General features: G+C 43.9%; 6 protein-coding genes and 2 long non-coding RNA genes across 10 annotated transcripts in view; 4 read left to right on the forward strand and 4 right to left on the reverse strand.

Annotated features, from left to right (window-relative positions):
- Window positions 1-33,694: 33,694 nt before the first annotated feature.
- On the reverse strand, window positions 33,695-50,228 carry senp7b (SUMO specific peptidase 7b). The gene is made up of 21 exons (XM_035520954.1): window positions 49,814-50,228; window positions 49,451-49,558; window positions 49,079-49,176; window positions 47,618-47,706; window positions 47,298-47,440; window positions 46,628-46,784; window positions 44,848-44,945; window positions 43,920-44,048; window positions 43,288-43,321; window positions 40,127-40,336; window positions 39,588-39,844; window positions 38,639-38,757; window positions 37,795-37,911; window positions 37,208-37,327; window positions 37,008-37,100; window positions 36,377-36,552; window positions 35,983-36,044; window positions 35,284-35,327; window positions 34,996-35,064; window positions 34,239-34,389; window positions 33,695-34,066 (listed from the first exon to the last, which is right to left on the reverse strand). Exons 2-21 carry the CDS (start codon window positions 49,556-49,558, stop codon window positions 33,920-33,922), a joined length of 2,421 nt encoding a protein of 806 aa, XP_035376847.1. The 5' UTR covers window positions 49,814-50,228; the 3' UTR covers window positions 33,695-33,919.
- A 7,818-nt stretch (window positions 50,229-58,046) lies between these two features.
- On the forward strand, window positions 58,047-61,887 carry LOC113582815. Its single transcript, XM_035521004.1, has 5 exons — window positions 58,047-58,213; window positions 59,046-59,390; window positions 59,867-60,001; window positions 60,459-60,553; window positions 61,482-61,887. Exons 1-5 carry the CDS (start codon window positions 58,162-58,164, stop codon window positions 61,578-61,580), a joined length of 726 nt encoding a protein of 241 aa, XP_035376897.1. The 5' UTR covers window positions 58,047-58,161; the 3' UTR covers window positions 61,581-61,887.
- A 958-nt stretch (window positions 61,888-62,845) lies between these two features.
- On the reverse strand, window positions 62,846-65,179 carry LOC118240453. The gene is made up of 2 exons (XR_004775421.1): window positions 65,095-65,179; window positions 62,846-63,023 (listed from the first exon to the last, which is right to left on the reverse strand). It is a non-coding gene; the product is annotated as an uncharacterized LOC118240453 (long non-coding RNA).
- Window positions 65,180-67,680: 2,501 nt separating this feature from the next.
- Window positions 67,681-71,140, reverse strand: LOC113568534 (CD276 antigen homolog). Its single transcript, XM_026996736.2, has 4 exons — window positions 70,974-71,140; window positions 68,858-68,898; window positions 68,376-68,699; window positions 67,681-67,954 (listed from the first exon to the last, which is right to left on the reverse strand). Exons 1-4 carry the CDS (start codon window positions 71,009-71,011, stop codon window positions 67,839-67,841), a joined length of 519 nt encoding a protein of 172 aa, XP_026852537.2. The 5' UTR covers window positions 71,012-71,140; the 3' UTR covers window positions 67,681-67,838.
- A 16,339-nt stretch (window positions 71,141-87,479) lies between these two features.
- LOC113568535 lies at window positions 87,480-90,931 on the forward strand. The gene is made up of 3 exons (XR_004775420.1): window positions 87,480-87,668; window positions 90,629-90,669; window positions 90,784-90,931. It is a non-coding gene; the product is annotated as an uncharacterized LOC113568535 (long non-coding RNA).
- Window positions 90,932-97,338: 6,407 nt separating this feature from the next.
- On the forward strand, window positions 97,339-100,325 carry LOC118240452. The gene is made up of 5 exons (XM_035521005.1): window positions 97,339-97,464; window positions 97,646-97,990; window positions 98,299-98,430; window positions 99,074-99,168; window positions 99,516-100,325. The coding sequence occupies exons 1-5, from the start codon at window positions 97,440-97,442 to the stop codon at window positions 99,612-99,614; spliced, it is 696 nt and encodes a 231-aa protein (XP_035376898.1). The 5' UTR covers window positions 97,339-97,439; the 3' UTR covers window positions 99,615-100,325.
- Window positions 100,326-100,885: 560 nt separating this feature from the next.
- atp6ap2 (ATPase H+ transporting accessory protein 2) lies at window positions 100,886-109,380 on the reverse strand. The gene is made up of 9 exons (XM_035521003.1): window positions 109,261-109,380; window positions 108,515-108,645; window positions 108,272-108,400; window positions 107,341-107,436; window positions 106,720-106,857; window positions 103,772-103,825; window positions 103,374-103,523; window positions 103,071-103,190; window positions 100,886-101,824 (listed from the first exon to the last, which is right to left on the reverse strand). Exons 1-9 carry the CDS (start codon window positions 109,316-109,318, stop codon window positions 101,630-101,632), a joined length of 1,071 nt encoding a protein of 356 aa, XP_035376896.1. The 5' UTR covers window positions 109,319-109,380; the 3' UTR covers window positions 100,886-101,629.
- A 5,711-nt stretch (window positions 109,381-115,091) lies between these two features.
- bcor (BCL6 corepressor) overlaps window positions 115,092-143,882 on the forward strand; it is a 40,454-nt gene continuing 11,663 nt past the window's right edge. The window contains exons 1-9 of one of the 3 annotated variants that reach the window (XM_035520837.1): window positions 115,092-115,881; window positions 123,552-123,632; window positions 124,371-127,418; window positions 129,210-129,266; window positions 129,772-129,976; window positions 132,142-132,432; window positions 133,192-133,590; window positions 136,330-136,631; window positions 139,975-140,253. In XM_035520837.1, the coding sequence (XP_035376730.1) occupies window positions 123,630-123,632; window positions 124,371-127,418; window positions 129,210-129,266; window positions 129,772-129,976; window positions 132,142-132,432; window positions 133,192-133,590; window positions 136,330-136,631; window positions 139,975-140,253 (4,584 nt within the window). In that variant the 5' untranslated portion in view covers window positions 115,092-115,881; window positions 123,552-123,629. The remainder of the gene's footprint in view (window positions 115,882-123,551; window positions 123,633-124,370; window positions 127,419-129,209; window positions 129,267-129,771; window positions 129,977-132,141; window positions 132,433-133,191; window positions 133,591-136,329; window positions 136,632-139,974; window positions 140,254-143,882) is intronic. The other 2 variants (XM_035520838.1, XM_035520839.1) reach the window with 2 other exon arrangements.

Genomic DNA, 143,882 nt, shown 5'->3' on the forward strand with positions numbered 1-143,882 from the left:
ATTTCTCATAGGTGTCAGTGATATTTATGCCACAAGACAGTTGGACTGTTGATGTACTGTCCATAGTGAGTGTGTGTGTGTGTGTGTGTGTGTGTGTGTGTGTGTGTGTGTGTGTGTGTGTGTGTGTTTCAGCGTCTCTTATGACCTGGCCCAGTTCCCTTTGAGTTCCAATGTACAGTGCAGGGCCTCCGTAGGGGCTTTCAGGGTTTAAGCCCCAAATGTGTGGATGCCATCCCCGGAAATATTTTTTTCTACCTGAGGTTTATTAAAGCAATGTGCTTTAGCACTACTGACACTACATTACAGTATCTGCCAGGCCCAGGCTTCCACACACCCTCCTCATTCCCACATCAGGATAGAAGGACGGTGAAGGAGATTTTAATCACTTCAGGTTATTGAAGGACAAACAAAGTAGCTAATTTATAGATCCATAGCTTGGCTCAAAATGCCTTTTTTTTAAGGCAATGTGGCACTTATTTACCTTTCACCCAACTCTGGCCATTCGAGAAGATAAACATTTCACGGGGAAATAAAACAAGGCCTAGCAACGGCTCTGATGTAGAGCGGTAAGATCTAATGTGAGGTGGAGAGAACAGATCTGGCTGGGTGGATGCTGGACACTGCTGTCAAAACCTGGCCAGATTCCTGGGGCTTCTCCCAGCCAGCATGCAGGCTGCCCTTGCCTTCCTGTGGCCAGCAGGACACCAGGCTGCACATCCGCATGCCTCCTACCCTCAGTACTCCCCGATATCCCCCACCCCAAACCCCACGCCATCCCGGGTGTTTTCTGGTCTCGGCATCCCCTGCACAGTAATCAAGGAGCCCGAGCCAAGCCGCGTTCTCTGCGCCTCAGACAGCGCTTCTGTAACGAAGGCACGTAATGGGGCCTCTGGATCCTGGCTTGTGCATGACTTGTGTTTGAAAGGCTTTCTGTTTCGATGAGAGGAGGTGGCACTGCACCGTGAAGGACTCAGGAGGGAACGTGCCCAACAGTGCTCTCAGGCACATTTACGTTTGAAAAAGCTGCAGAGGGTCATAGGATATAGAGCCGTTGGAAGCAGCCTGTTGGGCAGTTTCCCCAAAGATAAAGAAGTTCCAGTCCTGCACCCAGGTCCTCCCTCTCTCTTTCTATCTTAATTTTTCTATTGTTGACCGGATTATTATTCAGGGTGAGAGAAAGAAAATGTGTGTGTGTGTGCATGTGTGTGGGGGGGAAGGCAAGGCAATCAATAACACTAACACTTAATTAATAGCATAAACACTTCATGCATCTTAAAGAGATGTAGAGTCTTAAAAAAGATATAAAACCTCCTTCGACACGCACGCGCGCGCATACGCACGCACGCACGCAGGCCATGCCAGGTGCTGCGGAGTGAGTCTGTGTGTTGTTTGGTAGTGGGTTCATAAACGAACTCGTAGTTCCGGTTCTTCAGAGGCACGTGAGTGACAGAACATTAGTCCGGACACGTGTACCTCCCTCTACCCCTCTCTCCCACTCTCCTTCCTTCCATCCTTCCCTCTTCCCCAATCCGATTCTTTTAGTTCTTCAGTGCCTGTATATATGGCAGTAAAAATGAAGAGTTTCAGGAATATCAGGAAGCTAATCTAAACATGTTTAAGTCACCATTTTCTACTGACTTAAGTAGTTTGAATGAATTTGGATTATGTCCTTGAGGTCTTTAGTGACAAAAACAAAGAAGGAAGGAGCAAGATGTGGAGAGAGAAAGATCGAGAGATTCATCTACTCATCTACTTGTCAGGTACTTGTGATCCAGTGATCAGTGCTGGTAGAGAGCCCTCTAGTGACAGGAACGAGTCAGTGCCAGCATTGGTACAACAATAGCAAACGTAGAAACCGTAAGTGTTGCGCACAGAATAGTTTTATCCTCAACTCTACATGATGTATAGGACAGTAACATCAGTGAACCAGTGAGTGAAGGAAATAAAAGTGTGAGTGAGTAATATTGATAGAACTGATACATGCAGATGTCAGTTGCCCTGTTACATTCTCAGTTCCAGCACCTTCCGAATAATATCATCCTAAAACATCACAGCCAGCTGTACAGCCAAGCACACACACACACACACACACACACACACACACACACATGGAGGTAATCTGTACCTCTGATCAACCAAGTAAGGTTCAGGTTGTGTGCTTATGCTACCCCCTGCTCCACACTGCCACATGAGGTCAAGGGTCAAGCTAGTCCTGCGTGCTCGCTCGCTTGCTCGCTCACTCGCTCGCTCTCTCTCTCTCTCTCTCTCTCTCTCTCTCTCTCTCTCTTTCTCTGGATCATTGGGGGGGATGTCTGCTGCTCGTGAACCTTGGCAGAGGAGAGTGGACGAGATGGGTTACGTGCTCCCAGCTCATGGATTAATGGCTGTGGAGGATGCTGAGTCCTTCAGAGGGACAGGGTGAGAATTCACACACACACACACACACACACACACACACACACACACACACACACACACACACAAAGATACACACACACATGCAGAGTTGGTCATGGGCTTGCATGCTTTTCTGTAAACCTTTCTGTAAATCTTGTTTTCCAAGCATTTCCATAGCAACCGCCCCATCGATGATCAATGGGGGAATTACCTCTTGGAGAAGTGGATGGTTTTGTCTGTGAGCTCACTGGGGAGGTGGAGTGGGGGTCAACCCCTGATGCAACAGACCCAGGGAAGCTCTGAGCCCACAGGCTCTCTGTGGTTCCAGAACCAGATCACTTCTCTGTGGTTTACAGATAATTGGCTCTGAGACAGACAGACAGACAGATGGAGGGAGGGATGGAGGGAGGGAGGGAGGGAGGAGGAGCAAGTGAGAGGGAGAGATGACCTAACAGCAAATTAACTCTGCAAACCTGCAGTGCAAAAGCTTGGAGTTCAAGTTTAATGCAAATGAACTTTGCTTTCCATCACCAGATTCCGAAAGGCTTAGATTGTATTATGCTAAATCAGACAATCATTCAGCAAGCAATCGATCACAATAGAGCAACAGAACAATAGATAGATAGATAGATAGATAGATAGATAGATAGATAGATAGATAGATAGATAGATAGATAGATAGATAGATAGATAGATAGATAGATAGATAGATAGATAGATAGATAGATAGATAGGAGAACAAAGGAGAGCAAAGGAGAATGAGAGAGACAGGGAGTGAGAGGCAGACAGAATGAGACTGGTGTAGAGAATGTTTCACAGCACGCCTTTGACTGCCTTACTCCTGACCTCTGACCCTAACTGTAAGCCTTATCTCCTCCCTCGCTCAGACAAAACACAGTTGTCACAGATTATTAAACCCTAGCTTTCAAGCGCGTGCACACACACACACATACACACACACACACACAACTAGTCAGAGAGGCAAAGCCATATGTAGTAATCGCATAAAGTGAGTGAAGGAAAAAACTTTTTCCAGTCAAACAACCATTTTCTGTTTCTGACCCAGGAGAATTAGTTACGCATAATCTGCTTTTGTCATTTACTTCGCTGTCGTCACAGGTATGTTCCGGGAATCGACAGCGTGTTTATACGTGCGCGTACATGGTGTGGCCCTGGCCCCACGCTCGACAGTCTGTGCCCATTTAGTTCAGTTTTCAGGACAATAAAGACAGGAATGTTTTTGAAATAACCAACTAGAGTGGTTCCTGTTTTGGGGGGTGGGCGCCTGCACTTCCCATGTTCAACCTTAGCAAACTGAATAAATGGGTTAGAATTAGCTTCTTGAAGTTACACCTATCTTTTAATTACACCCAGTTTCTTGAAACTGGCAGAGGTGCTCCAGGGTTGATCCAGGGATGATCAGGGGTAATCCAGTGGGGGTGGGAAACACTGGCTGAGGCTACATGTGCAATCCAGTTGTGCATACACCTTTGGGCTTAGTGTGGCTCATACCACAACAGATTCATCAGGTAAAAATCAAGCCCTTGAGCTGAGAAAGGAGAAACTACATGGAAGTCAGAATCAAAAGCAGAGTCAGAGTCAGAGTAGAATCAGAAGCAGAGTCAGAACCTCTCATTTATACTGGTTCCCACTCCCCACTATAGACACAATAGAGAGTATTTTAAAAGTGAATAACAGGAACAGCAAACAGCAAAGAAAACAATATAGATTTTTATATATAAAAACCTTGGCTTTATTAGAAAAAGCTCATCATGCTGAACTCTAACTTCAAATAAAATCTGACTATATATATATATATATATATATATATATATATATATATATATATATATATATATATATATATATATATATATATATATATATATAATGTTTTTGATTTGTTCTTATTGTAGATATTATAGAGTGTACAAGGGAACAAAACTAATCTAAAATTTACAAAGAATTCACAAAAAAAAAATGGTGCACAAAGTAGAAAAACCCCAACTACAGCAATTCATTAAATCAAAATTGCCACTAAAACATTAAAAGACTTTTGAATAAAGGTTTGCCATGATGGAAGTTCTTATGGACACACTGTCTAACTCTGTACAGGTCTGCAACAACAACAGCAATATCAGGAGCAAACGTTTCACATTCACATTAACCAGCCAACCATCACAAAGGAGCCCATGCAAGTGCCCCATATTCAGTTACATAATAACTCATTGTCCTAATTATCCTAAGAGCTTCAGATATGTGTTACACTTCCGAATCACCCCAGCACAGCCGTGCTTCATGTTCTGAATCATGAGATGACGTACCACCAAACTTCACAGCCAAAAGCAGTAACTGACTGACCAGAACACAAGATACTGACACATGGGCAGACCGGGACTAGTCCCCGCAAAGATGGCAGATGCAGGAGCAGAACTGGATTAGGGTCACAACCCAGTGAACGGAGCCTGGATTAAGGGTCCAGTCTAATCTGAGATCTGATTGGTGGAGATGCTGCGGGAGGAGAACTGGCTGACAGGACACACTGACAAACAAATTGACAAACATCCTGATATCACATAGACATCCTGATATCACATAAGCCACGCCCACACCCACTCCCATCTGCCAGATTTTTTTTAAAGAGTGAAGGTAAAAATGGTAATGATCATATAATACCCCCCAGAGTGAGTTAACCCTTTATTTTTCATTTTCACTTGTGTCAATGACCACCCCACCCAAAAATGTAATCAATAACACAACGTGTATTTGTTTTCAACTTCAGTATTCTGCAAAGGTCAATCATGGGAATCCATAGTAACAGAAGGCTTGGTTCCTGCTTGGTTCCCGCTTGGTTCCCTCATGGTTCCCTCATGACTCCCTTGTGGTTCCGCTTGGTTCCGTCATGCAAGCATGAGCCTACATTATGGCAGGATTGACGGCAGACTTTCTGTGGAGCAGGAGATAATTTTCAACACCGAACCAATCTCAGCACCGTTGCAGTGTTTCTGATTCTACAGGAAAAACAGGCGTGCAGCAATAAGATGCGCTTATATCACGAAAACAAATCCATGAGAACACCGATTAGAGTTCCTGAAGTCTAATAACGATACTGCAGTGGTCATGAAATGAATGTTAATAGAAATGACATTTACAGTAACACGTACGCACACACCTGATGAGACAGGACAGTAGTACCTCTTGGTGGTCAGCAGGATCAGGAGCTCTCACGACTGAGGTCCATCGCCCTGCCAATAAAACCCAATGGCTTCTGCATAAGCACAATGCACTTGGATGGCGTCTTTATACACACTGGATACTTGCACAACTTTCTTATAATTCGTGTATGTTTTTGCTACTTTATATAATATATAAATATTCATTGCTCTTACTGCCTACTTACACATACTTCATCATTCTTGTGTTAATTACTAAACAGTTTTGTCTGGAGCTTGGTCAGCTACACCAATACGGCATTTAAATCTGGCTCAAACTGGAGTTTCAGTGAGTCTACATCTGAGCTTCAGCTGAGTCTACGTAACAATTCAGTGAGTCTTCTTCTAATCTTCAGTGAGTCAGCACCTGAGCTTCAGTGAGTCTGTACAATGAATGACTCTATATACTGGCAGAGCAGCGAGTGTATAAACAACTCAACCCTGTCTACCAGATTTCCCTTCTTTCTTTAATTCAAATCCCAGTTGTGTGTGTGTGTGTGTGTGTGTGTGTGTGTGTGTGTGTGTGCGTGTGTCTGGCATTCCTGACAGTAACCTTCCCTCATCAATAGCCTTCATACATCAGGCTGTATCTCTTCACCTGTCTGGAACATGATCCACCTGGCTCAGGTAACCTGGCTGCAGAGTGCATGTCTGAATGTGTCTGCCAGCCCTGCAAACTGCACAACACCCAGAGCCCACAAGGAAAACCAATCAGGAGGCGGACAGCTCTATAAAACACTGACAGGCAAAACGTCCCTTCAGATGTAGCATCTACGCTCTACCGCCAACATGGTAGTTTTGTGGAAATAATATGAACGATGTTTCAGTTTTCCCCGCCTCTCATTTGTTGTGCATTTCTGTAAGTCCTACTTGAACTTTGCATTTCATGAACTCGCTAGTCTGGTGTGTCAAAATCAGATTAAGAAGAGTTATAGGCCCCCGGAGGGTGCTAGGTCTGATGGTGCAGCTTAATCCACAGCAGAATCTGACTCCATAATAGCCCACAGATTTTTCGAATAAGGTTTAACCTGTCCCACTGTTTTGTTTTTTTTTAATGCAAATTCAAACACAGGCGATGTTTTTGTCAGTGAGGATCCGTCCTCGGCGAGAGAAGGGAGGCCAGAGGAGCTGACCACTCCTGCTCCTCTCTGCCTGACCCGCCCCGCTTATATCACACACACTCACGTCTCCTGCTGCCGCACAAACCCTGCAAGCCGGTGCTCCTTGGAGCAGAGGTCCGGAGTCCAAAAATGATCCTGGGTTTCCTGAAAGGATACCAGAAAAAGAAAGAGAGGGGGATAGAGAGAGGGACAGAAGGAGCGAGTGAGCAAAAAAAGGTGAGAATATGAAATAACTGAACCCTGGGACTGTGTGTTTTCTCTCTCTCTCTCTCTCTCTCTCTCTCTCTCTCTCTCTCTCTCTCTCTCTCTCTCTCTTCCTCTCTCTCTTTCTCTTCTCCACCCCCCTTCACGGATGTCTAGACCAGCCCCGTCACCTCATGCCCCATGGATGTGGTGCGACGTTCTGTCACACAGATAGAAGAACAAGCAGTACATGAAGCATACAGTCAGTGAAAGGCACCAGAGCTCTTAATCAGAGCTTAAGGTGCTTCCTAGTGTGCTGGAAGCCCAGGAGACATGGGAGTTTGTTTTCTATTACGTTTACGCAACCGGGACACAGTAAATCACAAGGATGTATCATTTATGTGCGCTAGTTTAGCGTGTTTAAGAAACTCCTTTCATCTCCCCACAGCCCCACTCCTGAGCAGTTCCCTGCCCTGGGAACTCCTTCTTTCATCGCTGGTGATCAGGGAGTTTAATTGGGAATATTTTTCATTAATGGTCTCAGGGAACAGTGAGCGCGCTGACTGTGCATCCACGACAATGTCACAGTCTCACAACATCTATAAGAGCAACAGGCCTTTTTGAAATTCACATATCATCTAGAGGCCTAACTTCAGTGGCTGCATGCCCATCATACAAACACAGACACTTGCAGACTCACACATATGGACACACTGTTATACACACACCTCATACACATGCTCATGCAGTTATGCACACACCTCACACAAAATCACATAGAGATATACACACACACCTCACACACATACCCACACGTGCTCACACAGACTTTTGCATTCAAATTCAAATGCAATGACTGTCACACATACTTGCATACATTACTATATTTATAGACGTTTTCACTAGCTTTTGATGAGTATTCTGCTTTTGTGGACTTGTCAAGTGCCTCACACATGACTTAGACACACGCTCACGCGCACACGCACACACACACGCATGCACGCATGCACGCACGCACACACACACACACACACACACACACACCCCTCACTGGCAAGTCTGCTGTTCTCAGCGATATGTCTGTGTCATACCCCATCATTGCTGATGCCACCGGAGGCGTCAAATGACCCACGCCGCTGGTAACGGCCGAAGCCTTGGTTCGCATTGCTCTTATACATGAGGTTGAACTGAGTGGCTCCCTCCAAGGACGGCCCACTGTCTGAGAGTCTGCGGGAGAGAGAGAGAGTGCTCAGATCTCTGGTTCATCTCTTACTATCTACAGGGCAAATGACGGATACATTACCCTAATAGCCATAACAAAAATAGCAGAAATTACTGGATGTGGGACGTGAAGAAAACTAGACCAGACTGCAGTAATCGAATTAGATGAACTGAACTGAATCTAGGGACCACAGCAGAAAGAAAGACCTCACCGATGACAGCAATCAGGGCGAGATCCTTCTGCTAAGCTATAAAGCTATTATTAAGCTGATTACTGCTGTCTCTTCCACTCCAGAGGCTCAGAGTGAGAGAGAGAGAGAGAGAGAGAGAGAGAGAGAGAGAGAGAGAGAGAGAGAGAGAGAGAGAGAGAGAGAGAGAGAGAGAGAGAGAGGAAAAGACATGGGGTGGAGGATAGAGAGGGCCAGAGAACAAGAAAAAGAAATCAGGGAGAAAGAACAACAGGGAACAGGATACAAGGTGGAGGAGAATGCTAACCTAAGGAGCAGCTAAGACAAAAAGAAGAAAGAGACAACTGAACAGAGATGGATGGAGAGAGAACGAAGGCAGGTGGAAGGAATGAGAAAGAGAAAGACAGCCACGCAGCGGAAAGACTGAAGTGATTATGCATGACTGATTCCTGCTGCAGTCAGAGGGCTGCTCAGGGAGAAAGACTGGGCCTCTGGGACCATTCTGAGCCAAGGTGATCCACTAAGCAGGGTTCACTCACAGCTCCCCCACCGAGACATTACATCAGCAACCTGCTGGAATCTTTCTGTTTACACCCAAAGACACAGGCAGCTGAGCGCACCCGTGCACATATGCGCCCACACACACAAACACACGTTCTCTCATTTGAACCATTAATGAAGGGGGTCAAATATCCAGTGGAAACAGGAGACTCTCAAACAGAAGCACCGCAAATACGCCACTGCACATCATATGTTAGATGCCAGTGCAAGCAAATAATAATCATGAGCAGACGTTTTTGGATGTCCTTGAATTAGTACTTTCACTATCCATAGATGTTTATGCTTAGTAATGGGAAGCAAGAAAGATTTGCCTTTTAGACTTTTATTTAGACATATTGGGACAGATTTATAAAATTGACAGTAACCGCATTGCACCATGTAAACACATTATTTAATTACTATTCATAAATGCATTGGCACAATAGTCAGTGCACTGGCGACAACTTCCCACCGTGGTAAATTTACCTGTGCCCAAGGTGAAAGCCAGTCAAAGCCGATATGCAAATCGGAGTACATATATTAAAACTGACTAACCCTATTCGTGAGACGCTGAAATCTTCCTGTAACGCATTTTGTAACTTTCACCAAGTAAGGAATACGTGGTTGCACTGAAATGATGACTTCAGTACTTTTAAATCATTGTCAGAGTTGTAACACTGTGTCTGTCCTCAGTCTATATGTGTTACTCGCTCTGTAACGCCAACATTTGCATTTTATGACAAAGTTCGTGGCATCCTGCTCAAGTATGTCATTTTCCTTTCTATGTGGTCCTACTATGGCAGTTGCGACATTTGCTCTGTCCGAATAGAACAAAAATGTGCCTGTTGCATAAATTTGTCAGTTAGCTAAATGGGTGCGTGTGCAAAATTGACTTGCTTGCGTGGCCATCTATTATGAATCATATGTAAACGTGGTGAAAATGTGGTAGGAAAAGTTTTGCCGGGAAACGTGTTGCCAGGGGCTGTTTGCTGTTAACGTCACATTAAATCCCGCGGTGGGTTTTATGAATTTGGCCCATTCTGTATTTGTACCAGCATGTTTCGGGCCGTAACTAAGGATCAGCCAGCAGAGAGCTGCTCGGGCTGTTATATAGAGGCTGTCTGCTGACCAGAAAATAAGCTTCATGTGTCTTTGCCTCTGACAAACTCTGAAAACCATTCAATTTCTCTTGAAAAGGAGGATAAAACCACTTCTACCCGTGAATTAGAAGAGGTCAATAAACATGTAATTTATACACAGCACTGTGTGAAGGAAATAAATAAATTTTAATTAAAATTTTAATACAAATCAACCCCACAGTCATTTAATCCTGAAAGTGTTGTGTAAAATGAATGTTTCTGTGCTCTCTGATATCTGTGCTCTAAGACCCCCCCCCCCCCCCCCCCCCCCCCCGCCTCAGCACAGAGCTCACTGAACCACAGCCAAATCACGGAGGAATCCCAAAGAAAAGCTCAGCAATTTTAAACGCAATCAGGCCTGTACTGATATTTTTTAATAAACATGTTTGCTAATCAGGCATGCTTTTGCAGCCAAGTGATCTGCAGGCTCAGACAGATATGGGGGTGGAGTGTGGGATTCTAGTCCTCACAGCCACAGCAGAAAGCTAAACATTTCTCAGCGCTTATTTGCGTCGTGCCCATTGTGCTTGTGTTTACCCAGGATTCACCTGAAGCCCTTACGCTGATATGTGATGTCTAGCATGGGATTCTGGGGCCAAACTTTGCTTCTTTACCAATCAGAATTTCTCTAACTTGCCTGATACACATATGTTTTAAAAGGAGTGATGGTGACCTCAAAATAAAAATAAACCATTTAAACCGTCCTCACAAAAAGTGCATGGAACTTTATCATTTTTCTTTTTAATTGAAAGCCAACATTCCATTCAGGCATGTAATACCTCTGGAGGCTGTGATAAACCTGAAGTTTTAGAAAAGCCTAAAGAGCCTCAGACATTTTTCACACACGTTTTCCTCAAGATACCAGACAGTGTTGAAGCCGCAGGGCTGTATATGCTCACCGGAGAGGGTCCTCCAAGTCATCGTAGTCATACTGACCCCGGAGCATCCAGGCAAGGAAGAAGAAGATTCCGGCCGCAATGAGTAGGAAGATGGCGACAGTGGCTATTGCGATGATGACCACAACAGGTTCAGAAACATACTCCTCACAGCGTTCCCCACGATACCACCAATTCTCCCCCGCACGACACCTTCAGACACAACCACATATACCACATCTTAAAGGACACACACATTTAACTGTGTGCATGTGAAATCTGCATGATAACAAAATAAACACACCCCAACATGCAGTATTAGAGACAAACAACTACACACATCTACACCGCACAAGGTCAAACAATCGCACATAAACATGCTCGCATACATGGCGTGTATTTAGCGGTCCAGTCTTATAAACCTACCAAGCAGATACTCTATCGAGTTGTGGAGGTCAAAGACCAGATATCTAATCTAATGATGTCAGATATCTAATCACCATCTCACCTGCACATGGCACCCTTGTCAGGTATGATGTCACACTTTCCATCATTAAGACAAAAGTGTTCCTGTACGTCACAGACGCTCTGACACGGCAGACCATCCGTGCTGATGTAGCCGGCACTGCACACACACTCTGCTTCGCCTGTCCACTGGTTCACCACGCATCCCGAGAACTCGTTACATGCCTGGAATTTACATGGGTCCGCTCTCTCACCTGCACACACAGTAGGCAGTAGTATTTATAGGGCACTGACAGATTTTATATATATTACACACACACCTACACACACAAAGGTGCCTAACCTATTTAGTTGAGGTGAAAGGAAGAATTTTTTTAGCTGGAGGTTTAAGATCAAAGGCATAAGCATATGTAAATCTTTTGCAGATAATTTCATATTACAGTCCTGCTTTATATACACAATTACATCAGTTAAAGATTTGTTACATATTAAGCCGTTATAAAAAAAGACAATTAATAGAAAATGATAGTATTTAACATTAGCCTCAAATTCAGGTTGTCTGTGCAATAAATAGATTTCTATATCATTACCAGCTTTCAAAAGCATTTTATTAATGTCTATGTTCATGTTCTTAATCTAGCAGTTAAAATGTATCAGCATTTAGCCACTATACCGTGGTGTATTATAAGAACCAGGGATCAGACAGATTAAAATGGGCCTACCTCAACATGGACAAACACATACACACTTCCATACACGCGCACACACACACACACACACACACACACACACACACACACACACACACACACACACACACACACACACACACACACACACACACACACACACACACACACACACACACACACACACACAAACAGGTGTGTACACACACACAGCTCACTCAGACGGCGTGAGCAGAGCCACACGTCTGGCCTCGGAATTTGCCGTCTTAAGCCCGAGAGTTTGCGTCATCAGATCAGTCAGTTTAAAGGCCGCATGTCTGTTTCCTTTCACCAGATTGAACATACCTAACCTTAATTGCTGTGTCACAGCTCAGCACTGCGACTGGAATCTAATTTAGAGTGGCAAATTGGAAACTGTTTATAATACTGTTAAAAGAAATTGTATTGTTGGACTCATTCTAGAGCACAAGTCAGAAAATGTCAGCATTCTAACAAATCATTATTCTAACAAATACGCCTGCTACAAATCACGTTTTAGCTGCTGTGGAATGTAAAATTATATTCTTAGACTTGCCATGACTCACACTTAGCAAATAGACTACACAGAGAAAAATAAATCTTCCAGAATCCTATTTCTATTACAAACCATGACAAATGAGGTATTATCTTCATAGGATCTGATCATTTACATGTAGTAAGATTGCATGCCAGCAATATATTGAACCTCTGTGCAGATGACACCCAGAGATACCCACCAAAAAATAAGTCTATGAATTTTGTGGAGGTATCTGTGATTAACAAACAATGTGGATGATTTGATTATATGATTTACCACTCATGTTTTTAAGGTGTAAATAAAATACTCCTGTTTTGGCTCCAATTTTAGATCACTGCTATGAGAGTCACCTGACTCAACATCCAGAGAGTACTTGTCTATGGTGAGGTTCAGGGTCTGGTAGGCTGTGTTGCAGAAGTCCTCCAAAATAAGGTAAACTGCAGACGTCACCTCACGGGGAACTGGCTTCCCAAATCTCATCCTGCTGTTAACCACAATGCTGCCATTCCTGAAGTTCAGAATCTCCAGATGCTGGAAGTTGCTAAGATTGGACTGCAAGTATGGGACCAGCTAGAGTGACAAAAGAACACAACAAAGGTATCTATGATGGTTTTACTCATGGTTACCAAATTATGCCAAGATAAGAAAGCATGATTACATTAACACAATAGTAGCAGAGGTAGCAACATTTTATCTTGAACTTTGTTGGATAGCATGAACAATCACATTCAACCTAATATTCTGCAACAAGTATAGACAAATCCAAACAGTATATGGATAGTGACAGTCAATTTAGCATGACAAAATCCTTAATGAGGTCTTTTTACATTTAAAATACTGCAAGTGCAAGGCTCCTTAAGGTCATTAGCTAAGTCCATGTTGAACAGATGGTACCTAAAAGACCTTAGCAGCTTTACACAAGAAATTATCCACCACCTGTGTCTTTGCATAATTGCATCTAACACTTGGCTAATAGGCTAAGCACTAGGTGACTACGCACTTAGAATATAGGAACAAAATATTGGGGATAGATACTCATTGAAATCAATTAACTGCCAGTGTTTAACTGTCTTTTGTTTTCCAACAAAAGCAAACAAAACACCTGGAGATCATATTTAATTCCCGGGGTATAGCATCATCGATTTAAAATGGTAATGTCATAATATCTTACCAGATTCAAAAAGTGCTGTTCCAGACCTCTGTATTCAGCAGACCGCTTGTTGAACAGATTCTCTGAGAAGAGCATGTTAGTGACTCGAAGACTGAAAAATACCATGAGTGTCCAGCCAGGACTGGCTGGCATGGCAATACCAGCGATGTCTGAGCTTCGATGGAACAGGCCACTTCCATACTCATCATGGCTCAAATCATACTGGTTAATGTCAAAAGAGACATCAAGTTCAGTTATGCTGTGGCTGTCCAGAACGTGAGCCTGCGTTGTGGCGTTATGTTCTATGCTTTCACTGGAAAGAATGAGACTGGGAAGGCTAGGGGTTGATAAGATGCCATCTTCATGTGGAACAATATCTGGGGGGGATCCTGTATCAGTTATATTGTCTGCAAATTGGGAGGTTGATGGGGAGAATGGATTTACATTAGTGGATGCCAGATCCCTCCCAGTACCATCCGGGCTGTTTAGAATGTCTGATGTCACTGTAGATGCCTCAGACAAGTAAACATCCTCCTTATCATGTCCCTCTCGTCCAAGGGGAGTGATAACATTTGTAAACCCAGTTACATCGTCCTCATTCCCAGCTTGAGTCAAAGTCTGCAATGTCAACGTTTTAGGAACAAATAGGGTGGATGGATTAGTGGGTAACATATCTGTTGTTGTGTAGGGTAGAAAAGCATCTTCAGTTGAGTCAAATATTCCTTTAAAGGGAAACAATTTCTCTGGCGAATGAGGGTTTGCTGCTTCAGTGTTTAATTCTTCAGTGTTTAATTCTTCTACTGGCACAGATGCTGCGGTTACTACCACAGTTTCGTCTTTGAACAGATCTTGATCTGAGAATTCTATAGCTGGAGCGTCTGAGACTTTGAGCACTTTATCCATTTCCCTTTCAATAATATCCTTCCCAGCATCAGACATCTCGACCTCTGTCCCAAATCCAATTGGCAACTCTGTCACAAATTCAATGAATAGTTCCTCATTAGCACCAGTATCAGCAGTGGGTTCTTCTTCGGAGGCAACATCATCTCCTTCAGCATCTGGAGCCTCAGATGTCATCTCAGCCACTATGTCTTCTAATTTTGTGCCTGTTGAAGAGGCTTCTGATGTTACCTTCAAAACTATTGGTGTAGTGACACCAGTGGTACCCTTTTCATGCTCATCTTCAGCTTTACTCTCAGTAGTGTCTGGGCTTTCTGGAACTGTTAGTCTACCTGCAATAGGACTCTCAGTGGTGGTGTAGTTCTGCATCAGTGAAGCCGTTGCACCAGATATAGAAGTGAAAAGTTCATTTTCGTAGTAGTCAGTATAAATACCAGGAGCCTCTTGGGTTTGCATTGGCAACTCCACTGTTAGGGTTTCCATAGTCCAGAATACTGGGGCCTTGTCTGTGGTTGTGTACTGAGGGTGAGTGTGAATATCTTGGGTCACAAGAACTCTGTCTAGGAATGGCCCTTCAGTGGTCATTTCTTGGGCACGAATCTCTAACTCCACCTTTCCATCTTCATTTTTCTTTTCAAGGTGTTCTTCAGATGCACTCTTCACCTCTTCCTCTTCCTCTCCTAAGCTTTCAGAAGGCTTTTCTGGAACCCATAGCCAAACATCAGTACCTTGGTTATCACCAGAGAAACCTGATGCAGAGCCTAAGTCTGTCTTGCCAGTGTCCATTGATTTTTCCACTCCCTGAGGTCCCATAGAATGAATTCCTGTCCTGGTACTCTCTGCTTCAATCTCTGCTTCAAACAAAAGAAACTCTTTAACCACAGTAATTGGGGTAGGGCTACTAGTGGTCATTTCTAGGAAGCCTTCTTCTTCAATAGTATTATCGTCTCCTAAAAAAGAGCAAAATTACATGAAGCATAAATAAGTAGATAAATAAATAAACAGAGCTGTATTTCTTGTTACAATGTAAAATGAGTTTATGTAACATGCTTACCATCCATGCTAGAGCTTGGAGCTGTGCTGGTTGTCTCAGAACTGAAGATGGGCTCATTGTCCAGGTTAACAAGTGGCATTTCTGCAGGAGTTGAAGTGGGACTTTCCTCAAGGATGATGATATCATTTACACTAGTTAACTTACTCTTAGGGCCTATCCAGGGGTCATGAGGGTGCACATTCTCAAACAAGAAAGCTTCCGTTTCTATGAAGATATCATTGCTGGTCAGTTCTTGTCCAAGAATATTTTGTGTTTTTTCTACAGCAAGGGTGTCGTCCTAGAAAAAAGAGAAGAATTGTTGTGACTGCAATTTTTTTGGACATGTTTAAATGTTACAAATATTTTCATGCTCCAGGTTTATACATTCTTTGCTCACTGATGTATGGATTGGATTGCAATTATTCATTCTGACATGGGTTTAATGAGAGAAAATAAAATTACAGGAAATATTTTACAGTGCAAGCAGAAAATCCCCCTCAAGACATACTGCTGCTACCTCTCTTTAGAGTAATCGGGATTTGGCAGGCAGTGAAAGTAATGTGTCCGAGAACAGGTATACCCAGGTTAATATGGGGACTAGCAAATTAATCCTGCCAATGTGTCACACTAGATCTATGACGTCACACCAGTGAATGAACACACACACACACACACACACACACACGTACATACCCATACATACATGCAAAAAGACACTGAAGGTGTCAAATATTAAACCGTGGGTTCTGGATGTCTTCGCAGAAATCTCCTGATTACAAGAAAACTATACAACGAACCTTCCGCACATAGATAAAGTTAAAACTTAAGATCGAAATGGAATGGTTAAGGTCTAAATGGAATTAATTTTCTTTAAACTCCTCAGTGATCTACAGTGGAAAGACACCTTTTCCAGAGTCATGGCTGTGGAAAACTTTTACTAGCACCAAAAAAGAAGTACAGATGCACATTATATTAACATTATATTAACAATATTTCTCTTAGCCAGCTATGCCAAACAGAACTTCGTAGCAAGACAAATCCTACTGTAATACCTTACTTCTTCCATAACTCAACATAGTTCCTATCCTGATAGGTCTCAATTTTTCATCTGGAACATGTTAAAGCATGGAAAATAATGACCAGATGTATAACTGTATATGCATTACTGGGATCACTTCCATATTATATATGTCTGTTGACCTATGGCCGCACCATGTAGCATGAGGTGCCTGACCTTATTTATGATCGGAAAAGACAAGCAGGTAATAAGTAGAGTCTTACTGAAGCAAGTCGGCTATGGTCGACAGAGTGGCCGTTAAATGTGGAAAAAAGTCTTTATTGCTTATGGGCCAAGGTTCCTTGATTCAAGCCCTTGCTCCTGCCCAAAGCGCCACTCCAGTCTGCTGTAGCAGACTTTCATTGTTCTTCATTCTGTACGTCAACAGATAATAAACAAAGTGGTGTAGCTTGCCCAAAGGGCAACAGTAAAATTCTGTTTGTCAAACTGGACAGATTTAATATAGAATCGGCTTCAGATGTTCTACCAGTAAATTCCCCATGTGTCAGTGCAGTGCAGGCAAGCCCGCCAATACCTGTGTGTGTGTGTGTGTGTGTGTGTGTGTGTGTGTGTGTGTGTGTGTGTGTGTGTGTGTGTGTGTGTGTGTGTGTGTGTGTGTGTGTGCGTGCGCATCAGAGAGAGAGAGAGAGAGAGAGAGAGAGAGAGAAAAAAAACATGTTCCTAGAGCCAGAACAGTGTGTGGAGGCCAAAACAAGACTGTAAATCAGTTTAATAAGGCTCGTGAAAAAAGTGCCAGTTTTGTCAAACGCAAGAGGGAAAAACAGAGAGAGTAAATTCTGAGATTATTGCTGCATTTGCTTCTCAAATGTGTCTTTCTAATTAATCTCCACTCAGCTAGGAAAGTGGATCACCCACAGCAGTAAATACATGTCACTCCGAGATTAAAAGCAGACTCTTTCTGTATTTCATGGTGATTGAGCTAAACAATTTAAATAACATGGCATGCTTTTAGTTGTGTCTTGAGAATTCTTCTTGGGGAAAATAGACTTGACTATCTTTACAGACTTGTGGCGTTGTCCCATAGCCACGTTCCAGTTGGCTTTAATGATGTACCCTTAAAATCCCAATTTTAGAGCAGGGTAATCTCTCTTATCATGCAGCACTAAAACCTACATATGATCACCATTAGCAGCAATTGTTTTTCATTCAACAATGGTTGGCACGGTGCCAGTTTTCCAGAGGAGCCATTTAAAAGGGTTCTACCTCACAATGGGGGAAGCAGGGCTGAACAGCGAGAGCAATGCGTCTCTGGAGAGGGGGGATTGAGACTGCAGAGGGATGTGCTTTGCCTATACCTAGGTGGTCCTGTCAATGACGACAGACTCACCATCATGTCGCCGGAGTCGCGCAGTCGGTTGGATGGCTTGGAAGACGGCAGCGTCTCCACTGCGGAACCAAACACAGACACAAGTTGGATTGGATTACTTTCACGGAGAGCTGAACATAACTCATACCCGCTGTGCCGTTCTGAAACAAGGTCATGGCAGTGACTATGAGACTACTCAGCTAAACCAGGAGATAAACCCTATACATGCCATATACAGCCAAGTGCTTGAATAGCATGTAGAGTTGAGGCCAAGTATTAGCATTTGGCAATTATGGCAAGACAAAGCTAAACAGCCAAACATCTGCACTGTGTGCAGTTTTGAAATAAGCAGTAGTAAATATATGTTTTATATCCCTTAATATATCCCTTACTGCTTTAATTAAAAAATAAATAAAAAATACATTAATAAAAACATTAAGATGGCATTTGTTTTTACAAGCCTTAGCATGCATTCGTATCCACTGTGACTCACCAATAGCACATTCTTAAAGGCTCAGTGGGCAGAGTGTGACCCACTAGGACTACACCAATGACCTCTTCAGTCACAGCCATGGCAACTTAGTCCTCACTAAACACATGCATGTTGGAATACTTCTTACCATTTTCCAACTGTAGAGAGCCAGGATCCACATCCAGAGTGGTGTTCCGATTATTCCCAAGGGCCTCCTTGTGCAGTGCCTCAGTAATGTAGTTACGGAGGTCTGTAATGGTGTAGATCACTGTGGGCTCCTCTGGATCTGTGTATGACTTCTCCACCTTGTTGGACTGGAAGGTGATGTAGTCCATGGTCTCGTTGTTAATGTCTGAGCTATCTCCTTTCAGGACAATGGCATAGTGTACCACCACTGCCAGACCTCTGTGGAACAGAAGACAAAGACCACTGGTAAACCCGTTTTACCCTACTGCTAACACTGTAAAAGTCAAAATATTAATCATATAACAAATGGAACTTGTTACCATCTGCTGATTTGGAATTCTGTTACATCTGTCAAAGCTATCTGATTCATTGTATAATTGCTTTAATTACAAGATCTTAACATGTTTTGGATCAGCTTTATAAAATAAATCAAATTGGACCAACATGGAACTCATGTGAACACTTGAAGCTACAACTGGAGGATGCCAAGACTACTGCACAGCTTGTTTAAATATTTCCATATTTGGCACACAGTAAATTTTAATTATCAAAACAATGTTCCATCGTCTGGGACAACTATCACACACAATTAGGCCTACCATACCAGACCCGATGGCTTGGAAGAGTTTTTAAAAAATGCCCATGGAACAAACACTGAGTAAGGATTTCTTTTATTTCTATTTAGCCTCATATTTTTCTCTGAGTGTGAAAAAACCTGGTGAGTTTATGGCCAGATCAATTTTCTCATGACGGGCATAATCCCCTTCAGGTCCCACATTTTTGGTGCTGCATCAATGGCATGCAAACGCCACATCACTCAGGTGCTTTAGTGGTCTCACAGAGCTCGCAAAGTGCAGTTATCCATGAGGACTTTTTCCAAGAACTGAGAGGAATCCGATGCCGACAACAGTTAACAGCAGAGAAAATTGAGCAAGCCATAAAGCAGAGGATTTAATCCCGTCACGCTTGGCTACTGGGCGGACACTCAGCAAACTGAATCATCCCACCTCAGCACCCAAGCCAAGGTGCTAAAAAAAAAAGGTTTTAAAAACCATTAGGGAGCAGTTAAAACAAAGTCTATTTGTAAGCACACATAAGGTGGGTGGGTGTGTGGAGTGTGCGGGGTATGTGGGATGCATGGGGCATGCAATTGCCTGAACAGAAGTAGCCAAATCTTGCTCACACACATGCAAAACTACACCTCTCCCACAAACAGATGAAAAATTGCACCCATAGTTAAACCTCTCCCACAGACCACACCCCCTAGACTCCTTCAGCAGTTGTCCATCACACACTGCTGCCAGATGATGGATTTATCATCCTCTCAGGTAATTTTGCCCAGGTAGTAGTGCTGCTGGTTCGATATTCGGCCAGTCATCATAGAGTCTGCATTTAGTACTTGTGAATTGTGAGAATTAAATACTTATATTTAAATGTAGGCTACAACTGTTCGATGTGTATGTAGGTCAGAGTGTGTGTTCAGATGGAAAATAAGATACTCACCCTTCAATGTCTTTTTGTGGCCTTGTTAATTTTTCCAGAAAACAAAATGGAGAACAATGGACATAGCATTATAACTGATATCCACTCTTTTCTGGAACCATGCAGAGTGTTGAATTATCAAAGTTATTGCTATCTGCCCCTACCTGAATTCATGTACAAAAACACTCTTGAACCCTGGAAGTTTTATAAAGGCATCTTGGATCTTTAGAGAGAGAGAGAAAGGTGATGTAACATGGATATTAAGACATTTCCAAAGGCCAGGACTCTTTAATTGATGAAATCCTGAGAAATAAGGATACATCTGGGGATTAGCATTGTCTTTCCTAGCACAATCTGACAATTTTCCAAAGCTGTAAGTTCCCTAAAATCATAAAGTTAATTTATGGTAACCTTGGCATTTTGCATACAGGTTTTCCCATAAGGACAGTTCTGTTTTTACCACCTTATTATAAAACATGTAAGTGGCATTTTCCTCAATGTTACTTACCAGGCAAAGAAAACAATCCAAAAGTTACATCCAGCCAAAATATATTTTGGTAAGGCTTTTGTAAGGTGGCCATAATACAGCAAGGAAAAATAAACAGTGGTTGGAGGGATTGAGGTGGATATGAATGTCACATGGAGAGGTGAAAGGCATGGTGTGGAGAAAAAGGTGGAGAATGTGTGGTCAGTCACTGGACATCTTTAATGTTTCCAGAATAATGTTGCTGAATTCTGGTATTAGATCAAGCGTGTCAATTAGTAAATCAATTAAACATTTCCAGATGTTAGTGCAATCTATTCTATTATGCTAATCAGGGAAATGAGCATTAGCATTTACCATCAAAGTGGTTAAATCATGGGTTTGGTTATAGGAGATGTGTTCAGTTTTGAGTTGAGGACATATTCTAATTTGAGCTCTGTACCCACCTTTTTGATGAACTGTTCAGACAGATGTTGGTAGTAAAAGCTCGACGGATCTCTCAGAGCATTATCATAAATCTCCCCTTTTAGTTTAATGCTCAGTTGCACCATATGATCAACCGCTGGTCGCACGGGCTGCTGCATAACATCACTAATTGCACTGACAATCTAGACAGTTTAGAAATGGATGTTTTCATGTTAACAAATGGACCTGAAAAGTGACTCTTTATGTATCTAGAAAAAAAGAGCAAACTATTTAATTTACTTTGAAGTAATTATAGTCAGTAATTATATTAGGCATTACATATATACGCATTCAATAGTGACTGCTAACCATGTTATTGTCAAGAATGTTGTTAGAGATCTCCTGTGTGAAAGTTTGTAGAGGGGTTGAGAGGGCGTTTCTTTCATTTTGGCCCACTGTAATTCCCTCGACTTTGACTAATGATGTAGGTGTGTCATCCTCTTCTACCTCAGGTGATCCTATTGGAGCACCTGTTGATGTGCTCATGTGCACAGGTGTCTCAGGTTCTTCAGACATGCCCTCAACCAATGCAGTCCCAGTTGAGTCATTTCCTGCATTGACCTCAGGAACTTTCTCTTTCCCAGCCATTTCAGGATCACAAGAAGTAGATTCAGGTAGCACTTCAATAAATCCAGGTACATGTGTTACTGCAGGTATGCCTTCCTCAACTGCAGCTGTATATAAAGTTGTCACCTCAATGACCTCAGTAATATTTGCTATGACCTCATCTACAGCAACTTCAGGTGTGTCCTTGTGTACATCAACTACAGGGGTGTGGTTCTTCGCCATGGTTTCAGATAAGTGAGAAACTGTGTTATCTAGAACCTCAAGTGCGCCTGTAACTTCAGGAATGTCTGCATCTACAGCAAGTTGAGGAATGTCTTCAAGCTTTTTAATATCAGCCATGTCCAATGTTGTATCATTACAAATCTCAGGTACTTCTGTAAGTTCAGAAATGTCTACATGTATAGTACATGGAGGGTTATCTTGCACCTCCACAGTTTCTGGTTTCTTCTTCTCAGCTGTAGCTTTAGGCAGTTTCTCTTCAGGTATCTCCTCTCCAGTATCAGACACAGTCTCCATGCTACCCGCCCAAGACTTGTGATCTCCAGTATTAGCTCTAAGCTCAGATGTGACATCTTCAACATCAGGTGTGTACAATGTGTCATTTTCCACATGAGCATCATGTATCACTACAGATGTGACCTCAACAGTAAGGGTAGGTATGACTGCAAATGTGACATCTTCGACACCAGTGTCAGTTATGACTGCTAGTGTGACATCCTCAACAGTAGAATCTTGTATAGTCTCAAGTGTGCTCTCATCATCAGTGTACTCTGGTGTGATGTCAGATTTTTCAACGGTATCATTATGTGTGACTTCAAGTTTTATTTCTGTAGGAACTTTAGGTGGCTCCTCATGGACTGCAGCTTCTACAGTCTTAACAGGTCTTGCTTCCTCAACATCCTCCATCGTACCCTGTTCTTCAATCGCTTTAGATGCATTATCCGTTATATACACAGGTGTGTGTTCACGAATCAAAATATCAAATGAATCCTTAACAGTCTCCACAGGTAAATCTCCTGCAGAAGCAGGACCAGAAACGTTGGCAGCTACCTCTGTAATAGCATCAGGTATGATTGTAGTGAATTCAGGTTTGTCCTCCCCTGTCTCCTGATCAGCAGTTCCAGAAAACAGGTCCTCAATAACTAACTCAGGTTGAACCTCATCATCTCCAGATGTAACATCTCTCCAGGATGCATCATCACTACCTGTTTCAGGAGGTTTATCTACCGATATATCAAGTAAGTCATCGGGTCTTGCAGCTATGTGCACAACTGCTTGCTCAACTTCAGTGGGATCAATAAAGTAATCTAGAGTAGGTGAAGGAAAAAGATCTTCAGTAGGTGAAAGAGAAGGCTGCACTGCTACTTGTGTTGGAGACTCAGTGATGACATCAGTTGCTGTAGATAGTCCTTCCTCTGTGTTTACAGTAATCTCATCTAAATCAGATTCCACTGAAGCCTCTACAGGGAGTTTCAAAGTAATTTCTGAAGAAACTACATCCTCAAAGGCAACTGCTGACATTTTACTGGCACTTTCTTTGTTAATGTTCTGGACCAAATGCAGTTCAGTCCATGGTCTTATCTGCTCAGTTGCCTGCCCAACCACTTCTGCCAGAGAATCAGGAATGATCTCCTGTGAGCCCTGGAAGGTCAAGGTAGAGTCAGGCTTAGTGGTGACCTCTAAAGCAGCATCCAGCCCTGTGGCTGTGATTAACTGTGCCGTACTCCATGCTGCTGTAGTTGCAGTGTTTACTGGAGGGACTCTAGTCTGTTCTGAAGTGACTAGTGAGGAATCTCCCCCCGCATCTGTTTCTGGGGTTTTTGTTTGTGGAGAAGTTATGCTTTCAACTTTGAAGAGAGAGAGAAAGAAAGAGAGATTAGCGATGATGGTCCACCTGATTACCTTTTTAGCACTGTGAGATTTTGAAGTAGATGTACAGTTCTCCTAAAACATTGCAGGAGACATCAATAAATGTACCAGTTTTTTTGTATTCAGACTGTGGACACAAATTATTTTAAAGAACATGTCTACTAAAAAACAAATTAGATACAGTATTTTCCATACTCTAAAACAAAGCCGAAACTAAGATGAGTAACTAAGATTATTAGGAGCTATGAGAGAAGCACATGCCCTGAACCACTGTGCAGGTTTCGTTAGCCTGATGAACCAAATGATTAACATTAACATGATTGCTATAAAACTATTCAGGAACTTTTAGTGTGACTTCATTCGTTTTTATGCTATCTTTCCTATATTAACTTGCTCTTTCTTTTCATTGTTGCCAATTTTATATGTGAACCGTTCCTTGTTCCTTGATACGTGTATTATAACAGTGTATTGCAGCATTCTGGAGGAGTGCAGTAATATGCACAGGCCAAAAGCACTGCTCGTTGCTAATGAGAAAACAGACCTCTTTCACTAATGGTGATGATATCAACTGGAGAAGCAGCTGTAGTCTTGTGACTGCAGAAGAGAAGAATTCCACCAAAATATTTATAACAGTGCTTAACCAAAAGAAAAGTAAGAAGTAAAAAAGCAATAAGAAAATTTCTTCCACACTGCTGTCATAAGGCTATCCAAATAAAAACACAATAAAAACACAAGAAATGCTATTTATTCCATAGGGTTTAGGGGAAATTGAAACTGTAATAATTGTATAAACTGCAGCACATGTGTAACATTGTTAATGTATAACATTTACAAAGCTGAATATGCTTTTGCTGTAACCACAGGAAGTTTGCAATCCACCCTGTCAGAATTAGTGATAAGTAATTTCACTAGCAAAGGATTAGTTTTTCTCTCCTTACATCTACAGCTACTGTATATTGAAGTTTGAGATGTTTTCCTTACTGGTCCTTTCCTGAAGAGATGGGCTACAGGATTTTCTAGTAGGATTATGGGTTTTGTAGTCTATTGAGATACTCAACAGCAGTACACAGAAACTTGATATAAGATGGTAAAACTACAAAAAAGAAGCCATATAAGAACAATTCACCAGCATGTGCTAACATTGCTAATGTTGCATGAAAAGTAGCGTGGTTGAGTTGGGGTGGGACTATGAAGTGGTGACCGTGGTGATCATGGTGATGGGAGGGTCTACCTACACTCCTGCTGCAGGGGGTGGGCTCACTGGTGTCACACAAGACATAGGAATACAGTGACTCGGATAGAGTGGAAGGTGGTCTGAGTGTGTGTATGTGTGTATGTGTGTGTGTGTGTGTGTGTGTGTGTGTGTGTGTGTGTATGTGTGTGTGTGTGTGTGTGTGTGCGTGTGTGTGTGTGTGGGTATGTATACACATCTTTGTGTTTGAGAGAGAGTAATGTATATGTGACTGAAAACATAACAACTCACCTTGTTATTATTGCAATTTGCACTTTCTGAAATGAAAAAGAAAAGCAAGTCTTCAGCCTGATGTAGCCACATTTTACAAAAACAAACATGTTTTTTTTTGTCATGATCACTCATGACGATGCATTTGTTGTTAACAGTAAAGGAAACCATTAGCAATATACTAATTATTCACTATATGCTGGTTTTTTAGCATTTTGGGGCAAGTATTGAAGAGTACTGGGGAAAGACAGTGAAGCTCAGTTGAGTCCACCTACACTGTTGAGGTGGGTGAGGTGCTCGTCCGATTGGCTGAAAGTCCTGCCGATGTCACGGATTGCAATGCTGCCATCCTGGCACCTGGTCACCCATAGCTGGTACTCATCTCTCTCAGGCAGCCTGTCCCTGAAGATCTTAAATGCCTCCCACACAGACTCTTGGCACACTGAGGAACACACACGCACACACACACACACACACACACACACACACACACACACACACACACACACACACACACATACACACACCTCTCTGCTCAATTACAATGCCAAAAACGTCAACATCAGGTTTGTTTAAGAGCCATTAATCATTTTCTATGTGATTTCAAGTTGTTAGTTCATAAACATCTGAAAGAAATTGGAGTCTGTAAATCTTAGTGTATCAGTTCACACAGCCTGATCAGTAGTGGGCCATGGTAGTTTTCAGGCTGGGCTGGTGCTTTATGTAAACAGGCTGTTTGATGGACAGGAGAGGGTCATTACTCAAACCAAAACATCAGCACAGAAAACCTCACCACCTCCCTTATGATGGATCACCATTTCAGGGGGAAAAATAATAATGATGAAAGCAACAAGCAACATAATGGAAACATTTTACTAATCTACTCACCCCCACCCACCCCCCTCACCCCAACACACACACACACCCACACCCACAAGTAAGCTATTCCAAACATGTTCACAGTTCCTTCCATTTTTCCAGTTTTATGAAACCCACTCGCTATTTAGACGTATGTGACTCCGCATGCTTAGACAGTGTAACTCGCATGTGGAAAAATAAACAGGACGTGATCAGAGCACTTATCCCTTTTGAGACATTTGAGTCGGGTTGTTTGAAAGCCTACTGAACCAGAGGGGCAGCAGGGCTCTGAGCTGAACTGGGTGGGGGGGCTCACTTTTTATTTGCAGGCAAAGAAGCCTCATCAATGTCTATAGTGTGCACAGACAGTCTAAGAGCTGATAGATAGATAGATAGATAGATAGATAGATAGATAGATAGATAGATAGATAGATAGATAGATAGATAGATAGATAGATAGATAGATAGATAGATAGATAGATAGATAGATAGATAGATAGATAGATAGATAGATAGATAGATAGATAGGGAAAGAGGAGAAAAGCATGAGAGATGTGGGGTACAATTTACTGCAGACAGGCTGAACTCTGTACATAATCACATGGTTGTGATTGCACACAGAATCACTTCACATCAAAAGCTATTAAAAAGAGACACTATATCTCTTCAAAATCAACACTGCAATAAGATGGGGCTAGTGGGGCAACTTCCCCAACTCAGTGTAAACTCAACCAAAAGTGCTCATTCTTTAATCTTCTTATACCAAACTTATAGCCACAGTAGTTACATTGGACTGTGGTACTCAGATTTGTTGGGCTGTAACATTGCTGTCATAATTGTAGAGCACATTGTTATAGACTAATCCTGTTAGTTGTAGACACACTAAGAGTGAAATGATCAACCTCACTGAGTTTATTATAATGGTGGAGCTTTACAGTTAAACGAAGCACATGGCCTGACAATTCCATTTGCAGGTTCTCAAAAGTCTCTTTAGAGTGGTTTGCATTGTGTCCATTGTTTGTTTTCTATTGCAGGTCTCTGTGGAATATAACATGGAATAAAGAAGCCACCTCAGCTGCCAAACAGATTTTGAAGGTAGCCCAGGCCATGCCCTGCCTACAGAATCCGAACGACTATTTAAATGAGAATTATATCCCACTTTTCCCCAGAAAACCTCTGGAATTGCTTTGAATGGCCAACACCAGTTTCAGAGCTCACCTCGCAGGTGAAAGTAGTCCAGGTGACTCTGTAGAGCATGCTTCACAGTCTTTTGGGAGCAGCGTTTTATTCTGGTTGGGAAGAGTATGCGTCGTTTTCGTCTAGTGAGTGCATCTCCCAACTCTTCAGAGCCGGAACCAGGCCTGGGGGGTCCTGGCTCACTCACTGTAAGATTCCCTGCTGTCTGCAGGTGCCACCTCACTAGCTTGGAGTCTACTGGGGAAGAGCCTGTAACACACAGCCATTCATCGCTCATTTTAGAAGTATAACGTTTAGTATATTTTGTATCTTTGTAGCTGTTCCCAGGACTGCACTCTTCTGGAAAGAGATCCGTTGGAGCTATTCTCCCAGTTTGTAGGTGATAACCCATAGTGCTCCAACTACTACTGCAACCACCACTGAAGAAAAAAAATAATAATAAAAAAAAATATATATATATATATATATATATAACAGAAGAAAGTTAAATCAAATCAATATTTGGTGTGATCACCCTTTGCTTTTAAAACAGCATGAATTATTTTAGATACATTGGCATGTAGTTCTTGAATGTATTCAGCTAAGTTGTTCCAAGCCTCTTGGAGAACTTGCCACAGTTCTTCTGAAGTCTTTGGATGTCTACCTTGCTTCTCTCTCTGCATGTAATCTCACACTGACTCAGTGATGTTGAAATCAGTCATCTGCTATTGGACTCCTTGTTCTTCTTTTTGCTGGAGAGCTCTTTAGGACCTTTGCCATGTGTGCAGTGTCATTGTCACGCTCGAGAATGAATCTGGGACCAATAAGACAGATGATAGATGATAATACCGGCATACCTCTCCGCAGTGAGGGGGCATTCATTTTGACCAAATCACCAGCTTTTTTGACTCATCAGTCCAGAGCATCTACTGCCGTTGTACTGTACACCAATCCTTGTGAGTTACTTGGCTTTGTTTCTCTCTCTGGGCTATGGCTTTTTACTAACAACTCTTCCATGAAGATCACTTTTGACAAGACTTCTCCAGACTGTAGATGGGTGTACCAGGATCCCAGTAACCTTTGCTAGTTCTGTCAGTGGTGATGGAGATATGATTTTGAAGAGAAGTAATGCTGAGGTATTTCAAATTTTCAATATTCGGGTTCCATGGCCGACCACTTGTCTTCTTGTCTTCGACTTTGCAGTTGTCTCAAACTTTTTTTTGTACTTCTGCAACAGCACTTTGGCAGCATATGTGGAAACAGCTGTGTGCCGTGAAACTTCTGCTTGGGAGAGGCCTTGCTCATGTCCTGCAGGGTGATTGCCTCATGTCTTGCACCATGGTGTATTATATTTAGCTTAAACTGCTACAACCTACCACAGTCTTGCCTTTTTAGCCAGCTTTATTACCTCCACACAGCTGCTTCTGCTCAGTTAATTGGGATACATCAATATTCATATTCATTGATGATTAGCATGTGGTTGTTATATTTGTTTCATCATGCATTGAGCTATATGCTCACAAAGACCTGTGTTATTTTTTTTCTGGAAAGTGGTCTATTACTGTCTATGTTACTTTCTAGAACATAGAATCCATCATACCCATCACATCACAAAATAGAACCCATCATATCCACTGCATCACATGGAGAACATCACATTTAATTACATACCTGTGTCTATACAGAGGTGTCCCATCCAAATTAAAACAACCAGCACCCACCAAATATGCTTCCATTGTAAGCCTAGCATTGAAGCTTCCTAACCCTAACCTCTTTTACAAAACTTGATATGCCAACTTCGTATCAGTAAATCTTAAACAGTTGCATCTCCAGAAAGACTTGCCGAAGTGCTTCACTTGCTGTACAGTATTAAATAGCCTGGATTATTTCTGCTCCCAGAAATGTGATGACGTTGGCCTGAGCTAAAGTGTCTGAGCACTGCTTAGCAGAAGGTCCTTTGGGGAGGGTTTTTTTTTCCAGAGCACAATAATCCTATTTGTCAAGACCTCTTATCAAAGCAGGCCCAGGAGTCCCCGGGTGTGCTGCAGGGTTCACTTGTGGGCCTCACCAAGCTGCTGCAGAAGTCGGGACTCTCGACTGAGGCAACTTGTCTCCCTGTGGTCTTGAAAGTCAGATCTGTACTTCCACTATGGAAACAATTGCATGCAAATATGTCTGCAATGCTCGTCGAGCAAATGATGTAATTGAGAAAGGCAGGTAACTTGGGCTGTTTATTTGTCAATTTGGGATGTATATACATACTAACCTGGTGTTATTGATGCCAATTACATTATACTATTACCTTAAGTAAGTTGTTCAGTACCTTTTTCAATTACAGTCAGACTGATAACCATACAGTACTCTGTATGTGTGGGAGCAGGTATTCATGTACTCAAGTGGATTGATTCATTAATGATAATCTGGTTTTCATACTTAATAGCCAAAGTGGAAACCACAGGCTTGGCTCAGTAAATGCTGTGCGATTGTGGTATTGTTGAAGAATGACATTTGATAGGCTTCACTGGGAGCACCTGATTGTGCCAGTGTATGGCTACCACAAGTTCTATGTACATGTTTTCATGAGTTGGGCCAAGTTAACAAAGCCAGGGAAGCTTTCCCAGACATGATTTAAGCCTAGTCCTAGACTAAATTTCAGTGCCAATGGTGAATCACCAGTGGAAATTCTATTTTAGAGTGCTTTTAGGTTTAATTTGGGTGTGGGAAACTGGCTCTTGGTGTCAGCCCACTGGCTGTCAGTTCTGTGAGCCATACATTATGTGCAAAGAGCATTTCTGTAGCTGTTCCCAGGATTGCACTCTTCTGAGAGAGATCCAGCTACTTTCCCAGTTTGTGGATGATAGCCCATAGTGCTCCAACTACTGGAATCACCGTTGCATATATATATATATATATATATATATATATATATATATATATATATATATATATATATATATATATATATAATAAAGGTCCATCAGCAGCAGTACAAGCCAAGTGCAAAGTGCTTTTGAAGTTTTGGGAGGACAAACCAAATAACATGAAGGACCTCTGTCTGAAACATCTTTTACTACAGTACACTGCAGCTACTCACCTGGAATCTTCACACATATACGCAGTACTGTACAAATGTTTGAGCCATTGTCAAAAGTAATAACCTGCAGTTTCTTTTTTATCAACAAACGTCCTAGGAAATGCAGTAAACAGAAATCAAAAATAGATAAATCATATCGATATTTGGTGTGACCACCCTTTGCTTTTAAACTAGTCCTCAGTGTCAGTCCACTGGCTGTCAGTCCTATGAGGCATGCATTATGTGCAAAGAGCATTTCTGGGATTTCAAGATTGGCAAGTCTACCCACAATCTGCACAAATGCTGTGCTTTTTCAATCAAAGAGGTCTTCACTGCTCAAAATCTGACATTAATATTGAAGAACTACTGCAGATGCTTGGCACCAGAAGTATGGCCTTAGCAGTGACAGCACATGAATAATCTTGCATCGTTCTTCATTAGCAGACCTGGAAGTCCGCTGTCTTGCAAAACGTCTCTGCTCCAGAATATTGAAATTTGCTGATAAGATTAATCAGGACAGCTAAAGTAGCCCCACAATAGGGACAGGAAAACACAAGTGTTCACAGTACTGCACTACCAACCAAATACATCCACTTATAGAAAGTCTGCTTGAAGGTGGGATGCACTTATTGGTGATCTTTATTTGAACAGAATATTTTCATTGGTCTGACCAGCACAAGGAACACAAAGTGCATTATCGTTGGATGAAGGGGTGGCAGCTCTTCCTGTAAATTCTCTCAGGCATTCATTCTCCAAAACAAATTCCTGACCTCAGCTTTTACCAGGTGTACAGTGGTTTCCATGTTCTGTTTTGACAGTGTTGAGTCTCACTCGTCTCCTTGACTCCATTCCTAGAAGCTTACAGTGTCTGGTGATGTCACAGCCACAATACTGAACGTTGCTTATTAAAGAATCTTAGAAAAAATACCTAAAACAAACAAAATGCCAAAGAAAAGGACTTAACTGGCACGATTAACACCACTTTTTCATATTCATGGTACTAGGACAGAATGCTACAGAGGAGCCTTCTTCCAGTAAAACCGGATTATGGTGCTGGAAATGACACCAGTTTAGATTCCATCGCTGTCGGAGGGCATCATTTGGCCCTAATCTGAGGGTTTATCTCAGATTAGGACATCTACATCTCAGTGTTACCGTGGTAACACATGCACAAGGGCAGGTAAGGGGCTTTGGTTACAGACTGCCTCCCGTATCACTTCTAGTTATAGTATCCATTCCCCAATGCAAACACACACACACACACATGAAGGCTTATGTGAGTGAATGTTACTCTTAGTTACTTCACAAGGCATTTGAGAAAGCAGTTACAAGATGCTACTTCTGTTTACCCACAGGTTCCTGACAGATGATATAAGATTTTTCCCTTAATTTTAAACTAGTCACAATTCATTTGGCAAACATGCATTTTTTTTTTGTTACATATTGCTCGTAAATCTAGTTTCTTCTTTAGTTTCTCTCTATTTTCTTCAGATTCCCATCTTTCAAACCAGTCAGTCAAACATGCTGTTTCAAATTTATAAATGGAAAAAATATATCTTATAGGTAGGACAGAATGGGAGTACTTCCACTTGCGCACCTACACACAGTCACCATGTATACCCCAAAGCAGGGTTTGGGAGTGGATGATGTCTTTGTATTAATCGGCACAATATTATAAATGGCCAGACCCACACACACCTCTTCACTGTACAGAGAGTAGAGATATTTTCATATGAACTGTAGAGATGCATCATGTAAATCCCTACAACAGCAGAAAGCCAAAGGAACCTGCGTTTGTTTGCCTACAGTGATGCCATAATGGTTTTCAGCTGGGGTCCATCAGCAAAGTTTTCAATGTACCACATTAAAACAAAGCCTAAATATTCTCAGCCTTGTGTTATGCACAAGAGAAAAGTGAAGAAAAATTTCTGATGTTTTTATTCATTGGGGCTTAAATAACAACTTCTAATAAACAAATATATAACTTCAGATGACAACCACAACCGCTTTCAATATGTAACCAACCCACATTCAGAAACCAAGGGAACATTCCACAAAGCAAGGTTTCCCAGTTCAGCCAAATAACTTAAGTCCAACGTCAAGACTGTCCAATAGGAGAAGAGCTGAAGGACATTGCTACTGGACAATCCTCAACCTTGAACTTAAATTATCTGGCTAAACAGAAATCCTGCTAAACAGAAGTCCTGTGGGACTACCCCACAGGTGAGGGGGTAGTACTTCCACAATGATTAAAAGACAAACTAACAGTCAGGTGTTGCTAACCAAGTGCACAAGGTTATATAATTGGCAAGAAATGTTACTATCTCTGTAAAAGCAGAACTTTTGGCAGGAATGCCTCTACATAACACTAAGAGAAAAACTATCAGTCATGGCCTCAGAGGAGTAACTGTTGCTGCTAAACAGTGGCTTGAAGGCCATCTCCAGACTGTTTGAAGTTTCCCATTCTACAGTGAGAAGTGTTGTTTCCAAATGGAGATCCTCCAAGAGAACTGCCATACTTGCCCAGGCGTGGGCAAACCAGTAAATTCAGTCCAAAGATGGAGCGTTTAATGCTCAGAGATAGAAAAAGAAACCTAAGACTTACAGTATGTGCCTTAAAGGCTTCTGTAAGCACATTAAATGTTTATGTTCATGGCAATGCAATTATAAAAAGCCTGAAGAAGTATGGCTGTCATGGAAGAATGACTAGGAAAATGTCTATTCTCTCCAAAAAAGAATACGACAGCACAAGTTGGGTTTGAAAAATTGTATTTCAACAAACCACAGAAGTTCTGGAACAATATCCTTTGGACTGATGAAACCAAGGTGTTCATCACACACAGCACCATGTTTGGTGAAAACCAAACATAGCATATATCCAAACACTTCATACCAACTGTCAGGCCTGGTGGTGGAGGGGGAATGACTCGGTTTCCTTTTACAGCCACGCCACCTGGGAAAATTTGCAGTCATGGAGACAACGGCGAGATCCACTTCAGCAGAATGTTCTTGAGACAAAACAACAGGTCACATCCAGCAGCTCGAGATGGGCCAAAATCGAGTCTGATCACGAGCACGCCAGCGATTTGACATCGGAAAGGATAAAGACAAACAGCAAGGTGTTGGATCAGCCAAGGTCAAAGTCCAGACCTCCACCTCTCTGATTGTAAGAGAGCCGCACATGAACGAAGGCCTTTGAGCAGCAGTGAACTCAAGCCATGCTGTAGTGGGCCAAAACCGCCCCAAAGTAATGTAGGAGACTGACATTCCTGTAGAAAATCTTTAGGTTGTTAAGTGTTGCTAAAGTTCATTCTACATGTCAAATTATAGAGTGTACTTATTCTTTCCCCACCTGGTATTGAATGATGGTTTCCCTTTTAGTAAGAAGTGATTACATTTTGAAGTTCATCTGAGGTTGTATATAGAAATGATGCGAGGACGATTATATTTTTATTTTGGCCCTTAGAAATAAAAATGTGAAGGATTTTCCCCCCCATGACTGTATAAACAAATCTAAAAAAAACAGCACAAAGATTTCTTTAAAAACATTAAATTATTTTATTCTGGTGATTTTTTTTCCTTAATACACTGAAAACTGCACATAACACTAAAAAACTATAATTACAATAAATTAACAAGAGCTAAAATACAATACAAATAAATACAAATGCCTAATTGTATTTGTATAAAACAAGGCCATGGTTGTTGGTTGAATGCTGCTAGGTCCTCAATGGAGAGTGGTGGTGTGATGGACAGTTTGTTCGTCCAGTCGTTAGCTGCTGCTCAGCTCTGCTCCGCCACCTTGCTGCCGATACAGCTGAAGCACTAGTTCACGTATCTCCCCCCTCTTTCTTCGTATCTGCTGTCGGGGGAACCAGCGCTCCAACCGGAGTGGGAGTTCGAAGTGCACCACTGGGTTCTGTGAAACCAAAGGGAAGAATGGCAAACAGGGCTGGGCAGTCACCACTGAGGAAGGACAGAGTTGGCTGCATCTCTTTTCAGATCTGTGCCCTTCATCAGGCGCTCACTGACAATGTTTCAGACATCGATTGTGTGTGTGAGGGACTGCAAGTGTGTGTTTGTCACTATACCTGTAGGAAGCTCTCTACATACTGCAGCAGGTATAGGCCACAGTCGCTGCTGTTGTCCTGCAGGGGGACCTTGCAGTGGCAGCCTTTGATGACTTCATCGTTAAAGGCCCGGGGGGTTTTCCGTCGGACCTCCCACTCCACCTGCAGGTACCTGAACGGTGGAGCACAGGGAAGGCTTAAAGCTACAGATAAAGAAAGGGGTTTAGCCTCTCATACTGCCCTTCCCACTCCACCAATGTAGCTTCTCTACATTTCCTCCTGGGGCAGTTAGCTGGGCAAATAAAGCTCTTCTACAGTAACATTTTTCTTTCTTTTTTTTTTTTTTTTTAACTTGTCATTTTGGTCACACCACCCTCCTGTGGCTGTATTTAGTGTCTTCATCCTCTCACATGCACTGAAGTAACCTTTGTCTAATAATTACAAACACTTGAGCTTATTTCTGGCAGCTCTCCTGTTTGTGGGGGTTCATCTGTTATTTTGATGTGGTTGCATGAATCAAAGTGATCACACGAGGTTGTGTTCCTTAGCAACATTGGTTTTGGTCGGTCTTGCTCTCCAAAGGAGCTGGAGTTTGTCTGTCACATCCAGACAGTCCCACAGCAAATTCCAGACACAGACACAGACACACCTAGGCTCATTACAATAAGGTATAATTCCCATAGGTGGCTGCTATGGCAACTTGCCATATCTCAACTCCAGTGTGGGAGAAATACAGTAGTGTGAGACACACACACAAAAATAATTAAGACAAACTCACTCTCGTAACAATGGGTAGATGCCATAATGATAGAACAGCTTCAGAGAGTCCATGGTCAAAATGCAGGGCCTAGAAAGCAAGAAAGAGAAAGCGAGCGAGAGGGTGAGCTTTTACATCCATATCTGTCACTGATCACAGAACAGTGCTGTTTAGTTTGAGTTATCCTACACAGATCCTCCCCACCCCCTTTGCTTTGCTCATGGATTTGCTGAAGCACCTGCTATGCAAGAAGCAGTGACAAGAGATCAGTAGAATAACAGTATTTAACAGACACCCTAGAGCACTCACCTCCTGGTGACCACCTTCCTCTGGCAAGTGAGCACTGTGCAGTCCTGAAACAAACAAACACACACACACACACACACACACTAAGACCACTGGCCTCTGGCATGCTTCCTACACTCACTTGCACAAGCGCAGTTCATCTTAACACCTGCAGAGCTGCCTCTGTGAGCTACTGAGGAGCACAGAACTCCTACTCATAAAATACCCCCTGCCTCATATCATGTTGGATAATGCAGCTAAAAGTGCGATGCAGAATTAGAACTTCAACTTTGCCCAGTTTGGCAGCACTGGCTTATTGAGGTCGACCCATAAACACTGTTTAGTGCTTCATCAAAGAAATAAGCTGTAAACAAAAACTATAAACTACTGGATCTTTGCCATGTTGTCTGTATAATAACAGTATTTACTACTCGTATGTGGTGTGTGTTTCCATAAAGCTCTGATTTACAGGTTCGGAACGTTCTGGGTCTGCTGGGACAGTCCTTCTAAACGCCGTTTCTAGTGGCTTGTGCTAGTTCAGCTATGCTCTGACAGGATGGCTAATGTATCCTTTTGATGCCTGATATGTTTTAATACATACATTTAAATGTACTTATTTATTAATTGATATTTGTTAAGCTCAGTCCAACAGTCCTACGTGTGTGTGTGTGTGTGTGTGTGTGTGTGTGTGTTTATGTGGATTTTGTGGTTGTGAGCGGTTACCGGAAGGTCATGAGATGTGCGCACACCAGGTGTGAACCTGCCCTTTTGGTCACCCATGCTCCCTGCAAGCATGAAAATGCATGAGCAAACAGAAATTCTACCTTACTTCCCCACGTACACACCGGAGACATGGTCGTGTGTACGAGTGAGAGAGAGTGAGAGAGAGACTGACGTCTAGTATGTGTAGTGGTGTTTGTGCATATGCCCATTGTTTGCTGAAGCTTTTGTGTACTTTGTACTCCGAGTTCCAGCACAGTAATTCTTTTTCCTAGTCCTTCCCTGTATATGAATATAGGCATGCGCACAGACAAAAAAAAAAAGTGTGCATGCGTGCCACAGGGTGTGCATACCACTCGTGTGTGTGAGACAGGGAGGTGAAATACGCATGCAGCACCTATTTGCCGTTTCCCTGCAGTGAAGCGGCTGCTGGGGCCGCCCGGCCTGCTTGGAGTCTGAGCCTGGAGTTTGTCCTCAGCCCCGGAGCCATCCATCGATGTCGAGCACCTATACGGCACTGATTCGGGCTTCTGGAGACCAGGGAAGCAGATCACCACCAGATACCAGTGTGCTCTTTGAGAGAGAGAGAGAGAGAGAGAGAGAGAGAGAGAGAGAGAGAGAGAGACACAGAGACTGACATCTACTGTGGGTAGTGCTTGTGCATATTCATGCCCATTGTGCGTTTGTTGAAGCTTTTATAGGAACATTGTGTACTTTGTACTCCGAGCTCCAGCGCAGTAATTATTTTTCCTAGTCCTTCCCTGTATATGAATATATGCACGCGCACACAAACAGCATAAACACTGGTCATAAACTCACATCCTTCCATTCAACCTCCCCAAGCAGGCAGAGTACCATGTGTGCGTGTGTGCGCGAACGCACCCACCCACATGCATGAGTGTGAGTGCACCCACATGTGCACGTGCATAAGTGTGTGTGTGTGTGTGTGTGTGTGTGTGTGTGTGTGTGCACGCGCATGTGGGCCAAAATGCTCGCGTGCATGAGTGTGAGTGTGTGAGCTCCCTCACTCTTGGTTGACAGGGATGAAGAGGTAGTCCTTGCTGAAAATGTCTACATGTCTGGTCCAGTTTTTCACTCTCCGATGGCGTCTGTACTGTGCTCTGTGAAAAACAAAGCACTCCTGCTGTAAACACACAACAACCACGCCCACGCAACAGGGCGACCAATCAGAGCCCATGCCTCTTGTGCACGTGTGTGTTCCACTCACGTGCCGCCCGCCTCCTCCTCACTGCTGTTGGACTTGCGCGTGAGCTGCTTGTAGAAGAAACTACTGAAGATGTGCACCCTGTCAGCCACGCCCCGGTCTGCCCGCTCCAGGTGAAGGTACCTGCAACCAGACCACACCCCCATTAAGGCCCCACCCCTCCCAGATCGGACCACTCAACTCCTACCTCATTTACATTCACTTTATCTAGCAGAGGGTTGCTTGTTTTGAACACGGTGATGGCAATCATTTAACTAAAACTTAGTTTAGTTAAATACAAATGACCCAGAGCCACTGATGAAACTCCAGAGAGCCCATATGTAATAAACGTCAACCTCAGATTTGGCTTTCCATGATGACTACTGACTCCTGCATTGAATGTCTATTGCCAAGTCATTATGCTACACAGCAGTCCTGACCGTAAATGCTGAATTTTATTATCATTAAATTCATTAAAACTCATTCATAGCTATAATATGCTCTGACTAGGCGTGATGCATTAAACGTAAAAGGCCTTCAGAGATGGCCTGGCTCTCATTGTTATGGGACGTACATATATATGCATAGGAGTGAGAACACTGAGGACTCACTTGAGGTAGAAGTCGATAATGACATCATTTAGGAACTCGCCGTCCCTCAGACACTCCAGGTCTTCGGTCGTCACGGTGATGCCACCTTTGGATGGGGGAGGGGGGTACTGAATCAACCTAATTTAAATAAATAAATAAATGAACAGAGAGAGAGAGAGAGAGAGAGAGAGAGAGAAAAAAACAGCAAGTCTTAGGAACTATTTAAAAAAACTCCTCCAACACAAACTCCTCACACTGAGGGTGACTGCTATGAAAATTAAGTTTCCCTCCAAGATTCAGGGCATGGTAGTATTGCTTGACAAACAGAATTCACACTTCAAAAGCTCCAGTGGAACCTTCTGAAAAGCGTCGTGGAAAGTTCTAAAGCAGCGACACAGAAAAGCTTCCGACCGCCAACAAAAGCTGAGTTGAGTCAGGTTACCCGGATTCAGGCCACTACTTATGAATTCTGTCATAGACCTACAAACTGACCTAGGAACAGAGCCCCTCTCTCTATACCATTGTTGTATTAGAATATTACACACACGCACTGTTGTGAAACCAGCACTTTTAGTCCAAGATGTCTGATGTACAGTGGTCAGGGCACATGCTTAGCACCTGTAGGATTGCTTCTACACTTAGGTATGGTTGCAGTCCTCAGCGGCACGCTCAAGACATTTTGTTTCTGACCGTGTAGGTATAAGTACGCTTGTGTGTGTGGATGTGTGCGTGTCAGATCATGTGTGTACATTTGTGTCAGATTGGGAGTGTATAATTACAACTGTCAGATCAAGTAAGTATATTTGTGACTGATCGTGCCTGTTCGTGTCTGATTATGTGTACAAGGATGTCTGATGGTGCGTACCTTCTTGGCAGGCTCTGCTGTCGTGTGTGGCTGCGGAGGGAGGCGTGTCTCATGTCTGTGACCTCACTGGCTCCACCCTTATGGCCTGCTCTGCCTTTCTTGGACTTACACAAACTCTCCTGTAGACAAGCACAGGAGGCTCATGAACCATCAGCATCAGAGCCACACTCTCACACTGTTTCAGCAGAAGGATGAGAGATGGATTTGGATAATTTGGTAAATACTGGCCGTCAGTTTTGGAAACAAGCACTCACATCAGACTAGAAATGACGAGGAAAGTAGACATGACAGATAGCTATATAAAAGAGTATGCATGTGTATGTTAAATTGTTCTCTTGTGCTGGAGTGTAAGCCAAAAAGCAAAGGAGGGATGAAAAAAGAGAGCATGAGAGAATAAAAGGGTGGCCTAATTTGATGTCAGCCAACTAGAATAAACGAGAGGGAAAAGGACAAACAACGCATGGTGTACCCCTCAAACATATCGTGTATACACACACACAAAGATCCAGTTCCTACTTTCCCTTCACCTCCTATAGCCACCTACATTAGCTCAATTCAGTATAACCTCATTTTTTTTTGTTCATGTCGTTTTTATAACATACATCCAAACACCTTTCCAGAGGTGAAGCCTCAATTGTGCAATGAGTGCACTGGGGTCGACCCGCTGAGCAGAGAGCCAAAGCCGACTCAGCCGATTAAACCCAGAATGTTTATTGACCTCCTAAATGCACCCGTCGAGCGCTGGGATTAACAGAGGAACCGGATCAGGTGTTTGAGAAGAGCAGTCTCCACACCACGCCAGACTGGGTGGGGCAGACATCACCTAAGCCCCGCCCCTCGTGTGAGTGTATAGGAGCAAGACCAGCATGCAAATCTGTTGCTTTTTAACCAGAGAGAGGGGGGGGGGGGCAGGGAGAGGGGATGGGGGGGGTAGTGACAAACCGCTGACCTCTGTGGTCCCCTTTCTGTCTGTGTGCTGGGAGTCCGGGCTGGAGGCGTGGTCTCCGTGGCCCAGCAGGGTGAGGAGGTGTGTCCCACGAGGGTTGCAGCGGAGCCGCCTCAGCCCCTCGTCCCAGGGCAGGGGCGCAGCCAGAGAGGACTGCCCACAGCGCAGACCCATCACGTCCATCAGGGACGCCAGCATGGCACGCTGCAGGTCGTCCAGCTGGTCGGTCAACACCACCAACACAAACGGGCAAGGCTTACCTAAAGAGGAAGGCACACCAGAACTGTACCTCTGAACACCTGGGATCTGGGTAGTGGAGGGCATGTGTGTGCGTGGGTGAGTGGGTGCATCTATGTGTCTGTCTCCGAAAGGGTGTGAGCCTCACCTGACATATGCAAGTGTGTGGTCTGTGTTTGTATCCGTTTCACTGAAGGTGTGTGATTGTGTGGTGTGTCTGTGTGTGTGTCTCACCAGTTGTTTCTTACACAAGGTGTGCGAGCATGTCTGGGGTGTGCCTCACCCAATGTGCGTGTGCGGCTCACCCAAAGTGTGTGTGGTGTGTATTGAGGACAGTGCCTCCTGCAGCAGCCTGGCTTGAGCATATGACACTGCGAGGAAGAGGAGGGAGGGTGAAGGTTCCCTCGACTCTGCCAGTAGAGTGCCGTCACGGACCAGTGCCCCATCCCACAGCCCGTAACTATGCAGCTTGGAGGGAACCATGGTAACCGCCACTTCACCCTTACCAACTGATCCTGAGAGCAAGAGAGAGAGGGAGAGAGAGAAGGAAAGAAAGAAAAAGATTTCTAGTAGGTTCTAAAAAAAGTGCAGTCACGAACGTGCTAGCGAAGTTAAAACTTGACTGCTGAACTCGGAAAATAAATACGTTTCGTTTCTCCTGGTTCTCCTGTTCTGCTTCTGCGCAGCCGCTTTAGGTGAAAGAGCAGAATATCGGTGGTTTCCTGTACACAGAGCCCTCGCTCGTTTGGCTGCTTCCTGGGAAAACTCATCCTCCTACCACCCACGAGCCCCCGCCTAACGATAGTCACAGTGTCCTTGCTGCAGTTTTGATTTTCTCAGCAGATGAGAAATGAGGTGTTTTTAATGTTAAAAAAAAAGATGATCAGAATCAATAAACTGTTAAGACCTCAGAAAGCGGCACTGTCGCACCACACACACACCTCTGAGCAAGGTGCAGATGTGCTATCAGCCTGAGGATTCACCTGTCACAAGACAGTTATGTTCAAAATAATAGCAGTCTAACATCACTAATGTATTTAATTAATTAATTTTGGCAGAAAAGATAATACAACATGGGGAAAATTTCATGGCTAGGTGTAGCCAAGTAATGGGCAACCAAAAGAATCAACAGTCATGACATGCACGCTGCTAATTGGGTGTAATTGACTCATTTAATGAAAGGGGCGTGTTCAAATTAATAGCAGTGTGGAGTTCAATTAGTGAGGTCATTCATTCTATGAAGAAACGGGTGTCAATTATGGCCCTTATTTAAAGAAGGAGGGCAGCAAATGTTGTACCTGCTGGTTTTAGCTCTTCCTCAGTGAGTAAAATGGGTCGTTCCAGACATAGTACCGAAGGAGAAAGAACTTTGATCAAGAAGTTGATTGGAGAGGGGAAAACAAAGAAGTGCAGAAAATAATTGGCTGCTCAGCCAAAATGATCTCAAATGCTTTAAAATGACAAACAAAACCCAAAAAACACATGGTAGGAAAAGAAATACTACCCTCCGCGTAGATTATAGAATAACAAGAATGGTAAAGAAGCACCCAATGATCAGCTCCAGGGAAATCAAAGATGATCTTGTTACCTGTGAGTACTGCAACAATCAGAAGACACCTACATGAAGGCAAACTATTTGCAAGAAACCCTCGTAAACTACCATTGCTGAAAAAAAGACGTTGAAAGGGTTAGTTTGCCAAAGAACACAGTGACTGGCCTAAAGAGAAGGGGCACAACATTCTATGGACAGATGAGAGCAAGATTAGACCAAATAAGAACAAAGGCTACAGAGTTTGTGAGATGACCCATAAACACTGAATTCAAGCCATAGTACACTGAAGACTAAAACATGGAAGTGCAAGCATAATGGTTTGGGGATGCTTCTCATACTTTGGTGTTGGACCCATTTATCGCACACCGCGCACCAAGATCAGTTTGAATATATCAAAAATACTGCAAGAGGTCATATTGCCTTATGCTGAAGAAGAAATGCCCTTGAAATGGGTGTTTCAGCAGGACAATGACCCCAAACACACCAGCAAGTGGGCAACATCCTGGTTCCAGACCAACACTGATGTTATGAAGTGGCCAGCCCAATGCCCAGACCTCAATCCGACTGAGAATTTATGGAGTTACATCAAAAAAATGCTATTATTGATGCATAACCCAAGAATGCAGAAGAACTGTGGAAAGTAGTCCAGTCAGCTTGGGCTGGAATATCTGTTTGCAGGTGTCAGATGTCAGTTGACTCCATGCCACACAGATGTAAAGCAGTTCTCAGAAATAAAGGTTATACATCTAAATATTAGTACAGTGATCAACAGAAAAGCTAAATCTGTAAACAACTTTCAGTTTATATTGTAAATATTCGAGTTTGTAAATGAAAATGAAGACTATTTTTTAACAGTCCATTATTCTTTTTTCTTCATTTTCAGTTTAAAAATTGGTATTTCGTTCATGTTTTCATTTGGAATTGAATGTGCAGTGCTCCCAGTGCCTTTGTGTGTATGGAAATGAATGCTATTATGAAGTTTTTTCTCAGTTGTTTTAAACACACAACACATATACACAAAACACACATATACAACACACAAAACACACATAAACACACAATAATTTTGCACATAACTGTAAATAGCAGTTTAAGCTGACCTTTCTTAAAATAAGACACAGCGGGCTCTGATGTCAGGGCTGCATTAGGGTATTAAAGCTACCTAGCACTGTGCTTAGCAAATTTCACAAGCTGCATTTCATGCCATTTGTTATACATTTGTTTGGTATAGTGTTGTGGGTAACAAAACTGTCTCCCCTGTGGTGGACCAGGGTTCCAAACCCTGTCTGGGCAAGTTCCATACACACAGAGTCCTTGGACAAGACTCAACACTGCACTCGCAGTTTCAAGCATGTTACTGCAGTAGGCAAGTGACTCTGGATAAGAACATCTAATGTGTGGTGACTTGCCCCTGACTAGCAAGCATTTCTTTATGAACTTTTGCTTGCGTTGTTGTTCCTTTACGTTTGCTGCCATGCCGAAACTGGCACCGCGCTGTTTCTCTGACTCACGCTCAGCTTTTAAAGGCAATGAGAGAAGGCATTCTGATTGGATGTTGCAGTGGCGTACCTAACCACGCCTACTGATGCATTCGGTCTAACCCAGCCCCAGACACACGCACAGGTAATGAGAGAGATAAAAGAGAGAGAGGGAGAAACACACTTGAAGACATTAATAGTGCAAGCACTCCGGATGAACCCGCGGTCTAAAGATTCAAACTCGCCTTCCTTCTCCACCCACGACTACTCTGGGCATGTGCTCCAGGACGTCGGGTATGGGGCACGCACCCCACTGTGCCGTGAAATCATGTGGCCTCATTAAGTCCAGAGCTCTCCCATCAAAAATCATCCCATCTCCATCTGCCTCTTGTGTGCGTGCACGCGCATGTGTGCAAGTGTGCTTATATGTGCTTACCTTTCAGTGGTATCAAGATGCTGTCCTCTGTGATCTATGAAAGAGGACAAAAGATATCACCACGTCACCACAGGAAACGGTCACAGTAAGAGCCAGGGGCAGGCAGTAATGGTGCTAAAAGCAGAGCCATGGCGATGTGAACTCCGCTGGCCTCTGGTTTGGGTCTTCCAGCTCTTTGGGAGGCTGAATGTTATGGTGGACATGTGAAAGGAGAAGGCGCTTGTCCGACACGGAGGAAGTGATGAAGATCAGATGGAGAAGAACACCTGGCCCACCTCCATCAGAGCAAGAGCATGCCTAGAGTCTTCTCAGTCATTGTTTACCAAGTCTCTCCCTCTCTGTTATTCTCTACTTCATCCCTCGCTCTCATTCTCTTTTCCTCCCTTTTTCTTTCTCTCCACCACCATGCCTGTTCTGTGTCTGTTGTATTGTGACCAGATAATTAAAGTGCTAGAAGACACATGGCCTTGATTAGGATAAGTAGGGACAAAACAGATAGTCCAGCACACACACGCACACTTGTGTAGGACTGAGGGAAACAAATAATTGCAGGGCTGCTCGGGGGGGGGTTTAGAACCAGCTCTACACAGAGCATGCCCAGTCAGTCACATGTGACACACACACCCACTCACCACGATGGGTCCGTTCGCAGACGTCTGTGTTGTGCCAAAGTGCAACGTGCTGAAGGGCAGTTCCATAACAGAGGGCGCCTCTGTGCTGGCTGGCCTCTGACCTCCTGCACAAGAGTTTTGGCTAGGCTTCTGAGGGGGGAGAGAGAGGGAAAAAAAAACGGATGTGCTTTTACATTCACGTCTGTCACTGATCACAAAACAGTGTTGTTTAGTTTGGAGTTATCCTCTGCTTATATCCTAGCAGGCAGGGTGGAAGTTAATCTGCACTGATAATCCTGTGGTTTTTTCTGGTTAATCCTGCTCGCTCTGAACCATGGCCCATCCTCTGACGGCCAAAACATCCATTAAAGCAAGCTGAGCAAGCACCACTGGGCTCTTCTACAAAGGTTCAGCACTCTTCGTGGTGACCTGTCCTCTGCCGAGGCGGCAGGCATTACGGGGCCAGCCAGTCAGGCCCGACTGTGCTTCATGTCTCTCCGCCTCCCTCCATTCCGTCTGTCTCTGACTCGGCCCGCGTGCCCGAGCCACTCACGCACCACGCCACGCGAGCCACGCTTTCACAGCCAGCACTCACCTACGCAACTTCATTAGCAGTGAAAGCAGAGGCGTGCCTGGTATTGAAAAGATAACCATCAACAGTTAAGCATCTTTCTGCACGTTACCAAACATCTTCAGGGTGTTGAAACGCAGTTATCGAGCTTCATGATGCTGTCGAATGAGTTTTACGGACAAGCCGTGTGGATCATTCTTTATATACCTGTTCAAATGTTCAGAAGGGGGGGAAAAAAAAAAACCAAAAAACCAAAAAAAAAAACACAGACACACGTTTTTACCCAAAACACAACACAGTGGGTCTTGACTGTTTCGTGAAGAGAAATAAACTTCACTCCGAACAGACGCTCCTGATGGAGTGTATAGCGGGGCTCACCTCCATGTCTCTGTTGGGCAGAGTCCTGGCGCCGTCTGGCCCATAGCGTTGACCGTCCTCCTCTCCATCCTCCTCATCATCATCACTGGAGAGCACAACTGCGAGACAAACATATGGTCCTCATAAAGACGTGCTCGTTCCTTTTCAGGAGGACACACGGCGGTTTAAATCAGCAGCAGACGAAGGACATTGCCAATACCATCAGAAGCTGCTAATGATAAATGGAAATCAAGTGGGGTCAGTTAGCATCACATCCCATTATAAACAGCATATCCATTGAACACATTAGCATTGTTGGCCGACAAGACGCCTTTAGACAGAGAAGTCCAAAGAATTCCATTTCAGCCATGTAACATTCATGTGCAGGACACTGGATGTGTTGTACCACACTGCCCCCTCATGGTCACAGGATATAGCTGCATGTTCTTGTCAATACCTTAATGGGACTCTAGGAAAGTAAGTGCGTGGCTAATTTTCTGTTCCGTTTTCCTGCTCTCGCCCTCCCTCTGGTCTTTCTGTCCTGTCTCTATATCCACCTTCCCATCATGCAAGTCTCCTCATCTCCTCATCATGCAAGTCTCCTGATCTCCTTCCCCCCCATCAGCGTCATCTCCTGTAATCTCATCCCTTTCTTGTGGCATCCTCTACCTCCTCTTTCTATCCTCTCACACTTTCACCGACTCGCTCACCTCTGCAGACATATTGGAATGTGGGAGAAACTGCTTAGCTGCTCCACTCCTGCAGAAGAAGCCAGCACAGCCTACGCCCAGCCCTGCCCCTCACACCCACCCCCACAGCGAGCATGGACAGCACTCCCAGAACGAGCCAGCCTGTGGTCCTACTAAAAAGTAGCTTATTGCAAATAAAAAATAAACACAAAAAAAACCCCCACACACATCCAACGTTATGAAGAAGCGGTGGCTGTTGACTGTGGGCGGAGTTAGAGAGGACGACAAGAGGGGAGGGGCTAGGTCCTCCAGTCAAGATGCTCACATGCAACCCAAGCAGATGAAGTAACACACAGCTGTGTTTGTTTGTACACATACCATAAGGGCATTCGATAAGTCAGAAACACACAGTAACTAACAACGGGTAGTAAAAGTGTCATCCAAAATGAATCACCTTGGAGTTATTTATAGTGACGTGTGTTGGGTTGTCAGTCTGTGTGTAGTATAAGGGGAGTAGCATGCATTCCTGAGAGAGGAGCTGAGAGAGGTTGACAAGATGCATGTCTGGCCTGGTTACAGTTTGGCTATAAGGGGCTTTGAGTTTATGATTTGCACTAATCTGGAACAGAATGCGAAGATTTGTCCCACCCCCACCCTGGCCTGCAGTCCTCACTGACCCGCCTCAATCCGCAGGGAAGCCACGCCCACTGTGCCCTCGGCTTGCTGCAGACAGTCATGGGTCCTCACACCATGCCACACTGTGGCATACATTCACATGTCCCAGGGATGCCAGTATGGGTTTTAATGCACACCAGAGATTAGGTCCCAAAATACGCCCGTGCAGATTTCCAGTGTGCTCCAGCTAACACGCCCAAACTGTGGTTCAGGGGCGGCACTCAAAAGCCACTCCCTCCCCCACCCCCTCCCCAGGACTGTATAGAACAGGGCCAGAACATCCATCTCCAGAGAAAGTTGTACAAACAGAAACCCACATTCAAATAAACACATATAGAATGTTTAAAAAAAGAAGAAGAGGAAAAACTATTCTACATACTAGGCTCTTGATTTGATTCTTTGGTATATCTTATAGGACAGCCACAGGTGGAGCCTACCTGTAGGAAAACACCGATCACTGCTGGCTTTTCTGACAGGCATAGAGGGGGCAGCTTTGTCTCCAGGGGTCCCCACAGGCTTCTTTGGCACTGGGGCCTCAACATCTGGGGCAGTAGAGGGGCGTGGCTGCTGTTTGTCCTGCATCCTCCCTACAATCTTGCTCACCAACGGAGAAAGGACAGCGTTACTGATACCCGGTTTTAGCAGTTACTAGACTCCGCCTTTCTCTCAAGTGGATGGAACAAACCGATATTTTTGCCTCACTGTTGTGCCAGTGTTTGCTGAGGTTATGCACATTGATTTGACCTAGTAGGTGAAACCAACCCACAAAGACTGCACGTCCCAGCACATTTATTCCTGAGACCAACTGAACGTTTGAGTCCGATATCTGAGAGCAGTCCGACATTTAACAGATGTTTCGCTCAAGGTACTTTACATTAGCCAACTACAGCAACTTGGGGCTTAGTGCTTTGTTCTAGAGCTCAGTGGCAGCACCTGCTGGGATCTAACACATTAGCCTTTAACCCCGTGTAGCCATGTTTTGATGAGTGCGGTACCACCATTCCCGCAGGGCACAAAAACCCAATGCAAGAAACCCCCAAATGTACTTGAAGTGTTATGCTGGTGAACTCAGCACCTTGTAAGGGCTGTAAATGTTGAATGTCTCACCCAAGTCTTTGGAGAAGTAGCTCTGAGACTTCCTACCGCCTGCCCCCTGCCCACCGCCGCACACAGCTGCTTCGTGTCTGTCGCCAAAGGGATCGGTTGCGTCTCCTCCTCTTCCTCTGACTGAGAGTCTGCAAGAACAGATCCTGGAGATGCCAGGCACAGGAAGACCACAGGACTCAGGACAGAAGCAGAGCTACTTGAATTTGACAATAAACTACGAGGTACTGTGACGGTTACTCTTAGAAAACACAGCAGACTTTTGTTTAGCTGTGAACTTTAACCTCCATTTAGCCCAGCTCTGGTGTGCATTGTGTACTCACCCCACCGCTTCTTAACAGCGGGTGCTAGCGGGTGCTCCTTGTCCCCCTCATGCGAACACAGAGTGTCAGACGCTCTCTTGGGCCTCCATCTGACGTGTGCGCGCGCGCAAACACACACACACACACACACACACACACACACACACACACACACACACACACACAGTATTATAGGATCCAGAATGAGCCGACTTCACATTTTACATAACAAATAGCAAAGGGCATGCTGGACTCACTATGCATCACTACGTCTTTACTCTGGCCTCTAACTAGTAAGTTCAGTATTCTCCACCGTTGTAAATCTCTTTTCAATCACCTTACATTGGCTGGGGAGGAAAAGGGGATGAGCGCGCCCTCTAATGTCTGTTTCAAAGAACTTCACAAGGTCTACTGCAGTTTTCCCAACCAGCAGTCAAGGCATGAAATCTAACATCCCTTGCAGCATCTCTTCTACCACAAGAAGATAAACATTACAGTTCAGCTAAAAGGAAAATGAACCAGACGAACAGTTGTGAATGTGTTTCAGTGCAATTCAGCCAGATATTGACCCAAATGTGAAAAATGCTCAAAGGTTGAAATATCTTAGGACAATAAATTCTCCATCATCTTAAAAAATGAAGGTATTTGTTAATGGACATCGTTGTAAATTTGTTTCTAAATTTGTTCATTTTTTCCTCTACACAGATATACAAATTAACATGGTAATAAAGTAAGCTCACGTTGAAAGATTTCACCACCTGAATCCCAACCCACTCTGTCACTCAGGTCATTGGTCTCCACAGAAACGTGTTTCACGGAAGCAAGTGCAAGCAGAACACGTACACTACTGACAATACGGCAGTAACGTGACAATAATGTGACAGTAAGCACACTGGCACCACAGAGGAAGAATGACCTTCTGGGCATCACCCGAGTTACGGAGCCTGCTGAATGTTGGATTCAAACATAGCACTGCCTCACATGAAAGCCCTGGGAATGCTTTCAAAGACACACTCAAAGTGCGTAATGTACGGTGATTTAAATAAAAATACAAAACTAGGTGGCATTTGCTGGCACAATACTAGTAACTAAAAGCCATTTGTATGCAGACCATAACATGAGCCACGAAGGTTTACTGTTGAGTCAGGGCCTCTCAGTGCACTGGTACAGGCATACAGCAAGCTGAAGGGGCTCTGAACACACACTTTCGGTCTGGCAACCCGGGAGCGGGCAACGTGTTTTGGTGCTCGCCCCAGCTCCAGTGTGGCTGAATAAAATCACAAGGTAATTACTAAGCCCCCCAATATGTCCCACATAAAGTATCATAGCAGAAGGAAGGCGCATAAATATCCAGGGCCTTACTGCGGACATCAGTCCCCAGCACTGGGCCTGACAGACACTGCTTTAAGTCCGGACCTGGTTGTGACTTAGCCAACATGATCGTGTGTGCGGAGCTGTGCACTGGCTGAATTTCCCCCTCACCTGTCTGCACCAGTGGATCCAGGACTTGCATCCTGTTTCCCATTAACACGGCTTCTTTCCTGAGGCTTTCTGCCATTGAAAGAGCTGGTCCAACTGGCCTGTAAGACAGAGCACACACATCAACAGCAGTACCACAAGACTTTCTTGAACATTTTACTGTAGTAACTAATTAATTCATTAACTAAATTCTCACAATGCAGGAATAAAGACCTTACAAAATTCATGACAGGGTCAGTATTTCAGTAGCTGTGTTGGCACTTGGCAACTTTTTTGTTAAATTTTGACAGAAACAACTTATGCCAAGAACCCCCTCAGATAAGAGAATATCCACGAGGAATTAACTATGTATATATAATCAATCCAACGCCATACATTAGAAGTGACGCCATCCTGAACCCGGGAAAGAGGAGAAGTCATGTGAATTCTGGAGGAATGTGACGGGTGGTTCCTCTTCTTCGGGATTTTAAAGGGTGTTCCCATCTAAAAGGACGAAAAAAGCAAAGAGTTAGCTAGCCGGATATTGTTATTGTCCCTGACAGGCCATACGTTCGCTGAAAGTACATAGTTTGATGGTGTTGTTGAGAAGAGTTCTCGCAGCTGACGGTGATAAGAATCTAGGCTAGTTTACCTGAATACGGTCATCAAACACTCCACGGTTTAGGTTTGCCTAGCTAAGCCTTAAACGAGTCCTGGAAGGATAATAACGTTAGCCAGCTAGCTAAAATAATAACGTACCGTATCCTTGTGGTTTCCGTATCAAATGAATTCAGATTCCTGGACGTTTAGTCGAACGAAAGCATCCATCCAGATACTGCGTTTGCATCAGTACAACATAACGCAAACTCAGCTAAGCTAACGAACTGATTGAGATGGAAGGCTAACTTTCACTGTGAGCTCAAACACAGGTGCATGTAGCTATCTTAGCTAACCTAGCTAGCGACTCTGCCAAGTTGTCACACATCTAAATGTAACATATTACAAAAGGTTAGCTAGCTAGCACAGCGTTGTTTTAAGTAGCTGGTAACACGTTAATTGCATGAGCAGCGGGGTTTTAATAGCCAGGCTCCGTGAACAAGACACGGTGCTTTAGCTATAAATCTCAAACAGAGCTAAGCTAGTTAACTAGCTAGCTAAGCTAAATTGAATGTTGAATAAACAGAAGCTCTTAGGGTGCGTTTGAGTCATTCACCTTCCACGAATCTGCGCAGAATCACCAAACGTCAATATTTGAACGTCTGCGTAACTCGAACGCACTACGCAGCCTGCTGTCTATGATTTAAGAAGCAAACATACAGCAGCATTGGCAGTATTTCCATCAAATGTGGTCTTAACTGTTGACTACCTATTATTTTGGGCCAATTCTTTAGCACTTTTCTACATAGTATGTGAAATAAAAGTGCACAGTTCTTTGACCCAGGGAACATTTAATACGTCAGAAAGTATGTATAGTACTAAATTAGAAGGCTATGTTAAACATCTGGGATTTTTTCAATTAAAAAAAAAGAACAAATATGCTGAAGCACTGATAAAAATCCATCCAAATTGGTCGTAGCTGAGAACAGTCTGCGTGTGGTCATAATATTCCAATAATTATTTTTGAATGACAGCCTGGTGTACAGACCGAAGCAGATCGTAATATAATGGCACAAGTAGCAGAATATGATCCCATACCATACAAACAGGAGTTTTCAAATAATTCTGAATTTCCACAACCAGATGAGCCTTATTCATGACTGTTGACGAAAGGTAGGTTCTGTTTTCTGTCAGTATGAACATCAAACTATAGCCTTAGACACAAACAGCCAGCGCTGTGGAAAAACTATTCACTGCACAAGAGGCACAGACCCATGATAGGCAAAGCCTTAGCATCAGTCTGTCCCCAAACACCCCACTACATCTCTACATAGAATAAAGGCAACACTCCAATGACATCACTGGTCACTAGTTTGGAAGAGAGGTTAATTTGATATGAAGATACTTAATCAAAAGTCATCTCAATATCTCCAACCAACCAGCAGCAGTATGATCAAAGTCAAAATACTATCTAACAATAGGACTAGGCAGCTCCAGTATTTCACAACATGTATCTAGCCACTCACTCTCAGACCAAGACACCAACCCATCTGTAATGAATTAATCTTGACCATCACTACAATCAAGCTTTAGAAATCAAAAATGGAGGTGTTAAACTTTCAGTATGAGCTTCACAGTCAGATGGGCTGACAAAATTCAACGATTCCAACAGATGTAACAGTTTGACTTTATTAGTTAGGGTAGGACACTTCAAAATATTAGTCCCTGGCTTTATACAGTAGAACAAGTCATCCCCAGCCTCTGACTGTACACTCGATAAGATATTAAAAATGAGCCACCTGGCTCTAAATCACACTACCGAAACTGACATCGGATGCACACCACCTGTTAAATAAAACCTCTATCTCCTTTGCAAATTCTACATAGACTTGGTGTTTCCTTTCTCTGTAGCATCTAAAACCTTGTTGATAAGCTTCAGGTGCTAGCTCCCAGGTATGACAGCTGTACTGTATCATAGTTTGAACTTTGCTCCACCCTCAGCCATTTTAAGAATGGCACTACCTGTTCTGTCCTTTAAAAATGTCTTGGTTTATTATGAAAAATTCTTACCAGGGGTGTGGTAGTGTGGGCAGGTGGTGAGGCGGCACTACCAGCATTTGAGCTGATAGTTTTTTAACCGCTTTTCTTGAATCACAGACCAGATCCTGTAAAACAATGCACATTCATGATCCACAATATCTCAGTGTTCAAGCGATTAAATCACAAATGGTATTCATGCTTTAAATTGGAGTATACTTTGTCTCATAGCAAGCAGAAGAGAAACATCCATACCCAGGTGGGGTTTAAAACCAAATTGGACAACAGTAAGAGTCTAAGGTTTAAGTCTGTCTATGGCATTGGTATAGTACTCATACTCGGGGGGGGACACTATTGTCTGCTCATTAGCATAACTCAAAGGACACTCTCATCACAATTATTTCTCACTCAGAATGCAGTTCTTATACTTTCAATTTCCTGCTAGAATGAGTGGGGAAAATCCATTATGTAATAGCAGGTGCATTGTCAGATTGAAATATTCATCATATCAATCCATTTGTCTAAGGGTTAATGCATGTTACATAACATACATTGTTTCATATTATCACAATGCATTGCATGTAGTCACTGTTTGCAGCATAACTCATTTCATAACTCTTTTCATGAACAGGTGGAACAGCCCAAAGTCATAATTACGCACATACCTGGGCATGCGCTTTCCCAAGGGGAACATGTAAACCTGACTGATGTGAGTACCTTATTCTCCGTTATAGTCCTTCATGATACATGTCATCACAAGGTGCACAACCAACATGGTGATTTTCCCCAGACAAATCATGAAAACATTACTGAAGGTTCATCTTCCTGCACTGGATGAGAATGCTGTTCTGTTATATGAATGACCAGTGACCCCTCTAGTTTTGTGCAGCGTGAACCTGAGGAGGGCATGTTAGCATTTATGGGCAGTGACTTAGAAATTCTGCAGAATACACAAAGATTAGCCTGAGTAGAAAAAGACACAGATGGAAATACTAGGGAACGTAACTTCTGTCAATAGTTTATCACTTGCCAGTCAGATCAGGGAGATCCGGCAGAGAAAAGACTGCCCCATTATAGACACATTCATCACAGTGCCATGTTTAAAGGGGATCACAAACTTGAGTTGTGATGTGTCCTTGCTTTGGAATTGTGATGGCATTATTGTTTTCAATTCTTCATCATATCATATATTCTATGGCCCATTCATTGTGTAGTAAATTAACTTTCAGATGAAGTGTGTTATAAAAATGTTAGCAGGTGTCTGGTTTGGACCTGGAAAGCCAGAAACATCCACATTTTTGAGTTTGTGGAAGACACTTACTTCTACCATGCAAAATTAAATCAGAAATTCCTCAAAAAGTCTTATGTGGACAAAGACGATGATCTCATGTGGATAAAGATGAAAGTTGTTCTCCCATCTTTAAAAAAAACAAATTTGAGAAAATGGTTGAAAGAAGCTCAACTTGTGGTTTAATTAGAACAACAATGAAAATAATTATGCTTTAGGGAAGCACAAGTAAGGCTTTGGCATGAATGAGCAAAATCGAATCCATTTTTTTGGTAAATTCAAGTTGTATATCCAAATTGTTTAGTTCTGTTTGTTCACTGAATACATCTAAAATAGCATGTCCCATCATATTTATGATTTTAGAAGTACATGGCCAAAATGTATCACGACCCGGAAAAAGAGTTGCTTGCAGACTTAAACAACTGGGTGCATTTCATTCACCAAAGGACAACAGACAAAGGGCAGGGTCCACACAGTAGAGAGACAGCACTTAAGGTGTTGACAATAGGATAAAATGCAAAACAGTCCAGAGCACACAAAACAACAGCACAGGCAAACAACCATGCAGGAGCAAAGCCTTGACAATAATCCAGAAACGGGTCATAAAACACAGAGGCAGACAAAGATACCACTCAATACATATGTTTAAAAAAAAAAATTAAAATCATGGCAATATTTCATAAGGACCATAGGCCAAATGGATGGTTTAAATAGACAGGCAAATAATGAGGGACAGGCGAGAACAATCAGTAGTCTGATCTGGTGAGGGTGTGATGATTGAAGGAGCAGGACTGAGTGACGGGAGTTGGCAACAGGTGACTGCTGGGAAATGGAATTCAGACTAGGGAGTGTGAAAATTTGAAAGGGAATGTTTCAGAACTAACACACTGCAAATTCAAATCAACAGTGAGCGATCCTTTGTTCTGCTCAAAGCACCCATAAATATTCATTTTAGGTAACATTAACACATACTCAGAATATATATATATATATATATAAATTCAGAATTTATATTTTAAGTATAGTGGCAAACTAAAAATCTTAATGAGGCATCCTCTATTGTAAAAGACATATAGTTAATTACTCACTCTATCCATAGAAATAATTTTTAAAAATGAGTGTATAAATTGGATTTTAAAAAGAGCTCAATATGGTTTGATATTGTGTACCCACATTTAGATGTCAATCACAAAAGTTACACAGAGCACCAATATGTGAAGCTAATTTCAAAAGCACAAAACATTTATTCATGATCTCAAAATGCAGAATTGAAGAATGCAAAAGCTTAAAATCTCTATAGGGCCAAAATAGTAGACACATGTGAAAAGGTTTGATCACGAATTTAAAAGTGATGCATACATTCTCACAGCCAGTCGAAGAGTGGGATAAAAAGCAAAGAATACCCTGCAAACTATGAAATTCATTTCAAAAGCCACCCAATACAAAAAACTACATTTTTAGCCTGAATGAAAAGTCAAAGTTCAATGGAACGCTTCCGAATTAAGTATTAGATGCAGCACAAAAAGAGGCTAGGACAACCGGTAACATATTCCGGGGGAGGCTACAGTCAACACCCCAGTTAGGGACCGTGTCGTATGTTGTCCACTTAGTTTGGTATATTTCTTGAGTTAAATTACAAAAATATTGCCTAGTTTTACCATGAAGGTGACTACACCGATACCTTGTGGACTTTGTTTGAAATGATTCACTATTACGGCCAGGTATTACCCATAATGCTTTGCTTAGTCACGGAACTTATTGGACGTTTATCTATCACGTGGCCAAGATCGCGAAATTTGAATCACCTTCTCGTTTATTTTACAGTCCAAAAGCAGAATGACGCTTTTACAGAAGCAATGGTATGTAAATACTTATTTATATATATTTAAAATCAATTCTTAACTAGCATAAAATCGGAACTTATTTTGCAACTTTTATTATTATAATGCAGCGCAAGGACAATTATGTGAGATCGTTAATGAGGTGTCGTTTTATAAATAAGCAGTTATACATTCCCTTGAATATTCATGAAAAAATCATATCGATGCTCCAACGTTAAACTTCAGACAGGCATTTTGGCACACGCTAGCTTTTAAGAGTTACAGAGGGCGAGAAAAAATCAATTCATCCCTCGTGTCCGCTACGCGTGTTTTGAAGCTCCTTTCTCACATTCTCTGAAAAGGCACACGGTGTGCCACCCTTGCATAAACTAGAAATGAAAATATATATATATATATATATATATATATATATATATATATATATATATATATATATATATATATATATATATATATATATATATTTTCAAATGTATTAGATAAACAAGGAACAAAAATATGTCACCGTTTCAAATATGTCAATCTTCAAACATTATTAGAAACGGTATTTCCATCATAGCGCTCAGCACTAGTCTCTCTGCACTCTTCATGTGTGACTGCCTCCTCCCAGACTAATACCAGTACCATTAAATTCGCTAATGATACTACAGTCCATGGGCTGATTACTGGAGGTGATGAGACAGCATACAGAAGGGACGTGGCTGATCTTTTGGCATGGTGCTTTTCTTAAATACCAACAAGACTAAGGAAAGGAAGCTTTACAAGCAATCTTGTCTTCATTATGTCTTGACAAAAATTGTTTCAGTAGCCCAACTGTTTGTGAATATTATGCCACATTAATGGATCATTACAGTTTCTAAAACCATTTTCCGGTCTTGGAATTAAATGATGTGGAAAAACATGCGAGGTCATTTTTGTGCCATCTGTAACTCGAAAACCAAGCATCTGACTAAAAACAAACAAAATGTATAACTTCTAAATTCAGTAAATTCATGTCAATGTTCAAACATATAAGAGAGTGAGCTGTGTAAATTTGCATTTATTGTTTTTCACTGACATCAATAGTTATAGTAGATGGGTGTTTGCATGCATGACAAAATATCAAACTATCTAACAACCATTTATGGTGCTTTAAATAAGACATTGCCTTTGGTAAATGAACCATTTGTGTTTTGAATTTAATATTTCTGCAGGTGCTGGTTCATCTATGTGTTTATTCTGCCAGTAGAAAAAGGTGAGTTCTACATTCACCTTAATGAACATATATTAGGACTTGGTGGCATTGCTGATTTGTAATGTTTAGAAAAAATAAAAATAAATTACGACAATTGTGTGTGTGTGTGTGTGTGTGTGTGTGTGTGTGTGTGTGTGTGTGTGTTTCAGTGTTACCAGAAAGGACAACTGCATGCATTATAGGCGATTCCATCATCCTGCATTGTTTATCCAGTGACACCACACTAAGAAGCAGCACGATGAATGCATTTTGGCGATATGAAGACAGTAAGACTGTGTTTGACATCATGCGCGGCAGAGTCTCTCTTGAGGAACAGGACGCGGTGTATAGAGGCAGGGTGGACAGTTTCCCAGAGGAGTACACGAAAGGCAACTTCTCCATCAGACTCAGAGATGTGAAGCTCTCTGATGCAGGAATGTACTCCTGCTTCATCCCTCATGTCAGTGAGCAAACAATAGTAGAACTGATCGTGAAAGGTACATGGAGTCATTCTTCAGTAACCCTGAATTATATTATATTGAGTTTGATTTCAAATGCCAAAATAACTATTCAAAATGAGGAAATTGTGGGTGCTTCCTGTCTAGTGGAAGATAATTTATCCACACACACCACCCCACTATCTCTAATGGCCTGACTTGTTTGTGCTCCACAGATGTTAGAATTTCTGAGCTAAGAAACATGGACATCAAAAGAAGACCAGAAAACATTTGGCTTTTCTCTGTATTTTTCTGTATCTCTTTCCATTTTCACTCATTTCTATAGTACTTTGTAAAGAAGAATGAATGCATTTGAATTATTTAATTGAATTATCTTGTCAAAAATCTTTGAGTCTGCATTTGAGCTAGTACAATATGATTTGACTCCAGCCCACAAATCTATGATACAGACTTTGTACACTAATTGTGCACCTGTTCACACAAGTGCCCTGACTGTATATCCTTACCCCTCAATCAAGGGTTTATTTTATTTTATGAATTCCTTAATATCTTAATTTCTCATTGAAATATTTAAACTATTTGAGTTTATTTTCCTTTTCTTTTAATTATGGCAAATATCTTCTTGAGATTATAGAGCCCAGGATTTAATAAGCTTTATTACTCCTATATTCTATTCTTTGCAAAAAGCCCTATGTTTTAGAAACTGCTATACAAATAAAGCTTTTTTTATTATTATTCAATTTTGTGAGTGTTCCTTCTCTGAAGGTTTTATGTAAATGTTCTTGAGTCCAGGTGTTTCACCCACCCAAACAGCTATGCAATCACAATGGAAAAACACTGGCAATAGCAGTCAGTTAAAACTTTAAGGGTGCAGGGATGGAGCTGTTGTGCTCAGAGCTCATAATATATTAGCTGAAGTCATTAAACATGAATCCCTTATCAACGTTCATCACAGTAGCTCTAACCCACCTCAGTAATCTACTTGCTTCATGCAGTAACCTGTTCTCCAGTAGGGGGGACTCTCCTCATCCATAAGTTATTATCATTTCAGATTTATGACAACAGCTTTTTGATGATTGATGCCCTCCAGTTGGAAATGTGCTGAGAATCCATCTGTTCTGCTGTCTTTGGGTCTGTGTGTCTCTTTTTTCTGCTGCGGTTAAAGCCTGATGTGAAACTAAAGCTGTTCTCAGATCAGGACAACATCTAAGCAAAACTTCTCCACCTGCCAGATCCCTAGAGAGCACGATGGGAGAATGCCTACACAAAATCTCATAATAATGTCTAATATTTTACAACTTTTACGATGTGCTGAAATAAAACGTTTATGCACAGGTCTTCACCTCTGTTTAATAAAACAATCAATGTGTCTCAAAGTCAGCCTTAATTTTAAAGATTTTTTTTTTTTAGCTAAACCATTGTTTTGCCTGTGGAGAAATCCATGAAGCACATGTTTGCTGGGAACACATATACCATGGCACAAGGAGAAAAAAAACAACCAAAGAGCACAGTCACCACATCCTGTTCTTACACAGTGAAAAGAAAAAAGACCTGTGGTCAGAGCAGGTTTCATCCTCTCTTCATCTGCAGTGTGTGGCTGGTTTGTTCCTGTGCTTCTCTGTTATGTTTAGCAGCAGTGCTTCCTCATTGGGTTGCAGGACAGGAACTTCATTATGGTTCATGAAGGACATTCAAGCACCAACATGAAGATTATTTGGCTCTTCTGTGAGTTTTTTCACTACAAATAAACTTTGATTATTGGAATTTTAAGCTTCTATTAAAATGTTAAGCTAGTGTTTACTCACCGTCACGGTTGGTGCCTGCTCGCTTTGGTGGTTTCTCTGTCGTGTGTGTTATTTTGGTTCTAGTTGTTAGTTTCGTTTTCCAGGCCAGTCATTACTTTCATTTGTTCCTAGTTTCTAGTCTTAAGTTCATGTATTTGAACCCTGTCTTGTTGCCTTTGTCTCGGTTGTTTGGTTGTGTCGAGGTCCATAGTATTGGCTGGATGGCTGGATGTTTTTTGAAACCCTTTGTGTTTCTTAGTCTGAGTTCTTCCTAGCGTCTTTGTTACAGCCTGTCTGCCTTTGCGTGCTTTTGGTTTGTGTTTCCTAGCCCTTGATATCCAAGCCCTTGCTTTGTGTGTCATGTATCTTCGTACTCTCCGTGTTGGCTTAATGACCCTGGACTGCTCTGACGACTCTGAATTTGGATTTGCCCCTAATAAATCTCGCTCTTCTCCGCACATGCGTCCACCTCCTTACCACACCCCGCTATACTCACATAGTAGAAGTTTTGCTGCTAGATTATAGTAACATAGAAGATGTGTATGAGTTCCTTACGGCTCCATTGTACCCAGTCAGACTTGCACAGTGTGTCATGCTCATTCTGGCTTATTCTCTCAGCGCCATCTTCAGTGCCAAAGCTGTTGGAATTTTTAGCTTGTCTTCATGTGTCCTAATTTCCTTTATACAGTGTAGTTTTAGAATTCATCTTTTAGTATAATTGTTTGCTTCGTCTAACTCCCTGGTGTGTGTTTGCTGTTGGTTTCTCTATCTAGGTCTCCTGCTGTGGTGTGGAGCTGCAGAGAGTTTCACTGATAAGATGGTAGATTTGGGACAAAATGTGACCCTGCGCTGTGAGGTTGCTGTAAGGGATGTATATTGGTACCTTATGAAACCATCACATCCTCCTGTGTTTATATTACGATCATTCTCAAGTAAAATCACAATTCCATTGTACAACAGCACAACATTAAACAAACAATTCTCACTGCAGCTAAATAGTAGTTTATTTATACAAAATATCACTCTAAAAGAATTAGGAATTTATTATTGTATTCAAATAGATACACCACCTAGAATTAGCAATGGCATCAAACTTCACAGCAGACTGCACAAGGCAGGTAAGTATAGTTAACCTTATCAGAACATGAAATGTATTTTCTGATCCATTAAACAGTCACCTTAGTTCCACTATTTTATAGATAATTATATTTACACTGAGCCAGAAATTTTTTCTTCTTGAAGATGAATTATGGTCTTAGAAACTGTTTATTCATTTAATGAAGATAAAGTCTGTGTTTTTATTACAATGTCAGTGTAGATTAAGTCACTGGGAAACACAAAACACCATTAAGACACACAGTGCTAATTGTTGTCATCTAACACACAATATTCACTCAATTAGTGTTATTGTCAGTAGTGCCAGTACTGCAACTCTGAAGAGGGACAAATTTTAAAAATAGTTTAAAGAACGTTTAACATGACTTTATAAAAACTACAGAAATATTCCACCAAAATTAAAACAAAAATGTATAATGATAAACTCGAGTCATCTGCCTGATTTTTGATGATGGTGATGATGATTAAATTAATCCAGATAATCAGAATCAGACATGTGAGTGTAAGCAGTTCCAGGATGAGACACATGATGAAGATGAAGAGATGCGTCTCTGGAGAAACCTCCTCATCACATCAGGCCTGCTGATCTGTGTTCTGGTCATTGTAGTCACAGGTGGGTTATATTTAATATATCCAGATAAACAATCTGAATAACAAATGATATAAAAATACAGTATTTCAACTGAATCTACGTCCCAATTCTGTTGCCCTGTTTGTGTTTGGTGGGTTTTGTGCAAGTTTAGTCTTAAAGAATAACAAGGATCAGGTCACTCTATCATTGGGTCTACGGTTTCTCTTCAGCTTTTGTACTTACACAGTAGTTTCATTTTGTCATAGTTTAAGTTAGGAAGTTATAAATAAAGAAATCCATAAAGAAAATATTCCTTTATGAGCTCTGTTAATTACAAAGTCTACATTACCTTATCAAATTCCTTAGATAATTGAAGTTTCATCTTATAATTTTGATCCATTTGTAATGATTTTATTTAAATAATTCATATCTAAATTACATATCATTATATTTAATGAGCTCTGTTGAACTTTTTAAGAATGTAAGCATGTCATGTCAGGTATGACTGTAAGCCACTGCAAAGTGTCTCCAAACCACCTGCTGCAACCTCCAAACTCACGTCTCCAGAAGCACCACGCGCTCAGTGCTGTACAGGTAGATACACTGTATTTAATCAGCTAATGATCAGCAGTCATCACAGTAACGTATTGATTAGCTCCACCTGTGTTGTTACGTAGAGGGGACGTCTCTGCTATTACTTGTGAAGTTATACTTCAATCATCATTTCAAGTTAAAAAGGAAGTACAGTGTGGAATATCCACAATATGTCAGAATAAATGAATGAAAACAAATAATATGTCATAAGCAGCTGATGTGTTGGTCTTTTAAATTTATTTTTAGTGTACAATAGTTGAGGAAGATGACATGTCAGTTGGTTAAACATAGACATATAAGGACTAATATTTTTTGCATGTGTTGGTAGAGCAGAGAGAGAGAACACCAAGGTTGTGGGTTCGAGCCCCAGACCCATCCACATGACCTCACACTTATAATAGTGTCTTTTTCCATTTTATTGTGCATGAGAGTTACCAAAAAGTTTCTAACAAAAAGCCTTTCCTGGTAAATTATTGTTCTGAAACATGCACCAAATTTTGAACACTTTAAAACAAAAATTTTGCTGACTGTTTATAATCTCTTTGTAACGGTTTAAAATCTTCTGGGTGGATTTTCTCAAAATCCTTTTCAACAGGGTCCTGATCACCCCGTGGACATTAAGTCTTACTTACATTTTATCATTCTTCAATCCCTTTCAGGAAAATTAGCTTTCCAACAATACAGAATCACATATTAATACTTCTTTTTAAACAAACTAGCAGTGACAACTGTGTCATTGCATTTTTGTGAACCTTTTCTTTGTCTAAAACATGTACTTATTCATTGTTTCTAAATGGCAAATGTATTATAACTTGGACACAATATGTTAATAATGGTAAATGTGTTTGTATTTATCTTTGTAACATCTTTCTTATATTTGTCTGTAATTGTTCACGGGTCTCAAATGACTTTTTCATCTGTTTTACAGAATCAGTTTCCAGTGCTGCTACAGACAGAAGTGCAGACCAACTACAAAAGCAACACCTTCATTTTAGTGGAGTTTAACCAGTTTAACCCTGGGCTGTAGGGCACACACGCATACAGGCGCACGCGCACACACAGACACACACACACACACACACACACACACACACACACATATATACACGCACGCACGCACACATGCATGCAGTAATTTTATACGCACCACACACACAAACAAGCTTGCAGCTCTTTGTTCTGGTCAACATGTAGCAGAGTGAAATGAACTCTATCACAAAAGTGTGGTTACTCTGAGTCTGCACATCAGCTGTTTCATGCACATTTCAGACAGACAGGGTTACTGTGCTGTAAGGCACACACACATGCACACACATACATAAATACATACATACACACACACACACACACGCACATACGCATATATACACACACACGCATGCATGCATGCAGTTATTTTATACACATCACACACACAAACAAGCTTGCAACTCTGTGTTCTGGTCAACATGTTGCAGAGTGAAATAAACTCTACCACAGAAGTGTGGTTACTCTGAGTTTGCACATCAACTGTTTCATGTGCATTTCATCTTTCTCACGGCAAAATATTGTGTTGTAAAATTGATCTAACATGCATTTGTTTGTTCTAGTTGGAATATGCCCTAGAACATACTACACTAATAATCCTGACATCATGAAATTTGATAAAGTTTGATGCTGATAGCTTAATAATTGAGAGTGGCCAATTAGTTTAATACAGGTTTTTTTATGCTTTCTGTAAAATGCTTATTGACCGACTACAGTGTCCTGGTTCAGAGATTGCAAAAGGTCTGCAAAAACAAATTAATCATGCAAGCATGAGAGGATTTTCAATTTAAAAAAAAAACGGTCCCAAATTTCTGCTAAAATATGGTCAGCAAATATATTTACATTGTACATTTACATGTGTAAGCCTTCTGCCTGTGTCTGGTGAGTTCTTTAAAAAATTCTAGTCTAAGTTCTATTCTAAGTCTAAGAGGTTCACTGATAAGCTGGTAAAGGATGTATACTGGTTCCTGATGAAATCATCACATCCTCCCCTGTTTATATTAGTCACTCTCTCTCTCAAGTTTATTACTGATGGAAACTCATGGAAACACAACATTCAGAAAACGATTCTCAGTGCAGCTAAATAGTACATTAATTATGCAAAATATCACTCTGAATGACCACTTAAGATAAAGACTACCTATATTTTATTTATTTATTTACTTATTTATTTATTTAAATTAATTAATTAAAATCTTTTTAAGTAATCCATGATGGTGCAGAAGATGGCAGCCACAGTGAGATGCTGGTATGTTTTGTGGGGGGTTTTTTTTTTGGTAATGTCATCCATGGTACATCAAACCGTCAGTCGGAGCAGGGAGCAGTTACTGACTTGGCAAGGAGGTAGCAGACAGGAAGAAGAGCGGGCGCGCTCGTAAGGCTGAGACGCGCAGGTTCAGACACGGCTTTCCAGCCCCTTTATTTGCCTTCCAGTCTGCGATCTCTGGGAAAGGAAATGGAAGAATGACTTCTGTTTTCACAAAACCAACAAAGACTTTTCAACTGCATCTGCCGTCTGTTTTACAGAGACCCCGGACAGCGTGCTACACCTCACTGGCTTCCAGCTGCACAGAGACGCAGAGCTGCTCATCATTCTGAGAAATTTTAACAATAGATGCAGAAATATTGAATTTTACAGTTGATATGATAATCCATAATTAGAACCTTGCTATGGCCAATACCAATATTAATAACCAATAATATTTACAATAACTAATACAACTAATACAATACAATAACCAATAACTATTTACATCAAGTATAGTGGTTGTAACATGTTAAACTACAAAAATGGATCATTCATGATTTTTACCTAGCCATGTCACAGATAAATCTGACATCACAATTATTGTAAACATATGTTGCTCTTAACAGAAAAGAGAGCAAAAATAGTTTCATTAGATTTTATTTTCTAACCTTTCTAACCTAGTGCTATTTTATGTCTTGAACTGGTCAAGGTATAAGAAAACCTATGGTTGTAAAACCTGCAGAAAAAAAACAACAAAAAAACAAAACCCCAATACATAACTGCAAAACTACATAGTCACCAACATCACATACTTTGCTTAATGAGTAAATACCAAAATACAAAAATGGAAAATACAAAAAATCTTGTGTGAAAATAATTCCAAACACAAATTGCACTTTTCAAATAAAACTAGCCCTCTTTCTTACAACTGTAGCAATATACAAATGGGGCCTAAATTAAACAGGCTTAAAATTTCTGCTTGGACTTATTGGTCAAATTTCCAATATCCATAACAATGAATTCAAAACTGCCATAATCGGCAAGTAATATGTTAGTCGCACCTCTTCAGCCTTTCTCTGCCAGTCATCCACCCACTTCCCCCACATCTCTGGCCTCCACTCATCTCACCATCAAGAGCAGGACTTTAACGGGCTTTACAGCAGACAGGTAAGAAAATGCCCAGGGCCTGATCTAGTTTCTCCATCCACCCTAAAGCACAGCTGAGACCAATCTGCACCAATTTTCACAATCATCATCAAATGGTCACTGGAACTCTGCACTGCTCCCACATGCTTCGAAACATCTACCATAATTCCAGTCCCCCAAAAAATGAACATTGCTGGACTCAATTACAACAGGCCTGTAGATATGACCTGTTTTATCATGAAGGTCTTTGAACGACTGGTACCTGGCCCACTTCAAGGCCATCTCAAGTCCTCTTCTGGATCCCCTGCAGTTTGCATACAGAGCTAACAAGTCTGTTGATGTGGTAAACTTGTCCAAGGATCTTGACAATCCTGTAACCTACGCTAGAGTTCTATTTATGAACTTCAGCTCAGCTTTCAACACCATAGTGCCAGAGCTGCTGAAAGCCAAACCATTTGAAGAGCTGAGCCATCTAACTAGCTAAATGTTCTTGGTTGTCAACGTTTTCAAAATCGTGCAAGACGTTTTGTGTGTGTTTCCCCAAAAACCATTGTACTATGTTAAGTATAAAGGTTTTTACCTCGGATCATCAATTTGAATGTTCTCGTCACTAGATTTCAAGGTCATTGGGCGTTCAGCTCTAATGGTAGTGTGTCCAAAATGTTGCACACTCATTTGAAAGTAGTATTAAGTATACTATAAGAATAGGATGAAACACCATTTCAAATAAGTGCAGAGTGCGTAGTACCCGATTTTGGACAGTCACCAACCGATGCGTCCTCGGGTTTCGGGAGGAGTAGCAAAAACACATCTGGATGCTTTAACCATTTTAGATACAGGAGTGCTGAAGGCACAAGACGTTGCTTTCAAGGATGGGGATGCTGAGGCCTACAGCTCAGCCAAGGCCAAATTGAAAAGGGGCGATAGGAAAGCCAAACACACCTACAAACTATCTATTGAGGAGCACTTCCACAGCTCTGACCCCCGCCGCATGCGGATGGGCATCCAGTCCATCACAGGCTATAAACCACCCCCACCAACTCTTCCATCTATCATTGCATCACTCCCGGATGAGCTTAATCAGTGTTACGCTCGTTTTTCACAGCAATAGACAACTCACCACATCAGATGGGCCTCCTCCTCATAAGGGTGAACCTCCCATGTTATCCACTGCGGATATATGTTCAGTACTGAGCAGAGTAAACACATGGAAAGCCGCTGGCCCTGATGGCATTCCAAGATGTGTCCTCACAGCATGTGCAGAACAGCTAGCTCAGGTCTTTCTGATATCTTCAATCTGTCACTGGCTCAGGCTGCTGTTCCAACATGCTGGAAGACATCCACCATCATGCCGGTGCCAAAGAGGTCTTCTGCAGCAAATCTGAACGACTTACGCCGTTACACCAATCGTGGTGAAGTGCTTTGAGAAACTTGTTTTTAGTCATCTGAAGGCCACACATCCACCATAACTGGACACCCACCAGTTTGCATATTGTACAAACAGATCTGGGACCTGGGAGTCAGTACCCCTTTGTGTAACTGGGTTTTGGACTTCCTAACCAACAGACCCCAGGCTGTGAGGTTGAGCAGTCACATGTCCTCCAGACTCATTCTGAACACTGGCGTGCCGCAGGGCTGTGTGTTGAGCCCTCAGCTTCTCCTTGTTCACCTACGACCGTGTGCCTCTACATAGATCTAACATCATCATTAAGTTTGCAGATGACACAACTGTGATCGGACACATCAGCGATGATGATGAAACAGCCTACAGGGAGAAGATGCAGCATCTGGCAACCTGCTGTTCCACCAATAACCTCTCCCTCAACACTGAAAAGACCAAAGAAGTCATTGTGAACTACAGGAAGACCTCTCCTGTTCATATCAATGGAACAGAAGTAGAGCGTGTTTTCAGCTTCAAGCTCCTGAGCGTCCATATCTCTGAGGATCTTTCATGGACACTCAACACATCTTATCTGGTTGAGAAGGTGTACCAGCGTCTTTATCTCCTGAGGAGAATAAGGAAGGACCATCTGTCTCCTCAGATCCTGACTAACTTTTATTGCTGTAGCATCGAAAGTGTTCTAACCAACTGTGTGACAGTGTGGTACAGCGGCTCCAATGTGGCTGACAGAAAGGCCCTGCAAAAGGTGGTGAAGAATGCTCAGCGCACCATTGGTGCACATCTCCCTGCCATTGGAGACATTCACCACCAGCATTGTGTGCAAAGAGCACACAGCATCATCAGGGACTCCTTCCACCTCAACCACACTCACACTACCATCTTGGAGGAGATACAGGAGCATCCGTGCTAGAACCAGTCGGCTCAGGTCCAGCTTTTTTCCATTCACCATCACTTTACTTAACTCTACAATATACCGATAAATACTACTGCGCCGACACCATCTATACAGTGCACCCTGGACTCATTTATATTTAGCATTCACCATAATGGATAGTGTATGTACATCATACACTACTGTTTATATCCATCCTGTACATACTATGTAAAGATACACTGTAAATATTCCCTACACTATTGTACGTACTACCTACATTGTATTGTAATTTTTGTTATACTTCACACACAGACACACACATATATATATATATATATATATATATATATATATATATATATATATATATATATATATATATATATATATATATAAAAGCAATTTTTACATATATTTTATAGTTATATACTTAGGCACTCCACCAGGTTACTCCTGACAGATTTTTATGCAAATACAGACACTGCATGTTCAGTTACCATGCATGCAGTGTCACAAAATGAATGATGACTGCAAAGACTTGGATGAATGATCTTAAAAAAGTGACCATTATTGGCTAGAGCTGTTAAGTTGACAAGGAGTGGGAGTGGCCAGACCATGCAAATCAGTGGCACCACCTTGGTTAAAATCTGGTCAAAGTCACATTACTACCCACTTTCTGTCCAGTCAAAAGCATCTAAACAGCTATACTAAGGTCAACCTGGGTTTAAATTGTACATTTACACTCTGCAAACTTCAGTCAAATGTAATGGTGGACTGTCCAATCTGGAGTGGTAGCATAGGCAGTCTTCACTTTTAAAAAGTACAATTCCCATCTATTCAGTATTTATCACATTTGACAGTGTAATAGAAGAGTGTCTTTGCTGTGGCTAAATATAGAGCCGCTCTACAGGTTGTGACCATAAAGCATCTATAAAGCTGTGTCTTGAGGTAATAAAATAATATTGTAAGCAGAAAAATAGGGATGGTCCAGAATAAACTAGTTTCACGCAGGAAAGGCTTCAGTGCAAATCCTTACGAGGCCTCTTTGACAGGCCTCTAGGGCCCTGAGTCGCGGGTGGAGCCTGGGTTCAAGGGTGGGAAATTCCCACCTAGCACCAGAAGAAAAAAATATGGACATCACTGGAGCAGCCAATATCTGGTGATATAGAATATGACTGCCTTTTTAAAAAATAGAGGTAGTCCAGGATGAACCTAATGGTACCAAGAACTGGTTGGTGTAAGTATTGAATACCAATTTACATACACTGAATAATGTAAGGTTTTGAGAACAATAGTGGAACCTGGCCAAATTTTTAATAAAAAAATTAAAATGGTTATGAAGAAAGGTGTGTCCATCTGAGACTGTTAGACATTCTGCGGACAATGCCTTGTTTGTAACATTGAGCTCAGAATAAAGACAAGACCAGCTCTTCTCTTCAATTAATTCCAGAGCCTGCACTTTATTTCTATGTAGTGTGTCTTGAATTTAGGAAGATCTAGGAACGACAGACAGTCTGTACACACAAATGAGCTTCTGTAAATCATTGCATCTACAATCCTCATCACAGAATCCAAACTATTTGTAGGTTCAAGGGTGCAGAACAATGAATCCCAGCAGAGATGTGAACAAAAGCAAAACGCTGTTGGACCTTCCTCTGACATCACCGTTTCCTGCACGATCACTCCAATCTGAAGACTCGCGTTCTGTTAAACACAAAAATGGATGACAAAATATTAACATTCTCCAATATTAATCCAAAAGCACTATGCTGTTATCTTGTTACTGAGTTCAGTGTATGTTCTGCCCACAGAAATGTACATGCACAGTTTACACCAAACATTTAAAACATTCTGCATCTCTCACTTGCTAATCTTCATTTGGACATGAACTCTAGATAACATGCGTTATACATGTAGTCTGTATTAAAGGAATCCAGCTGCCCTTTGGTCAACTGCAGATCACTTATAAAGGAGGCAACTTGGCAGTCTCTACCTACTAGACCAGAAGATTAAAAATGTGCACCTTCCCAGTCTCAGAACTCAATGCACACAATTCACTAATCATTACCAATGACCTACAATAAACTACAGAGCATATATGGAGATTAAGACAATACATACACACCTTTAACAATCAGATCTAGTTTTGTGTGCACTCCAACTTGAGGCATGAAGCAGGAGTATGTTCCTGCATCAGAGAGCTTCACATCTCTGAGTTTGATGGAGAAGTTGCCTTTCTTCATGTACTCCTCTGGGAAACTGTCCACCCTGCCACTGTACACCACCTCCTGGTTCTCAAGAGAGACACTGCCACCATTTATGTCAAGCACAACTTTACTGTCATTGTATCTCCAAAAGACCACTGTAGATTCATGTTTATCATTGTTTGAACATGGCAAAATCACGGTACTGCCTATAATGGCAACAACATGGACATTCTCCAGGGACACTAAAAGAAAAATCTCACACACACACACACACACACACACACACACACACACACACACACACACACACACACACAGTTAAAAGTGTATGTTCACATATCTCCCTGCTCTTTCAAAAAGATGTTTAATTTTTTCTTACTGGGGTGTGGCAAGCACTCACCACTGTGTATCAGCAACAAAAACAAAAAGTAGAAACAGCCTCTGTTAAAAATAAGGGAAAAGCAATTAAAAATAAGCAGAATAAAAAAGCCCTGCAAGTTTGCTTTTAAAGACAGTTTGAAACGTTTGCTTGTAAAGTGGATATTTCTAAAGTAGCATAAAAATTTCTTCTCAGATACATAATAACTGTAGATTACCAAACATGCACATGTCCTTCACTTCCCATCCTTGGTAACAACCTTTAAATCATTTTTTCCTCCCAAGCATAGAAATGCATGCAACTCAAACTACTGATGGATGAGAAGTTAAGATTCAGATGCTTCCAGACAGGGTGTACTGCATGATCCAATTAGTATACTAAACAAATGGTAAACAGGACCCACTGAACAGAACTTTGAATTAAGATCACAAGTTATAAAAAGACCCAAATGATTTTGAAAGAGATCATTACAGGGGCACAGTTGCACAAGTTTCCACAGAAACCATGACTAAAATGACAGGCATTAAGATCTATGGTAGAAGTAATTAATGTGCAAGGACACCACTGTTCTTCAGGTGACTGGTCAAAGCAAAAAAAGGTATCTGACTACATCAGCAAGGACAGTCCATTGACAACCAGAGTGTGTGCTATAGTAGCATTGCAGTGCACAAATCCCCCATTCCAAATACACAAATGCTGTGCACTGGAAGAGAGATATATAAAAATTTGATCTAGCAAGTCATCCTCTACCACATTTTAGACATGTGGGCAGGCAAAAGCCTGAATGCTTGACCCCTACAGTGAGGGGGCCAAATGGTGTTCCACCCACGAATCCACACAAAGCTATTGTGATCACCTTTATCCTGATGACACATTCCTATTCTGATGGGGTGGGAACTCCCAGGACGACAGTGCCCATATAGACAGGGCATGAATGGTCATTAAATGCATTGAAAAATATGAAAATGCTGTACATTCTATGAATGTTACGTTACACCTTCACAATTTGCACAATAACCTATGAATGTCATAATTTCTCTCGGTTTACGGTTTGGCCTTCCATTCCTGCTGTCTGAGACAGGGCAAACTCACACTCAAGCCCTAAGCATAAACATGCAGAAACCGGTTCCACTTGCTCTTTGTGCACACTGTGGAAAAAACATGTATGTGATTTGAATATCAACCTGAATATTATTTCAAACACTATGGCAATAGGTACACTACGGTTTCGTCTGACTATCCATAATACAATTTAAGATATCTACAAATTAGTTGTGACTAATAAGAATTAGAATTTGACTATTCAAAATGCAAGTTAGCGTGTAAAGTTTATATTAAACCCTATAGTACCAACAAGGTGTATTTGTTGCACCACAGGGCAGGTTTTCATGCTAAAATAGGCTACATAAATCTGTTACATTCCATCTGACTAGTCAGAATAATTATGATTAACAACATATTCAAAATATGCATAACTTATTTCCCGATATCTAAAAACTACATTAGACTAATCCGAAATCAAATTAGTCAATTTCTAGTCAAAATGTGACATCTTGAATTAGCATTATGTCTAGTCGTAAATTAATTACATACATCTTCAATGCAAATCCGTTCAATAACTGTTAAAACTGCTAGCCGTACAAACACCCTTCTTACGCAACCTATTAATAGCTAAGTCTTTGCAGTCATCGACGTTACAAAATGGCAGCTGCTAGCATTGGAACGGGTCGCTAGAAGCATTTTGTTGTCGTGTACCTTCAACGTTAGGCACAACATTACGTTTGGATATAGCTAGCTACAAATTAAATTTCTTTGGTAATGGAATGGGATACAAAACTTCTCAAGCTACATTAACCCTCATCTTTCAACAGCAGATGCCCTGGTGGTTAACCTAGTTTCTGAGGGTTCTCAAAAACTAGTTAGATTGGACAGGCCACTGACTAAGGGTGTGGCTAGTTATGCTAACCTAGCTAGCTAGTTGACTGGTGGACTATGTAAAAACAAAATTGTAAAGTCAATATATTCTTATTATGTAAACAATCCATTCAGAATTTAGCTAGATATAGCTTAGCTAGTTTTTCAGTTTTCTACTTCAAGCAATTTCTAGAAAACATGGCTCGCAAATTGTGTGTCTCACCTCAGTATGGTTTTATCGGATGCGTATCTATTGCTCATGATGTACAAAGTTATCAAAATATAATCAAAAGCCCTTTAGTAATACAGATAGAAAGGTAAAGAGCCAGAGTCGTTAGCTAGCTAGACCTGGGTGTTCCACTGAACAACAGATACTCAATGACGTAGACTTTCGCCTCCCCAAAACGTTTACCGCAACCGGATGTGCGTATAATTGTAAGTCATTACCTAAATGCTATAAACGTAAATGACATAGCTATATATAGTTTGAAATTGCTTTAAAATGCATAAAAGGTGAAATGATCGGTTATTAATATCGGTATCTGCCACAGCAAGGTGCTAATTATCGGTCAAAATATTGGTCCAAAAAATTTAATATTGGTGCATCTATAGTTAAAATCTCTCTGAATGATGAGCAGTGAGTCCATTCAGCAGTGAGTCCATTCATTATCTGATCCAAGAACAGTTTCTGCATGTTTTTCGTGTGCATGTCTGGTGGAATGTTATTGCCAAGCAAAATAAAATAAAATTCATGAAAGTAGAACAAATGGTTTGCAGTTAATGAATATTATTCTAGATGAGGAGTGCATGATTTTAAAAGGACTGTGATGTCTTTACATCAGCGATCAGACAAAAGCATATTCCTCCTCTTGGTTTTTCCACTGAGCTCTGCGTCTCTGTGCCCACTCTGTGGTAATTAGGTTCGATTAGGTAACTGAAGTTTCATTTTGTAATTTTGTTCCACTTGTAGTGTTTTTAATTACATCATTCAGACATAAATCACATATTTATCATAATTTTTAATGAGCTCTGTCAAACTTGTTAGGAATGTAAGCATGTTATTTCAGGTATGATTGATGGTTTGGAGACACTGCAAAGTTCATTTTAGTGGAGTTTAACCAGTTTAACCCTGTGCTGTAGGGCACACACGCGCACACATACATATATACATACATCTACAGACATACAAACAATTTTTATATATATTTTATATATAATGCCATAGTTATATACTTAGGCACATTCTGGCACTCTTCTGTTTTGCACATTCTGGTAGATGCTAACTGCATTTCATGGCCTTGTACTGAGCAATGACAGCGTTGAAGCTACACTGCCTGGCCAAAAAAAAAAAGGTCACACACACTAATAATTTGTTGGAACGCCTTTAGCTTTGATTACGGCATGCAGTCACTGTGGCATCATTTCCACAAGCTTTTGCAATGTCACAACATTTATTTCTGTCCAGAGTTGCATTACTCCCCCCCCAGATATTGTATTGATGATGGGAGATTTGGACCACTGCGCAGTGTCTTCAGCACATCCCAAAGATTCTCAATGGGGTTCAGGTCTGGACTCTGTGGTGGCCAAACCATGTGTGAAAATGATGTCTCATGCTCCCTGAACCACTCTTTCACAATTTGAGCCTAGTGAATCCTGGCATTGTCATCTTGGAATATGCCCGTGCCATCAGGGAAGAAAAAAATACATTGATGGAATAACCTGGTCGTTCAGTATATTCAGGTAGTCAGCTGACCTCAATCTTTGGGCACATAATGTTGCTGAGCCTAGACCGGACCAACTGCAGCATCCCCAGATCATAGCACTGCCCCCACAGGCTTGTACGGTAGGCACTGGGCATGATGGGTGCATCACTTCAGCCACCTCACTTCTTACCTTGATGCACCCATCACTCTGGAACAGGGTAAATCTGGACTCATCAGATCACATGACTTTCTTCCATTGCTCCAGAGTCAAATCTTTATGCTCCCTAGCAAATTGAAGCCATTTTTGCCGGTTAGCCTCACTGACAAGTGGTTTTCTTAAGGCTACACAGCTGTTTAGTCCCAATCCCTTGAGTTCCCTTCGCAATGTGCATGTGGAAATGCTCTTACTTTCACCATTAAACCTATCCCTGAGTTCTACTGTTGTTTTTCTACAATCTGATTTCACTACACGTTTAAGTGATCGCCGATCACGATCATTCAAGAATTTTTTCCAACCACATTCCTTCCTCAAAGATGATGTTTCCCCACTGTCCTTCTACTTTTTAATAATGCGTTGGACAGTTCTTAACGCGATTTTAGTAGTTTCAGCAATCTCCTTAGAAGTTTTCTCTGCTTGATGCACACCAATAATTTGACCCTTCTGAAACAGAGTAACATCTTTTCCAGGACCACAGGATGTGTCTTTCAGCATGGTTATTTAACAAATGAGAAGCTCCTCACTGCATCAATTAGAGTTAAAGAACTTGTTGCCAGCTGAAACATAATCACCCATGCAGTAATTATCCAATGGGAGGCTCTTACCTATTTGCTTAGTTAAATCCACGTGGTGACCTTTTTTGGGGGCCAGGCAGTGTATCTATCCATCTACAGTAATACCCCGAAAATTCGTGCTTCTGAATCTGGGGTTTCACAAACTCACGTATTTTTTCCTTGGAACCTAACACTTAAAATTCCCAGTTTATCACATCTCACGACCTTGTTGTGTCAAGTGTATCGTGTAGCATGTTAGCTTTGTGTGCGAAAGTACGGTACGCTACATGCAGAAGAACGAAGCGGCTATTAGGCGTACAGTTTCATCAAGTTTCCGTGAAACTATTAAAAATTTATCCAACGTTAGGAACAAATACATCATTAGGATGGAATCGGCCAGAGGAATCACCTACTTTAACCTATACAGTTTTAAAGGGTGATGTAAATTGTAACATCAATTTCTAAATGAACTTGAAGTGTTTTGGGGACATATTTAGGGTTTAACATATGAAGATAGGTCTTTATAGGCCTTTGTTAGTTGTCCGTCCAAAATTTGCAGGCGGTCTAGAAACTTGAACCCCGGGAATTTCAGGGTATTACTGTATCATGGTTTATACATTGGGCCATGGAAGATGATGTCATCAAGGGCGGCAAACAGCAGATATAGAGACTGAACTCCGAGTCCTTAAGGGGTCGTAAAGCTAACGCCACTACTCCCAGTTCATTACCGTTATATCGGTATTACTAGTGGGGTTTTGATTATATTTTGATATACATCATGGGCAGCAGGTATCCATCGGTTAAAAACATCCTAAGGTGAGACAGCAAATCCATTAGCTAGAAATCGCATAAGATAAAAAACTGAAACTAGCCAACCTATAGCTAGCTAAATTCTGAATGGACTGTTTACATCATAAGAACATATTGCCTTTACAGTTTTGCTTTTATATAGTCCACCAGTCAGTTAGCTAGCTAATTCAGCATAACATTAGGCAGGGGCCTGTCCAATCTGGCTAGTATTTTAGAACTCTAAGAAACTAACTACCAGAAATAACCCTCAGACACTGACTACCGGTTTCGTCTAAGAAACTATCTTAGAAGATAAGGGTTAATGTAGCTCCCGATATATTTTGTATCCCATTCCATTACCAAAGAAATGTAATTTGTAGCTAGCTATATCCAATCGTAACGTTGTGCCTAACGTTAACGGTACGTGATAACAATATACTTCTAGGCAACTGCTGGCTTTGGAACGGGCCGCATTTTGTAGCATCGGTTAGGGCGAAAGTTCAGTTGCTAATGATTGTTCCATTCTGTGCTGTATTTGAAGGAACAGTATTGGATAACTAGTCATAATTAGGCATGTTCCAACACTGGCTGTTGAAGGAAGTTGCACAAGAAGGGAGTTGGATGCAATATGCAGGTTGATAAATCAGCTACATGCTTTTCCACAGTGTGCGCAAAGAGCCAATTTAATTTAACCATTTATCAAATCATCAAGAACTTCAAGGTTCAATTGCAGTGAAGAAGGCTTCAGGGTGCTCAAGAAAGTTAAGCAAGCACCAAGACCATCTCCTAAAGAGGATGTAGCTATGGGATCAGGTCACCACCAGTGCAGAGCTTGCACACGAATGGCAGAAGGGAGGTGTAGTGTACAGTGCACACCCAGTGAGGTGAAGGCTTTTGGAGGATGGCTTGGTGTCAAGAAGGGCAGCAAAGAAGCCACTTCTCTCCAAGAAAACATCAAGGACAGACTGAAAATTTTGCCTAAGAACACTGCCATGAATAAGGAATGGTATCAAAACATCCCCCAAAAGCAGCTTCTCCCAATGGTCCGTAAATGATCCAGGAGAAATTTGGTGATGAACAATGCTTTTTCCAGCATGATGGACCAAAAGTGATAACCAAGTGGCTCAGTGAACAAAACATTGAAATTTTGGGTCCATGGCCAGGAAACTCCACAGATCTCAATCCCATTGAGAACCTGTAGTCACTTCTCAAAAAGAGGGTGGACAAACACAAACAAAGAAACTATGATTAACTCTAAGCACTGATTAAACAAGACTGGTTTGCCATTGGTCAAGATTTTGCCCAGAAGTTGATATCCAGCATGTCAAAGTGAATTGCAGAAGTCTTAAAAAAGAAGAGTTAACACTGTAAATATTAAACTAGATGTATTTGTCAATACAAAGCTGAAAAAGGCAGTAAACTTTGTGAAAACCAAAATTTGAGTCAGTCTCAAAACTTTGGCTATGACTATACAGCCAGGTGACAATAAGCCAGATAAGACCAACACTTAAGTAAGCTTTACTCTTAGTAAAGCGTTGGGAAGCCACATCAATGTATTACACTTTGTTAGAAATTCTATAGATTATATAGATTATATATCGTCTCTGGAACTGTACGTCAGCCCAAAATCTCCTGTAGGTCCTCAGTTGTATCGAGATCTGGTGACTGAAGGTTACCGGATCTGATTTACAGCATTAACATATTTGTCAAACTATTTAATGATCATTCATGCCTTGTTGATATCGGCATAGTCATCCTGGCAGATGGATCCCATCAGAAAAGGAATGTGTTATCAGGGTAAAGGTCATCACAATAACTTTGTGTGGATTTCCAAGTGGTATGAATGGACCTTAGCCCTGTTGGGCACTTAAACAGCTCCATTGGACCCCCTCACTCTAGCAGTCAAGTATTCAGGCCATTTTCTTGGTGTTGCATATTCACCTGCCAACTTGTTGAAAATATAGATGAGGATGACTCACTTGATCACATTATTTTCCGTATTCCAGTGCAGATCACTTGTGTGTATTTAAGGGGTTTATGCACTGTGGTTTTACTATATCACTCTCTGTTGTTGAAGGACAGTCTTTGCTGATGTAGGCAGATCACTTTAGACCTAAATGCCCATGGCATTTTAGTCATGATTTCTGTTGAAACACTAGCTAGGTCTTAGTCCTAGATGGAAGCTTGTGCATCTGTGCACCAGTAATGAGCTCTTTCAAATTCATTTAAGTCTTCTTACATCTTGTCATCTTAATTCAAAGATATGGTCAGCTGGTCCTGTTCAGCATTTGTTTAGTATACTAATTGGATCATGCAGTTCACCCTGTCTGGAAGCATCGGAATCTTAACTTCTCATCCAGCAGTAGTTTGAGTTGCATGTGGTTCTATGCTTGGAAAATCAAAAATTACTTACAGGTTGTTAGCAAGGATCAGATTTGAAGGACTATTGTGCATGTTCAGTAATCTACAATTTATGAGAGAAAACGTTTATGCTACTTCATAAGTATTTACTATATAAGCACATTTCACACACACAAAAAAAACTGTTGTTAATACAAACTTGCAGGGTTTTTTTTTAAATATTATTCTGTTTTTAATTGTTTTTCTTACTTTTTTAACAGAGGGTGTTTCTACTTTGTGTTCTTGTTGCTGATACACAGAGGTGACTGCTTACCACATCCCACTAAGAAAATAGTAACCATTTTTTAAACAGCAGGGGGTTTGTGCACATGCACTTTTGACTGTGTGTGTGTGTGTGTGTGTGTTTCTTTTAGTGTCCCTGTTGTTGCTTATACAGGCGGAACTGTGATTTTGCCATGTTCAAGCAATGATAATACACTCCAAAGAGGTGATGCAGGAATCTTTTGGCGACAGAATGACAGCAATACTGTCCTTGACATAAAGGGTGTCTCACCTCAGTATGGTTTTATCGGATGCGTATCTATTGCTCATGATGTACAAGGTTATCAAAATATAATCAAAAGCCCTTTAGTAATACAGATAGAAAGGTAAAGAGCCAGAGTCGTTAGCTAGCTAGACCTGGGTGTTCCACTGAACAACAGATACTCAATGACGTAGACTTTCGCCTCCCCAAAACGTTTACTGCAACCAGAAGCGGTTTTGTTAAGGCTACACAGCTGTTTAGTCCCAATCCCTTGAGTTCCCTTCGCAATTGCATGTGGAAATGCTCTTACTTTCACCATTAAACCTATCCCTGAGTTCTACTGTTGTTTTTCTACAATCTGATTTCACCACACATTTAAGTGATCGTCGATCATGATCATTCACGATTTTTTTCCAACCACATTCCATTCCTTCCTCAAAGATGATGTTTCCCCACTGTCCTTCCACTTTTTAATAATGCATAGTAGTTTCAGCAATCTCCTTAGAAGTTTTCTCTGCTTCATGCACACCAATAATTTGACCCTTCTGAAACAGAGTAACATCTTTTCCAGGACCACAGGATGTGTCTTTCAGCATGGTTATTTAACAAATGAGAAGCTCCTCACTGCATCAATTAGAGTTAAAGAACTTGTTGCCAGCTGAAACATAATCACCCATGCAGTAATTATCCAATGGGAGGCTCTTACCTATTTGCTTAGTTAAATCCACGTGGTGACCTTTTTTGGGGGCCAGGCAGTGTATCTATCCATCTACAGTAATACCCCGAAAATTCGTGCTTCTGAATCTGGGGTATCACAAACTCGCGTATTTTTTCCTTGGAACCTAACACTTAAAATTCCCAGTTTATCACATCTCACGACCTTGTTGTGTCAAGTGTATCGTGTAGCATGTTAGCTTTGAACGAAGCGGCTATTAGGCGTACCGTTTCATCAAGTTTCCGTGAAACTACTAAAAATGTATCCAACGTTAGGAACAAATACATCATTAGGATGGAATCGGCCAGAGGAATCACCTACTTTAACCTATACAGTTTTAAAGGGTGATGTAAATTGTAACATCAATTTCTAAATTAACTTGAAGTGCTTTGGGGACATATTTAGGGTTTAACATATGAAGATAGGTCTTTATAGGCCTTTGTTAGTTGTCTGTCCAAAATTTGCAGGCGGTCTAGAAACTTGAACCCCGGGAATTTTAAGGGTATTACTGTATCATGGTTTATACGTTGGGCCATGGAAGATGATGTCATCAAGGGCGGCAAACAGCGGATATAGAGACTGAACTCCGAGTCCTTAAGGGGTCGTAAAGCTAACGCGACTACTCCCAGTTCATTACCGTTATATCGGTATTACTAGTGGGGTTTTGATTATATTTTGATAATATACATCATGGGTAGCAGGTATCCATCGGTTAAAAACATCCTAAGGTGAGACAGCAGATCCATTAGCTAGAAATCGCATAAGATAAAAAAACTGAAACTAGCCAACCTATAGCTAGCTAAATTCTGAATGGACTGTTTACATCATAAGAATATATTGCCTTTACAGTTTTGCTTTTATATAGTCCACCAGTCAGTTAGCTAGCTAATTCAGCATAACATTAGGCAGGGGCCTGTCCAATCTGGCTAGTATTTTAGAACTCTAAGAAACTAACTACCAGAAATAACCCTCAGACACTGACTACCGGTTTCGTCTAAGAAACTATCTTAGAAGATAAGGGTTAATGTAGCTCCCGATATATTTTGTATCCCATTCCATTACCAAAGAAATGTAATTTGTAGCTAGCTATATCCAATCGTAACGTTGTGCCTGATGTTAACGGTACGCGATAACAATATACTTCTAGGCAACTGCTGATTTTGGAGCGGGCCGCATTTTGTAGCATCGGTTAGGGCGAAAGTTCAGTTGCTAATAATTGTTCCATTATGTGCTGTATTTGAAGGAACTGTATTGGATAACTAGTCATAATTAGGTGTGTCTTAACCAACATTGGCTGTTGAAAGAGGTTGCACAAGAAGGGTGTTGGATGCAATATGCAGGTTGATAAATCAGCTACATGCTTTTCCACAGTGTGCGCAAAGAGCAAGTAGAGCCGGTTTCTGCATGTGTGTGCTTAGGGTGTGAGTGTGCCCTATCTGACAGCGGGAATGGAAGGCCATACCCTAAACTGAGAGAAATATTTACCCCATTCATAGGCTATTGTGCAAATTCTGAAAGAATAACATGCACAGATGAGTTTCTAGCATAGTCATTATTTATATGTTAGTTTTACAGCTAGTCTTCTGGCTGCACTACAGTTGTGGCCAAAATTAGCACAAATTTTGGTTTTCACAAAGTTTGCTGCTAAGGTTTTTATGGTAGCAATTTGCATTGTGAAGAGTGATCAGATGAATTCCAATTAATTGCAAAGTCATTTCTTACCATGAAAATGAACTAAATCACAAAAATGACTGCATTCCAGCCACTGCATTTCAGTGATCTTGTTAGCTCAGAAGAAAGTGTTAACGAGGACAAGGCACCCGAGACCATCTCCAAAACACCAAGACCATCTCCTAAAGAGGATGTAGCTATGGGATCGGGTCACCACCCATGCAGAGTTTGCACAGGAATGGCAGAAGGGAGGTGTAGTGTACAGTGCACGCACAGTGAGGTGAAGGCTTTTGGAGGATGGCTTGGTGTCAAGAAGGGCAGCAAAGAAGCCACTTCTCTCCAAGAAAACATCAAGGACAGACTGAAAATTTTGCCTAAGAACACTGCCATGAATAAGGAATGGTATCAAAACATCCTCCAAAAGCAGCTTCTCCCAATGGTTTGTAAATGATCCAGGAGCAATTTGGTGATGAACAATGCTTTTTCCAGCATGATGGACCAAAAGTGATAACCAAGTGGCTCAGTGAACAAAACATTGAAATTTTGGGTCCATGGCCAGGAAACTCCACAGATCTAGATCCCATTGAGAACCTGTAGTCACTTCTCAAAAAGAGGGTGGACAAACACAAACAAAGAAACTATGATTAACTCTAAGCACTGATTAAACAAGACTGGGTTGCCATTGGTCAAGATTTTGCCCAGAAGTTGATATCCAGCATGTCAAAGTGAATTGCAGAAGTCTTAAAAAAGAAGAGTTAACACTGTAAATATTAAACTAGATGTATTTGTCAATACAAAGCTGAAAAAGGCAGTAAACTTTGTGAAAACCAAAATTTGTGTCAGTCTCAAAACTTTGGCTATGACTGTACAGCCAGGCGACAATAAGCCAGATAAGACCAACACTTAAGAAAGCTTTACTCTTAGTAAAGCGTTGGGAAGCCACATCAACGTATTGCACTTTGTTAGAAATTCTATAGATTATATTGATTATATATCGTCTCTGGAACTCTACGTCAGCCCAAAATCTCCTGTAGGTGCTCAGTTGTGTCGAGATCTGGTGACTGAAGGTTACCGGATCTGATTTACAGCATTAACATATTTGTCAAACTATTTAATGACCATTCATGCCCTGTTGATATTGGCATAGTCATCCTGGCAGATGGATCCCATCAGAAAAGGAATGTGTTATCAGGGTAAAGGTCATCACAATAACTTTGTGTGGATTTGCAAGTGGGATGAATGGACCTTAGCCCTGCTGGGCACTTAAACAGCTCCATTGGACCCCCTCACTGTAGCAGTCAAGTATTCAGGCCATTTTCTTGGTGTTGCATATTCACCTGCCAACCTGTTAAAAATATAGATGAGGATGACTCACTTGATCACATTATTTTCCGTATTCCAGTGCAGATCACTTGTGTGTATTTAAGGGGTTTATGCGCTGTGGTTTTACTATATCACTCTCTGTTGTTAAAGGACAGTCCTTGCTGATGTAGGCAGATCACTTTAGACCTAAATGCCCATGGCATTTTAGTCATGATTTCTGTTGAAACACTAGCTAGGTCTTAGTCCTAGTTGGAAGCTTGTGCATCTGTGCACCAGTAATGAGCTTTTTCAAATTCATTTAAGTCTTCTTACATCTTGTCATCTTAATTCAAAGATATGGTCAGCTGGTCCTGTTCACCATTTGTTTAGTATACTAATTGGATCATGCAGTTCACACTGTCTGGAAGCATCGGAATCTTAACTTCTCATCCATCAGTAGTTTGAGTTGCATGTGGTTCTATGCTTGGAAAATCAAAAATTACTTACAGGTTGTTAGCAAGGATCAGATTTGAAGGACTATTGTGCATGTTCAGTAATCTACAATTTATGAGAGAAAACGTTTATGCTACTTCATAAGTATTTACTATATAAGCACATTTCACACACACAAAAAAAACTGTTGTTAATACAAACTTGCAGGGTTTTTTTTTAAATATTATTCTGTTTTTAATTGTTTTTCTTACTTTTTTAACAGAGGGTGTTTCTACTTTGTGTTCTTGTTGCTGATACACAGAGGTGACTGCTTACCACATCCCACTAAGAAAATAGTAACCATTTTTTAAACAGCAGGGGGTTTGTGCACATGCACTTTTGACTGTGTGTGTGTGTGTGTGTGTTTCTTTTAGTGTCCCTGTTGTTGCTTATACAGGCGGAACTGTGATTTTGCCATGTTCAAGCAATGATAATACACTCCAAAGAGGTGATGCAGGAATCTTTTGGCGACAGAATGACAGCAATACTGTCCTTGACATAAAGGGTGTCTCACCTCAGTATGGTTTTATCGGATGCGTATCTATTGCTCATGATGTACAAGGTTATCAAAATATAATCAAAAGCCCTTTAGTAATACAGATAGAAAGGTAAAGAGCCAGAGTCGTTAGCTAGCTAGACCTGGGTGTTCCACTGAACAACAGATACTCAATGACGTAGACTTTCGCCTCCCCAAAACGTTTACTGCAACCAGAAGCGGTTTTGTTAAGGCTACACAGCTGTTTAGTCCCAATCCCTTGAGTTCCCTTCGCAATTGCATGTGGAAATGCTCTTACTTTCACCATTAAACCTATCCCTGAGTTCTACTGTTGTTTTTCTACAATCTGATTTCACCACACATTTAAGTGATCGTCGATCATGATCATTCACGATTTTTTTCCAACCACATTCCATTCCTTCCTCAAAGATGATGTTTCCCCACTGTCCTTCCACTTTTTAATAATGCATAGTAGTTTCAGCAATCTCCTTAGAAGTTTTCTCTGCTTGATGCACACCAATAATTTGACTCTTCTGAAACAGAGTAACATCTTTTCCAGGACCACAGGATGTGTCTTTCAGCATGGTTATTTAACAAATGAGAAGCTCCTCACTGCATCAATTAGAGTTAAAGAACTTGTTGCCAGCTGAAACATAATCACCCATGCAGTAATTATCCAATGGGAGGCTCTTACCTATTTGCTTAGTTAAATCCACGTGGTGACCTTTTTTGGGGGCCAGGCAGTGTATCTATCCATCTACAGTAATACCCCGAAAATTCGTGCTTCTGAATCTGGGGTATCACAAACTCGCGTATTTTTTCCTTGGAACCTAACACTTAAAATTCCCAGTTTATCACATCTCACGACCTTGTTGTGTCAAGTGTATCGTGTAGCATGTTAGCTTTGAACGAAGCGGCTATTAGGCGTACCGTTTCATCAAGTTTCCGTGAAACTACTAAAAATGTATCCAACGTTAGGAACAAATACATCATTAGGATGGAATCGGCCAGAGGAATCACCTACTTTAACCTATACAGTTTTAAAGGGTGATGTAAATTGTAACATCAATTTCTAAATTAACTTGAAGTGCTTTGGGGACATATTTAGGGTTTAACATATGAAGATAGGTCTTTATAGGCCTTTGTTAGTTGTCTGTCCAAAATTTGCAGGCGGTCTAGAAACTTGAACCCCGGGAATTTTAAGGGTATTACTGTATCATGGTTTATACGTTGGGCCATGGAAGATGATGTCATCAAGGGCGGCAAACAGCGGATATAGAGACTGAACTCCGAGTCCTTAAGGGGTCGTAAAGCTAACGCGACTACTCCCAGTTCATTACCGTTATATCGGTATTACTAGTGGGGTTTTGATTATATTTTGATAATATACATCATGGGTAGCAGGTATCCATCGGTTAAAAACATCCTAAGGTGAGACAGCAGATCCATTAGCTAGAAATCGCATAAGATAAAAAAACTGAAACTAGCCAACCTATAGCTAGCTAAATTCTGAATGGACTGTTTACATCATAAGAATATATTGCCTTTACAGTTTTGCTTTTATATAGTCCACCAGTCAGTTAGCTAGCTAATTCAGCATAACATTAGGCAGGGGCCTGTCCAATCTGGCTAGTATTTTAGAACTCTAAGAAACTAACTACCAGAAATAACCCTCAGACACTGACTACCGGTTTCGTCTAAGAAACTATCTTAGAAGATAAGGGTTAATGTAGCTCCCGATATATTTTGTATCCCATTCCATTACCAAAGAAATGTAATTTGTAGCTAGCTATATCCAATCGTAACGTTGTGCCTGATGTTAACGGTACGCGATAACAATATACTTCTAGGCAACTGCTGATTTTGGAGCGGGCCGCATTTTGTAGCATCGGTTAGGGCGAAAGTTCAGTTGCTAATAATTGTTCCATTATGTGCTGTATTTGAAGGAACTGTATTGGATAACTAGTCATAATTAGGTGTGTCTTAACCAACATTGGCTGTTGAAAGAGGTTGCACAAGAAGGGTGTTGGATGCAATATGCAGGTTGATAAATCAGCTACATGCTTTTCCACAGTGTGCGCAAAGAGCAAGTAGAGCCGGTTTCTGCATGTGTGTGCTTAGGGTGTGAGTGTGCCCTATCTGACAGCGGGAATGGAAGGCCATACCCTAAACTGAGAGAAATATTTACCCCATTCATAGGCTATTGTGCAAATTCTGAAAGAATAACATGCACAGATGAGTTTCTAGCATAGTCATTATTTATATGTTAGTTTTACAGCTAGTCTTCTGGCTGCACTACAGTTGTGGCCAAAATTAGCACAAATTTTGGTTTTCACAAAGTTTGCTGCTAAGGTTTTTATGGTAGCAATTTGCATTGTGAAGAGTGATCAGATGAATTCCAATTAATTGCAAAGTCATTTCTTACCATGAAAATGAACTAAATCACAAAAATGACTGCATTCCAGCCACTGCATTTCAGTGATCTTGTTAGCTCAGAAGAAAGTGTTAACGAGGACAAGGCACCCGAGACCATCTCCAAAACACCAAGACCATCTCCTAAAGAGGATGTAGCTATGGGATGGGGTCACCACCCGTGCAGAGCTTGCACAGGAATGGCAGAAGGGAGGTGTAGTGTACAGTGCACGCACAGTGAGGCGAAGGCTTTTGGAGGATGGCTTGGTGTCAAGAAGGGCAGCAAAGAAGCCACTTCTCTCCAAGAAAACATCAAGGACAGACTGAACATTTTGCCTAAGAACACTGCCATGAATAAGGAATGGTATCAAAACATCCTCCAAAAGCAGCTTCTCCCAATGGTTTGTAAATGATCCAGGAGCAATTTGGTGATGAACAATGCTTTTTCCAGCATGATGGACCAAAAGTGATAACCAAGTGGCTCAGTGAACAAAACATTGAAATTTTGGGTCCATGGCCAGGAAACTCCACAGATCTAGATCCCATTGAGAACCTGTAGTCACTTCTCAAAAAGAGGGTGGACAAACACAAACAAAGAAACTATGATTAACTCTAAGCACTGATTAAACAAGACTGGGTTGCCATTGGTCAAGATTTTGCCCAGAAGTTGATATCCAGCATGTCAAAGTGAATTGCAGAAGTCTTAAAAAAGAAGAGTTAACACTGTAAATATTAAACTAGATGTATTTGTCAATACAAAGCTGAAAAAGGCAGTAAACTTTGTGAAAACCAAAATTTGTGTCAGTCTCAAAACTTTGGCTATGACTGTACAGCCAGGCGACAATAAGCCAGATAAGACCAACACTTAAGAAAGCTTTACTCTTAGTAAAGCGTTGGGAAGCCACATCAACGTATTGCACTTTGTTAGAAATTCTATAGATTATATTGATTATATATCGTCTCTGGAACTCTACGTCAGCCCAAAATCTCCTGTAGGTGCTCAGTTGTGTCGAGATCTGGTGACTGAAGGTTACCGGATCTGATTTACAGCATTAACATATTTGTCAAACTATTTAATGACCATTCATGCCCTGTTGATATTGGCATAGTCATCCTGGCAGATGGATCCCATCAGAAAAGGAATGTGTTATCAGGGTAAAGGTCATCACAATAACTTTGTGTGGATTTGCAAGTGGGATGAATGGACCTTAGCCCTGCTGGGCACTTAAACAGCTCCATTGGACCCCCTCACTGTAGCAGTCAAGTATTCAGGCCATTTTCTTGGTGTTGCATATTCACCTGCCAACCTGTTAAAAATATAGATGAGGATGACTCACTTGATCACATTATTTTCCGTATTCCAGTGCAGATCACTTGTGTGTATTTAAGGGGTTTATGCGCTGTGGTTTTACTATATCACTCTCTGTTGTTAAAGGACAGTCCTTGCTGATGTAGGCAGATCACTTTAGACCTAAATGCCCATGGCATTTTAGTCATGATTTCTGTTGAAACACTAGCTAGGTCTTAGTCCTAGTTGGAAGCTTGTGCATCTGTGCACCAGTAATGAGCTTTTTCAAATTCATTTAAGTCTTCTTACATCTTGTCATCTTAATTCAAAGATATGGTCAGCTGGTCCTGTTCACCATTTGTTTAGTATACTAATTGGATCATGCAGTTCACACTGTCTGGAAGCATCGGAATCTTAACTTCTCATCCATCAGTAGTTTGAGTTGCATGTGGTTCTATGCTTGGAAAATCAAAAATTACTTACAGGTTGTTAGCAAGGATCAGATTTGAAGGACTATTGTGCATGTTCAGTAATCTACAATTTATGAGAGAAAACGTTTATGCTACTTCATAAGTATTTACTATATAAGCACATTTCACACACACAAAAAAAACTGTTGTTAATACAAACTTGCAGGGTTTTTTTTTAAATATTATTCTGTTTTTAATTGTTTTTCTTACTTTTTTAACAGAGGGTGTTTCTACTTTGTGTTCTTGTTGCTGATACACAGAGGTGACTGCTTACCACATCCCACTAAGAAAATAGTAACCATTTTTTAAACAGCAGGGGGTTTGTGCACATGCACTTTTGACTGTGTGTGTGTGTGTGTGTGTTTCTTTTAGTGTCCCTGTTGTTGCTTATACAGGCGGAACTGTGATTTTGCCATGTTCAAGCAATGATAATACACTCCAAAGAGGTGATGCAGGAATCTTTTGGCGACAGAATGACAGCAATACTGTCCTTGACATAAAGGGTGTCTCACCTCAGTATGGTTTTATCGGATGCGTATCTATTGCTCATGATGTACAAGGTTATCAAAATATAATCAAAAGCCCTTTAGTAATACAGATAGAAAGGTAAAGAGCCAGAGTCGTTAGCTAGCTAGACCTGGGTGTTCCACTGAACAACAGATACTCAATGACGTAGACTTTCGCCTCCCCAAAACGTTTACTGCAACCAGAAGCGGTTTTGTTAAGGCTACACAGCTGTTTAGTCCCAATCCCTTGAGTTCCCTTCGCAATTGCATGTGGAAATGCTCTTACTTTCACCATTAAACCTATCCCTGAGTTCTACTGTTGTTTTTCTACAATCTGATTTCACCACACATTTAAGTGATCGTCGATCATGATCATTCACGATTTTTTTCCAACCACATTCCATTCCTTCCTCAAAGATGATGTTTCCCCACTGTCCTTCCACTTTTTAATAATGCATAGTAGTTTCAGCAATCTCCTTAGAAGTTTTCTCTGCTTGATGCACACCAATAATTTGACTCTTCTGAAACAGAGTAACATCTTTTCCAGGACCACAGGATGTGTCTTTCAGCATGGTTATTTAACAAATGAGAAGCTCCTCACTGCATCAATTAGAGTTAAAGAACTTGTTGCCAGCTGAAACATAATCACCCATGCAGTAATTATCCAATGGGAGGCTCTTACCTATTTGCTTAGTTAAATCCACGTGGTGACCTTTTTTGGGGGCCAGGCAGTGTATCTATCCATCTACAGTAATACCCCGAAAATTCGTGCTTCTGAATCTGGGGTATCACAAACTCGCGTATTTTTTCCTTGGAACCTAACACTTAAAATTCCCAGTTTATCACATCTCACGACCTTGTTGTGTCAAGTGTATCGTGTAGCATGTTAGCTTTGAACGAAGCGGCTATTAGGCGTACCGTTTCATCAAGTTTCCGTGAAACTACTAAAAATGTATCCAACGTTAGGAACAAATACATCATTAGGATGGAATCGGCCAGAGGAATCACCTACTTTAACCTATACAGTTTTAAAGGGTGATGTAAATTGTAACATCAATTTCTAAATTAACTTGAAGTGCTTTGGGGACATATTTAGGGTTTAACATATGAAGATAGGTCTTTATAGGCCTTTGTTAGTTGTCTGTCCAAAATTTGCAGGCGGTCTAGAAACTTGAACCCCGGGAATTTTAAGGGTATTACTGTATCATGGTTTATACGTTGGGCCATGGAAGATGATGTCATCAAGGGCGGCAAACAGCGGATATAGAGACTGAACTCCGAGTCCTTAAGGGGTCGTAAAGCTAACGCGACTACTCCCAGTTCATTACCGTTATATCGGTATTACTAGTGGGGTTTTGATTATATTTTGATAATATACATCATGGGTAGCAGGTATCCATCGGTTAAAAACATCCTAAGGTGAGACAGCAGATCCATTAGCTAGAAATCGCATAAGATAAAAAAACTGAAACTAGCCAACCTATAGCTAGCTAAATTCTGAATGGACTGTTTACATCATAAGAATATATTGCCTTTACAGTTTTGCTTTTATATAGTCCACCAGTCAGTTAGCTAGCTAATTCAGCATAACATTAGGCAGGGGCCTGTCCAATCTGGCTAGTATTTTAGAACTCTAAGAAACTAACTACCAGAAATAACCCTCAGACACTGACTACCGGTTTCGTCTAAGAAACTATCTTAGAAGATAAGGGTTAATGTAGCTCCCGATATATTTTGTATCCCATTCCATTACCAAAGAAATGTAATTTGTAGCTAGCTATATCCAATCGTAACGTTGTGCCTGATGTTAACGGTACGCGATAACAATATACTTCTAGGCAACTGCTGATTTTGGAGCGGGCCGCATTTTGTAGCATCGGTTAGGGCGAAAGTTCAGTTGCTAATAATTGTTCCATTATGTGCTGTATTTGAAGGAACTGTATTGGATAACTAGTCATAATTAGGTGTGTCTTAACCAACATTGGCTGTTGAAAGAGGTTGCACAAGAAGGGTGTTGGATGCAATATGCAGGTTGATAAATCAGCTACATGCTTTTCCACAGTGTGCGCAAAGAGCAAGTAGAGCCGGTTTCTGCATGTGTGTGCTTAGGGTGTGAGTGTGCCCTATCTGACAGCGGGAATGGAAGGCCATACCCTAAACTGAGAGAAATATTTACCCCATTCATAGGCTATTGTGCAAATTCTGAAAGAATAACATGCACAGATGAGTTTCTAGCATAGTCATTATTTATATGTTAGTTTTACAGCTAGTCTTCTGGCTGCACTACAGTTGTGGCCAAAATTAGCACAAATTTTGGTTTTCACAAAGTTTGCTGCTTAAGTTTTTATGGTAGCAATTTGCATTGTGAAGAGTGATCAGATGAATTCCAATTAATTGCAAAGTCATTTCTTACCATGAAAATGAACTAAATCACAAAAATAACTGCATTCCAGCCACTGCATTTCAGTGATCTTGTTAGCTCAGAAGAAAGTGTTAACGAGGACAAGGCACCCGAGACCATCTCCAAAACACCAAGACCATCTCCTAAAGAGGATGTAGCTATGGGATGGGGTCACCACCCGTGCAGAGCTTGCACAGGAATGGCAGAAGGGAGGTGTAGTGTACAGTGCACGCACAGTGAGGCGAAGGCTTTTGGAGGATGGCTTGGTGTCAAGAAGGGCAGCAAAGAAGCCACTTCTCTCCAAGAAAACATCAAGGACAGACTGAACATTTTGCCTAAGAACACTGCCATGAATAAGGAATGGTATCAAAACATCCTCCAAAAGCAGCTTCTCCCAATGGTTTGTAAATGATCCAGGAGCAATTTGGTGATGAACAATGCTTTTTCCAGCATGATGGACCAAAAGTGATAACCAAGTGGCTCAGTGAACAAAACATTGAAATTTTGGGTCCATGGCCAGGAAACTCCACAGATCTAGATCCCATTGAGAACCTGTAGTCACTTCTCAAAAAGAGGGTGGACAAACACAAACAAAGAAACTATGATTAACTCTAAGCACTGATTAAACAAGACTGGGTTGCCATTGGTCAAGATTTTGCCCAGAAGTTGATATCCAGCATGTCAAAGTGAATTGCAGAAGTCTTAAAAAAGAAGAGTTAACACTGTAAATATTAAACTAGATGTATTTGTCAATACAACGCTGAAAAAGGCAGTAAACTTTGTGAAAACCAAAATTTGTGTCAGTCTCAAAACTTTGGCTATGACTGTACAGCCAGGCGACAATAAGCCAGATAAGACCAACACTTAAGAAAGCTTTACTCTTAGTAAAGCGTTGGGAAGCCACATCAACGTATTGCACTTTGTTAGAAATTCTATAGATTATATTGATTATATATCGCCTCTGGAACTCTACGTCAGCCCAAAATCTCCTGTAGGTGCTCAGTTGTATCGATATCTGGTGACTGAAGGTTACCGGATCTGATTTACAGCATTAACATATTTGTCAAACTATTTAATGACCATTCATGCCCTGTTGATATTGGCATAGTCATCCTGGCAGATGGATCCCATCAGAAAAGGAATGTGTTATCAGGGTAAAGGTCATCACAATAACTTTGTGTGGATTTGCAAGTGGTATGAATGGACCTTAGCCCTGCTGGGCACTTAAACAGCTCCATTGGACCCCCTCACTGTAGCAGTCAAGTATTCAGGCCATTTTCTTGGTGTTGCATATTCACCTGCCAACCTGTTAAAAATATAGATGAGGATGACTCACTTGATCACATTATTTTCCGTATTCCAGTGCAGATCACTTGTGTGTATTTAAGGGGTTTATGCGCTGTGGTTTTACTATATCACTCTCTGTTGTTAAAGGACAGTCCTTGCTGATGTAGGCAGATCACTTTAGACCTAAATGCCCATGGCATTTTAGTCATGATTTCTGTTGAAACACTAGCTAGGTCTTAGTCCTAGTTGGAAGCTTGTGCATCTGTGCACCAGTAATGAGCTTTTTCAAATTCATTTAAGTCTTCTTACATCTTGTCATCTTAATTCAAAGATATGGTCAGCTGGTCCTGTTCACCATTTGTTTAGTATACTAATTGGATCATGCAGTTCACACTGTCTGGAAGCATCGGAATCTTAACTTCTCATCCATCAGTAGTTTGAGTTGCATGTGGTTCTATGCTTGGAAAATCAAAAATTACTTACAGGTTGTTAGCAAGGATCAGATTTGAAGGACTATTGTGCATGTTCAGTAATCTACAATTTATGAGAGAAAACGTTTATGCTACTTCATAAGTATTTACTATATAAGCACATTTCACACACACAAAAAAAACTGTTGTTAATACAAACTTGCAGGTTTTTTAAAAAAAAATAATTCTGTTTTTAATTGTTTTTCTTACTTTTTTAACAGAGGGTGTTTCTACTTTGTGTTCTTGTTGCTGATGCACAGAGGTGATTGCTTACCACATCCCACTAAGAAAATATTAACCATTTTTTAAAGAGCAGGGGATTTGTGCACATGCACTTTTGACTGTGTGTGTGTGTGTGTGTGTGTGTTTCTTTTAGTGTCCCTGGAGAATGTCCCTGTTGTTGCTTTTACAGGCGGAACTGTGATTTTGCCATGTTCAAACAATGATAATAAACTCCAAAGTGATTTTGCAGGATTCTTTTGGTGACAGAATGACAGCAATACTGTGCTTGACAAAGGGTGGCAGAGACGTTCCAAAACAGGGTGGACAGTTTCCCAGAGGAGTACACGAAAGGCAACTTCTCCATCAGACTCTGAGAAGTGAAGCTCTCTGATGCAGGAATGTACTCCTGCTTCATGCCGGACGTCAAAGTGGAAACAAAACTACTTCTGATTGTTAAAGGTGTGTATGGAATATCTTAGCAGCCCCATACATGATTTGTAGGTTGTTGGTAATGATTAGTGAATTGTGCATGTTTGAGCTTTATGACTAGAAAGGGTGTTAATTTATAATCTTCTAGATTTGTAGGTAGATACTGCCAAATTGCGTCCTTCATAAGTGACCTGATGTTGACCAAAGGACAGACTATATGTATAATGCATGCTAGATTTTGTGTATATTTCTGCAGGCTGAACATACACCAATCTCAGTAACAAGATAAAGCCTGGTGCTTTTGGATTAATATTATAAAACAGCAGCAAGAAAATCATCAGGACCCATCTATTAATCTGGATTAATATTAAAAAAATACGTTCTCTCACTTCAGTCACCAAGTCTACGTACTTCAGCTTTTTCCTTTCAAAAGCTTCATCCACTGCATCATCAAATGGAATTGGTAAGTCTATAAAATAAGCTCTGTTTACTTTCAGTAAACAACACCATATCCAGTCTCAGCATAGTTACCTCAATACACATTTATCCAAAGCAACTTACAATTATGAGTGAGTACAACTTTAGGGTTAAGGGCCTTACTCCGGGGCCCAACAGTGAGAGCTTGGCAATGGTGGGATTTAAACCAGCAACCTTCTGATTACAAGTCAAGTACCATAACCACTGCACTACCACTGCCCATACACATTATCTACTAATATTTACATCCTGAACTCACTCTCCAACACGTCGCCCCTCTCACAAAAACCTAATCGGTTCAATTTTAATACCACTCAGCAACACATTAACCTCAAGGTGCATAAATAAACATCATAATACACTAAGAAATTGGTTGTTTCTCCATTTATATTGACCCTGCGACAAACTAACCTTACACTCAGATAGAATCCACCTCCAAACCTCCACACATACTTTACACTTGGGGTCTTTCCCTACCCAAGGTTTGGTGGAGTTGGAAGGACATCATAAGTTGCGGCAAACAAAAACTTTATGGGACCCGCATCCACTAACCACAGCTCTTGCCAGGTGATTTTGCTTTTCTCCACACTTTCCCAGTGTAGCCTCTGGCCTTTACTTGCGATGCTACTGCACGACACACATCTTCTTCCTACTTCCTACGTATAAAACTAGCCACCATTCACCTTCTTTCTGGCGACATGACCTTATTAACAGGATTTTCAGGAATAACCTGCCCAAAGGCCTGTTTTTCTGTATTGCACTTGGCCAATTACATCCCTTAGTTCTAATACGCTCTTGGCTAACTGCACAGCCACTAGCAGATTCCACTTCCTCCTTTTGTGACACGCGCTTCCTTAGCACGTTTCAGTTCCTCAGCTAATGTCATTAGTGATAGCTCCAGTACTCCTTAATCTGATGAGAGATCATACTACTATGCTACAAACAATTGGCAAATCCAGAAATGCTTGCCTTTTGTATTAATGTATAGACTAGTTTATTCGCCTTCAAGTGTGCTGCTAGTCTCCACACTATCGCACTAAAAAAAAAAACTTACCCTCCACATTAAGAAGACATATAGGCCAAAACTGTTCTATACCCACAGAACTCTCACTAGCTAAACGCTAAAGCAAACTCACAAAGCATTATGGAAGTTGGACCTCGATACCTTTATTGTGCTGTGCCTCGCACAGAGGAACGCTTCCTCCACCAGAATGGTGTAAGACCACACCTCTCAACGCACCCATGGCTGTCTCGCCGGCCTCAACTTCTCCTATGTTTCCAGTAGCCATTCCTCCTAGTGCTCCTGTGTCCGCTTTGTCGGCATTCCCATCTGCCCGGTTTCCCCATCTCCCTCTCCTGGTTCTGTTTTGATCCCCGCGTTTCCCTCGGTTTCCGTGTCTCCCTTCGTGTCTGTCACTCTACCGGAGGCTGCACCCTGCTCTCCCTTTGCTATGTCTACTGTCTCTGCTTGTGAAATCTCATCTTTGTTCCTGTTTTCAGTTTGCTTTCTGGGGCATCAGGAAGTGTGCCTTCCACGTGTGTCTCTTTCACTTTTATTTTTCGTTGATTACCCCTGCTCCCTGCGTTGTGCTTGTTGCTCAGTTACTTGAGCGCCCTGTTTCAGAAAACAGATTTAACACACTCTGATTCTAAGCATATACAGTGCCTCCAAGTAGTATTCAACCTCCTGCAGCTAAATGGTTAATCATGAGAGAATGATAAAACGTCCAAGGTCTGATCACCCTCTCCCAACGGAGAATTAGGTTTGACTTTTAATTTTTTTATGAAATGCATATTAAATCTCAAAAATTAGATCAAAAAGTGGATGAATCAATGGCAAAATGACAGCTAGCAATTCAGTTTTCACCTGGATGCACTGAAGGTGGCATAATTAAAACAAAAGCTGTTGCTTTTAAATGTTATGGTAGACTTGCATGTAAATTAGGCAAATTAGCAAATGCTGACCGTGACCTCGCCTGTCATAATATTCTTTTTGGCCAGATTTACCTCCCATAATGTTTCAGTAAACAACCGGTGTGTCTTTGTTCAGAGGTTGTCAAAAGTCTGGGAAAGAGTTATTCAAGTGGGCAAATGGAGAATAAAAAAATAAAATAAAAAAAAAACCTCACAATCACTCAATTTTCTGTTAAAGTATGGCTAGCAAACATACCAGTATGAAGGTATAAGACTTCTCTTCCTGCGTCCAATAAGGTCTCATGGACAGTTGTAGTAAGGTCATGTTTCTTGATTTGTTGCACTCCACTTCCCCCTGCAGTGCAATTGCGGTAATTTTGCCAGTTATTAATATCTTTTGGGCAGAGAATAAACCTTTTAATTAATTAATTATTATTGTTAGGTCCTAGTGCATATTGGTGTGTATGGTGATTCTGTGCACATTCTGTTATCTCCACCTCTTTGTTTTAATATGTTGTCCCAATGCCCTGTAACCTTTTAGTAGTATGTCATTCTGCCCATGATGGATATTGAGTAACTGTGACCAGTCTGGACTGCAGTTAGACTCACTCAGTTTGCCAGTGTTGGGTCTGTTTTATGATACAGATTTTTTTACACTGGGCTACCCTGTGGAAAGATTTGAAGAAAGTAAATGCAATATTTTAATGACAGTTTCATTTCTATGAATATTGCTTAAAAATGTTACTTTTTAAAAGAAAGGATCTGTCCTATCTATTAAAAGCTAATCTAAGATGATCGTTCCTAATGTAAATTCACTTAGCTACACCATTACCATTACAGGAGATATCCAACTGTGAAGGTGTATAGCTGGAGCTGTTCAGAAAGCAAGGAGTCCAGACACATCATCTTTAATGTGGAGTTGGTCCCCCTTTTGCAGTTATAACAGCTCACACTCTTCTGGGTAGGTTTTCTACAAGATTTGTGAGTGTGTCTGTGAGATGTTTTTGCCCATTCAACCAGAAGAACATTTGTGAGGCCAGAAACTGATGTTAAATGAGACAGCCTGGCTCACAATCTATGTTCTAGTTCATCCTAAAGGTGTTTGATGGCATTGATGTCAGAGCTCTGTGCAGGCCAGTCAAGTTCTTCCACACGAATCTTATCCAAACATGTGTTTATGGACCTTGCTTTGTGCACTGACGGAGTCATGCTGGAACAGGAAAGGGCCTTCCCCAAATTGTTCCCACAAAGTTGGAAGCACACAATTGTCCAAAATGTCTTGGTATGCTGAAGCATTAAGATTTCCCTTCACTGGATCTAAGGGGCCCAGGCCAACCCCTGAAAAACAACTCCATAGCATTATCCCTCCTCCAATACAGTCAGTTGGCATTTGCCAAACCCAGACTCGTCCAGCAGAATGCCAGATAGAGAGACGTGATTCAGAACACATTTCCACTGCTCCAGAGTCCAGTGGCACCGTGCTTTACACCACTCCTGCCATGAATCTCTAAGCACACATTTTTTTCTGCTGATGTTCATGCCAGAGGAGGTTTGGAACTCTGCAGTTATTGATGCAGCAAAGTGTTGGCAACCTTTACACACTATGTGCTTCTGCACTCTGTGATCCTGATCTGAACTTTAAATTCTCAAGCAAATTATATATAATTTATAAATTGTATATTTTATACTGCAATAAAACTGTGTTCATGTCTACAAGAGCTCATGTATCCTATACAAAAGCCCTTTCCCTTTGTTTACAGTAGTTCTCTTTTAGTTCTCTCTCTGTGGCCCACTTTCTTTCGCATGCAGCAGAGAGCCTGACATTACCACAGTGCGGTCAGGCTCTGTGGTCTGACTGTGTGAAGCATCAAAGACAAACAGTTTCTGTCACATGCATGCAGCACCAAGCAGGTGGAGATCACCGTTGTAAATAGCTCGCATGTCATCTTGGCAGTTGTTTTATTTGTGGTAAAACCTTTACAGTGAAAAAATACAGAACCTCTGAGGACTATAAAATATCACTTGTGAGCTTAGACACTATCACTAAACTGCAACGTCTAGAGCTATAGTACTTAAAATAGTGATTGGTCATCACTCTGGGGGGGTTACTTTAAATATGTAATGTGTTACAAATGTATCTATAATCTAATGCAAAGCATTACTATATTAAAGTAATGTAATCTGATTACATGAACTTTTGGATTAGCCTACTTTAACCCATTAACTGCCAAAGAGTTTCAGAACACTAGCGTCCCACAGTGCCAGGCAGTATAGCCACCACCAACATGCTCCCACAAGGTCCTGTATTTTCTCTGCGCAGACTCATGAAGAACTCAGCATATGTGAAAAAGTTGTCCATATAAACAAATTGACTCTTAATCAGCCGGAAATAGTACTCCCGTTATAATTATGGGGGCATGTGCCCTCCCCCCCGCATATTAAAAGTGGAGAATAAGAAGGAGATTATAATCTAATTGCGGGCACAATGTGAGAAAAATTCGGAATTAATACCTAGATGCTTGAACTCCAGTAATCAGCGCATCAACTACACACAAAAGAAAATTCATTTAATCTAGATAACTTTTACGTAACATGTATAATGCCATATGAAATAACTACCGTCCACGAAAAAAATCACGTGTTTACAATCCGTCGCGTCGCCAAAACGCTTTAGGAGACGTTATAATGGGATGTTTGTGATGCGTCCTCTCAACGTCTAGGGGACTTTACAGGAACGTTGTGGAAATACCTTTAAACGTCATGTTTTTATGTAGCCGTGAACCTTTTTAAAATAAAAACGTAACAAGTAAGGGCTACAAGCGTTAAAAAAGAACAGTTTTTGGAGGGCGCTGGATGCATCTCAGCTCTGACACCCACATGCATGTCCTTTTCTAATCACGCTTTCAAGACTACGGCTCTCCATGTGCAAATTCCTCACACTGCCCTCTGCTGGTAGTAAGGTACTAATGCAATTCGGGCTTTAGATCTTTGAGAGAAACTGTGGAAGTTATTCTGTAAATACAAAATAATTTTTAAAATAGGCTACCTTGTTTATTTTTAATTGACGTGTTGATGCTAATTAACATTCCATGAACCATTCTTATTAAATTATCATAGCATATGAAATGAATCCAAGAGATCAAATAGATTTTTACTTATTTTTGCATACTGTTAAACTTTTTAATGTATGATCTACCTTTACTCAGCTCACATTACCTGATCAAAAAAATCACTGTACTGTTATAGTGAACAAGTAGGCCTCATCTCCACACTTATTTAGAGCTTTTCCGCACACCCAAAGCACTCTGACTTGTAACGTGGCTTCAACTCTTCTCATACACCCACATGCAACACCTCCCATGAACTTTTCTACAAGTGGCACATATGCAGAAGTCTCTTTATAAATGGTAATCTCTCCTCTCTTTTTCTCTCCTTGCAGAGTTGTTAAGATTGTTAGCCTTTATACGTTTTAAGAGTTTCAGACCGTTCTATTGTAAAACACATTCAAAAATAAGGGTTCCTCTATTATCTTATTCAGGATGGCTTGACATCACTACTGTTAAAATCTGCACTACAATGCTAGATCTAAACACAACTCAAGACTCAGCATTTTCATTGTTTTGTGGCTGCAGTTCAGGTTTTCTTTAATTTGGGTTGTTTTACTTTGTTTTTTGTGTAAATATGTGTACCAATAAACAAATATTCAGACCCAAAAGGTTTTACTTTGAAATCTGTGGTTGTATGACTGCTTTTTTTTTTTTTTTTTTTTTTTTTTTTTTTTTTTTTTTTTTTTTTTTGTATAAATATAGCAACTTCTTAAGTATTGCAGGAGACAAAGACAGAATTGTGGTCAGATGAAGCTCAGCCTCCACTTCCTTTTAGTGGAGTCTCAAGTTCTACTGTTTTTTTAAGTTCAGCATTAGTGCTTTGTTGTCACAGCTGAGGGGTGATAACCCTGTTACGGACTGTGAATAAAATTTAAGATCCAGAATGAAGATTCTACAGCTTCACTTCTGTGAATTAATTTACTGTAGTTAATTGTTTGATGTATGAGATTGAGTGACTTTTTACATTTTTCCCATTATTTATATCTGTATAACTTCTTATCTGAATTCATCTTCAGACTGTCAGTTCAAAGATCTAATAGGATCATTCAATCCTCCTGGTTTGTGGTTGCTGTTGGTTTCTCTATCTAGGTCTCCTGCTGTGGTGTGGAGCTGCAGAGAGTTTCACTGATAAGATGGTAGATTTGGGACAAAATGTGACCCTGCGCTGTGAGGTTGCTGTAAGGGATGTATACTGGTACCTTATGAAACCATCACATCCTCCTGTGTTTATATTACGATCATTCTCAAGTAAAATCACAATTCCATTGTACAACAGCACAACATTAAACAAACAATTCTCACTGCAGCTAAATAGTAGTTTATTTATACAAAATATCACTCTAAAAGAATTAGGAATTTATTATTGTATCCAAATAGATACACCACCTAGAATTAGCAATGGCATCAAACTTCACAGCAGACTGCACACGGGAGGTAAGTATAGTTAACCTTATCAGAACATCATGCTACATCTGAAACTTCTGATGGGCACATCATTAAAACATAAACCACTTTTTTTTTTTTCAAAAAGCAGATTGTGATTTAAATTTAAGAAAGCCCCTTATATATAGACACTAAATATACATACCTAGTGTGCTTCTTTCTCAAATTGCTGCATTGTGTTTAACATATCTGATTAAAACTTGAAAAATATGTATTTTTTAAATATGTATACTTTTGAAAATATGTTGATTAGAAAAATTAATCGATTGGACAAATGTTTGCTGAATCATCATCATCAGATAATCAGAATCAGACATGTGAGTGTAAGCAGTGCCAGGATGAGACACATGATGAAGATGAAGAGATGCGTCTCTGGAGAAACCTCATCACATCAGGCCTGCTGATCTGTGTTCTGGTCATTGTAGTCACAGGTGGGTTATATTTAATATATCCAGATAAACAGTCTGAATAACAAATGATATAAAAATACAGTATAATGGCTGAATCTACATCACAGTTCTGTTCCCTTGTTTGTGTTTGGTGGGTTTTGTGCAGATCTAAGGTTTAGTTCTGTTTGTTATTTTTAATACAAATATAGGTTAATAATGTCCAGGCCCACTGGTCCCAGGCTATAACACAGTTTAAAACTGTTCTTTTGTAGTCTAATCAGTCTTTACTACATAAAATTAAGTTTGTTTATTCACTTGAAATCAAATTCTTTTGTGACATGCTGTAATCAGGTGGAACGAGATGCGAGCCGAATGTAAAAATAGCAAAACTTTATTTAACAAAGAACTCAGCAGAATTCGAAAGGGCTGGTTCTCAAAACTGAGCTCGTGACATGACAGAGGACGGCTCAGCTCTGGTGAACTGCAGAGAGTTTAATCTCTATATTGGCACCGTCTCATTGTCTGGTTTTATTGTTTTGTTGTTTTTGCAGCCTAGTTCTAAGTACGGGGTAACTCTGTTTTCTGCTAACACTAATTTCTAATTTATCACGAGGTCTTGTTTACATTCAAGTATAAACGTAATGACCTACATTGGGTTAATTCAGAACCTACCGTGACATTTCAGTTGTAGCAGCTTTCTACTACAAAAGAGTTCAGAGACGTCATATGAAATCTGCAGAATCTAATCACGACCAGCAACAACGGTCCGACGACGTACAGGTAATCCCGCTGCCTTTAACGTACTGATAAGAAGTCACAATAATGAAGACAACCAGTACCTCACTAAGGTACTAAGGTAATAAGGCACTAAGGTAATAAGTCATACTGCCTTTAAAGTAGCGTCAGTAATCCTATTTCGCCTATAAACTGATTATATGTGTTATTAAAAAGGCAGAAACAAATATGAATTGATATGAAACACACGAACTAATCTAATACATATCTATTAATTTAGCGAATACAAAATCTTAAATGTGAGATTATGGTTGTTACAGTAGTTAAGTCAATATGACTTGTTGGAAGTAAATAGTTATTATTATCTAATGCACATCGATTCACTTGTTTAGTACGCGGAGGTGGAGCTGTCCTCTTCGGGCAGACAGGTACGGTGCAGTAACCCTAGCAGTACCTACGCCTCAATACAGCACCAGACCCGTAAATCCTGACCGTTGTGAAGATGGCCAACGTCGGGGTGGCGGGCAACCTCGCACAGCGCTGGCTAGACAGTCGGCATTCCCCTCGCTTGCTGTTGGTGAGCAACCGCTGTGTTGCTAAAAAACTGTCATGAACATAAAGTTGGTGTTGCTGTATCTCATCTGGAGCCATCCCCGACGGACATAAACGAACCGACATCGGCCGACCGACAACATAAAGATTTAGGCCTCTACTTCTGCCCAATGCTGCAAAGTTACAGAACCGACTTTTCCGTGGTTTTCACACCTCCAGAGTCCTCAGTGAAAACTGCTCGTAAGCCGCGACTGAGCTGAGAAAACGTGGCAGGTCTGATCTCCGTTTGATTAAGCATATGCGACCTTGGCTTAAAGAGTCTGTACAGTATGAAGTCAAATAACGGATTTAACTAAACTTTTTGCAAGCTTTTTTTTCCCCCTTCACCTTTTTCATCATTTCTTGCTGTAGGCTGTTTGTCAGAGCCGCAACTCAATTCGACTGAATTTAGTAATGTGTGAATCCACAGAAAGCGGAGAAATTTAATGACGGACTAGACACCCGATGACTGCTTTGGTGGCTTGGCTAGCTATTTCCTTACAATGTTGTAAAATGGCACTTTTGACTTTTTTTTTCTGGGTTCTTGGAACTGCGCTGTTACTTATGGAGCATAGTTCCTTTTTTGAATAAAAAGAAATACCGTGACCTTATGCTCTAAGGGACCAGGGACTTTCTTATAAATAACACTGTCTGTAAACATCTGTCTGAACTCGTATCTGTACGTCCAACCACAGTAACTCAAACACGTCTTTGAATTGCAGTAGAATTTGAGACTGAACGTGTCAAAGTCATTACAAGTGGAAAGTGAGTCGAAGACTTGCTTTCTTTATTAATTTGTGCATGATAAACGATTGATGGTAAAACACCAGTTGATCACACCTGACAGTATTTTTGTTTTATGAAGTTACTTATATGACCCTTCTCAGAACCCAAGGACGCTTTACCATCAACACACCGATTTTATCCCATACATCTAGTTAACCACATCTGTATGAAACGAAAACAAATGCACAAAAGTGTGTGATGTTCAGTTTATCAGCATTAAACGTTTACTGTTCTTAAACTCGACGAGAACCGCGGCTCCGTGGTTTCCACTGGTCTGAGAATAGAAACGGGCGACCATGTCAACCCTCGAGAACCCCAGCGAGTCAGTCAGACAGGAACCAGCCAAGCCATGCTCGCCTCGGATCACTTTAAAAGACACAAAAGCCCAACGTCCAGCTCGCGTTTATTCCGCATTTCGTTTCAGAAACAGTACGTTGCGTTCAAACTTGACTATTGACATTCACAAAGTTATAAACAAAAATACGCGGACATAACGTGACTTTTACATTATCGAAAATATGATTTGCTTAAGTAACTGCTACACTTATGTAGCAGTGAGAAATGAGAGTCGATGCCTTTTTTTTTTTTTTAACTAATACTCTCAAACAAGGTTATTATGCCCAACTCTAAATGAGAGGTTGGGCTGAAGAGCGAACATTACTTTAAAAGTATGACTTATCTACAACAACAACATCCACACCAAATGACAAAAACCAACAAGAAATAAGGGGTGTTGCAATTTGCAACACCTTCACCCTGCAGAACGACTGACTACATCTACGGATTTTCACACGCTTAGAAATGTAACTACGTTCGAAGTTCTTTACATCCTGTACCGGGCATTGGTGAAAATGCGAACACAACAGTAATGCGAGTAATAGTGAAAGAACTGTAGGTTTTACACTAATCAGCCATTACAACCTTCCACTGACAAACTAAGCGCTTTGGGTGAAATACTCGTAAAGACCGGAAGCAGCTGGTTTCTAAACTAATATACACATCAGGCATCAATAAATATTCCTCATTCTGCACATACATCACAATGTGAATCAGATCGAGCTTCTTTGTACAATTCACTTCAAACACTTAAGTGCACAACACACAAAACATGGTATGGAAGGTAGATGAGTTAATCCATTCGGATCTTCTGATTGGTCATTCTGTAGATGATGCTGTCATAGCCGGGGTCCATGTTCCACAGGTTGTAGGCGATGACGAGCACGGCTAAAGCCATGGCGATCACCAGCCAGAGGACGATGTTGAAGATGACGGCATAGTCAAAGTTGTACTTGTAGGCCCGGTTGTAGGGGCTTCCTGGGTTACTCTGCAACCAACAGGAGACAATTTTAGAACTTTTGATCATTTAGACCACTATTCTTTAGTATGAAACAGGAAGCATGTGACCAGTACGTGCTGGCGTGTCCCGGGCAGGAGGACAAATTTTTCTTCTTTGTGCTCGTTTGCTTTTTTTAAAACTGTCAGGTGTTCTTTTAATCATGTCTTTTGTAAAGCAACCTTTATTTCAAGAAAAGTGCTACATAAAAATGATTATTACTATTAAGTACTTCTGCAAAGCTGTATTTAAAAAAACAAATGAATGACAAATTCAGGTTCATAACCTACCTGCTTAACTCATTTTCAAATCAAACATCCTTCTCCCTGTACCAGTTGTTTTTTGTAACACTGACATATTCCTACATCAGCTCTGCTAATCGCACATCCGTTTACACTGGCTCAGCTTAGCGTGGGCGTAGTATGCACATCTATCCTGTTCCTGCATCTCTGGGGCGCTGTCCAATCCCCCCCACCCCCCAGTAGCTTATAAGGGATGTGGGCAGTGACCACAAACCAACTAAGGGACGAAGGGCCTCGATATGGCTTTCTATTCAGGCCATGCACACAAGGCTAAGCACAGGGTGGTTGAATTTCAGCCATAGGTCACCACCTCTGGCCCTGATGCACTACCGCAGGCCTGCTCCACCTACCCCTCTCAGCAAAGCGAACGTACTGAATCCCAGCCAGACTGCGTGGCTGTTGCGAGAGGGGCCACGATCAAGGTCACGCGTGCAGCAGCTCGCAGCCATGAGGAGACGGCTGGGTGTTGTCGGCTGGCTAGCTCTCTCTAGAACGCACTCAGAAACTAGAAGTAGTTCAGCGGCCTGTTGGGCAACTCTACAGGGCTTCTGTGGAGTTTGCCATAGCACACAGTTGTGGCAAGAGAAGCATACAGCTGTACTCCGCCTGCTCATAGGTTATACTGTGTTAAAGGTGGCAAACGTGTAAGCGAATTACAGCGAATTACAGCATTTACAATGTGGCCCTACCTGCTGTAGTGCAGGGGTGATAAAGTGTGACCACTGGCTGAGAGAAGGTTAGCACACGAGACCACATGGCTGGGAGGTGGAGGCACGCACGCGCGTGTGTGTGTGTGTGGGGGGGGCAATCTTCACTGATGGGTGGCTGTTGCTTCACAACCATGGCCGCTGGCCGAGAGAAGGTTAGCACGTGAGACCATGTGGCTGGGAGGTGGAGGTGTGTGTGTGTGTGTGCGCGTGTGTGGCAATGTTCACCCCGCGGTTGCTCTCCAGGATGGAGCGTGCCTTCCGGGTGAGCGGGGCCTCAAACGTCTTCACCGTCACCACCTCCACCACCGCATTGTTTCCATAGACACCAGACACGTCATCAGCAAACTAGGAAGAAGAGTGGCGATGGTCAGATTCATGAGAGCCTGATCCACCACCTGAGAGAGCTGATCCAGGGTCAGCTCCTTCCCCGTCTCCCGAATTGGATTCTTTGGAAAGTGAAAGGCAGGAACAGATCGCAGGCCAGCCCCGATTCTTGAAGGTTGGACATCAGCGACCTCTGGTGTTCACCTTCTGCAGTGCAGTGGCCAGGATCTTGGTGGAGTCCTGGAACTGGGAGGAGTCGGTGCCGTAGCGGCGGGCGAGCTCCTCCAGGCCGGCCAGCTCCAGGGAGAAGAGGTCAGGGGCCTGGTCTCTAGCCAAGTGCTTGTGCCTCAGCAACTGGGGAGGGAGGGGGAGAGAGAGAGAGAGAGAGAGAAAGAGAATGTGTTACATACAGACGTAAAGCTTAAAAACCACATACTAATAACCACATCTGATAACCCCAATGAATATAACTATGTGTTTAAATATTTCAGTAACACAGGAAACAGACACACAGGTCTGCTGGAACATGCCACTGGTGGCTGGTCTGGAGGTGTTAGAGCTTGGTGGAAAGCAGTGCAGTGTGAAGGGGGCTCAGGACTTACCAGTGCGCAGATGTCATGCAACACCTGAACCTCAGACAAGAAGAGCAGGTCAGCCTATGACAGAGAGGAGAAGACAGAATGCAGGGCCATGGGGAAAGAGAATTAGCACGAGTGCATTCTCTCTCTCACACACACACACACACACACACACACACACACACACGAGCTTAAAGGTAACCAGAAAAGTACACATCTGCACAAAGGCTAAGTGCAGGTCTGCATGCATTGCCTGCTCACTCATTCACTCTCTCAGCCACACACTCCCACTCTGTCTGTCTGTGTGAGACACACAAACACACACACACACACACACACACACACACACACACACACACACACACACACACACACACACACACACACACACACACACACACACCCTTCATAGCTCTATTAAAAATCACACAAGACTGTATTTGAGCTGTATTTATTTCCTCTGATTCATATAAATCCCCCTCATTATTAAATGGAAACTGAAATCTGAGGTTCTCTCAGTGCTCTCCAGGTTGGTTGGTGAGGGTTAAACTGCTCAGTATTTGTTTCATTGGGCGTTGTGGTTCAGAAGTACTTCCTCCTGTGTTTATACTGAACATCAACTGCCGCTAATCGAACGTAGTCAACGACACTGGGTTTGCATAGTCACTAAATCTTGTCGCTCTTGCAAGTCGAACCAAAAGGTGCAAAAGTGACAAAAAAAAATTAGGACAGTAAAGCCACAACCCCTTATTAGACACTAAAGCATGGTTAAGTTGTTAAACCATCGCTGCTTCATTCCCAGGCTACTGGCGGTGCTCTGTAGGCAACTATGCCAGACCGCACTGATGTTAAAGGAGGGGTAAAGTACAGCAACCTCACTGCTGGCCTTCACTTACATTTTGGGCGTTACAAACCTTCAAAAGCTGGTAACGTGACATGAAAATGTGTCAAAGTGCAGGACTGGCAGGCACAAATTGGCAATCAGCGAAAGCTGTCATTTTTGAGAAACTCGGTCCCTGAAATCATCCATTCCCAGTTAATTTAGTAGGGCCATAATTATAACAGGACAATTGAAAATGTTAAATTACTAGCTAGTTTAGTGGCTAATAAACATTAATCCAGCCCTTGACACCTGATCATGACGCCTGCTCTCCTCAGACATGACCAGTGTTTTGTCTTTGCTGCGCTGTAATTGAAGCCTTCACCTCTGAAAGCAAGAGAGAAGCCAGCAATCCGGAAGCTGAAAGAATGTGTTCCAGACCACATCCCAGAAACTGTGGCACTGCCAGATAAAGGAGTGCGAATGTAGCGAAGTTAAGCATCTGGCAACACACTGAGAAAGCACATCGCCTGGTGGGGCACATCAAAGATCTCCCACGACAAACCGCACAACCCGATATGTAAAACAAAGCAGGACTGACCAATAGCAGCGTGACAACTACAACTGACTCGCTCCTCCTTCCTTGCTTTTCAGTTTACGAGTAAATGCCTCTGAAATCTTTGGGCTGCATGGCCATCAGGCTGGAAACGCGCCCAAACAAAAAAAGCCAGCGCAGACTATGTGACTTTCCAGCGCTTATTTCCGCCTGCAGCTCGATCGTTCCCGCCAGTATGGGAAATGACTTGGCCGGGAAGCAAATCGTCTGGAGGCAGGCAAGCGGGAGGCTGACGAGCAGGGCGTCACCGGCCCTGGGCAGCTCCCATGGGCCAAGGGCGTCTGGGAAGCCAGCCAACGCTTTTACGCCTGATCTGACTCGGGGCACCAAGCGGTGCTCAAGGTCACACAGAACGTTCATGGAAGAGTGGCAGTCAAATCCGCACCCTGAACACAGATCTGGTCCAGGAGTTTACAATAACTGGTAGTTAGGGCACTGTTAAGAATAAGCGTGTGTGTGTGTGTGTAATATATATCACTGTTTAGACTTAGTAGAGGACATCCAGCATTAATCCCTCCAATATAGAAAGCACACATGCGGGTGTGTAACGTCACTGTTTCAGGGCTGAATGTGTGCAGCACTGAGGTGTGTGTGTGTGTGTGTGTGTGTGTGTGTGTGTGTGTGTGTGTGTGGCTGAGCAGAACGTGCTTGCAGACCAAACAGTATGTCCAAGGCTAATGCAAAACAGCTTTTTTTAAGGGGGGGGTATCCAGAGAGCCCAGTATTTATATTTGAATGCGCATTTGTTGAGACAGCAAAATTGTTTTTAGTTGTATTGGAATAAAAAGGCTGCTACATGTTGGAAGATGGGGTACAGCAAATGAGTGGTCAACTACACACTACTAACTATGGAGGTAACTAACTTGTAGATGATGGAGCTGACAAACTATGGAACTTTCTATCCACCTAACAGGCTAAGCACATCGCTCAATCCTTGTCGAGTGTAGATGAAATTCAAAACAAAATCACACAAAAACTAGACATGCTTCTAAACTGCTAAAGGTACAGGGTAAACTCCAGGGCTAACAGGCGATCGCTGGCCTCAACTCCTTCCAGTCAAACTCTGCCGAATCTGCGTTTTGCAAGTTGAAACAGTGGCACAATCATTGCTCAGATAGCTACAAATAGCACTCTGTTTCTCAATTTCTTTCAGCATGATGTCTGACTGTCATGCTAATGTAGGCTAATGTCTGGCTGCAATGACTCTGCTTCACATATTGCAGGTCCAAAAGGAAAATGCATGTAAGGTAAGTACGGTTAGCACAAAGAACCTCACAGTAATGAGGAACACCAGCTGCTTGCCTTTTTACTCTGTCTGTGTGTGTGTGTGTGTGTGTGTGTGTGTGTGTGTGTGTGTGTGTGTCCTCTTGGTGCTACAGCTCAGTGGGTGCAGCACTGATCCTTTCTTTTTGAGGCAGGGGGGGGGGGGTCTTTAGTGTATAGTATGAGTGCACATGGTTGCAGTTCAGTGTGCAGTCTGTGCAACATTATTCTGTCATGTTGTGGACTGCACGACACTGTCTGTCTGTGTTTTACCTCATTGTTGCGGCTCAGGGAGCGCAGGGGCAGTGTGTGCAGCACTGATCCATCCTGTGACAGACGTGCTCGGATTTGCTGCAGAGTGACAGGCAAGTCCTCAAACACGGTGTTCGCCATGCCCATCATGTACAGCCTCTACACACACACAAATACAGATCATGCAGTTTATATCTTCACACAGGAATGGACATCTCCATCATGTCCACACGATGGCCAATAAAATTATTATTATTATTATTATTTATTTATTTTTTTTTAAACAGACTCGGCCCAACACTTAAGTGTTAATGCGTGTTATCTACATTTTGCATACCTAAACTGAATGAACTAGAAGTGTAGGATGAGTAGTATGTCTAACGCGCCACGATTAAGGGCCACTAAAAGGTACAAACACCAACACTGCATCACTGGAAAAAAACCAGAAAGAAACGCAAGCACATGTTCTCTTAAAGGAAGTGTCCAGTGAGAGGTGTGAAACATCCACATCACAAGTAGAGATGTGCTAGGCTCCACCCCTGCTGTGGTATCACCAACAAGCTTTGGAGAAAAGGTGAACAGATTTAGGCTGGTGTAACCAACAGAAAAAAGGGGAGGGGTGAGCGTGGGCCGTTTCCTTACCTCCTGGCTAGGGGCGAGCTGCAGGACCACTGGGGTGCTCTCGGCAAACAGTGTGTGGATGGTGTTGGCCACGCTGTCCAGGGTGAAGGGCACAGGCTGGGAGGGGCAACAGGCCAGTGTGAGGAACGGAGGGTGGGGCCAGACGAAGAGAAAAGAGAGAAGAAGAAAAAAAAAAAAAGAAAAAGGACAGATCAAACACAGGAAGTCAGCCTGCCAAACAGACAGCGGTGAAATATGGGAAGCTAACTTGCCAACTGAGACAACGGAAAAGCCCCGACTGTGCAAACTACGTGGGAACACTAAAAAACAAAAAAAAAAAAGAACGCAGGCCACGTGCTGAGCTCAGTCCAGCAGCAAGGCTAGCACCTGACCAAAGCCTTGCTCAACGCCTGGAAACTCCAAGTCCAGCGAAAGAGAAACATCTGCTTGCTTCTACTATCTGCTCCAGAAGGTTCCTCATTTAATTGCTTACTATGAAAAAAAAACAAAAAAAAAAACTTTACAACTGTCGTACAAACAGCTCCGTGGCCAGTGCAAAGAATGAGAAGCCTTCGTCTTTATTGCATAATGACCTAAAGTGTAAGTCACACTGTGGCTCACAGCATGCAGATGATCCGATTTCCTTATGCTCATTGTGGTAAACCAGTTTGGTAAAGTACCCAGAGCTAGAAGGCTCCTGTGGCAATGGTGAAATTAAAAGGCAGGAAGCACTTTTACCAACTGTGCATAACAACCTACAAAGTCGGATGACCTTATCTTATTTCGTTAGATCACCCAAGCACTGTTTCCCCCGGCTCCAAACACCTCTACATAACAGCGGTGGGTGGATGGGCAATAAGGAAACTCATCCGGGAGCTGGATATACTTATAAACATCGCAGCTAAAAGTGTGTGATCAGCGTGCGTCCCAAAGCCCGGCCCGCCCTGCTCACATTTTCCAGGGGGTAAGAGGAGGCGTTGGAGGGAAGATCCAAACTGCCGACGCCACGCACTGCGATCAGCACGTTGGCACGAGGACGCTGGAACAGGGAACCTGCTCCTAGGCCTGGCCAATCAAGATCCTACACACACACACACCCAAAATGGAATTCAAGCAATAACAAAGTTAAGTCTTTACTAGAACAATGAAACAGTACACAACTTTTCAGATTTAAATGTTTTAACATTTGAGTTACCTCCTGGACAGAAAACCCCATGGTCAGTGACACCAGATCTGGAACCTTCTCTCCCGAAAGGGGCCATTGGCCCTCCCTGAAGCGCACGTACTGCGGGCTGCGTAGCACCGTTAGGCGGTCTCCAGACACCCCTACAGCGCGCGCACGCACACACACACACACACACACACACACACAAAGATACATATGCGTCCGCACACACACGCCTGGTGGCCACGAGCGGAAGAGACCTTCACCGTTCCATTATTTAAACCCAGATCTATGCGCGCTGTAAACCTGGTAAACGGGTGATAAACACGTTACCCTATTTTGCACGACACGAGCTGGACAAATGAACCAGAGTTCTCGTTATAATAAGCAATAACACATGGGAAGAACAAACAGTCCCGGTAACCGGGTGAGCTGGTCCGAGTCTCCTCACACACAGCTGAAGACTCGTGAGCGATATCACATGACCCACGGTCGCTGTCGACATGGATGAGCAGGACGTTCAAATTAAACGTCAGCTTCGGAAACCTCGGCTCTTTTAAAGTGATTTATTTTCTGCGCCTTTATTTGTGCGTTAAGGTGATGAACAGCTCGACGGCCTGCGGCGGCTCAGCGCGACATTGCCGTCCTCGGCATCGCGTGATAGGTCCACAGCTCGCCAGCTACATTATCGCATCGATGTCGCTGTTAGCTTTATGCAGGGAATTTCGACACGTCAAAACCCCACGCTACCGAGTAGTAAAATGTCTAGTGTTTACCTGCCAATACATTCGCAAGAGCGGCAAACGTAACGAGAACAGACGGACGATGCATCATCGCAGGTTTGTCGGAGCTCTTCCACTTCCTCGCACCAAAAGTCACGTGACGGTTTTCACGCAGAACGTAATGACGTCAGACGGAGCCTGGCTTCTTCTTCGTGGCTTTGATCTTAACGGCGTTGTGTCATAAAGTGGAGAGGCATCGCCACCTACGGTTTCAATTGTTGCTAAGCAGTGGTCGCTCAGCAACTGCGAAAAAAAATGAATGTAGACCACAGTTGTGACCATAGGCCACAGTTTTGTGCGCACAAAGAGAATGAATGCCACCTGACGGTTTTGTTTGAGTGTTTTGTGATAGAGTTTATACGTTATTTAAAACAAACAAGGGTACATTCAGTAGATTGTTCATCTTCAAGATAATAGCGTGAGAAATGCGCTGGCACTTAAATGCTCGATTTTTTAAAGATAGATGTCCTTGAAAGCATTCGAGGATCTACTTTAATACATCAGTTACTGTCATTTTGACTTGGCTTGCACTATAACTTTTGACCACGTGGAGGAGCTCTTGTCACGTGACAGTGGATCCGCGGCGAAGCGAAACATCGCGCGAGCCACTTCGCGACCGGAGCTGTTCGCGCAGCGGGGATTACCCCTTTTCTACAGCACATCAAATAATAATTATATTATTATTTATTATTAGATATTTTCAGCCCAACACGATCAACAACGAATCTATCTGACCTCTCTAATTATCACGACTGCTCGTTTTACAGACGCGGGACGTGGTTCTAGGCCGGCCATGGGGTTACTGCTATCCAAATTAATTTTATTGACCTGTTATTGGACCTGTCAGCTGTCCGTGATGACAAAAAGGACGCAACAAGTCGATCAAACCTTATTTCTCAGCTCAGTTATACAGCTGCAGGTTTGTTTGTGTTGGTTGACGCTACTCAGGGTCTCAAACTCGGCGGGGTTTAGCGCTTGCTTTGCTCGCGCGCGCGCGGCTCAGCCGGTTCATAAAGTGAACTTTTAAAGTTGCATCAGCACGTGCTGGCCTGTTCTGTGCCGCAGGCTTTCTGAATTTCAGTTGGAGACCGCCGAGGTCGTCTGTGGTTTCACACACCACCCCAGAGTTTTGCAGCAGACCACACCTTCGTTTCTGGCTAGAGATTTTTTTTAATTATTATTTATTTATTTTTTAAACCTCTTTTAACTTTCACTAATGTTCACTAATATTTTTTTGGCACGAGGCAGGAGATTCTGGCTGTTCTCTGTAAACATCGTTGTTTCCTGTACGACAGATAGGATTAGCCATAATAGAAATTGACAGCATGGGACACGGCCGTTTCGACTTAAACTGAAACTTCGCCAGATGTGTTTCATTATTCGTGTGAAAAGCACTTGTCTCAACGCTTTGTGACCCCACAAGAAGTGTTTCTGACACGACTGCGTTTGGCGCATGCTCCCTGACATCAGAAAACGTGGCCAGGCGGTGTTTCTTTTTGACTAAACATTTATGCATTCGTAGATCTGGTCAAAGGAGAATGGAGTTCAGAGTGCGCATATATATATATATATATATATATATATATATATATATATATATATATATATATATATATATATATATATGTGTGTGTGTGTGTGTGTGTGTGTGTGTGTGTGTGTGTGTGTGTGTGTGTGTGTGTGTGTGTGTGTGGGTGTATGTGTGTGTGTGGGGGGGGGTGTGTGTGTGAGTGTGTGTGAGTGTGTGTGTGTGTGTGTGTGTGTGTGTGTGTGTGTGTGTGTGTGTGTGTGTGTGTGTGTGTGTGACTAAAAATAGCTGCCCTAGATTATTACAGCATTGGGCTTTCTTCACAAAGTTCTCGTTGCTCTAATATTTCTCCCCTGTCAGGCTTATGCCAGCTCTTTCCCACCAATCCCTCACAATTCATTGCAAAATGTTGAAACTGCAACTTCCCTCAGTGTCAGCCATATTATGCAAGGCAGGCTCAGGCAGGACAGGTGAGGGGATGAGGAGCTAGCGCACCTGTGGACCTGGAAGTCTGGATTACGAAGCAAACTCTCCAGACGCAGAACACCCCGTAACAACGGCAAACGTATTAAACGTTGCGCTTCGGTGGCAAAGCAGGCCAGATGAGCTGAACAGAACACACAGCCTTTTTGGCTAGTTCCCAGCCAGCGCGGTCTGTCGTTGACGTGTGAGAAGGGATTTTGCGCCACATGGAACGCCTGCTATGAGACCCTGATGTCAAAATGACAAGTTTAGCTGCAGTAAATGGCTAAATGTCGCTGTTTAGCGAAGATTCCAATTTTCTTATATGCTGTTACCTAAATGTTGGTCATTTATCTTTTAAAATACAGGATAGCACAGTGATATGCTTGTCCTTAAGGTTTAGCAAAAATAATCAGGCCTACTAAGGAGTTTCACCCCTTAGGATGGTCTGTTAAGTTCCACAATGTTTGCAAACGGTCCTTAATAGGGTTTTTTTACCCGGACAGTCCGGCTTTCACTTTCATCTCCCTGTGTGTGTGTGTGTGTGGGGGGGGGGGGGGGGGGGGGGGGGGGGGGTCATGAACAAGCAATACAATCACACGTGTAAGTTTGTTTGGTCACTCCTAGTTAGGGAAGTTTCCCACAGACAATTTTAGGTGTTTTGATTAAAAGACGGAAACATCAGCGTTCTATACATGACATAGACGGAAGCCTCATTAATGATAAGTCTAACGGCGTGTCCGGTTTTGGCTTCTTGGAAATGTGGCAACCCAAGTCCTTATGACAAGGTCAGAAGAGAAAATACTGGTATGCCAGAATAGCGCAACAACAAGAAAAAAAGATGGCCTGGCAAATCTGGTCCCACCCTGCAAGTTCTGACTAGCCTCGATATGACGTCAGCAAATCTTTCTGAATGCTATATTTACTACATTTACTATTCGCTGTCGTTTGTACGATTTTCTTACAGTAACTGTCAAGAAGCGGGGCCTCTATTTTAATTAATATATATGCAATAGCCTTGCTTATAAAGACAACCGACCTTAGTATAAACCTGCCTGTTGCGCGAGGACACCCTCAACGTATGGTTCCCTTAAAAACATGCCAAAATTCGCCGATTTCTGTCCAAATTAAACACAGATCCAGGGAAAGCTGCAATGACACATTAAACATGCTAATTGCACAAGGCTTTCAGATAGTGGCGATCTTCTTTTTTTCTGTGGGATATTGAAAAGTACGGAGAGGGGCATCTTAGCGGATCCAGGCAGACTTGTGAATTACACTGGCTACTGATCCAAGACCCCAGAGACTACTCTGAAATTTCCTTATTACTAATGGATTCAAGAAGTGTGAATTACCGAGGACGTGTTATGTAAAAAAGAGCAAGACATTTTTGGTGGAAAGGATATCTCAAAAGTTCTTCAACGTGTAGCTTTGCTTAAATTCCAGGGGAAGCAATTGAGGGGAGTCTACGACAATAGTTCATAATGGTCTGCTTGTGGAAAAGATCCGTTATTTTCTAAAGTCAATTAGAAAGTTGTCGTTTGTAGCCTTTTTAAAATTCCATCATGTCTGGATTCACGCCGACAAGATGTAGAATCTGCACGCGAACCGGTGGCATTCTCGCCCGATTTTCACACATTCCAGTGGGTAATTTAATAGCAGACAGTTAGACGGACCTAGCAACCCGCCGGTCGCGAAAACGGAGAGAGGGGGTGGAAGAGGGAGAGAGAGTGAGAGAGGGGAGAGGTAGAAGGAGAGACAGCGGGGCGGTGGCGGGGGCTGGGGGAGGACATAGCCATTTTCTTTATATGGCCACGGTGTGAGAAGGGAAGCTTTCTTTTAGCCTTCAAAGTTAATTATGAATAACCTATTTCCTCCCAACCTTATGACCAATCCGGCAGTAATTGAACAATTTTGGGCTATACCCAATCCCGGGCTTTTAAGGCAGCCGCCGCTGGGTGACCCTGCTCTCCCTGGCTGGCCGCGGCATTTTGGAATGATAGATCGCGCCTGCCAGTGGCAGTTTCGCGATGAGCGCGCATTAGCGCCGGCAGGCTACGCTCGCGCTGATGGACGACATTCAACAGCCTTTTCTTTCCTTTCGTCTCTTTTCTCCGCGGGAAACGCACACCACACCGCCCCCGGCGCGCAGCACAATGAGGAGTGGGAGGCGGCAGGGGTCAGGGAAAGGGGGAGGAGGGTTTGGGTTGGGGGGGGGGGGGGTCCTTGGCAAGATCAGATTAAGCTCCAAATCACCACACACGCTTGGCGTATTTATTTGCATTTTACTGAATGGAAGGACATCCACGTCAACAGAACCACGATCCACTGCAGCGCTGCGCCATTGCTCAGAGGAAACTGGGCTAAAAATAATGTAGCCTACAATGCTCTCGGTCGATGGACTTGCAAGGTTGAAGGAAAGACTTGATAACAGAGAGCTGGAGCGAGCGCTGATAGGTCTGGGCTATTTTGACTTAGCCTCTGAATAATCAGTGGCTAGCAAGCGGTTCGTTAAGGTCTTTAATGGAGCTGTAAGTACAGTTATGAGGGCGCATACTAGGCCTATAATAGTAGTACTTTTGAGTTATATAAGACACTATTCACTTTTGAATAAGTTGCAAAATGATTGGGTTTCTTTAGATGTGCACGCGTTAAATAAACGTGCTATTTGGCCTGATTATGTACAAGTCCGCCCCCCCCCCCCCCCCCCCCCCCCCCCAAAAAAAAAGATCAGTTGACGAATTGGTGTGTGTATTATTTACATATGTATAAGACCACAGACTTTAAATTGGTGGTCCGTGATGTTGGTCACATTACTTCAACTATTTAGCGTATGTAATTTATCAGCAGTCATTCAAATGGGAGCACAATTATCTTAACGAAGAGTCGCGCTTTTGTCACGAGAAAAATAAATTCGTCGCAGCCTCTATCGTCCCCGTGTTTGCAAGTCTCCCGCTGTGCTTTGCGTCACACTACAACGCGAGCCTTTCCTTGCGAGAGAAATGTCAGCCGTTTCTCGGTGTTTACTGCCCGATCCCGGATCTCAGAGGGTTACACCCGCACTGTGCGGCGGTGTGACCTCGAGGTCGCCTCCCGGAGGATGCGCGTGGGGGAGGGCTGCCCGTCAGAAGCGGTGACCAATACATCCCCCGCCAGACCTCGAGCAATCCCATTTCCACTCTGAGCTCGCGCGATTATCCCGCTACCTCCGCTGCTCAGCGACAGATAAAACAAAACCCGCCGAGCGCACGGTGAAATGAGGCACATCGACATCGTGATCTTTAATTTTTTGTCACCTTTCACAGATTTAAACAAGATTCTGGAAGTCATGAAAATGAATTCCCATCTTATATTTATTGTTGTCGTTCTAAACCTATTTCGAAATTTTAAATCGAGAAATTGAGTTTCATGGAAATATCATATTTTGATGTATGTATAAGAGCCTGCGATACCCCAATCAATATTATTTCCAAAGTCACGAGTCTATTCTATAAAATATACACCCAGTTGTCGGGGTATATAGTTTGTGGTTTTCAGAAGCCTAGACTGCCGATTAATTTTGTTTACGGAGCCGTTTGCTGCGCTCAGCCAGATAGCTACCTCATTTGCGCTGCCTCTCCCTTCTCTCTCTCTCTCTCTCTCTCTCTCTCTCTCTCTCTCGCTCTCTCTCTCTCTCTCTCTCTCTCTCGCTCTCTCGCTCTCTCGCTCTCTCTCTCTCGCTCTCTCTCTCTCTCTCTCTCTCTCTCTCTCTCTCTCTCTCTCTCTCTCTCTCTCTCTCTCTCTCTCTCTCTCTCTCTCTCTCTCTCTTGTGTTGTATTTTACACGGGCGTCGAGCGGAGTGCACCCTACCGGGTTTATGGTAATTGCGGTTCCCCGACTGGCCTTCTGGGTAGAGTCTGCGAATCGGAGCCAGTCGCGCTCTCAGCTTTCATTCTCCGCGGCACGCTCGGAGACAGCAGTTGCATAGTTGACTCCGCTGTGCGCCCCGCGTCTGGATATCGCGTGTCGAAAGCCAGAACAAAGACACTCATTTGCAACGCGTATTCGCAGGACGCGAGAATGATCTGAAAGATGAGCGCGGCGAGTTCTACGATTTTGTTGGCGTGCTCTCCTTTTTGACGCGTAACAACGAACCCGCAGAGTTTCGCGGCGTGCTCGTCGTCTGCCCAGCACAACATGGCGCTGCGAGGCATTAGCAGACTGAATTAGTTTGTCCGCCGGAGTCCGGGGGATCCTCGCCACCTGTGCGCTTGCTCGACTCGCACCGAAGTCGTCCTCTCTCCGGACAAAAGAGAAGGTTACGCTTGGCTCTGACCGAAATCAGAAGATGTGCGTGTTCCACTCGTACTCGGCACAGCGTTCTGTGAGTGGATATTCAAAAAGTATCTGGATACTCTGAAGTTCCGTGGACTTTCCCCAGTAAAAGAAGGACCTACAATTTCGGTCTGACTCGAAACAGTCAGTCCGAGTTCAAAAATTCGTCGTGAACCCACGTTTAATTCCATTTAAGTCGGATATTTGCATGTCTGAGACAACTGTCGCGGTCTGTCCTTTGTGAGTTAAAATAAGGGGAAAACACTGTCTGTGCTGAACAGCCGTTGGATTTACCAAGCCTTTTCATTCTGGTAAGAACGCGTGAACTTTTAATTCTAACGTTTTAGTCCTTAATCTAGCCGTGTTTGTTCCGCTACGTTGTCCGCACGCAAATGCGTATGATCGAGCTCACTCGGCTGTCCTATGTGCGGTCTTTGGGAAGCTATAAGCAGTGTGTCCGTCTGAGACCGCGCCACGCTGTGGGTTTTAAACAATAAAACCTGATTATGGCTTTGCCACGCAAGAGCTTGGGGGACATAAACTTGGCTTCAGAAAGTTCGGGTTTAAGACACCCTTATCTGTGTGTTTTTCGAGGATGACTCGCGCGTACGCGTTGACGTCGTCGGAACTTTGTTGTGGACTATCCCGATGAGATATGGCTGATTATTTTCAGATTGTGTTTGAATGCTCGTATTTCCACGACTGCGGAGGTATTGTCAATAATGAGTGATTTCCCGTGTTACGGGACTTTCCTCGTCGCTGACCTTTTCGCCGGCCCCTCTGCAGACCCGCGCGCAGCGCATTCAAAGCGAAAACAAATCGTAGTTTTGTGGAACCTTTTGGTTTCTCAGAAATTCAGGTGTTCTGTTTTCATAACGCGAGTAATGGGCTCTTGCATGGGTCCAGGCTTAGTGGTCACCGTGTATACTTTTCCTCAGCGCATACAAGGCTATTGATTTCGAGCCTCGCCCTTTTATGACGGTAACCTACCTTGTGAATACGACTTTGCAGTTAACCGCTTTTGGAGGTCACCTCCATTTCATTTTCCAGGCGTTGTGCCTAGAAGTGGCAGTGCTCTGCACTTTCTTAAAGAAAGTACGCGGCATTCTTGACATAGTGGAGACGATTTGCAAGGCAGTTTATTCAGGAAGCGGCTAAGGGTTTTTTTTCTTCTTCTTTTCTCGCGCTTGGCCGCAGAAAGGCACGTGCGAGGGAGACGCGAATGAAGGCTGGCGGATCTTCCGTGTAACCGTCTCGCGCTGTGGAACGCTTTTACGGTTCCTCTTTTGTTAATGGAAAGCGAAATGAATATGGTTTAACGAGTCTCCCCTCCTCCGCTCCCAGTTCTAAAGTTGTTCACAGCTTGGCTCGCTCTGGAGCCGGGGGGCGGGCGGGGTGGGGTGGGGGTTACTTGGCCAGCGCGCACTAAAGCGACAGCCTTCGTCAGTTCGGCATGCATAATCTGTTTGTCTCGTGAAGCGAGTTTGCGGACAAACCGATCTCTTTGTCCCAGAAGTGGCGGTCATTTGTCCAGTTGCGCTACTTTTTTTTTTTCCTCAGTAAGCTCAAAACAGTTTTCTCAAATAATAGAAACAAAATGTTCATAAGAGTAATAATTAAAAAAATACATAAAACGCTGCTTTACTGTGGGTCTTTGAACCACTTTTTAATGTAGACGGCACCGACGTCATTAAATCCTCTAATAACAGACGGTGGTGACACGAGAATTCTCAGCCTGGGGCGAGAGACTCGGGAAAGCACAAAGTAGCTGCACTACGTGTAGGCAAAATGTGCTTTAGCGATGTCCTGCTTTTGACGAGAACACGACTCGCTAACCTAAATCGCTCTAAACCTCTAGCCGCAGATTCACAATAATCCTTTTTTTAAGTGTCTGTAACTCGTCGAGTCGAACAGAGCGCATTACGTTCCGGCGTGCCCCATTCTGCGTGATTAAGGCCGCGTGGACGGCATTAATCAAGCGTGTCACAGCGCATCCGAATGCAGCCTTCTGGAAAAAAAAATCCGCGCTGGCTGCGCGATCTCATCTCACGCAACGGCACTCGTGACTAGAGTAAACTACAGTAAATACCTCGTCATAACCTGTCTCATTTCTGTTGCCGGCGTCAAAGGTCAAGCCAAAAAAGTTGCACTTATCATCACTTCCACAGTCTTCCTGTGTAAAGTTAATTGACAGTTATTTTTTGCCAACCGGGTCGTGAACGCCCTGCCCCCAAAACACGGACACACACTCGCACTCACAAAATGGGCTACAAAGGCAGTGAAATCTGTAGATTGAGGCATTTTCGTGTCTTTTAAGCGTATGGTCATCCTGTGTCACAGATTAGGAGTGGGTGGCCTCTTGCAATTTATTGCTGTAGGAGTGAAATTTCATGTAATCGCGGGTCGTCAGCTAAGAAAATAGGGACATTTCTGCTGCCATCGATCGTTTATTTGGTCTACGCCCCCACCTCGCTCGCGGAGACCCCGCTATCCGGATTTGTTTATTTATAGCGCAGCCGGCTCAGTTTGAGCTCGTGCTTGCATGGTTTCCCCGCGACGCAGTCGGGCTCGCGCGCCGAAAAGTCTGCCTGCTGCCTAAAGACAGCATAGCCTACATTTCGATGTCACAGTAAGCTTTAATGCAAGAAAAGATACGTATTTGGATGTCATGCAAATGGTGCAACATGCATCATCGCGCAGACCAAAAAATCTGAACCTGTGATGCCACGTCATGGTGGAACTGAACTTGTGTTACAACTAGCAAAAATGTTTTCGCGCTTTATGTTCAGAAATATCCTTATTTACAACACTTTTGATCTCAAGCAGCAAATGGGTGTTTATATAAGCAGGGTGGATTTTCGAACCACACAATCTAAGCTAAGATTTGTTAGATTTTCTCATTTGATCCATATGTAAAACTAGTTATAATTACCATGTTCAGGTGAGTAACAGTCTTTTTGATTAAAAATGGATACGCTATGATTCCATATGCTGCATGCAGTTTTAATACGCAGCGCGCCTTTGTTGGTCAAGAAATAACGCGGCTCTTAAAAACGAGCACACCTGAACACCTGAAGCGCACTCACCTAATAAACAAGTGTTCGTCTGAAATCATCAGACCGGTTCTTTTTGATATGCGCCACCACTGTTCGGAAAAATACCACTTTATTTGGTTGGCACTTATATCGGGGCCTATTGTACTTTTATCAGATCCGCATTTTGTCCTTTTGTTTGAACTCAGAGGCTACAGATGTCATTAAGCTGGCCTTCGCATTTAAAGTAGGTCACATTTTCGTTTAAATCTTGTTGCTTAAGTCTGCCTTTTGTCTCAGCTGCCCACTTTATTTTTGTTCTGCCACCTCGGTCGCCTACACAATAGCGCGAGTGGAAATTCGTGTGAGAGCCGAAGAGGCGCGGCAGCGAGCTCGAGCCGCGCAGATCGGATTTCAGAGTTGGCTCCCGCCGGAGACGTCACGGTTTGATTGAAGTTTCTCTCGGTCCGAGCGTCCCGCGGGACGGCAGCGCTGAAACGGGAGAGCTCTTCTCCTCGCTTCACCGAGCTTTTGTACCGCAGCAGCACGGATCGCTGCGCTGTCTCGGAGCGACGCCTACACGCGCCTACACGTTGTCGTCCGTCCGTCCCCCCCCACCACCACCTACGAGCACGCGGCAACTGAGTGCGGAGATCATGGGAATCACGCGTGTCTACAGGTAGAGCTCAGGGGAAAGTTACGTAGACTATTGCTTCCTTTACCTTATCATCTATCGACTACCTTAAACCAGGCCGCGGTCATAAATAGCCTGAAATGTTCCCGCGGTTCCTCTAGCCCGTTCAAGGTCGCACGGGTCCGAGTGGTAACCGGGGGGGGGGGGGGTAAGCACACCTCGGATCTCTTCTACACCCTGACGTGTTATTGCCTTTCCAGTTGGCTATCTTGAAAGGACTGACGCCGGTATAGTTGGTGACAAGTCAGATAGCTATCGCTTCCCCGTCGGAAGGTTGCTGGTGGAAAACCGGACTCGCTTCATATTAGGGAATCTGTTCTGTTGTAACAAGTATGGACTTATTGAACATTTCATTAAACAGCCGCAACTCCACGAGCGCGTTTTGTAAAATCGAATTTTCCCCTCTCGTAATAAAGTAGCCGTGCAGAACGTGCCCGCAGACCGAACACTATGTCCAAGGCTAATGCAAAACAGCTTTTTAAAGTGTGTGTGTGTGTGTGTGTGTGTGTGTGTGTGTGTGTGTGTAAAAGTGAAAACTAAATGTGAATGCGTATATATGTATGCCACATGCGAATGTTTATGTATGTGTATATATATATATATATATATATATATATATATATATATATATATATATATATATATATATATATATATATATATATATATATATATATATATTAGTGTAAGTATAGAATACTAACAACTTAACGATTTCTTTGTAACCATATACTTTGGACGTTGAGTTCAGCATCCCAGAGGAACCGATACGAATTACTGAAAGTCCGGCGCGCAACACATTCCACACAGCCCCCACAGCCATTCTTCCGAGAACCTCGTGCGCTGCGAAATGGTGGGTTGCGTGTGAGCTCTCGAGACAAGCGGAGGGTCTCGCGGACTCTCTCTCCGTGCGAGTGAATAACGACGTGAGTGGGGCCTTTGATACCGGGAACTTTCCTCCCCAACAAAGCAATTTCACCACCCCGTCTGAAGGCTCCCTCCCCCGTGTTCTTTGTGAGTGTTTCCTGATGTCGTGTTTTATGGTGTGATAATCAAATATCCAATTAGACGCGTAACCTTATATTAAGCAGGTTATCCACATATTAAAATATAAATAAACCCAAGAATCAATAGGTTCTACGTTTGCCCGCACGTGTCCGCATAAAACGCGGCACGGTGTTTATTCTCCCTGGTGCTTTTGTGCGATTTACAAACACGTTGGTTTACTAAAAGAAGTCAAATGCCTTGAAAGTGACCCTGTCTAGTCTCCAGCGTGCGTGGAGTTTGAGCTTGAACGTGCGCCGTTGTTCTTGGCATGCTCGCTCTCCGCTGTAACAAAGGTTCCGGGCGCGAGAGTGCCCCTGTCACTGAGGGTAATCGTTTATCCAGGCCGCTTTGTCCTTGGTGGCAGTAACCTCTTTTCCCCGAGACTGCTCCGAGTGCTGACCGAGTAGTTGCTCATTGATGGAAGCGCGTTATTAACAGACCACAGACAAGAACGTCCACCTGCTTATTCGACGTCGTTGTAGCCTAATCGCACGCGGCATGAACGGATCACTTTTCACAAAAAGTGACTTGCCGAGCATTTTTCCGCCCTGTGACATTTAACTCGGAATTTTACATTCCAAAACTGGCGACGGCGGCTACGTGTTCTTCTTTATCCGGCTTCGGTTTCCACTCCCCTGCCGACATGCATTATAAAACGTTTTACTGCCCCTTTAAGAGCCGCCGAGCTCCGGCGCTGCGGCCGAAGGATTTGGCAATGTGCCACAGCAGGAAAAGCTGGCGGGGTCCGGAGAGACTGCCTGCGAGCTTAGTCGGAGATCTCGGCGGCGGCGTTCCTCTCGCCCGCCCGCCCGCCCGCTCGCTCTCTGCACACTGCCGAGTCCTTGCGGCAAATCCCACACCTGAAAAGCGAAACATTTTGCACGCTCTTGTCTTTCGCGTGCCGAGGATTTTATCGCCCTTTTCTGTCTCCCTCTCGACGACTGACGCAACTGCTCTCGCGCCTCGCCGTGCCCTTGGCGTCTCCCCCGTGATAGTCACACAAACCATTTTTTTTGACACAGCACTGAAAACAAAGTCTTAAACGGAAAACAAAAGGCTTTTCCAATTTGTCATTTTGCCATTAATCCGTGTTCATGCGTTATTGGTATTTTTTCGTTGTTGCTGTTCGCAGTTATGCGGCCGTTTCCATTTGAACTTGTCAAAAAAAAAATTGGCAACAATTAGGCCACGTCTCTTCTGCATGTTCATGACGGGAGAATAGATTGCCTAAGTATAAATTAGTACCGAATTAATGAAGACTCCTGTTTATGTAGTGCAATGTTACGCATTTCTCCCGTGTTCTAGTGTAGTATAATGTGAGTTTTCTGTACGAACAATCGTATAAACTTGGCTACATATTCGTAAAAATGTTCCATGATACTTTCGCCCTTTTCTCTGCAAAGCGTGATAGCAGCGTCTAGTAAATCCACGTCTCTCGAACTCTGAGCGCTAGCGGTGACCATAAACCAATTTCGCCAGTGCCCTAAGCGCAGTTTAATGACGAGGGAAAGCTCGTCCCCGGTAGCGCGCCGACGAAGTTTAACCTTTGTCTGCTTGATCGTGCTTATCCTGACAAGGTAAACGGTGGAGGCGCCAAGATTGCAGCGCACCGGCAGACTTGCGTGTCGCGCACTTGCCGAAATTCAGCCCGTTAATAGATATCACAAATGCGTATTCGCTGTCGTGATCGGAGACTTAAATTGTAAACCGGCCTACCTGCTTTTTTTTTTTTTTTTTTTTTTTTTTGCGGTGAACAAAGTGCTTCGCGTTTTTTGGTTTGTGACTGATGCCTTTGAGAGGCGTTTTCTACACTATAAGGGGTGAGTGACCTCGCGCTGACGCCCCCACCCCCCACCCCCATCCCGGCGCGTTGAATGCGAACGCCGTCGAAGGTCCGGAAAACGAGCGCGGGGGAGAACGTGACTGAACGGGGCCGCGTGGAGTTGTAGCCTGGTCCGCGAGGCAAGGCCGGGATAAGTCTTTAAGGCACGGGGAGGGAGCGAGAGGAACGCGGGCATTCACAGTTCGTAAAGGAGGCCCGATAAGGGAATATTTGGTAAAACAGTAAATGCCTTTGTTGATACGAATTAAGTTGTTTATTACTGTTGAGATGTTGTGCCATTAACGCCTGGCGTGCATTAGTTGGTTATCCGACAATCTAAAGTGTATATCTGCATAAACCTTAATATAGTGGAATGGTTGCTGCATTAAAAATACCCTTTATTAGGTATGCCATGTACTGTTGTAATTGCTTATTTTCTATTGTGATCACGCGCGGTGGGCTGTAATTGCAGGCTACGAGAACCCCCTTGTTTAGACATTCGGGTCCTGTTGCTACACGGGTTGCCATGGAAGTGACGAAAACACTCCGGCAGCGAGAGATTTTGTGCGTGCGTGAGGCCTGCCTGATTGATGAGACGGGGCAGACTGCCTCTCTCCTTCGGCGGCAGCGGCCGAGACCACGTCTCCAGATAAGGCCCGGGTCTGCCTTATTGAAATCTGGGGGTCTGTAGAGCCATCAATAACGGAGGCGCGGCGCGCCTGCCCAACAAAGCTCCGCTTTTATGTCACTGCCAAGCGGTGGGTCTGGGCGGCGTCATCGCGAGGTGATTGCATCTTCCTCTGCAGCGCCATGATGAAATCCCTCCCCCTCCGCGGACGGTGGGCGCTCTCTCTCTCGCTCTCTCTCGCTCTCTCTCTCTCTCTCTCTCTCTCTCTCTCTCGGGGGGGTGTGTGGGGGGGGATGGGGTATGCGCGCGATGAGGCTCTTCTTTATCAAACGTTCGCTTCTGATAACGGAGTCACGTGGCACAAATCCTGCTCCGCAACCTGGACACCGGCCATGCAAACGCAGGCGTGTTTCGGAGAGAGAGACAGACAGACGGAGGCCTGACCGGAGAGTCTGTTTGCTTTTCTTTTCATCTTTTTTCTTCTCTGCGAGGCTTTGTACTGACACCGCACTCATGCGATCTCGCCAAATTGGTGCAGAAGACCCCCCCCCCCCGCTCGCTTTACCCAGAGCTACATTTTAAAAAAAAAACAACTTTTTATTCGTCACTAGCTAAACATGTATGTCCTCCACCTTTAAGAGCATAAAAGCATTTGAAAAACAAGACGATATGCACTACGCGCTCATCAAACGGTAGTGGTCACGTGACCGTGAACGTTGACGTTTGAGATCAACCCAAATGTCGTTTTCCTCCTGTAGGTAATTGTCCAAAAGGGATGGTGATGAACAGAAAGTCCAGTACGAACTAATCAAGAAATACAAGTCATCATTCAAAGCATGGTAAGACTTACAACTCCCTTTCACGTGTATTCTACAGTGGTGAACTCCCTGATGCCCCCCCCCCCACTTTTTTTTTAACTGACAAAACGTTTCTTCACTAACACTAGTGATGTGCACTAGTCCTCTACATCCCAGTTCTGGTTTCCTGCTGGTTGTTTCCTCTATTGTTTATGTGTGTACGCCGGTAGGATCAGTGTAATTTAGATCCTCGACATCTCCTTGGCGTAGATATGCACCTCGGTCTCTCCTGGGTGCGATGGGAAGACGGATCTGAGCTGTCTGCCGGGTGTCTCCTAAAGCATACATCAAAGCCACGTCTCCCCCTGCGGAAACCTTGGCGAGGCTGACATTTAAGACCGATCTCGCTGTCTCCATTTTGTGACCTTGACTGACATGATGCGCTGTGACTTTCGCGCTGTTTCCCTAATCTTTTCCCCGCCAATGCAGGCGGTGACGGGAAATTTATAACTCTCATATTTAAATCTGGTTTGGCGCGTCATAGATTATCTAAAGGCCCCCTAAAATGCACAGAAAAGTTAATCATAAATGTGAAACTTTGATAATATTGGTATATGGATGTTATCATAGTTTGGTATATTGCCCGTCACTGTAATGCATTTCTTGCTTTTCCTGCAAAAAATGTTTTCTTTTTAGGTAGATGGACAGAATTAACCGGAGGTTGGTTAGTTGTTGTGTGGGTGAACTGATTGTTTTGTTCTCCTCCCATCTGACTTCCAGGTGGATGCAAGTGCAGCCTGCAGAATGAACCCCCTGGCAGCGCTTGGCATTGATCGGAGCAGCCTGATGCGGGAAAATCTCCATGTTCATGGGAGCATGGTTTATCCACCAGGAATTCGGACCTTGCAGACAGAGAAGAGCTACGTCGGAGACCGCATCCCAGACTTACTCTACAAACCCGATGTGTCGCTGGACAGCAGGAAGGCCACCAATGGTTACGTAGGACTTTATAAAAGCCCCCCACCAGGGATTCAGAAGCCACTGGTTGTGCCAGGGACTGGGACAGACACCCTGGGTTTGGATAGGCACGTAGGACCCGTGGATAAACCCTCAGAGCTGGGCTTAAACGGCGGCAGCGGCAGCTACCTGCGTCTCCCGTGGGTGAGCCCTTACCACGACGCTGGAATGTACCCCTTTCTAGATTCCACCAAGTATGCCGCTCTGAACATGTACAAAGCGTCGTTCATGTCACAGCCTTCGCCCTACCTGCCCCAACACCTTGCCTACCAGTCACTTTGTGCCGGGGCAGGAGGCAGCGCAGCAGGTGCTGAGCGCTTGTTCTACATGCCCCCTTACCCACCAACCCCTATTTCCTCTCCGCTTCCCCCTCCTCTGAGGATCCCGACTGCCACGGTAGCTCCTGCGGCACTTTCTCCGCTGGTGCACCACCAGGACAAAACCTTACAGAGCATCGGGCCGAGGATTCACCACGACCCTTCCGCATTCGGGCAGCAACCCTTACATCAACAGACCCAGTCTCATCACCAGCCGCAGAACGAGAGGCAGCACCCGAGCAGCGGGAGTATCAGTGGCGGCGGCGGCAGCAAATCCAACCGAACCCCTTCCAGCAAGAGCTCAACCAGTCACAGCAGCAGTATCAGCAGTACCAATAGCAGCAGTACCAACACCTGTGTAACCAGCAGCTCCAGCGTGAGTATCCCAGTAGACTCGAGCCCTTCTCTGGTGATGCAGGCACCCCGCTCCGCCCCGCGCCCCTCCCAGCCCCCGGGTGCTCCCCCGCCACTTGTGGACAGCACTTCAGACTTTCAGAAGTCTGTCTTTCGGAGTCCTTCGTCCTCGTTGTCCTCCTCCTCTTCTCCGGCAGTCTCCCACCCCTTCTACCTGTCTCAGGAACATCGTTCCCCAATAAGGCCAGCCAGTCAAAAGCCCAAGTGTAAAGAAGGGAGCTCAGAGCAGCACAGGGCTGGAGGAAATGAGAGGAAAGGCTGCAGCTCGCCTGCGAAAACCTCCACCGAGAAGCCCACACAGCAGGGGGCCCCTACCAAAGACCCAGCAGACAAGCCTTTAGACCTGTCCGCCAAAATCATGGACTTTGAAGGACCGCCTAACGGATTCCCCCCTTCAAAATTAGAAGCTTTGGCAAAGCTGGGCTACTCCCCCAGTTCTCGTTATGGACTCCCACCAAGCAGAGAGCTTCTGAAGGAGACTCTGTCCCCATCATCCTCCACCGTCAGCACTTCTTGTAAAACACCGGAGAGGCCCGAGATTATTAGCACTTTACCCTCCTCCTGGGTGGTACCCAGCACAGCCCAGGCGCTCAGCTCTGAGTCCAACCACATCAAAGGTTCTACGGTTATCAAAAACAAGAATCTAGACCATGTAATCCCGCAGCCACGGAGCTCCTCCTGTCCACGGATTGGCGAACCCAACAGTGGTGCCGTCCCCAATCCTGCTCCCGTTGTTGTGACTTCAGCATGCCGACCATCGTCAGCCTCCCCATCCCCAAAGGTTAATGGGGATTGGCCCAAGTCTACACCAACTCCACCGGATAAGCCACCACCCACTAATCGGGGAGGTGGTCAGCCGTCAGCCTCAAAGCCTGCAAAGACCCCTAAAAAATCTGAAACACCTGAAATTGGCTTCAAACCCCAGCAGCCTCACATAGAAAATGGACATCCTCCCAGTCACCTCTACATGGCCCAAGGTGAAAGCTACTTGCCCACCAGCTTAGCATATGCCAACAGGTACCTCCCATATTCTGTTCCGGAGAGCATGTCCCTCCCACACCTGCCATTGTCCAGCAAAGGCCCGGTGTACCCTCACCCAGTCCTGCTGAGCAACACTGGCCTGTATTCCACACGCATGCCTCACAAGCCTGCCCTTCCATATGGACTCCCACCCAGTCATGGAGACTATCTAACCTACCACGACTCTCAAGAGATGGTTCATCCCCTGATGTCTCCCCACTTGCCTCTCGACCCTAAAGTCAACGAGCGACTTGAACGGAGGTCCAGGCCTCAGGAGAAAACTTGGCAGCATGAGGAGTCTCCGTACAAGCAGCAGAGCGCCTCTGACACGGACACGCGTTACAAACCAGAGAGGGAGTCAGAGGGGCCAGAAGTTCTGGGCTCCAAGCCTCCGAGCAAGCCTCACACAGCGAGCAAAGAGGAGATCGTCTGCATCGACCTGGCCCAAGACGACACAGATGGCAGTCCTGAGCCAGACAAGTACAGCACCGCGTCTGCCAAGCAGAGAGAGCCCAGCAAGCCAGCCGGCAGCGGGACAGGCGACGGGACTGGGAGTGCTGGTAATTCCGAAGGGAAGGCGCCAGAACTCATGCAGATCCTGCGCTCCAGCCAGCCAGTCGAATCCAAGCCAGCTGAGCCTGACCGGCAGCCAGAGCCCCACAGCCCTCCTGAGACGCAGGAGAGGCCCGAGTCTCCCACGCAAAGCCAGGGCGACGAGGAGAGCTCCAGCGAGCGCAGCCCGCTGCCGCCCCTGCTGGAGGAGCAGACGCTGCGCTGCGCCAGGACCTCCGGGGACAGGGTTCGACCGGACGCTGCAGGCTTCAAAGCCGATCGGCACCACGCCATTCGACAGTACATGGACCTGGGCAAGGGGCGACCGGAGAACGCAGAGTCCCACGAGGACGAGGACGACGGGCATGGGTGCTCAAAAAGCAAGCGGTCCAGTCTGGCCAAGAGGATAGCCAACTCGTCCGGCTACGTGGGTGACCGGTTCAAGTGTGTCACCACTGAGCTTTACGCGGACTCCAGTAAATTGAGTCGGGAACAGCGCGCCCTTCAGGTAATCAAGACATACTGTAACTATGTCAGGAAACAAACAAACAAAAACAAACAAACAAACAAACAAACAAAAAAAACAAAAAACAAATCTAGCCTATCCGTAACTTTGGTTAAGCTCTGCGCTTGATTTCAGAAGTCACCAGATGTTTTTACCGTCAGCGCACACTAAAATCATAAACATCAAATGCTACTTCCAAGGGATTAGGCTGAAGTGTTTCTGAGGAATGCCTCATGCATTTTATTGTCATTTACGTGCTCAATTTAAATTTTGGTGCAATATCAAAGAACAGTCACCGTCACTCGTAATTATAAAGGCCTTGGTCGGACTGCGAAGGTTAAAGCTTGGCTATAACCCGAGCTGTAACGGCCGTAGTTCTGCTTTGAGGCAGGTCTTGCGTCAGACAGCCACGCTTAGTCATATTGAGCGCCTTGGTAATTATGGCTGGCTGTTACCCTCACACACCCCCCCCAGTTTTGCACTCCCCGCTGTGAGGCTGTCGAATAGCGGGCAGGCTCTGGCGGCAACCGTGAGAGAGGGAATTAACACAACATGGTGTGTGTGTGTGTGAGTGTGAGTGTGTGTGCGCGTGTAAGGGTGTGTGTCTCAGTTAGCGGGAGAAAGAGTTAACACAACATGCTGTCTGTGACTGTGCTTGCCCATTCGAGCGGAAGCTCAGCTGCTGTGTCTGTGTGTGTGCGCACGTGTGCATGCGTGCGTGTGCATGTGTGTGCCTAGCACATAATGCTTCAGGCATTCGCTAACCTGCAGGCAAGCCCTGGAGACCGGCAGAGTGTCTGTGGGTGTGGGTGTGTGTGTTTTCTTTCAGAGTAATAGTGCTTGTGTGTGCGGCACAGTTGCCCTTAGCCACACACACACACACACACACACACACACACTTCTACAGGACTTCCATCCTGTCTCCCTTGTCACATACACACACACACACACACACACATATCCCCAGGCCCCTGATCACTGCGCACGCAATGGCAGACCTCCCAGCTTAAGTGAAATCCGGCCCATTCATTTCTGATGGGGAAGATTAGAGGTCTTCAGCTGCAGCAGCGAGTGCTCTGCCTGGCAGAGTCATTAGTACGTACACACACACACACACACGCGCGCGCGCGCGCAGGCACGCACGTCGAGTGCAGAGAGACGGGGAGAGAGAGGGATCGGCGGGCCCCGTTCACCACTGCATTTGTACACTATCGCATTTGCAGAAACGTCCAACGATGAGCAGAGGACTTTTAAAGACAACCTGCATGTTTTTCCCCAGAGGGTCCCTGGCCCAAACTGACACTGTTAATGGCATTCCATTTTAGGAGTCCTTTCCAGTCCACGAGAGAGGTTCCTCTGTGCTGGGGAAAGCAAACCCTCTCTGTCGCTCTGAGCTTTGGGATGTTTGTACGATGGCTCAAAACACTCATGGTGGCGGTTTTTGTTTGTTTGTTTGTTTGTTTGTTTGCGCGTTTGTTTGTTCTCGTCTAAAGACTCACCCGAGTTTAAATTTGCATGTTTTAAACAGTTCTGATTGATTATGCCTATCGAAAAAAAACTTCCGGAAAATCTAGCAGCAGACGTTAAACCGGCCAGCTCTGCGTTCTTAGTGCCATGCTGTACAGTCAGACACTACCACTCAGTGATGGATCCCCCTTTTAATTTTTTTTTTTTTTTTCTACTCAATGTGTTACTGTGTTAAGTGGGGTAGGATTCATATTGACTGTTTCAGTTATGTTTAAATGATTGTAATGACTGGAAAAAAAATATTGAGCACGCATTCTAATTACTTAGATGGATGTCCTAGCTGCAGAGGACAGTAATTTAAGTCAACCAGCATCTAACTGTGAGGTTAGTTCCTTAATTTTTTTTTATTACTAATCAAAGTTGAAATAAGTAACACCTGGTGTTGCCCTCCCCCCACAGAAGGCTGTGTAGTGACTCAGTGTTTTTCTCCTTGTGTTGGCCTGTAAATTGTGGGCACACAAAATCTCTCTCTCTCTCTTTCTCTCTCTCTCTCTCTTTTTGTGTCTCACTGTCTTGTATAGGAAAAATGAATGGCATGGCATGACTTTCAAATCAGTCTCTCTCTTTTTTTTTTAAAAAAAAATGATGCTTTTAACTGCATTGCTTTCTACACACAAACAGTCTTTTGCTGTGTGTTAAGCTTTTTTTGTTTGTTTGTTTTTGTTTTTGTTGTTAGTTGTGCTGTTAGCGTTGTTAGCCACGAAGTGCACAAAAGGAAGACATGAGTCTCGGTGCTCTCGATTGCGAGTAATCTTGTTTCTGTACGTGCGTGCGCGTGTGTCTGTCTGTGTCTGTGTGTGTGTGTGTGTGTGTGTGTGTGTGTGTGTAGCGTGCGATGATGCGGTTCTCAGAGCTGGAGCTGAAGGAGAAAGAAGGCTGCGCTTCGACGGCGGGGCTGGGCCCCGGGTTGAGCCGGGACAGGGAGCGCGAGAGGACTTCAGCAGACACCCAACACAGGGACACAGAGTGTGAGCGAGGTCTGCAGTGCACACGACCCCCGGCAGGGCGGACAGAGCAGTCAGAGCTGCACAATGGTAAGAGGCTATCGCGCACACACACACACACACACACACACACACACACACACACACACACACACACACTCTTACTCCTCGTCTGTATTCACACCCGCTACCTGCTTCTCTCTCATACTTACTCAAACCAGTCTTTCCGTTTCCTTTTGACTGCCGCGTGTTTCTGCCTGTCATTTCTCTCTCGCGCGCGCTCGTTCCGTCTCTCGCTCGCTTGCTGGAGTGAAGGGGGACATCCCCTTTCGCTGTGGCTCTCCACACTGCAGATCAGCCCAGCGGATACAGCGCGGTAAACAGCACTTCCTTCCCAGCCACCCTCAGACAAAAGGCACACGCACGCACGCGCGCGCGCGCGCGCGCACACACACACACACACACACACACACACACACACACACACACACACACAGACAGCATCGCCTAAGCTCACTCCCCCCCAAAACATGTCGCTTTGCTGCGTTTCGCTGTCACTGTTTTTTTTTGTTTTTTTCCTCCCTCCACTTCTGCTAATGGAACGACGCCATTAAATTTCCAAATGTACATAAATCGTGTTTGTGACCTCCCTCTCTCCCGAGACTCTGCCACAGGCCAGGGTGTTTGTGTCGGGGCGCGCGCGCGCGCGCGTATGTGTGTGTGCCTGCGCGTGTGTGTGTATGTATGTGTGCGCTCCTGAGGCGTGAGGTTGGTGGCTGTTTTGGGAGCTCTGTGGCGAGCCGAGAGTCTTGGCCGAGTTACTGGCTGGCCCGGAGGTGTGTGTGTCACCGCACGCCATACTGGGCACAAAAGAATCCTCACTGAAAACAGAGATGCACACAGCATCTCTCTCTCTCTCTCTCTCTCCATGTCTCTCTGTTTCTTGCTCTTTCTCACTTTTTCTCTCCTTCTTTTGTTGTGTGTATTTCTCATGCTTGCGTTCACACCCTGCCACGCGTGCTCCCCCCAACACACACACACCCCACACCCCCTTTCTCTTTCTGGGTTATTAGTGGACATTTTTCACTGGAATGGTCGCGCCAACTCTCTCTATCCGGGTGCAGGGAACAATGTTGCCATGGAGATCCACTTTGGTGGAGAGTTGCCATGGAGCTGACGTAGCCATGAATTATGGGATGCATGTGTCATGAGATGCGTGCGTGCGCGTGTGTGTGTGTGTGTGTGTGTGTGTGCGCGTGTGCCTGGGGCACAATTGGCGCCATTCTTGTCTGGGCCAGTATAGGGGCAATCCCATGAGGCCCACTGGAGCGTGCATGCGTGTGCAAGAGAGAATGTTTACCGTGTGTTGTGCTTCTGCAAGAGTTGACGAACTATAAAGAGTTATGAGGGTTAAGCATAACAGGGAGTGATCAGTGTGTTTGTGTGTGTGCATGTGATGCTTTGCAGTCCCAACAGAAAGTGTGTGGCAGCTAATGGGAGAACGCTCATTTGGAATGTGGGTGTGTGTGGTGGGGACAGGAAGCATGTGTGTACGGCGTGTGGCTGCTGTCATATGGCACAGCCAATACGCTGTGAGTGTGTGGCAGGCACGTGTGTGTCTGTGTGCATGAAGGTCGGTACGGAGGGAGCGTGTGCACATTTGTGTGGCGGGCGGTCCAAAGAGCGAGCCCCCAGCGTCGGTTTCTGATCCACGCTGCCGCTCTCGGCTGCCTGGAGACATTCACAAGTCTTTTACTGCCATGGGGGGGAGAGGGAGAAGAAAGAGAGAGAGAGAGGGAGAAGAGAGAGAGAGAGAGAGAGAGGGAGCACGAGCGACGATGGAGAAAGGGGGAGGCGCTGGATCACTGCCTAAGCTCTCGGCACGGATGTTTCAGGCTAATTTAAGCTCGGAGAGGGAGCGGGAGGGGAGGAGAATGGTGGGTGTGCGTCTGTGTGTGTGTGTGTGTGTGTGTGTGTGTGTGTGTGCGTGTGTGTGGGTGCTACCCTGCTACTCCCTCTGTGTGGGGAAGGGTGTGGTGAAGCTAATGCAAACATGAGGGCGTCCAGGGCTTGTTTTTTCCTTTCCCTCTCTCTCTCTCTCTCTCTCTCTTTTTCTTTGTCTGGTGACTTCTGCTCCAAAACACCCCCTTTTTTGTTTATCAGTTTACTTTTTTATAAATGTTTACCCAGCCAGGACATGGATGGTATGGTTAATGCTTTGTCTTTGTGTGCGCGCGTGTGTGTGCGTGGCGCAGGTGCAAACCGGGTCCCCGTCCTGCAGCGCTGCGGCCCGCTCTCCAGTCTACCGCATCGCCACGGTGACGAGAGGCGGCCGGCCCGAGAGCAGGGCCAGGGGCCTGTCGCTGCTGCCGCTGCCGTGGCAACGCCCAGGAAGCGCACACTAACCCAGGAGATGAGCCAAGGCCACCCCGATGGAGACCCCTCGGCTGAGGAGCGCGAGAGAGACGGGGAGAGCGAGCGAGCAAGGGAGAAGGAGAGAGACGAGGAAGACGACGCCCCGGCTAAAAGAGCCCGGCTGACGGCAGGTACTTCCTCTCCGTCTGTCTGTCTCACACTTTCTCGCTTTCCAGCTCTTCTTCTCTGCTCTCTGATCATATTTTCAATTTGTCAGTTTGCGATTATGGACCTCGCGTGCGTGCGTGTCCATCTGTCCGTCCTCTGGGTTGCTACGGCTTTCTGCCTTCAATAAAGGGCGTTTTTGGACCAACATCAAAACAACCTTTGTGTAGCCCTGATCTTTTCAACATTCTGCTAATGTTTGTGTGATTGTGTAGTTCTCCTCTAATTGTAGTGCTTTTTATGTATTGGGGGGGGTTTGGTTTTTGCACCAATCCGCATGGAGCCATTCCACCCTCGCGCACACTCGTAAGGGACTTTCCGCTTCCTGTAGCCCCGCACCCACAGTCCTGTTTACATATAAACACTTCTGCGCCTGCAGCAGCCGTCTCAGAGGACACGGATGTTTAGGGGCTTCTTCCTGAAGTTAGGACGACAAATCCCCAGCAGAAAGCACACGCTGACACAAAACCAACAGAGTAATTATAGTGTACGACATCAGTGTTGTGACACTTGACTAATACGGTCTTAACTTCATTATTATTATAGCTATCGAATGGTTTTAGATGGGCAAGAAACACACACACACACACACACACACATATATATAAATTCTAGTGAGAGAAATTTAAAGAGGTATTTGGAAACAGTGTCAATGATTTTGCAAGTGTGACTAAGTGTGTGACGTTCTCCTCACTGAGACCCTGCTGGTGTGTTTCCCCTGTCAGTCCTGCCAGGGGACGCGTGGCGCCAGCCGTCGGAGCAGGAGGTGAAGAACCTGAAGGTCTGCATTGAGCTGACGGGCCTGCGGCTGAGCAAGCCACGCCAGCTCCAGAGCCTGCAGGAGCTGTGGGCGCGGCAGGGGGCGTTGCCCCACGGCAAGCCCCGGCCCTGCGGGCCCAGCCTGGGCCCCACCCCTGCCCCTGCCCCCTTCCTGCCTTCGGCGCCGGCCGGCCAGGCGCGGAGGGAACAGCCAGAACCCTGCCCCCCGGAGGCAGCCAAGGCCCCACCCTGCGCGGAGAGACGGAGCAAGACGGGCGGTGAGCCAGACAAAGGAGCGAGACACCGGGGGGAGGAGGAGAGAGGATGGGGAAGAGAGACACTGGGATACCCGGACGGAAACACAGGTGAAGAAGTCGAGCAGTCCAGACACACACACACACACACACACACACACACACACACACACACACACACACACAGAGCACTTCACTGCTTCAGGGCCTCGTGCTGCTGTTATTCTGGCTTCTCTGGGTTAAACGGGAACGGCAGGTCTCAGGCAGGCGGGATCACGGAATCGTGTCCGCTCCACTTGGAAGCGGTTCAGCGTGTGTTAGTTAGCGCGCCCTCATTACCGAGACCTGCGCTTTCCTGCTGCCTGCTGATCGCTTTACGAGTAAGCAACGGTGCGTTTGGAGCCAGACTGCGTGCGTGTGTGCATGGTTAAGATGGTTTCAGGGGGTGTGCGTGCAAGTGAAAGGTTGTTTGTGAGCGTGTGCGTTCTCAGTAGATTTTTGGGCTTGCATCTCGGCCCGACTCTCTGCCTGTGTGTGTGTGTGTATGTGCGTGACCGTGCCGTGCGGACGTGTGTGTTAGGATTTATGCTACCCTGACCCACAGGTCTCATGCAGCAGTTTAATGAGGGAATATTACTTCCCCCAGCAGTGCTCCGACGAGCAGGAGGCGTGTGTGCTTTAACGCGGCATTTTCACACCAGCGCTTGAAAACCTGCCATTAAAGCCAAAAAAAAGAAGCGGGTGGGGTTCCGGCTCCAACGGCAGCATTTCTCCCACAAGTGCTCCCCGTGACCCCCGAAGAGGGGCAAGCTTCGGGGCGGCGTCCCACCTCCAGTACGGAGGGTTGGTGGAGGTGTGGGCGTGGCTGGAAGGCTGAACCCGGGGTTGACCTTGGCACGAGGGAGAGACGAAGCCAGCCTCTGTACAGACAGGAGAGAGGAAGAAGATGGGTGAGGGAGGGTCAGTGAAAGAAATGGGGGGATGGGTGGAAGAAGAGCAGGAAACGGCCCCAAACGCACGCACGCGCGCGCGCAGCCACAGCCGTCGACCGGCAATAATGAGTCCCGCTGACTGACAGCAGCCTGCCTCTCTCTCTCACACTCACACACACTCAAACTCAAACTCAGTCAGCTATTTGCACAGTTGTGGAATCTCATGGCTCATTGGGCTGAGGCATGCGTTGTCTGGGCGATGGTGTTACGACACCAGGAGTGTGTGTGTGTGTGTCTGCCCATCAGTGTCTTGGCTTGGCTGTTGTGTTGGCATTTTATCAAGAGTCTGCAGGCATGGACTGTGTGCAACAGAGAAGCTGGAGCCCCCCCATCCCTGTCTGTCTGCTTTTCTGTCTCTCTCGCTTTCTCTTTGGGTGCATGTCCCTCACTCTCTCGCAGTAAGATTAAAGGTGGTTAGCTAGTTTGTGCATTAAGTTGTGTGTGTGTGTGTGTGTGTGTGTGTGTGTGTGTGTGTGTGTGTGTGTGTATCCTTCCACTTCTGTGCTAATGGGAGGCTAGCATCCCCCAGATGTCCCTGTCAAAATTCGTCTTACACTACATACTCTTGTGCACCTTCTCTTTGCGCATATCTCTACAAACACTTGCGCACACTCCTGTCATAAAGAAGCCATACGCCCTTGTGCACGCTTATACACACACACACGCACACACACTGCGGACTAATCTGTGTCGCGTGTGGCAGGGTGTCAGAGTAGCAGTGTGGGGAACTCGCAAGGGGTCCTAAGTGCTCTCTCTGTGTGTGTGTGTGTGTGTGTGTGTGTGTGGGAGGAAGAGTTTAGTACATTTTGATTTGGTTTTTGTTGGATTCATTTTAAAAACATTCAAGCTATTGCTTTGCCTTCTCTAGCACATTCATTCATTTATCGTGTGTGTGTGTGTGTGTGTGTGTGTGTGGTGGCCCCGGAGGGTCTCGAGGACGTAATTAGCCCGTTGGAAGGCGAGTGCTTCACAGAACCTGTCCAAAAGATCAGGGTTTCTCTCTCTTTCTCTTTCTCTCTCTCTCTCTCTCTCTCTCTCTCTCTCTCTCTCTCCCCCCCCCCCCCCCTCCTCTCACACCCACACACCTGCGCATTTGTGTGTGCGTGCGTGTGTGAGAAATTTCCCCTCCGCTGTAGGGCTCGCGCCGTTCTCTCACCAAGAGATGGAGTGAGCATGCACGTGCGTGTGTGTGTGTGTGTGTGTGTGTGTGTGTGTGTGTGTGTGTGTGTGTGTGTGTGTGTGTGTGTGTGTGTGGCTGAGAGAGTGATGAATAATGGAACAGATGTGGAGCGCAGGTCTCGCTCTGTTTCAGCTCAGCTCCCCTGCTCTCTCTCTCTCTCTCTCTCTCGCACACGCTCTCTCTCTCTCGCTCTCTCTCTCGCGCACGCGCTCTCTCTCACTCATTTTTCTCTCCCCCTCCCATCTCTCTCTCTCTCTCTCTCTCGTTCGCTCTCTCTCTTCCTCTCGGGTTATTGTTTCATCGTGCTGCATTATCCAGAACTCCGATCACGTGGCAGCAAGCGAAACGCCTGTGTCTACGGGACTCGCGTACACACACACGCACGCAGGCACGCTCGCGCGTGCGAGCCCTCACCACAGCCCCTGCCTGCCTCGTTTCCTGCTCGTTTTGTTCGCGGGGCGGACGGCGCTCCCCTTAACGAGGCTCAACCGACCGCCGCCTCCCTGTCTGCCTGCGTCACCTAACGAGGCCTTCACGAGCCTCCCATTCATTCTGTTTCTTTGTGTGTGTGTGTGTGTGTGTGTGTGTGTGTGTGTGTGGTGTGTGTGTGAGGGAGACAGGGACACACACACGCGCTGCTTTCTCCGCTCTCTGAACTCCGGCTCTTTCTCTCCGCAGCCGTTCCGGTCCTTTCCGGAGTCTGCTCCCCGGATGCCTCCGCGTGTAAGCCCCCTCCGCTGCCCCCCTCCCGCCTCTCCGACAAGCGCCTGAGGCTCAAGGAACGCCGCAAGAGCAGCTCCTCGCCCTCACCTGACCCCGCCGATGACCTTTCACCCCGGCTACGCTGCCACGGCGACCCGGAGAAGCCCAAGGGCAAACGGCAGTGCAAGACCAAGCACCTCGGCCAACGGGAGCTTAGGATGATCACGCCACCGGCCAATGAGGAGTGCCCCGAACTCTGCCCCACCCACCCGCTCAAGGTGAGCTGAGCTCGTGTGTGTGTGTGTGTGTGTGTGTGTGTGTGTGTGTGTGTGTGTGTGTGTGTGTGTGGCTGTGGTTGCAGCTGGGAGATTCTGCGTGCCTTCTCACCTCGGTTCAGGGCTATTTTGAGAATCTGTCTCCAATCACAACGGCGTTAATCTTCCCAATTAGGAGCCCCACACTCCTCTTGGTCGACTCAGCACTGATGTGTGCGTGCCTGTGTGTGTGCCTGTGCCTGTCTGTGTGTGTGTGTGTGTGTGTGTGTGTGTGTGTGTGTGTGTGTGTGTGCGTGACTGCTGTGACCTCCTCTTGCACCGAAACGCAATCTCCCAGTAGAGGAAGAGAGGGAGGGGGAGTGAAGGCTGTCTGAAGTCTGGCCTCTCTCTCTTTCTCTTTCTTTCTCTCGATCTCTCTCTCTCTCACTCTCTCTCCCTCTCTCTCTCTCTTTCGCTCTCTCTCTCTCTCTCTCTCTCTCTCTCTCTTTCGCGCTCTCTCTCTCTCCCTCGCTCTCGCTCTCTGCTCTGTTTCCCCTGCGGACCAGAACGTCTCCCTGGTGAAGGAGATTCTTCAAATGACTCACACGGTAACAGCCCACGTTTAATCCACGCACGTGTGCGTGCGCGCACGTCCTCCCGGGCAGCGGCTTGCAGCTTTCTGGCGTGACTATAAATCGAAGTCTCTTTCCGCAACCCTGCGCAAGATGGCGGCGGAGATTGCTTTGTCTCTTAGCGTCTCAGATACTTTCGTTTCAATGTGAAATTGTCTTAGATTGGTGTCCTTGGACAACTTGAACTAAATTGCTTTGCGTCATTATGTTCGGTGGCAAAAGAGACTCGGGTTGTTTTAATGAGTCTGAAGGAGCGGATTTCACAAGTCTGTCACAAAGTCATTTTTAAGGCGGTGGGTTGAGATCACCGTAGCAACCGGCCAGTTTGTTTGTTTCTTTTAGTTTGTTTGCTTTTTTGTTCACGTAATATGACAGAAACGGTCTTTCACAGAAGAAATGACCGGAGAACGTAGCCTATCGGAAACCGTGCGAACTTACCGAACGACCCGAACGCGCTCCTCTACAACGGTTCGCCCCACTGCCTTGTGGGATTGCCACACTGTCAGTGCACCGTGAACAACATTTAGCAGCTGGCGTCATGACGACCGAAAGCTTAATCACGTATCCTGGGCCCTGTTATCCCAGACGTCGTGCCAAAAATCGTCTCAGGTACACAGGTTACTTAAGTACGAGATTTCCTTTGTGACAGCAAAATGACATTAAAAATAGCCAGGACTCCGCTCAAAAATAGAATAATATAAACTTCCTACTGCGTGGTTCATCAAACATAGCAGGATAGTGGACTACCAGTGGCATCGGTGTCCCAATCCGCTAGTACAACAGTACTCGAGTATGTGAATTCTGTTCTCGTAGGGAAATGGTATACTGGGCGGTACATTCTAGTCAGGATGCCACATGTTTCGTGATTAAAAATTTTTTCTTCCTCCACACCCACGAAACAAATTCCGGCATTCTTAATTAATCGCACACCCGCGCGCTCACACCTCTGGCGCGCATCTGGTCAGGATTTTTGTTCCCAGAATTCCATAATCGTCGGTGAGGAACTACTGGGAATGTCACTGTACTGTGAATGTCGCGGTTGTTTTGTCGTTCTGACTAGCTGATTTAGTAAAAGCTTTTTTGTCGGTTGTCTTTCCAGGTTTTTTTTTTTTTTTAAACAAGTGTAGCTGGTGGGAAACCAAGATGAATTAGACGTTTAAAGGCCACTTGACCGATACCGTTCAGTTACCGTGTGGCGTGTACGTGAGAGTACCGGACCACCGGGGCAGAAACCTCCCGCCTTTCGGTACCTTCGACTTACGATTGAACACTTCGAAAGCTCATAGAATCATGTTATTTGAAACAGTGTATTACTACTATGAAAATGTACTCCGTTTTAAAATGTACTTTTCCAGAACGTTTAGCTATATTCTAGCTACAACTGGTAGCCGTAAGTTAACTAACGTGGCCAGGGCCGTCGGACGTCGTTTAAAGAAACAGCTTATCGCGACTGCTGCGGTTTTGTTGGTAAAGGCTGCCTAGCTACTCTATTCTACGAATACACACCAAAACAGAGCAGCCGAGACGCAGCTACGGTTGTGGGAGCCAAAGGTCTAACGACTGCCTCCGAAACGCTGTCGAATTGGCTAAAAGATTCGAGTCGACTCGATTCCGCAGTATCATCCGGATCTGGTGTGATTTCGTTGTGGATCGGATGGAGGGCATGCTACGTTCTACATGGTCAGTACATCCTGCCTCGACGTGGCCGCTTGCGAGGTTTTTTTTTTGTTGTTGTTGTTGTTTGTTTTTGTTTATTTGTTTTTGGGGGGGCGGGGGTTGCTCGGGAATGACCGAGTTGTTTTGGTGGAAAAACGCCACTTCCATTTCCCAAAGACGGGTAAAACTGGCTCGAATTTTGCGGCCCCGGTTTGTCCAGACAGCCCTGTCTGGAATTAACGTAACCGGATTGTGTTCCTCCAGCCAGCCCCGAGAATGGGCTTTGTTAGCAGGGCCAGATTTGGAAAAGTGGAAGTCTCGAGTTCTTCCAGAGCATCGGCCACATATTGGGCGCAGCCTTCAGTGTTTCTCTGAGCACTGGCTATTACCGGAGTGTGTGTGTGTGTGTGTGTGTGTGTGTGTGTGTGTGTGTGCGTGTGTGTGTGTGTGATGACAGCTGCTTTGCTGTGGAACTCCTCTGGGGTGGGCGGACTCCCAGCCTCCGCTCGCATAATCTCACTGGCCCGCTGCCAGACACACGCGCACGCACACACGCATGTGCACACACACACACACACACACACATTTTCCATTCTCCCTCCTTTCTTCCGCCCTGCTGGTCTCCATAGATAGTGAACGTGAGTGCGTGCGTTTGTGTGTGCGCTCGCGCGAGTGTGCTTCCTGTTTAGCTTTTCCCTGGCAGGGAACGTATGCTGATGGAGAAACGTCCGCCGATCTGTGACTTTCCATCCACCACACACACACGCACACCAGTGCATGGACTCTCCACTGCTCCAGTTGTTTGTGTGTGGGTGATGTTTATTTTAAACTGTTTGTGTCTGCTCCTGAAGTATACCTGTGTGCGGGGGTGTGGGGGTGTGTGTGGGTGGGTGTGGGTGTGTGCATGTGTGGTAGAACACATGTGCAAGCTCCATTTTATGATGTTCTTCTGCGCCTGTGTTTTAGTGGTGTGTGGTGAAAAATGCCTATGGATATAAATGGTTAGTCAGCGCGCGCGTGTGTGCGCGCGCGTGTCGTTTGACTCCTCCTTTGAGCCGTGCTCCCATCTCTGTCCTCAGGTCGTGAAGCGCTGTGCGCTGAAGCGTGCGGCCTCCCCCTCCGATTACGAGCCGACCCCGGTTAAACCTCGCACCCCCTCCCCTGCCTCGCCCGCCGACCCCCCTTCGCCCCCTCCCCCGGCTTTGCCCGCCGTGGCGGCGTCGCTGGTGCCCTTGCCCACGCCGGTGCCCGCGGAGCCGCCCGCCAGCCGCCCCATGCCCCCCGAGGCCCGCCGACTGATCGTCAACAAAAACGCTGGCGAGACTCTGCTCCAGAGAGCAGCGCGCCTCGGCTACGAGGTAAGCCGCTTTGGGTGTGTGTGTGTGTGTGTGTGTGTGTGTGTGTGTGTGTGTGTGTGTGTGTGTGTGTGTGTGTGTGTGTGTGTTTCTGCTCACGTTGCCTCACTTCCTTGTAGTCTCCCCCTTTCCTCTCTCCCTCCCTCCCTGTGTGCTTCTCTCTCTCGCTCTCGCTCTCTCTCGCCCTCTCGCTCGTTCGCTGGCTCACTCTGCGGCTGGCTGCCTCCTCTCTCGCGCCGTTCGCATCTCATTAATTCTGCGTGAGACAGAGTGTGACATGTGAGAGCCCCTGACAGGCACGGAGCGATCGCTTAGCGCTCACACACACACATATACACACACACGCGCACACACACACACTCTCTCTCACACACACACACACACACACACACACACACACACGCGCGCAGTTGCCCGCTCTCTCCCTCTCCCTCCTCCTGTTGTGCACACAGCCTCTCCCTCCCTTTCCTTTTTATATTGCGCCGTCTCGTCGCTCCCCCTCCTCCTCCTCCTCCTCTCTCTCTCTCTCTCTCTCTCTCTCTCTCCTTTTTTGCTATTGCGTGCACACACACGCACACACTTTCACTCGCGCGCACACTCTTGCTCTCTTTCTCTCCCCGACTTGCTTTTTTTTTGACCTCCCTCTTTCTCTCCCACTCGCTCATCGGAAATCTTTAACTCTTTCCTTCCTCGCTGTCTGGATGTTTGTGTTCTGAAATCTGGGATTTGTAGAGGGAAGCGCTCCGCGGGGCCAGGCTGGGACGCGCTCACCTTGTCGCTTCCCAATTTAACATGGTATTCTTTAAAAAAAGAAAAAACGGAATTCCAGAATCGAGGGCTGGCCCGGGAGTTTCTATTGTCCTGAACGTTTTCTGGATTTTTTTTTGTTTGTTTGTTTGAAATTCCCTGTCAATCTGTGGCTTTGTGTATGCAGAGGAAAGAGTCGGATTACTGGAATAATAATGCAAAGTGCTCTGTCGCGTATTGTTACAGATGTGGGAATAAATCCGGCAACTTATAGGCCAATGCAGCCGTATCAAACTCAAAGTGGCTTCTCATCAACGTACCTAGTTAAATATATACACACAAATATATACACAGAGGTTAGGCATTTGTTTATTTTAATATAGAATTATTCCAGACTGTCATATTAACCCTATTAGTGTTCAGTCATCTCACGGAACCTGCGTCTATGCGAAGACGCATATTTTCAAGATCGGTGGGGATTCATTGCGGATAATGGGAACATAACAGGAATGAGAGATGGCGGGGAGAAATGGATTACGCATGGCCGTCAATTCAGTTCCGAAGTTCCCATAGTTTTAACATTATAGAATTCCATGGATGTGGGTTGGAGCGCTGGTGTTTGCTGGTGTATGCCAGTGAAATTCCGTAGACATGGAACGGTGAGCATGCCACACCCACGTACCGGCGCCGTTCCGCGGGTGTCGCGCTGCGACGGTCCCTGGTTGCGGGATCGCGCGGCGGCGTTCCGTGCCTAATTTAGGCAGATTAATGGGCCGCTGGATTAGTTCCGGCAGCGCGGCTGAAAGGCCTGGCGCGGAGCACAGGAAATGAGCGATTACTGCAGCGAGCGCATTCGTGCTCCCCCCCTCCATCCCTCCCGCCCGCCCGCCCGCGCCCCTTTCCCGGTGCCGTGCCGCTTTTTCATCTCTGCCTTTCGCTCGTGTTCTCCGCTCACGCTCCCTCTTTCTCTTTCCGTGTCTCTCCCTGGCGCTCGCTCGTTCCAGTCCCCCTGTAGTGGCAGTACTATTATCCCATGCAGGTGGACAGAGCCTTTCCTTATTGCGTTTATTTACTGTGCATTTTCTGCTACCAGCAGTGGGAATGTTTCAAAGAAATAACAACACTAATAATAATAATAATAATAATAAATAATAATTAATAATTAAGATTGGGGAAGCGAGCCAAGTTTGTTGTAAAGCTGGCCTCCAGGAGAGTCTAAGTGTCAGACAGAGCAAGGCTTGTTTGCGGTTTGCTTTTGCCGTTTCTCCATCTGTCTGTCTGTCTCTGTCGTGCTCTCCTACCGATTTGGGTCGGGTTTTTCCACTTTTATTTATACAGGCTTTTCTCAGCTGGGGAGTAGCGGTGTTCTTTAGGTGTATGTGTGTGCGCGCGTGTTTACTTTGTGTCAATGTCCTTGTTTACTGGAACTGACTGGGCAGCGCCGTCTGCCTCCGTATCACGCAATACTCTGATAACACACACGCACGCACAGTGGCAGCTTGCCCTGGCCTATTTCACCCCCCCTCCCCCTCTGCCACACACTCTCGCCCTCCCGTTTGCTCCCTGGCGTCGTTTTACTCGGGCTAGTTTGGAATGAAAACGATCTTCCTTCCTGTAAACCTTTCGTGCGTCCGAGCGTTGGTAAAGCTTCCAGCGTCTGCAGTTAAAAAAAACCCCAAAACAACAACCTTTCGGGCGTCCGAGACGAGTTTCCAAGTTTCTTCCTTTTTTTGTTTATTGTCTTTTTGGATTTTTAGTTTATACCGCAAATTGGCTTGTGTTTTGGGGCAAGCGGAACCGTCCACATATGCCCGCGTTCTCGCGCGCCCACACACACACACCCCCCTCTCCTCCTCTCGCAGTGGCTGATGTTGGAGCGTGCTGTCGGGTACTGGCTCTCGGCCATTAAGGTCCAATCAGAGATCTGACGAGTACTCTTCCTAATCTCCGCTTTAATTAATCACCGGCCCGAAGGCGCTAAATGCGCCATGTTTTAGGCCATTAGCTACCCGTGCTGCACGCCTCTCGCGCTCACCGGCCTGCGCGCAGGCCTAATTAACACCACCGGGGGAAGGAAGCGCGCGGGAGTCTCCGGATTTTTAATCGAACGGAAATGCCGCCTTATTTCGCAGCACCACTGCGCCTGAATTCCTGCTATCACACGTGATCTACAAATGACGGCGATTTAAACGTTTCCAGCGTGTCGAGCTGCGGTGAGAGCGTTTCAGGGGGAAAAGCCCTCGCTCGCGCGGGAGGTTGCGCGCTCCGCCGGCTTTCCCCGCCGATCCGTGAGTGCGGCGGCTCGTGCGCCCCCGCCCCGAAGGCGCGCGGGCTCTAATGCCGCTCTAATTCCGCTCTAATGCGTCTGGTGACATCCGGTTAGAGGCGGCGGTCCGCGCCGAGCCCCGCGCGTGCCGTAGAGACGTGGCAGGAGCAGCGGAGCGCTCGGAGCACGGCGCGCGCGGCCGAGGGGGAGGGCGAAAGAATGTAATCCTGTGGCGTCTAATATTCCTCCCTCACCGTCCGCTTTAATATCCCTCCTCCCTCTCTCTCTCGCTCGCTTGCTCTCTCTCTCGCTTACGCAAGCAAGCTTTTTCTCTCGCTCGCTCCCTCCCCTGCTGTACGCCCTTTCGCTGGCCTTAGCGGGCGGGGACAGCCTGTCCGCGTGCGGTATGTGTGTGTGTGTGTGTGTGTGTGTGTGTGTCTTTTCACAGGCGGTCGGCGGCGGCTTGTTTTTCTAGCCCTTCGGTTTTTCCTCCCCCTCCCCCGCTGCTCTGCTCCCTCCACGCTCCGCTTCAAACAGGAAGCTGCGTTTGTGTGTGTGTGTGTGTGTGTGTGTGCGCGAAAGATAAGCCACGAGCGCTCACCGCCCTGCCAGGGCTGTG

Source organism: Electrophorus electricus, chromosome 21 (genome assembly GCF_013358815.1).
Source record: "Electrophorus electricus isolate fEleEle1 chromosome 21, fEleEle1.pri, whole genome shotgun sequence".
NCBI lineage: Eukaryota > Metazoa > Chordata > Actinopteri > Gymnotiformes > Gymnotidae > Electrophorus > Electrophorus electricus.

Excerpts from the sequence above, each read along its gene's own strand:
- LOC118240452 (XM_035521005.1), top strand. The coding sequence starts at position 97,440 with ATGAAGATTCTACAGCTTCACTTCT. Across the intron at positions 97,991-98,298 it reads CAGCAGACTGCACACGGGAG|ATAATCAGAATCAGACATGT; the intron begins GTAAGTATAGTT and ends CATCATCATCAG. Across the intron at positions 98,431-99,073 it reads TCTGGTCATTGTAGTCACAG|TTGTAGCAGCTTTCTACTAC; the intron begins GTGGGTTATATT and ends GTGACATTTCAG.
- LOC113568534 (XM_026996736.2), bottom strand. The coding sequence starts at position 71,011 with ATGAGCAATAGATACGCATCCGATAAAACCATACTGAG. Across the intron at positions 68,899-70,973 it reads TCCGATAAAACCATACTGAG|AGGCTGTTTCTACTTTTTGT; the intron begins GTGAGACACACA and ends TATTTTTAACAG. Across the intron at positions 68,700-68,857 it reads TTTGTTGCTGATACACAGTG|TGTCCCTGGAGAATGTCCAT; the intron begins GTGAGTGCTTGC and ends TTTTTCTTTTAG.
- senp7b (XM_035520954.1), bottom strand. The coding sequence starts at position 49,558 with ATGGGAACACCCTTTAAAATCCCGAAGAAGAGGAACCACCCGTCACAT. Across the intron at positions 47,707-49,078 it reads GGATCCACTGGTGCAGACAG|ATGGAGGCCCAAGAGAGCGT; the intron begins GTGAGGGGGAAA and ends CGCACACGTCAG. Across the intron at positions 47,441-47,617 it reads CGCTGTTAAGAAGCGGTGGG|GATCTGTTCTTGCAGACTCT; the intron begins GTGAGTACACAA and ends TGGCATCTCCAG.
- atp6ap2 (XM_035521003.1), bottom strand. The coding sequence starts at position 109,318 with ATGATGCATCGTCCGTCTGTTCTCGTTACGTTTGCCGCTCTTGCGAAT. Across the intron at positions 103,524-103,771 it reads TGCATGACATCTGCGCACTG|TTGCTGAGGCACAAGCACTT; the intron begins GTAAGTCCTGAG and ends CTCCCTCCCCAG. Across the intron at positions 103,191-103,373 it reads TGGCCACTGCACTGCAGAAG|TTTGCTGATGACGTGTCTGG; the intron begins GTGAACACCAGA and ends TCTTCTTCCTAG.
- LOC113582815 (XM_035521004.1), top strand. The coding sequence starts at position 58,162 with ATGGTTCATGAAGGACATTCAAGCACCAACATGAAGATTATTTGGCTC. Across the intron at positions 58,214-59,045 it reads GAAGATTATTTGGCTCTTCT|GTCTCCTGCTGTGGTGTGGA; the intron begins GTGAGTTTTTTC and ends TTCTCTATCTAG. Across the intron at positions 60,554-61,481 it reads ACGCGCTCAGTGCTGTACAG|AATCAGTTTCCAGTGCTGCT; the intron begins GTAGATACACTG and ends TCTGTTTTACAG.